Source organism: Hypomesus nipponensis, chromosome 4, assembly GCF_054491055.1.
Source record: "Hypomesus nipponensis isolate SF chromosome 4, ASM5449105v1, whole genome shotgun sequence".
Classification (NCBI taxonomy): Eukaryota; Metazoa; Chordata; class Actinopteri; order Osmeriformes; family Osmeridae; genus Hypomesus; species Hypomesus nipponensis.
The window spans coordinates 10,872,852-11,010,689 of record NC_140364.1 but is presented as its reverse complement, the minus strand read 5'-3'; the positions used below and the strand labels follow the sequence as shown (position 1 = coordinate 11,010,689).

Here is a 137,838-nt window from a genome sequence, read left to right as displayed (position 1 = left end):
GGGCAGAGAGGAGGACAGGATACATGCCTGAAGAGCGGAAGCGCTAGAGAAAGAGACTGCTAGTGAAAGACACAGTCCTCAGACGAACACAGAGCGTTGAGAAAGGCAAATGACTGGCGAGCACATTAGCACAGCAGCCAGAGATGCACTGAAAAGGCAAACAGAGGAACAATCTTTGAAGGGCGGACATGTGAGCATGCAGCTCCTTTTCTACATCAGCCGCACTCACGCACGTACGCACGGAGGGAAGGCGGACTCACAGCTACGTTGTAGATGGCCATCCCCACAGCTCGGTGGTCGTTGATCTTCTCTGTGGATATGGACTTGGTTTCATAAGCCAGGAAGATCCCTAAGAGGAGCAACAAGCCCTTGTAGCCATACACAACCCCTGGAAAGGAGATATATATATATGAGAGAGAGAGACACAGAGAGAGACAGAGACAGAGACAGAGAGAGAGAGAGAGAGAGAGAGAGAGAGAGAGAGAGAGAGAGACAGAGACAGAGACAGAGACAGAGACAGAGACAGAGACAGAGACAGAGAGAGAGAGAGAGAGAGAGAGAGAGAGAGAGAGAGAGAGAGAGAGATAGAGAGAGAGAGAGAGAGAGAGAGGGAGAGAGATAGAGAGAGACATTAATTTTAGAGGCATTTTGGTCATGCCGGGAAGATCTACTGTTTGCAAAGGAGAGACAAATAGATCAGTGAAGACCATTCTTCTCTTTACCCAGCCAAGTGTTCATCTTCTCTGAGCTGCAATGCTCCAGCAGAGGCTGAATCAGAACATCCAAATCCCCTTTAGGGGCCTCCCTGGTGAACTTCTGCTCACATGGGAAGACAGAAGAAGACAGAAACAGAGAGTGACAGAGAAAGAGTAAGAGACAGAATACCAAGGTAATACCTCATCTCGCATACCTCACGGTACCTTACAACAATGCAATATGCTGTGCTAAGAATTTTTCCAAGTCTTATTTTATGTATTTATTGATTCAAATAACTTGTATTTGCAGTGCAAACAGAGGCAAGAGCAGGGTGAATAAGGTGCCAGGCTATGGAGGGACATACTGTGGTGTTCTGTACTATACTGTACCTCCACTGTGATGTGCAATGGATCCACAATCTGCCAGATCATCAGCGACAGCACGTCAATGCCTAGCAACACCCCCACAGTGGCATACAGCTTCCATGGCTCCAGGTGCTGCTGATGCACAGGAGGATTGGTCACATCCGACTGTCCAAATCCCCCCCACCTTCCTCCCCCGACCCCCCCCCCCCCCACACACACACACACACACACTTCTGATGTTTGAGGGAGGGATTTATAGAGCCATAAATAGACTGGCCTGCTCTTGACGAGAAAACAATGATCCATCGCTAAAAGGCCAATTCAATCGGCCCGTAGTGTTTGGCCATGAACAGAGAAAAAACGGAAAGCCGAAATCAAACCGTGAGCAGAGCTCCGTGACACGATCAATAGGAAAAAAATGAAACCTTAAAATGTCATACTTCTTAAAACAAAAAAACTTGTGAGGCACAGAACTGAAAAGTGGATATTGATTTTGGTGCATAATCCTTTTTTGTGCTTTCTTTTGGTTCTAGCTAGAGGCAGTGGTAAGAAGCTGTTCCTCATGAGTTGCAATACAGACAGGTGTTAATTCCTGGATGGATTCATCCACTCTGCATTCCAGTGCTCCGTAAATAAAGGTATTAAAACCAGCTAATGTAGAGGATATCAGGACAGTAGAAAACACATTTTACACATATTATCTGCCTCAAACAGACACATTTGTCCCACACATTTCCACAGCATCTTATCCCATTACAAAATACATGATTCCTTGTATCTGAAAGCTTCTTAGGAGTATTATCTCACAACGTCTAAAAAGCTACAACTCGTTGTTGGAGAGGTATCACACAGGCAGTGGAAATCAAAGCACAAAACGAACATCGACGGCAGCTTCAAAAGACGGCTGCGCCAAGCGGAACATTTCAATTTTAATGGTGCAGCGTCCTATCCAGATGTACCAAGGGAAGGCAGGGGCTCAGGCTGGATCAGGGGTTAGAGGCTGGAGGCTGGAGCTAGAACAAGGACCGGGGCAGGGGCTGAATCCGAGTTGGGGTCTGGGTCTAGATCTGGGGCTGCTCTGGCTACAGCATTCTCAGCTCTGGAATTAAGTGATTCAAAATGAACTCAATCAGTTCTGACACGGCTCTCGATAATATAATCCCCCCAGATAGGCTCTCATGCTAGGGATATTCATACATATTCAGTAATGGGCTTTATCTCCCAGCCTGGAGTATTCCTCCACTCTCGCCTCGCAGCTGGAGCGGCCTCTTTAAGATGTGATGTTTGACACGTCCCTCTAAATGGCAGTGGAATATATTAGCAATAGGGGTGGAAGGCGGTGTGGAAGGCTCTGATTGGGGGAGGTATAAAGATATGGGGCCAATTGGGGGGGGGGGGGCTGAGAATCAGTGGTTCGGGGGACTGGACTAATGGAGGTTCTAGAACATTCAAGGGCAGGCGTGAGGTTAGCAGTCTCTCTAAGGGCTAGCTACAGATCTAAGAGGAATGGGGGGAGGGAGGGAGTGAGAGGAAGAGAGAGCAAGAGAGAGAGGGAGAAGCAGAGAGATTTTGATAAAGAGAGGAAGTGATGGAGAGAAATGGAGAGAGGAGCAAAGAGAGGGAGAAGCAGTGATAGACAGATATATTAGAAAAGTTAAGAGGGGGGAGCGAGAGAAAGAGTGAGGGAGGGAGAGGGAAAGAAAGGGGTAAGGAAATAAAATGAATGTGTGAAATGATCCTGCATTGGGGAATACATCATTTTCTGGGCACATAGGGTGCCCTTGGCTGAGATGGTGATAAAACTGAGCCTAACCTCGGAGCCAGCAACTCAGTTAATTGTTCTCTCCTGAAGGGCCTCTCGCTCCGCTACCTCCCAGACACGCTCTTTCCAATTTACCTTCCTCTTGTCCTTCTTCTCATCCTTCTTGGTGAAGACGGTGTGGACCCACCAGATCTTGGTGAACATGCTTCCGTAGGCCAGACTGAAGCCTAAGCCCAACAACCACAAGCGAAACTGCGAGCAAAGAAATTAAATGTATTATAATTGTGCAGCTTTAATCCATCAAATGCTTATTAACATCAGGGGAAGCACTTTGCTTTTCCATGACCTTGACATGTCTAGAACACAGACTCAAGCATCCCCCACAATGCATCAGTGGTGGGCTTCTCTTCCTGTACCTGGCAGACAACAGGGAACTGCTTCCTGTGGACATGGAGCCCATCGATACCCAGGGGAAACACAGCTGCTAAGGCCATCATACACCCCACCGCAGTCATGTTGTTCAGATAGGGTTGTGAGTTCTGGATGTACCTGTCACATACACCCATATAGCACACACACACACACACACACACACACACACACACAAGGCTATAATACCTTGGGCCTAGAATATTATATACACACGTGCCCACACACACAAAGGCACTGGATGTGTCTAGCTGTCACATTCTCTATCTGCCTCTACACACACGCAGACACACAATGGTGGCTGTCTGTCACTCTATCAGTGAGGCATTCAGCATTCAGATGAGACTGTCACTGAGTTCAGGATATTAGCTATCCGTTCGGAATGCAAACGAAGTTTGGATTCCAACGTCAGGCACATAATCCGAATATGCTTGGAAAAGTCACACCAGATAATACACTGCGCCGTTTATGTCAAGCTCTGTGAATATCACACAGATCAATTTTGATTGGCTCAGCAGATATATAAAAAAAAAAAAGGTGCAACATTTTCTAAAAGTATAATTCTCGTGCCATTTTTTTCAGGCTTATCTTGGACCTGTTAAAGCCAATCGTATGCAAGTTTCAAATTGGACAGCTAATGTGTTTGCATACCTGACGTTGCTGTTGTAAATATTGAACGTGAGGCAGACAATGCCCAGTAGAATCCCCAGTCCAGCAAACACCGACACAGACACAAAAAGTTTCTGGGAGAGGAAACGGAACTCCTCAATGACCACAGTCTGGTCTGCAGGGGGGCCCGGCCCTGGAACCAGGAAGAGAAGGGGAAAGAAACAGTCAGAGGACCACAAGACAAGAAATCAAGAAATGAGGAAGGGTTGTAGGAAGAGAAACAGAGAGAGAACAACCCTGCTTCAGGATCAAGAGAAATATCAGAAAGGTCATTAGCTAATCGAGCGCACAGCGTAAAAGCCTTCCAGTTGAGGCTACAGCCCCTGGCCTGGCCTAGCTTGGCCAGGGTAAAGTTAGTGCCTAGTGCTGCTGAAGCGCATCAGCATGACCACATCATTTAAGGAAGTAAGTTTAACCCGTCACTCCGTCAACAGGGTTCACTTGGCGTTCACAGACAAGACAAAGAGAGTACACAAACACTGGATTAAAGTCGACATGGGACCAAGGCCAGCAGAAATAAGCCTTGTGTAGTAGGATGGAGCGGGGGGAGAGGGAGAAACGATAGGAGGGAAAGCTAAATATGGGGGGTGAGGGAGGAAAAAGATAAAGAAGAAAGGAAAATGACAAGACAGAGAGAGACAAGAGAAAGGGGGGGGGGGGGAGAGAAGGGATTGGTTGTAAAATGGTGATGGGGAGAGTGGGAAAGACAAATACACATTACTAAGAGGAGGGGAACAAGATCAAGTGAAACAAGTAAAAAGATAAGAAGAGAGAGAGGGAGAGAAAAAGAGAGAGCTAAACAGACAGAATAAAATCATAGAGCGAAAGCTGAGGATAGCAGCGACCCATTTCTGTTCGAGGTAGATAGGTTCTCATGTTGCGACCCAGTCCTTTTCCCCTTGTATCTGTGTCAGCATCTAGCCCAGCGGGAGGGAGAAATCTCTCTCTCCAGCAGTCACTAGAGCCCTGGCCAGGCTGCCCAGCCCTGGCCTGTCATGTCCCAGCCATGCCTAGCAACACACTGTATCATCCCAGCCCTGCCCTACCTAGCCCCACTCTGACCGACCTAGTCCCACTCTGCCCTACCTAGTCTCACACTGACCTACCTAGTCCCAGGCCTGCCCTACCTAGCCCCACTCTGACCGACCTACACCCAACCGTGACCTACCTAATGCCAGCTTTTGCCTGCCCACTCCCAGCCCTGCCCTGTAGTCATAGCCCTATTGCAGCTTTCTGATACCACATTGAGCTTTCAGGTAATAATAATTAAGTATTCATTTAGCAGCCATTTTTATCCAAAACTATATACTGGGAGGATTTGACCTGCTCTAACCACTAAGGTATACCCATCCCCTGGTAGGTAGGTTCCATTTATACAAGCATGGTTGCAAGATACCACTTGTATCCTCATTATGGCATTGTCATTAAGTATCCATGCAACAGCAATGAACACTGATGTGATGTGGATATAATAATGCACATTACAAATACAATAATGCACATGTTTACAATGGTGTTAGTTTAGTAGGATGGAGGGAGGGGGAGGGGGGGGGGTCAGTGTGCAGCTCACTGTTGAGAAGTTCCCAGATCAGATCAGAAGCTGTTTCAGATAAGGCTAGGCCTCAGGCTGAGCTGGGTAAGATCTCAGCACACAAGCCTGCCATGTTTGACTGAGCTGTTAATATGAGCATGTTGCCATGGAGTTCTGAGGTCAGAATAGTAACAGGGAGGGCTGGGGGTGGGTGGGGGGGTTGGGGGGGTTCTATTTCCACAGGAGCCCGTTGCCATGGAGTTTCAGAGTCAAATCCACTCTACACTGTTTGTATGGAGTTGAGTCTGTTTGTGCTTGATATGGAGAAGCTGATGTATTATACAGTAACTGCTTCACAGTTTGATGTAGCTGGTGTGCTTGAGAAGCTCAGTTCAAAAGCTTGCCCATTCTAGTGACTCTCTACAGACTTTACTCTACTATAGTCAGACTAAATCACAAGGGAGCCGAGCTGCCTCTCTATCCCCCAAGGATTTGTGTGCACGTCTGAGGCTGTGTGCTGAGTTTGAATGTACCCCTAAATACATCTTGTGTGTGTCTGTATGAATGTGTGTGTGTGTTGTGTCGGTGTGTGTATTTGCGCTGCGTTCTGTCCTTTGGGGCGCCGTGCTCTCACTGTAATACCTCTCCCTGCCCTTGATGGTAGAATCGGGACAGAGTGTTACCATGGCGACCGGGCTCCATAATGGTTGCCACGGCGATATGAGAGGAAAGCCGCGATGCAGTGGTTGTCAGGGTGACCAATCGAATGAGGGAGGAAAGGAGAGAGTGTGAAAAAATGCTGGCAAATAAAATAGTCAGCGAGAGCATGAGAGGGATACGGTGCTGGAAAGAGAGACAACATGAGTTCTAGAGAGCGAGAAAGAGAAGGAGAGACCAGAGGGAGAAAAAGAGATCAGAGAGAATAATACAGAGACAGATACGAGAATAGAAAGGAGGGGGCAGGGTGTTGCTGCGCTTTAAAGAGCAAGGCAGAGGCCAGTCATTTTTAATTTGGCACCCTGATTCTATTGGCTTGTTTCTCAGCACCTCTGCCATGATAGTGATTCTGAGAGGAGCTCACTGGCCGACCTACACAGAGAGAGAGAGAGAGAGAGAGAGAGAGACAGAGAGAGAGACAGAGACAGAGAGAAACAGAGAGAGAGGGAGAGGGAGAGAAAACAGAGAAAAGAGAGAAAAGGGGTGAGGAGAGGGAGAGATTGAGAAAGAGAAAGGTAGAGAGAGAGACGGACAGGAAAGCAAGAAGTAGTGATAGAGAGAAAAAGGGATATAAAGAGGGAAGGAGAGATTGAGATAGAGACACACATCTCTGCAAAGGTTGAGCAAACTCAGGCTTTCCGCCGGTTCAACACGTGGCGACCAATCTGGAACAAAGTCACCGTCTCCTTCAATGGGCCCTATTCTGTCACGTCACTGCCGCCAAAGCTATTTTTAGAGCGGTTCCCAGACTAGGGAGAGGCTGCTTGCAGGTGCCACGGGGTGGGCAATGGCAGGAGGAAGATGCCAGCCTCTGGTGACCGTTCTCGAGGAAAGAAGGACACCTCGCCGGGAAACTAATGTCGCGGAGATAACAAGGGGTCCTTGCTTTCTCCGATGACCTGTCTGCACACACAGATGGCACCACCCCCAGGGCTGACGGGCCCAACGCAGGTGGCATGACCCAGCATCTTAACGACAACAACACGAAAGGTTATCTGCCTATGAATGTCCCCCAGACGAACACGCACACTCTGGGGGGGACAAAAGCCAGCCAGGGGAGTCTAGATTGCGGGCAGGTAACCTTGATGTCACTCTGGTGCAAAAAACAACACAAAGCTTGACTCCCAGGCAGTTTTGCAATGGCCTGGGAAGCGATTCTGGCATGAAACCCAAATATCACTTCTCTCCTAGACATTTTTTGTTCTGCCACAATGGGTCCGACGTGACGTCAAACACTAACCGACTGAAGGACAAAAGGGGACACCTGGGAAATTACAGCTTAGCTTTTGAGTCATCATGTCTGAGATGAAGGCAAACATTTGAGAACAGACCGGCAACTCATTGCTGGTGCACTGAGGGGGTGGGGGCTAGCGGCGGGGGGCTATAAGGGCTCTCTGATCCTGGCAAAGGGCTGGGGATGCTGAAAGGCAGACGCCACATGAGTAGAGAACACGTCTCACATGGATTTATGTACCTCTTTAAATACCTTTATGTATTGATGTACACACAACAGTTTCTGCATAGGCAGCGGGATTAGCTAGCACCAAGCACATGATGACCTTCAAAGACCAGACACCAGCCTGCCTGAGAGTGAGATGACCTTACAGACCAAAGCCTTGGAAACAAACAGAGATTGCAGCCTCCTTATTAAGACAATCCAATCCCCTTTGTCTGAAATTGCTGCCAAGGAGCTAATCTGTTCAGCGACATTCATTTAGTTATAATCACCAATTAATTAAAAAGGTAAATAATAATAAGGAAGTGCTGAGAGCAACAAAAGATTAATTACATATGGTTTACTGGAAACATTCAGTATTTTTAATATTCCAATTTCACGCTAGCCGCCATAGTACAATGCACATAAACTGTTTTCGAACCATTAGGCACTTTTCTATCTGCGTTTGCCCGGAGCCCAGGAAAACATAACTGACAGGGCTGTACACCAGGCTCCCATACTGATTAGGCAAGACCATTTTACTCTTCAACATCCAAGGTCACAGAACCGACTCCACTTAAATTGCTGCCCAGATTGCTCTGCTTTGTTTTGTTTTGACTGTCAGCAGGCATCTTCCATTCATTTTCTTCCTGTCATCGCCTTGAACTGGTCATCATGTTTAATTAGTTAATGAAATGAATTTTCCCGCTGTTGCTCTGTAGCACATGGTCCCATCACTGTGCCTGCTCAATTTATGCTGTGTATTAAGCCAGTGGCAGTTTTCATGGCCCGATCATTTTGCTTTCTGTTGAGCTGTGCAAAGCAAAGTGGAGCGTTGCTATCCTCACTGACGACATGCTAAATAAAAGCTGACTGATTGATGGATGAACATTCTTAGCCCACTGTACAAGAAGGGGAGGAAGAAGGAAGGAGCGATGAAGAGGAAGGCTTAAAGTAAATGACAAAGGCAGGATAAACGGAAGACATGGAATGGGAAGAAGAGGTGGAGGGAAAAGAGATGGGGGGGAGATGGGAAAAGAGAGGGAGTGCAATGGACAGTGATGAAGAGGAAAATAAAGGAGGGATGAGAAAGATAAATGTGGCTCACCTATCCACTTGTCATTCCCATACCAGGACAGATTGCCTTTAGTGCTGTCGTAGTATCCAATCTTCTTATAGCTCCCTCCTATGTAGAAAGAGAGGGGGGGGGGACAGCATCACCACATCATAAATAAAAACAAATGCACACACACACACACACACACATACGCACACATATGCACACAAACAGATACACAGAACTCTGGAGAAACAGCTACTTCCTGAGACTACAAACCAGGAACCAGGATTTGAACATGAATATTAATTTTCAATTATTTTGACTGATTTAGTAACAATGATTAGGTAGGTGTGTTTTACAAAACCAATTTCTTTTATTGAGAATACTGTTTCATAATTCCATAAAGATTTTTTAACTGGAAAAAATTACTTGAGCTTTGAATATCCACCGGTATTTGACATCCCCAGGTCTCAGAAGGCCCATCTACTGTATAATAACAGTAATATTGCTGCAATGCCACTGGGAAGGGAGATACCGGGGCCAAACCAAGCTCAGGGGGCCCCAAACCCCCAAAACAACCAGAAATGAGCTCAAGTGAAAACCATTATAATTATCAGCTGTTCGTTAGTTGTAATTACTGCGCTCAACTCCCAGCATCCCCGGGGAACAGTCGCTCTGAGAACAGCAACACGGAGAGGCGGAGAAGGGCGGGGGGGAATCAGAGCCCTTCTCGGAGAACGCAAACATTCTCTAAACACCGCAACTCACACAACCTGCCACTGGGGATGGGGGGGCAGGAGGGCCTGTCTGTCAAACATCACATTTTAGTGGAGAGAGAAGTTTGATAGATCAGCTGATTAGCCACTTAGTCTACATGTTGTTGTTTTCATTACCAAACCGCCTGAAACGGTCCAGGGCAAACGCCACTACAATTCATCATCAATCCTCAAAGGGATTGTAAATCAAAACTCGACCTGCTTTTTCTGGACTGCTGGGCCAGCACTTTGAAAGGAAATTTGGAAAACAAGCTTCATTTTCAGCAGCCTACCCCCACTGCCACCCCCCACCCTCTCCCCCACAAAAAAAGGCACTTTTAACACAGTCACACAGTGCCGCACTGTCAGGGAGACACAAAGCACAGACAGATTGAACACAGGAACACAGGCGCTGTGATCAAAACTCAGGCTGTGAAACGTTGCCTTGCAGGCAGGAGCCGATGCTAGCAGAGATAAGACAATTGCCATCGCCTTCTGACAGAAGAGGCTGGCATGGCCACCATGGCAACAGAAATGAGTCCTGTCTGATGACACAGACCACATCCTCGTTGTGAATATGACGGGCAGAGCCGAGAACCAGGGTAGTCATTACTGATGCAGGACTGAGCCGATCCTGCCGTGGCGTTAGAACAACTCTGTACCACAGTGACATCCTGTTAGTTCTCTGCCTTGTGGTCCAGGAGATACAAAGTTCTATTTTTTATGTGGCTCTTAATACTTATTATGTTCCCCTCGTTGGCTGCCTATTGTATAGAGCATAGGCTGGCATGCATGTGAAAAGAAGAGAAAACAGATTGATTGTAACTTACTGAGACAAATGGGACGCTAAAACGTCCTGAACTGAGAGAGCGAGGCAGAATGAGGTGAGAGATTGGGGGTGACTGCGCTAGATAGTCTTTCCCAAAGAAGGCATGACACCCTTTCAAAATTTGTCCTTGCTGCATTATTTTATGTTTTTTACATGGCAGCAGTTTTTTTTTTTCTTCGTCTTGTCCCAAGAAACAGAATGACAGTGAGGATTGCTTGGTTTCATTGAAATGACGTAAAAACTGCTGCATTTCATAAAAGTTAATTTGGCAGCGACATAAAAGTCGCTTTTTATGAAACCCTCCAACTTCCAATGAAATATTCAAGAACCTATATTAACTTTTTATGCACATGTTCAATTTATTCTGTAATTTTAGTTGGAGAGTACAACTGCACCAGGGGAAAACAGTGAGACCTCATTGTGAAGGCCTTAAGTACAGTCTGACTTCAACAAAACCCCAGTGTAAACCTTTCACCTTGCAAAAGCCACTCTTTAAACTTTTATAAACAAACGTATGTACAGGAGTCATATGCCACCAAAGCGTATGATTTGTATCGTAACCATAGGCACTACAAGACCTTGTACAGACCAGTCTGTCGGCCATTTGTCATGACTGACATTCTGGACACATTATGATAGGAAGAAACAAAGAACATGTGAGGATAGTGATTATAACCCAGTGTTTCCGAGTCGTAGGTTTACCTTGTAGCTGCTCAATAAGAGTCCAGGCCATTCTCGAACCCTGAGCATCAAACACCACATGACCCTGGAAGAAAGCAGAGTTCATCACTAATACATGTCTACCACCTTACTGTGTTAGAGCCTCTTCCTCCAGCTCAAATCATACACCATTTTTCTCTCTCGCCATTCCCTTCTTTCTCCCTCCTCCTCCTCCTCTCTCTCTCTTTCTCTCTCTCTTTGTCCTCTGTGCTACAATGGCGATGCACTTACAGATACTCCCTCGAAGGAGCTGGTGTTGAGTGCACGGTAAATCTCGGCGGTGATGTCTCGGTTGTTGTAGTTGAAGTCTTCCAATCTGCGGCCCTTGGCTTTGAGGGGCCCCACCGTCTTGTTGAGGGCCAGAGCCAGGGCCCACACAGCATCATAAGCCAGAGGAGCCTCCTGGAAGCCTCCCGTCTCCTCTGGGTTCTTCCCCCCGAGCTTAGACATCAGCTGACCCAGAAATTCCTGAGAGGTCTGGGAAGCAATATGAAATAAAGTACAAGTAAATGTGTGTGTGTGAGAGAGTGTTGTGTGCCGTGCATGCATGTGAGTTAGAACATTTACACATCAAAGAAGAAGAAACCTAAATCTCACAACCGTGGCACACACACACACAGTGTCAAAACACACACACAGTGTCAAAACACACACACGTCGGAGAGACCACCGGAGACACTCCACATTTTCACACCCTGCTGTCCTTTCTCTCAGAGCAACCTGAAGAAGGAAGCATGTACATCCGTGGGCACCCGGGGGGCCAGGCCCAGGTGCTCAGCCCATGTCCCAGCCATTACACGTCAGCAAGGATTAAGTGTGGGAGCAAAGGAATCCTCAACATCCAAATGAGCTTGTTCTTAAAAGGAGGAAATTATAGGAGGAAATTAGCTTTCTTCCCCTCGCTATTTCAGCATAATTACATGAACCTCTTGATGCCTTTGAGAGGTCACCCAGCATTCACCCAGCATCTGCCTAATGGTTGACCGGCTTCTACTCTGGTATGTGAAGCCTTCCCTGAGCTCATCCTGGAGAGAATGCATTATGCAGAGCAGGTAGAACTTCTTCCACTCCCTTGTCAACTCCTCTGTCAACCTAGTCTGAAGTGATGACAATTAACACCTCCCTTTCAGACAGCCTCAGACGCCGCCGTCTTTGAGAAACTCTCTCCATTAAGGATGAGCTATAAAAAAATATTTTAAAAAACACAGTTCCGCTCATCTTTTATTACAGCGGGCATATGGAAGCTTATTTGCCACCATTTTATAACAGCTCTCTGCTGATGAAAATGCCATCTCTGTCACCTCTGCGTGCCACACAGGTGAATTTGGACGGGAGGAGAAAGGGGGGGAGGGTTGAAGTGTTGGAATGGATGTGAGCGACTCTCGTCTTGCAAAAAGCAGTAAACAGCTCTGTCAGAAACATCCAATCCTTTCAAGAGCCTCACATCAAAGCGAGGAGAGGAAATAATGATGGCATTGAGCCAATTCGTGGGGACGATCGTACTGTAAATTGCTCAGAATGACGTTTTTGGCAAGTGGGGTATAAGTAAAGGTGTCTGGATGTTGGCCAGAGGATCCTGGACCAAATGAAGGCTGGAATGGTGGTTGGAAGATGGGTGATGCGCGAGAAGGTGAAGGGATTGATATATTTCTGTGCAAAGTCAGAACCCAGGCTGTGGGGGTGCTAGAGGGTGGCGATGGAGTGAGGTTCCATCTGGGCAACTGGGGTTGTTCTATGGGCACGGCAGTCCCTGGGCCAGGGAGTGGAGGTGGGTCGTAGGGCTGAGTAGAGGAGAAGAGGATGGGGGACGTGGGGGAGGGAGGCTGTTATGTATGCATGAAGGTCCCTGGTGCCTTGCAGAGCATCTGGACCCTATCCAGGCCTGTTCCCACTGGGGAACAGGATGTCAGACTGGTGCTCCCGGCTGTACATGCCAAGCTCCCTCCGGGCAGCAAGCAGCTGGATCTGTCACCGCTACCGCCACCGGCCCCGGGAGAAACAGGAAGCGACGGTGCACGCCGCGCGTGTCACCAAACCGGGCCGATGATCAATAAAAGACGAGGCTCTGCATTTTAATGGTCCCCTCTTCAGTCACCTGCACTTCAGCTTGACGTGCCCTGAACGTCAACAACTTCAAGTTTCCACTGGGTTTTATCAGAGCTCTGAAGCCAAACTCGGTGGTACTTCATGCTTGGCCAGTGAGACGACAGCTCACAGCACTTGAGTAGAATCAAAAATATCTACTATGATGTGAAACTTCAAAGTGTAAGCTAATAAGACACTTGAGTTAGCTAGAACATCATCCTCAGGCTATAACATTCGGGGCAATAGTCTGTCATAGAAAAGGTCATTACACCAGGGATGACTAGCTTGAGGGAAAACGACACGGTCGATTAATAACCTAAAATAGGTACCTCATACCACAATAAAAGCAGCAATAAATATTAATGTGCAAATCATACCGTAAGTGCCTAATTTACTCATACATACTGCAGTAAATAAAATACGATTGCTACAATAAAACTCTCCCATCCCCTATAGCAGCTGCTGACTAGGCATTGACTTGAATGCAGCCACAATAGAAACAGTTTTGTCAATGCTAGTCAGGCAAGCAAATGCTGAAATGTAGAGAAGGGTGACTGAAGGACTTACCATGTTGGATGCTCCTCGTACAGTCTCCGGGTTGAGCATGACTATCTCCGTGGTAACGTGGCCCTCCACAGCCTCTGTCATCTGCTCAATGGTGCAGTTAATGGAGGGGTCCTTGATCTTAAACCAGTTGTCCGCATACCAGCCAATCAAGAACCAGACATACTTCTTCCCAAACAGCTTCTCCTTGTACACCTATCCCATGGTACAGAGGGAGGAAGGATGGGAGGGAGAATAGGGCATGAGTGAGGTGTGGAAGAGAGAGATCATAAAAAGCTGAATTAAAAGACAGATTGGGCACACTGGACAATTCAAACTGAAAAAAAAGGGCACAGTCCTAAAGTACGCACTGACAACCATCTGCAGAGTCTGAAATATATATATATATATTTTGTTTTTACTGAAAACAAAATAGGAAGAAAGAAATCACCTCGCAGAACACTTTTCTGGCTTCCGTCTCATAGAAGAGGCCAACTATGATTCTGGCATCCTGGCGCTAGGGATTTGGAAGAAAAAAAAGACAAAGAGTTGCTCAGGAGACGGAAAGCAAATCTAGCGAGCTAATAGCCCTGGAGTCTACGTAGGTGTCGAGGAACAGTCCTTGGCCCGCCGTCACTACGCACATCTTCCAACTTCCTCTCTCCGCTGGGCTGCATTCTCACAGTTACCACGGCTCCTCCTGTGAAGGCCAATTAATCTTGCGCACCAAAACTAGGCCGGCACACTAGGCACGGCTACACTCATACAGGCGCCAGCCAGAAAGGAAGCCAAGCTCACATTGGAGAATATAGGGAGGGAGGGAGGGAGGGAGGGAGGGAGGGAGGGAGGGAGGGAGGGAGGGAGGGAGGGAGGGAGGGAGGGAGGGAGGGAGGGAGGGAGGGAGGGAGGGAGGGAGGGAGGGAGGGAGGGAGGGAGGGAGGGAGGGAGGGAGCAGGTAAAGGACGAAGGTGGAGGTTCAGAGTAAACGGTAGGCCCCAATTAACTGGATTCTTTTGTAAACAAAAGTCTCGATTTACATTAAAGGCCCGGCCTGTGTTTGGCAGTGGTAGGGCTGGTGATTATGCGTGGCAAGCCAGGTCTAGGCCACTGCTTCTCTGCTGTAATGGTGTATGTGAACTCTCTCCGGGGTGTGTTCTCCAGACTGGCCCTGATTGATCTCCCGTGTTCAATCACCTGGCAGTTGTCATGGCAGCCAGGGGGATAAATGAAGGGGGGTGAGGGGTGGAAGAAAGGTGGAGGGAGGAGGGGAGACGGAGGAGGAGGAGGAGTGAAGGCACCTTGAGGTTCTTGACAGCCACAGCAGGGTCTGTGAGGAAGCTCTGGCGAACGCTGATCTCGATGCCTGCCTCCTTCACCCTCTGCTCCAGATCATCCAGAGTCTGTCACACACACACACCGACAGAGAGGAGAGGGGGAGGAGGAGAAGGGGGAGGAGGAGAGGGGGAGGAGAAGAGGGGGAGAGAGATAATTACAATGGAGTGACAGGAGGAGGTGATGGGAGTGAGGCAGGAGGTAGAGAGAAAAAGAACGAGAGAGAGAGAGAGAGAGAGAGAGAGAGAGAGAGAGAGAGAGAGAGAGAGAGAGAGAGAGAGAGAGAGAGAGAGAGAGAGAGAGAGAGAGAGAGAGAGGAAAAAAGATAGTAAGAGAAATCACAATATGGAATAATCACAATAATCAAGAAAGAGAAATTGCATTTATTTATTTTTTCATATCTAAGTGATTTAGCATCCGCTTGTATCCAAAGTGACATACAAATAGTGTATATAGAAAGCACAACAGACAATCAATGAGACAGATGATATTGGTGTTAAAAGGAATAAGAGGTTAGCAGTGATTTCAAGAAACAGGAATTTTGTTGACATGAACAGCATCGGGTAGAGGACACAAAAAAGGTAGAGGTCACAGAATGAAGGAGAGAACCAACAGACAGCAGGTGCCAGCAAGACAGACACCGAGGGAACGAGAGACCTGATAGGATGGATAAGTAGAGATAAGGGAGGGAAAGGAAATGAAAAATATGAAACCATTTTACCTGCTATTGCTTTCTTTGCTGTGTCCGCCAGCATTCCCCAATATGGGGAATGTGACAATTTAAACAAACCACAGTAATCTGGGTCGTAACAGCCTATGGCATACATGTAAAATGGATCACTTACTGAGGTGAAGACCTCTGTGGTCTGCTGGATGGTGGCGATCTTGGTCCACTTCCACTTCTGGAAGAGCTGCACGCGGGTGGGGTTATGCAGGGTGGCGGAGGGGTGGGTACGGAAGAAGGTGGGGAAGCGCTGCCGGTTGGAGAGGGCGGGAGAGCTGGAGCCGTAAGACAACTGGGAGAGGAGATTAACATAGTGTAATAAGGGCCCCATGTCGTTTGGTTCAATCCATTTCAGCTAAATCAGGCTAAATGAAATAAGCTCTACTGCCATTTAAACCATCCTCATTGATCAGCTGTAGTGTTTGAAGGTGTTATTATATAGTGAATGACGACAGGGCCCATGTACAGAAATGTGGGTCAAAAGCGCTTAGTAAGAATTGGCCAAAAAAAAGCTTTTTATGACTTAAATAGCAACGGACATGAAAAATGAAGGAATAGAATGTCTAGATGTTTTTTTCCTGTGAGAGTGCACTTTACCAGCTGGGCCAAAAGTAAAGTAAAGAATGACACTAATGCAGTGATAGCACTACCAGGTAGCTGTTCTAGTTCACATCTGGACAGAAAATGAAAAGGTACGCAAATTCAGTCATCCGCTTTTTAAATTCACCACATGACACGATAAATGCAGTTTCTAGTGAACAAATTTGACCCAAATATGAATGACCATATAAAAACATAGGTGAATTATCCTCCCCAAATGAGATGACAATTATATAATACAAGTTAGACCGCCAAAAATAGTTTTTTTTTTTTACTGGTCTAATCTGTTACTCCTTGGCTTTCCAAGCATGTAGTTCAGGAGGCTTGGATGGCACTCGTTCAGCTGTCCTGCCAAGTGGATCAGAGGTGTCTGCTGCCTTGTCATTGCCTTGGCATTCAGGTGTAGCCAACATCTCCCTGGGGGTGGAGACTTATTCCCACAAGACACCAGGGCCAGCCGGCTATCTGACAACACTGCTCCCTGCCTACCTCTCCCGACGAGGATCAAACATCAAATAAAAAACACAATTTAACTACAAGGCAGTGAGATAATTCTGCACGGCACCCAACCGTAATATAATGGGTATCGGAAAAAGTTACCAAGTGTTTAATGCGGTGAGTAGAACCACAAACAAACACAAAGACAGACACACACTACCACACACTTACACTTAGCAGCCACACCAACCCCGACATACACACAAAGACACAGAGATAGACACAGACACACACCAACAGACACACTAACAGACAGACACAGAGAGCCACATACCACTATGAGGTTCCACATGCGCGCAGCCTCGGCCACCAGGGTGGATACAGAGCTGCAGCCAGGCATCAGGACAATCTTAATGGGCTCCGTATAGAGCAGGTCATACAGTAGTTTGGTAGCCTCTCCTGGATCACACTGGGGACCAGAGAAGACAGAGAGGAAGGAGAAGGGGAGGGCAGGTTAGAGTAGAGTTGCAGGCAAAATAGGTGAAAGGGGGAGCAAGAGATTGATTGAAAGACCAGAGGATAGAGAGAAAATATGGAGAAAAATAGGAATGGACAGAGGGTGTGAATAGAGGAATAGATGGTGAAAGAAAGAAGGAACAACACAGGGGGTAAGCAAAAGATTGGAGGTAGAGGGGAGGAGGTACGCTGATTACATACACCGCAGCGCGGAAATACATTAAAAAACATACAAGTGCTATTTGTATGGTAAACGGCACAGGGACAGAGTAAGGGAGTCAGCCATTCATTTCACACTAGTTTGCACACAACAACACATAAACAAGAAGCCGTGAGAGAAATCCAGGTGAGACACGTTTCAAGGACAGGGTGAATAGCAGCTGTCCTCTCAGTGGCTTTAGAAGGGCGAGGGACACAACATTTATTTGTGTGAATGCGGAGAAATCTTTATCCAATAATATTTAAGGCCCATTGTATTTGATCTCCCCTAACAAATTGTATTTTTCACTTTCATTCCTAAACTTCCAGCAAATGAAAAATCTATATTTAATTTAAATGCTAACGGTATCGGGTAGAGAGATCACTGATCATTCAGTTCAGAGACTGAAGCGCAGTTGGAATCCCTGAACAGTAGGTATGAGAGAGGGATGGGGCATTTAAGAATTCTTACTGGATTTATCAGTAGCCTATATAAAATCAATTATATTTCACAGACCAACTTAAACTGGCCACGCCAATTATTTGGGTTACACTGATTATATGTTATGACTGATTTTGTTTGATTTGAGCAATTACAGTCTACAAATCGAGTTAGCATTGGCAGGTCACTCGATTTCGCTTCCATGGATCTGAGCATATAGGCTTTCTTTGCTAACTTCAGGCCTGGCCTAAATTAAGCCTTAGGGAACTCGTCGTTGGTAATCGACTTCTGTACATTTAGATTGTAAATGATTTGGACTTGGTTACGTCGATAGCCTGTGAACGACACAACGGTGACGAGGACGGGTCCTTGAAATAAATCAGCCAATTCCACGTTATGCGGGGTCGTTTAAGCATCCCAGGCAATCACAACGTTCACGAGAGAACCCAGAACTTCAGGTACAGGAGGTATTTTGAGTTTGTCTGAATAGCGTGTGTGTGCCTGCGCTTCACGCCCAGACTTCCCGTAGGGGATTTTTCACCTCCCTGTGAAGCACTGTTCCGGCTGGCTCCCGCTAGTTCACTCTGGGGAATCCGTGCGATAGGCAAGAGCCTTCCGTTACGTGAACCTTGCAGTCTGCAGATGGGGCTGACTTCGCCAAATCGACCAAACTAAATACAAATAAGGCATCAGATACAACTACAGTTTAAAATAGATTGTATGTGAAATCTTGTCTAGCCTGTAGCCTATAATTTCCGAGTAAATGAATTGACACCTCAGTCAGAATGCACACCTAGTAGGCTAGCAGCAGACATTTGTTTTGTATTAGGACTCAGGCTTTGAAAAAACATGTCAGCCCTGCTGCTGCAAACATCAGCCGCAACAATAGATAGAACGTGGTCAGAAAAGGTCCTTCAAGAACGTTGATTTCAGCATATTTTGTGGTAGGAAGCCAACCGTGAAGGTCTCCAGAAACCTGAAGGTTAGCCTATCACTCTATTTTACAGAAAGGCAGCACACCATATTTCTTGACATTAGCATATTTAGATCTAATCCACAAGTTTTAGCGGGACAAAGCACAAAGAGTGGTAGGCTTATCTAAGACATAGGCCTTGGCCTACCACTCTGTGTGCATTGTGAATTGTGTCCCACTTATTCTTAAATCAAATAAACGTGTGTGTAAACAGAACTGACAGTAGTAAATAACTAAATAGTCATTTAGCAGACGCTCTTATCCAGAGCGACTTACAGTCAGTACAGGGACATTCCCCCGAGGCAAGTAGGGTGAAGTGCCTTGCCCAAGTACACAACGTAATTTGGCATGGCCGGGAATCAAACTGGCAACCTTCAGATTACTAGCCCGACTCCCTAACAGCTCAGCCACCTGACTCCCCTAATCCAGAGCCATATGCGTCGTAAGTCACTCATGGATCTATCCCGACGCTCTGGGGAAATCAACGCGAGGTATACCGCATTCAAATGTTGTGCCCCATCCGCTGAAGCCTACTGGCAATGGCATCTTCAACTTTAATGAACGGGCTTGGACAGATATTTAATTAGCTTTTTCTGAAGGTCTATGGAAATGTTTAGGGAATAACTTGATCCTCCTGTGGAATATTTTCAGGTTGGTTTGACTTCTGATGACGCAGCATGGTAGGTCTAGCTGGCGATGGTGCTGACTTGCAATCAGCAGGAGATTCATCAGAGCGTATTTAGTCTGGGGTCCACAGGGGTCGAACTCCTCATTGTGTAGCGGACGGACCAAAGCGCCGGCACAGCCTTCAGGCTACTGGGTTTGTAAAAGTATCTATATGGGTGACTACTCCCGACTAGCAGCACTTTTTTGGCAAACTACAATTCATACAAATGTTCTCACACTGACAGGCTTGCACCATATTGTCGTCCATCTGTTCCGTTGCAATGGTAGCCTATAATAAGTGCATGATCTTCTTCTGTTATAGGAGCAAAATCTAAAGTTCTACCGTTTGTTTGAACTCCAGTTGTCTTGACTACTGTTGTCATGCCAACCTCTACCCCCCCACACACACACACACGCACTCCAGCCTTTTGAAGTAGGGTTCCAATGCAGAGCGGTTTTAACCAATCACAGCAATGCTCTTAGCAACACCAACCAGTCACAGTGCATTTAACTGTTTACGTTCTGTGAGAGCGTTGTGTTGGTGTCCTGTGCAAGTAAGAAGGCACGCAGAAGGAGGAATGCAGGTAGAGGAAGAGGTGGAGTGGGAAGCAAAGAGAAAGAGGGGGGGGGGGGTTGAGGAATGTGATAAGGTAGAGGAGAGCGGGAGTGGAAGCGATTGGAAATCGAAAAGCAGGAGAGTTTATGGGGTGACCAGACAGCACTTGGCATTAAGGGGGAGTGTGGTGATGCTCAACTAGGATGTGAACATGAGAATGATGCCTGTTCCATGGCCATTTTCCAATGGCTATAATTATATATATACCCAAGGGAACAGATTCACAGTGTCATATTATTATTCTAACTTTAGCTTGCTATCAATTTATTGCAAACATAGTTGCAGTAATAGCAAGCCATTACAAAGGAATGCTTTCCCTATCGTTACATTCGTCATGAATAATGAATGATTCCTCAAATCACGTGAGACAAGAATGTGTGTGTAAGCAGATGTTAAAACACGCCCCTTGCACAGTGCACGGGCAAGTCTGTGATAGTTCACCGTGCACTTGTGCAGCTTCTACTCACCATGCTATCATAATGTATGAACTCTACTCTCCATGCTATGATAGTGTATGAGCTGTACTCACCATGCTTTCATAATGTATAAACTCTACTCACCATGCTATCATAGTGTATGAGCTGTACTCACCATGCTATCACAGTGTATGAGCTGTACTCACCATGCTATCATAGTGTATGAGCTGTACTCACCATGCTATCATAGTGTGTGAGCTGTACTCACCATGCTATCATAGTGTATGAGCTGTACTCACCATGCTATCATAGTGTATGAGCTGTACTCACCATGCTATCATAGTGTATGAGTTCCAACTCGTAGTCTGGCAGTATATCAGTTCTCTTGTTCACCAAGTCGAGCGCCATCTGAGCGGAAGGAAGACATGCCTGTCCCCCGGGCCATCCTCCGCTCATGGGGAACAGGGCTCCAATGTAGAGTTTCTTCTTGCCTAGAGCCGGGCAGGACCAAGAGAGTAGTAATGTCAAAGAGGCGAAGATCAGAGTACATCTCTTGACGGAGCGTCGACCCCCAGGTAGACTTGGACAGGAAACCGCCATGGTGGAAGAGAGAACTCCAAAAAATTATACAAATAATAATAAAAAAATTAAAATGTCACACACTTTGATGCGTGAAGCAGGTGATCTTGTAGTTTTTATTTGCTCTGATATTAGTCATTTATTGTAATGGAAATGGCAATTTTTGCTAGACATTTTTTATAGTTTCAGTGGGCTTAATTTGTAGCCTCTTACACTGTTGTCTTTTTTTTACTGAAGGGTAACGTATTACGCTATGACCTAATGAAAAAGACATCAAGATTAAGGTCATAAAGGATAAAAACAAAGTTTTTAACACATGTTGTCGCGACTATGAGACTATCTGCGTTTAATTAGTCATTAGAATTACTGCAATAAGTTAGCCTATGTTATTTGCTTGTAAAATAAACAGTGCTAGACAAAAGCGTTTAACGCAATCAATAAACAGGCGAAAACCCCCAAATAAACGAACAGAGACAGATAAGGTCAATTAATCATAAATGCAGTTTTGAGTTAGTTAACTGGATTTGCATACGCTGCAGTGTGTTAAATTGGATAGTTTCGAAGAAGTAAGAATCAGAGAATTCTGCTGTCCAAGGTCCTGAAGTCAAAACGTCACGTTATAATCCCCCGGCAAGCGAAATTATTGTTTTTATAAAATAATTTAAAAGGAAAGAAGGAACATCTTTTCTCTGCCGCCTAGTTTTTAGGTGATTAACAGAAAAATAAGAATTGCCTATACATGCGACATAACCGACTGCACCTTTGTGCTTGTTCTAAATATCCGTCCTTTGCTACATCCAAAATGTACACACTCACGGATCACTTAGGCGATCTTGCTATGAAGTAGCCTAATTAAAACGCACGTTACATGTTGCGTTGGATGACTGCAATAAATAAACATGCCACAGTTGTCTATATGCCTACTACTCTTAACAATAAGCCTCGAAGTCAAGACGGCATTGGAACGACAGAATTAAAAAACACAGGTAAGCGCAGAAGACAATATTGTCGTTTTGATGTTGCTGTAATCCGTTTACCCTTCCGCAAAAAAGCAACAAAAGAAACGGCGGGAGCAATGTTAAGCGAACAGGTCTAAGCAGTGCATTTTCGTTGACTGCAGCAGAGTGTGTGAGAAAAATTGAGTGTGCCAGGTTTACAGAGGGGGGGGGTGAGAGAGAGAAGGAGGGAGAGAGAGATAGAAAGAGAGGGAGGGCGAGAGAGGGGGAGAGAGAGAGGAGGGGAGGTTTCGCTATATCCCTCTCCGTTTCAAAAACCACTTTGAATTTGCAATCCCTTAACACAGCCTTTCTCATTTATTTCCCCTCCCTCCTTTCTATTCAGCCAACTACACAGCCTGTTCCTTCCAACCTCGAACAGAGAGACGTTCTTCGGCTCCCCTTCTCTCTTGCCGAGCCCTTGTTGAGTCCTCAATTTCAATATCTAGCCTTATCTGACTGAATGTAGCATTTTAATTATAAATGTTAAGTAACTATCAAAGTAGACTTCTCTGTGACCTCTATTTTTCATCACGTATTCTCTGTCCACACTTATTCTGTCCCCAATAACTACAGAATATTTCAATCAAAGCTCCCATTTCCTTTTTGGCTTATTCTGTAGCCATCTTGCCACATGTTGATCAATAAAAACCATTTCATTTAGTGAGACACATTTACTAAATCAGATTGAGATACAAAATGAATCATCCTTTGCCTTCCACCCACACACTCGTACATGAACACAATTTCATCATTGTTGTCTCTGCAACCATCTTCAAGGCACTCTCATACTAATTTGTGTGTGTGTGTGCTAAGGGTGAGTCTGTCGGTGTCTTTAATAATGTATCAGCACACTGATGGGCTGACACTGATCCTTTTCTCCTCTTTCCTCCTTCCTCTTCGTTTCTTTCTCTCCTTTTTCTCATTTCCAGGAGTCGTTACACTGTATTTTCCTTTACAGCATTATGCCCATCTCTTTCTACGGTTCCCTCCCAGCTTCTCCTTCAATCTAGACACACCAGTCTGACTGTTTCTTATTTTCTCTGGCGGGTTGATATGTATCTGTGTGCCTCAATCTATCTGCTTTCCTATCTCTCTGGGATTATCCATGGCTCTTGCTTTTCGGAGAGGCACACACTGCAGCCACCCACAACCCCAGCTCCAGCTCATCCTCCTATAAGCCCCTTTACTTTCCGACAAGAGACAGAACGACATCCATATCAGAGAAGTGTTCATTTATACTAATTGTATTGTCAAAGATATCGAGAAAACAAGCAAACTCATTACGCATCCTGATCTGTTTTGAATGTTGTGCACCTCATTGCTCAAGAAATTCAGCTGACATCTTTGTGCAGGGCTGATTAGCAATTCTCCAGCACCCTTTTGAAGTAACAGGGTAATTTTGTAAGTGGAGCACTTTAGATACAGAGTGCTTTAGTAAAGAGAATAGCTGTAGTGGTACTTCCACCATCGCTCTTTCTCTCTCTGTCACCCCTCTTCTCTTTTCCTGGGTCGTATATTGGTATATTTGCTTGCACATCGGAAGCCAGAGGCGCAACTTCCATACTATATCACACATGACATGTTCTGCTATATGACACATGCTGCCCTGCTGTATACACTACGGTGGCCTGGGGCTCCACACAAAGACCTGCAATGTCCATTTCTGCCATGGGGGCGGCGCCCTTGGCCCACAATGTGCTCCATGGGGCGATGAACCTAGCTACAGTCTTTACGCAGTCGGTCTGTCCACTCTCCTCTTTAGCTTGTCTGCGTCGTGATGATTAATTCATGCCTCCACTTTAATAGATTCGTTGATCTGAATGAGGTTAATTTGATTGGATCGGAACGTTAACTAGGTTGGCTCCTATTGTTTGCATTTTGTGCAGGAGGAACACTTGCCTTGTCTGTCAAAAAATGGAATCCCGTCAGGCTTGGTTGCATGGCGCTGCATTGGTATGCATATCCCAGCAGCACCCTGGAGACAGTCCTCCGCTCTACAGATGACAGCAGCAACATGAAGTTAAAGTTGCTTTGAGAAGACTGCTGACAGGCTCAAGGCTACACCCACCACGGTAGCACAGCCCCGCTCAGGACCTCTGTCCACACTGAGGCCTCTGTGGGGGTAGCTGGGGTAGCTAGAACCTTTCTCTGCAAGTCGGGAAGGGACACACTCATGCTGCAAGATCAAACACACCCTGGAGCCACATCCATATCTGAACACGCAACTCTCTCACTCACAATCTTCCTTACACACACGCCCCCCCCCCCCCACACACACACACTCAATCATACAAAGAAATGGGCTCACAAGTACAGTACACACCAGCAGTATAGCCCCGGGAGATGCCTGTGGATGCCTAGGCCTCCTCATTTACATGCCGCCCCCCCCCCCCCCCCCCCCCCCCCCCCCAGAGTTTGGATTACTTATGACATCAAATTCAGTGGCCCCTTCATTTTAAGATGGGACACCACCAAAAATAGAATTCTGGCTATGTTACTGATACACACACATGCTAAGAGTGCTCTGATAAGATATGGCATTAAAATGTCACCCATACAGCGTATGACTAACTTCTACCAGAGCTTGGTGGTGAATCTCTTATTAGCAAGCTAGTCTCCACTTAACAGAGGAGGACATATAAAACCACTCGGAGTGCTAGCGAACGCCAGCTCGACAGCCATTTAGCAGGCATTACCCCAGTGCCAGAGGGAGTTGAATTAAGATGAAACCTTAATTACAGGATTGTGTTGCCTTCAGACAGACAATCCGCTCCCGCAGAAAGTTGCAGGATGGCCCTCGACACCTCACGTACACTCCCTGTACATCTGTTCCGCAGCCAGAAAGTGCTGAACATGGTCGCACTCTCTGAGCCTGATGAGGCTGGGATAAGGCGGAGGTGGTTCTGTGTGCAAGAGGAAACGGAGGGATGGGACAAATGGGAGGATAAGGACGAAAGAGAGGGAGGATAGAGAGGAAGGGATGAAGAGGAGGAAGGGAGGGAGGATAGAGAGGAAGGGATGAAGAGGAGGAAGGGACGAAAGGGCGGGCAAGGCAGGACTGAGAAGGGATAGTGGGTAGATTAGGGTTTAAGAGGTGTCTGGTTCTGTGATGTGCTCTGATAGGACTCCTTGGCCTTCAGGCCACATCTGATATTCATGGATCTGTGTCTCTGGTTCTAAAGAGAAGCCCTGCAGGTTATTCCAAATAATATATAGTATAAAGCATGGGCTTATATGGAAGCTGGAATGATATAAACATGGCCCATTGCAGAATCCTGTATCCATCTATATCTAACTGTATCCACAGTTATTTCTTTGCAAACTCTGAGAAAAAGCAATAAAAACAATAATTATAGAATGGAAAGTCAGATCCACATTCACATTTTTGTCTGATCCACCACCATAAAATCCAAGCAACATCCAATGATTAGAGGGCTTGTGAAGCCAAAATGGCCAGTAGTGTCCTGTCTAAGGTCAGTGTGCCCCCAGCCCCCATCAGCTTCCCTTTAGCCAAACAGCCAAGCTGGGCACCACAAGGTTCATTATCACATCCCACCATCTGGACGGAAAAAGAAAAAACAACAAATCTGGACTGCAGAGTATCACTCCTTTGCCGGCATTAGGCTTTTGAATGACAACCTGGGTCTATCTGGGGCTTCGCCCTGGGTCTGAGTTGACTCCACAGGGAGGTATGATTGGCTGTATGGGCTGCCAGGTCACAACGGGACACTGCGATTGGTTGTGGGGGTTGCCAGGTCGCTGCAGGGCAGTGCGATTGGCTCCATAGGCTGCCAGATCTAAGCAGGAGTGGAGGCACACCAGTGGAAGCCGGTGAAAATCCTACCCCTGGCATCATGACAGAGAGGACAGCAAAGAGGCCTGCTGGCTTTCCGATTTTTGTCCAAACAACAGAAAACCGTCCACAGCCATAAAAAGAACTCATTTTTCAAAATAAATGTTAACTATGTCATCAATAAAAGCGAAGCGTGTCTGTGTATGTGGGGGGGGTTCTGGGTGCCCTTAAAAAAAAAAAAAAACTGCCAAATTAAGTCTTGTTTCTTTTGGAGCATTATTCAACCTCCTACCCACACTTCTTACTAATATGTGTAGCAGAAATGTCATTTCTTTATCCAAACGTAGCCTTCTCATTTCATCACTGCAGTAATCCTTTTATTGTTCCACCATGGCCAGCCATATTCAGACACGTTTCTCAATTTGTGTCTAAATTGCATTTGTCTATATATTTGGGGACACAAAATGACATCAAATGCTCTCTTGCCAGTAAACAGAATGCATTTAGCTGCAGATGGGGGGAAGGAGGGGGGCAATATCAGACAACATCAGTCAGCCTGTTCCTCAGTGGTTCGAAAGGTATTAAAACTATCGTCTCAACTCAGACAATAACAGGGTAATGTGAGAAGATGTTAGTGGTGGAATTGTGAATTGTAGGATGCCCCCCCCACCCCCCATTGAACTGGAATGAAATATGACCAGGCCCTGCTTTATAACACACCTGCTGTTTCAACCGTCTGTCCCACTGAATTCTCTCCCTCTCTCCCTCTCTCTCTCTGTGTGTCTCTCTCTGTGTGTCTCTCTCTGTGTGTCTCTCTCTGTGTGTCTCTCTCTGTGTGTGTCTCTCTCTGTGTGTCTCTCTCTGTGTGTCTCTCTCTGTGTGTCTCTCTCTGTGTGTGTCTCTCTCTGTGTGTGTCTCTCTCCGTGTGTCTCTCTCTGTGTGTCTCTCTCTGTGTGTCTCTCTCTGTGTGTCTCTCTCTGTGTCAAACCTCCTTCACTCCTCTCTGACATCCCATTATACCTTCAGCTGCTCAGGGCCTCTCCAGTTTAGTCTGCTTCATACATAATCTCCACCACTCCTGTCTTTCTCTCTCCCTTCCACCTTAACCCGCCCTCTTCATCTTATAGTGCTCCATCCGTCCCCTCTTCTCATCTCCCCTTCTTGCTACCACTGACCCCCCTCCCCCCCCCCCAACATACACACACACACTTCACTCTAATAGCTGTCAGAAGGGCAGCCATGCGCCTCACTGTGTCACCCTGGTCCTGACAAAACCGCCATCTGACTGACTAGCTCTTTATGATGTCCACTTGAGAGTTCTGCAGTCGGGCTACGGCAGGTTTGGGCCCGGTCCAAAAACTATGATTCAGCGAGTCTGTTCTATGCCTCCCTTTCTCTACTTCCTCCCTCTATCCCTCCTCCTACTCTCCCACTTTCTCCTGATCAACATCTCTGGCGCATTCTTACACAACTTTCCCTCTCACCCATTTCCCTCCTTTTCCTCCCTCAGCTCTACCCATCTCATCTAAGCTGGGCATACCTCTGCACTTTTGGTCTCGCTCTCTCTCTCCCCCTACATCTCTGCCCCCACCCCCCACCCCCCGTCCTATAGATGCCCCCCCCCCTCTCTCTCTCTCTTTCTCTGCGCTCATCCCCGTTCAATGTAATCATGTTAATGTGATCTGCAGTGCGTCCATAAAACACACACTAATCTGCCTGGCTGTCTGTGAGCAGAGTTGAACCTTCTCTGCTATTTCGGGCTCCTCCATTCCTCATGTTTACGACACATCTCCTATGATTGCTTTGTCACTGGAGCGCTTATTTCACTGTGGTTGCATGCGCCACAGTGCTAACATGGTTGTTGCTATGCATGGTATAAAGCTGGAGGTGGTTTCTTTCCCTTTTGTAAAAAAAAAAAAAAAAAAAAAAAAAAAAACATTTCTAAAGATGAATTCAAGGCTTGCATTGCATTTCACTACATGATACAGTTTTGAGGAAACCGACTGAATTGGAGTGTGAACTATTAAATATAAACTCAAAATTGTCACACCCGAAATAACACAACCTCCAGGGTCTCTTTCATTGGAAAAGTATCCACATACACAACTGCAGTTGAAACGGTATCAACATAAACGGCTTATAAATATGCATTGGGCCCCTTGGTGCAGGTTCATCCATTTAGCCCTGCTGCACGCACATCTCTCCTGATCCCATTTAAACTCTGTGATTGGTTACATCCTCCGGAGGCAAAAGTTCCACCCGTCTCAGACCCCTGGAAAGAGAAGCTTCGGACATTGGCATGCGACAGGGGCCTGCACCCCTCCCGCAAGCCACTTAACCCCAGTTGACCCTCCAGAGCCCTGGTAAGATGAGGAGGAGAGAGGCGACTGACAGACCAATACATCACAGCATTAATAACAGCATCAGGGCAGAGTAACAGGCCGATACGCCCCTGCATTAGACAGGCCTCTGACACGCTAGCAGTCCTGTCAGAACACAAGCCCTAGACTAAACATGCTCAGTAGGTCATCATGACTCGTGACTTTGAGACATGAGAGCAAACTCAAACCCCTACAGACCGTCTGTATGGGGACTGATTGCTAATGGGACAGACTAGCATCGAGCACAGGTTGGTATTGAGACTGTGTGAGCAGTCTAAGCTAAAGCACACAGGTAAGAGAGCCAAGGGAGCTTTCAGGTGAAGGGTTCCAGACAAGGTCACAACCGTCAAAAGAGGCACGAATGGTGCGTCATCTTTACTGTCCTTCGCATATGGGCAGGATGATGTCATCACCTCAGGACATGACTAACGATGAGGGGTGTTTGTTGGTGACAGATGTGCTGTATGACATCCCTGTGATGCTGGGTGATAGTGGGTGTCCATTCCAGATGTGACTGGAGTCATTATCATTGGAGTGGGTGTGGAAGAGGATCCAAACTGCTTGGTGGGGAGATTAATATAGTCCCTGGCTGACTGCAGTTCACTCCAGACCTTTCACCTTATCTGTCTTTATCACTCTCCCCAACTCCATCGAATCATTTGTATTCAGGTTTTGTTCATGATCTACACCACACTGATGGCAAACACCAGTCCCGTTACTAATCATCCGTCCTTTCTTTAAGCTGGTTCTCTGCTTATCTCATATACTCATTCATTTTCTAGTCTTTATTTTTGAACAGTATGGTAAGGTCTTCCAAAAAAAAAATCGAGCTCTATGGGGTAAATTCAGAATGTCACATAAATGCCATATGGTATTTTGATCTGGAGGGAGACCTTTCCTTTCGATCCCCCATGAGGATATCTAACAGGCCATGGACACACAGACACACACACACACACACACACACAAGCAGGACACACACACAAGCAGGACACACACACACACACAAGCAGGACACACACACACACAAGCAGGACACAGACACACACAGACACACTCACAGACACAGTAGACCATGTCACAGTATTCAATCGCACATCGTTTGTGCAACTAACACAAACAAACATTTGAATCTCTCTCTCCGACATTTAAATCTCTTTCTCTTGCCCTCCCTCCGTCACTCTCTCCATCCCTCCCACACAGACACAAACACCCAGCCAGAGCACCAACCTTTCCCCTGCTGGGCTTGACACAGGTAGGAGGTGAAGGCCCACTGTGAGTGAGATGGAATGGGCCCCCCACCGCGAGTTCTGTCTTAATTAAAAGGCTCTAATGCTTGCTACATCCCGCTTGGTAGAGAGGAGCCATGGGGCCTCCCACGGAAACCTCCATCAAATCCTGGATTAATGTTCCCTCCTACCTAACAACCACAAGAAAACAATACCAAATAACCAGAGCTCGGCTCCCACGAAGTAAGCCTACAACACACTGTATTGTGCTTCCTCTGTAAAGTATGACCATTTGTGTCAAATTGATGCCTTCCTGACAACTGCAACTATACACAGTCAAGCCATGAAATGGAGAAAATCATCTTTTCAGGGGGTTTTGAAAGATGTCATTTGCATCAGTATCAAGATGGAGTCTGCTTGTGACAGAACAGCATGTATTATAACTGGAAATAGCCTATCTATTCCATTTCTAATAGAAATGTCTGACTTATACTGGTTGTGAAATAAGTAAACCAATTATTTTGGTTGTGGCTGACGACTCTTACAAAAAGACTTCCTCATCTCTCTGGTCTATTGGCACAAAACTGATTGTGTTCTCGTCTGCAGGAGCAGTTCCATTAAAGAAATAACTGAAAAGCGACAAAATAAGAGGGGGGCGTCTCAGAATCCCATGTCCTACATGAAAACATTTAAAACGTGCACAGCGGTAGCTGTGGGAGAAGACTAGCCCAAAATAGCCCCCCACAAAAAAGAGAAATGTCAATCCTGCAGAAGGGTCGTGAAATAGTATTTCTGTATGTCCCATAAAGGTCCAGCTAGGCGTGTTGATAAGACTGAGGCAGGACAGGATGTCTCTGGAGACTTTCAGGCCCAGACTAGTGGACTCAGGTGGGCTTGGAGGGAGTGTAATGGAACTGGAGAGAGCATTCCCTCTGCTGGGTCAAAACAACCACACTACACCATTTGCTAAATAGATGGGGGACATAAATCTCCCACTCCATCTCCCTCCATCCCCAATGTCTGTCTTCTTTCCAATCTCCCTCTCTCTTCCATTCCCTCGCTCTCCACCTATTCAACGCTGTGTTACCGCATCCCTCTATTTCACCAAAACCCTCTTTCTGTCACCCTTACTTTCTATTACCGTCGGTGTGTGTCTGTCATTTGGTCTGTCTGTTGGTTTGCCTTCTCTGGCTGTCTGGCTGACGTCACAGGCATGCTGGGACAGTGGCACTGCCATTCATCAGTTTCGCAAACACTGGAGGATAATCCTGAGAGAGCAGCCGAAACCTTGACACCGTTCACGTTCCGGAACATTAAGAAACCCACCCAGCTGTGACCGGGGAATTCACTTAAAGCGACAGTTTACTTCTATTAGAAACCTATTCCCACCCATGGTGGCAATATTTGAACATGCCATAGTTATCATATTTCTGAACTTATTTATTTATTTGTCACTTTTGAATGAAGCAGAAAGGGCTTTTAGTGTTTTTTAGCACCACACTGCCACCCAGACGGCCTGACTTGGTAGTGTTCTCTGGAATGACACCCAAACAAGCCACTGCAGGACCAGGGAAGCACAGCGAATTGCTGCCAAAGTTAAGCTGAGACACAAACAGCTTAAATGACCTTCACGTCTCTTTGACATCATCGCGGACGGAGTACTGAGCACACAGGAGGAAGGACCAACCGCCATCCTCCTGCCTGCTAAGGAAGCACAGCCCATCCTCTGTCATTTCTTACTGAGGAGAATGCAGATGGGGACATGTGGATTTATGTTCCCTTGAAATGCTGGGCTTATTAGGGGCTTCATGACCTTTGGATAGGACAAAGAGAACACATGGTCCACAAGCTTCTTTTTATAGTGTATCTAGCTCCCCCTTTTGGTCAGACAGAAAATTCACACCAGTCTTTACAACAGTTGACCAATGTTGCCCCCTAGCCAATAGAAAGCAATGCTGCATTGTAACTGCACAAATCTACTTCAAGATTTAAATAGCTATTTGAGTAATACCTATCCCCCAAAAAATTCAGAGCATTTGACAACACATTTTAATTTGAAGGTAAAATACAGTAATTGTCTTTGGGTCATTGTGAACCTTTGGGTCATTGTGACCCATCGTTGTGTTGTGAGTGCGACAACTTTACCTCATACAAAAATAAAGTGAAGCACTCTTTGCGCTGTGGGGGTCTGAGACAGCGAGACAGTTAAAAGAAAAATGCTTCACTTTATTTTTGTATGATGTAAAGTTGACGCAACACGACGGTGGGTCGTGAGACGGTGGGAACCAAGGGGCCTTGGTTCCAATCCAGCCCAAGCCCCTTGCTTCATGTCTTCTCCCTCTCTCTCCCCTGCCTTTCCTGTCTACCTAAAACTGTACTCTCCAATAAAGCAAGACAAATATATATCAATAGTTTTTTTGTGAAAACTGATTACATCTAGAAAGAGGGGTGGACTCAATATGCAAATATTCACTGGATTAACAGCTTTAAAAGTCCTTATTTCAGTAGGAGGGGGATTGTATTAGCAGGGTATGCTGATTGCTTAGATGTGGTGATTTGAGGAGGATTGATGGAACATTAATAAAGTAAAATAGAGATGCTAGAGATGAGGTCATAGAGATGATGTTAAAAATGTCAGTGACAATTCTTGAAATGATTAACTTACATGATGATTCTAACACATGCAATGTGTTTATTTAGCAGAGACTTTTATCCAAAGCAACAATTACATGCATGTCTTGATTTGAAGTCAAATGTTCTACCACTGAGCCATACCTGGACCCAATATGTATCAAGAAGCATAAATAAAAAAATGTACCTCTCAAACAAATGAGCAGGGTCTTTTAGATGGACTTCCTCAATTCCATTCAGGCATGACTTCAAGCTACTTGACCAGGAGCACCCCCAAAAGTTTCATTAGCCCCCCCCCAAAAAAAAACATTTGAAAAAAGAAAACATTTATTGTGGGGGGAAAATGCCCCCCGCCCTTCTTTGTTTTGCTGGGTCACAGGAAAAATAATACGTTTATCTAGGGGCTTAGCCCCCCAAAAGTGGGAACCTAGATTCGCCCCTTTACTTGACAGTCATGATAAAAAAGAGATGGATGGTAGAGTCATTTCTAAAGCAACACTGTCACTATGTGACCAAGGACAATTCTCTTTACACATTTTAAAGCTGCATTTGTGCATTTATTCGAACATAGGTGTTAGGAAGCATGCTAAATCCCACAAGGTGTTCAATGGTGTGCAAATCGTGTGTATAAAAAACACTGGTCTTACCTGTGTAGTGTCTGTCATCTTTTTAATATGCATGTTTGGAGAAAATAAACATAAATGAACTCACAGCACACACACATCACATGCTGCATAAAATAATAGACATTAGGATGATGTTAACATAATAATATGTATCATAGGATTTATTCAAAGCGAATGATCATAGAAATGTCTATCTGTGCAAATGGATCTGTGTTTCAATGACGCAGTAGGTGTCCGTTATCACCCGATAATGGACACCCCTGCAGCCAATCAGAATCGAGTATTCACCCAGACCAAGGTATAACTAGGGATGTCTCCATACAGAACAGATAGTTATTACAAACCATATCCTAGTAGAGTAGTATAGTCAACTCACAGTGGCAGACAGGCTTGGGGGTGTCCCACTTCCCCAGTTTGTTACAGTGGGAGGAGTTCCGGCCTACAAGGATGAAGCCAGGCAGGCAGCTGTAGTGGAGCATGGTGCCCTCTACTGGTGGACCCGAGGGTCGCTCCGACACACGCCCATTCTCCAGGGACGTCCAAACACGCGGGCACAGCAACACTGGGAGACACGCACGGGAACGCGCATGGACGGACACACACACACACACACACGCACGCACGCAATTCAGTCAGACAGGACAGACAGAGAGAGAGAGAGAGAGGTGGGAAGGGATTTAACTGGCCAGAAAATAAAATCCCTCCGAAAAAAGCAAGACCTATTCCTCAAATGGCGTCATTCATTAGAAGTGTAGAGGAGCCTTTGAAGAGCCTAGCTAAGGAGTGAAGGTCTCTGTGGAAGGTAGGACCAGGTGCTCGGAGTGACACTCATGGCAATCAAACGCAGCTCAGTGGAGGATGCCATGTGAGTCTACAAATCCCAAGTGCAATAAAGGAAGACTGTGCTGTAAAAGGCCGGTGTTTGTTTACGTATTATTCTAGGGATCCTCTTCCGGTGTAAATGAAGGCTGCATGCCTAGCAAGGCTTGGAGAGAATTTGGTGTCGAGTTAGAGAGCCTTACCTCAGTCTTTAAAGACGGCAGCATTGCTGTTTGGCCTAGTTTAGACCCTCTGCTACAGGAAAATAAAGGAGCACCAATGGGTATGTAGTTTAGAAATATAGAGAAAGACACAGAAAGTGAGAGAAAGAGAGGGAGAGCGAAAGGAAGGAAGAGCAAGACAGAAACAAAGAGAGAAAGAAAGATATAAAGAAGAGGGGGTGACCTGAGAGGAGAGACAGGGAGAGAAGGAGAAAGCGAGAGAGAAAGAGAGGGAAAGAGAGAAAGAGTAAGAAAGAGAAAAGGTGTGTGTGATTTGGAGTGTAAGGGTATAGTAGGACTTACAGCATTTGCTATGCTGGCTTAGATCCGTCCAGGTGCCATCGGGTAGACACTTCCTCACCTTGGGCCCCACAATCACCCGGTTCCCTCTGCAGATGTACTCAATCTCATAGTCCACAGGCAGTACCTGAACACTTCGGATCTACACACACACACACACACACACACACACACAAAACACCCTGGGTTTTAGTCCCGCAAATAATGACTTATCTCTAGACTAACTATCTCTAGACTATAATATTTGAATTACTACAGGCCTTTGAAATGTTCAGTTCCCTCCCAGCCCAATATGCCATCATCTATCTTAATTTAAACTGTTCACCGTTTAGCCGACTAGGACAAAAGTCCTCCCTTACCTGTTCTTGGGTCAGACCTCTGTACCGGATCCCTCCATCACGAGGCGGACGGATGATAACACAGCCTAAAAGAGAGGAAGACACACCATCAGATTAACGGATACAAAACGACCATGCTGGAGGGCAACAACATCCATCTCTGGGAGCTTGCTCCAGGTTTACCCCAACACTGTCAGTGAGTGTGTACGGCCTCTAGATGGAGCTCTAACTCAGATCTTTATCTCCACAAGAGGCCTGTCAGAGCGTTCTTATCTCACCATGCAGCACAGCCCCCCCCCCCCCCCCTAAAATGATATCTGGTGATGGAGAGAGTAAGAGATGGGGGAGGGATAAAGAATGGGATGAATACATCAATAGGGATTTGACGTGGACTGGGAGCAACCACAATTATCTGACGACATAAACCCTAGTGCACCTAATATGGTTGGCAGGTTTTGGAAAGACTATTTTTTGGTCTGTAAGCTAGTCATACCTATAAAAAAAAAACATTCACATGCGAAAATGTTGTACGTTTTCTTTTTACTGAGATAACTGAAATTCAATCAACTTCGCCTGCATCACCCCGTGATGTGCATCTGAGTTGCTACCTGCTGTGCAGTGTTGTATTCTCTATCTCCCTCTGGCCCGGTCATCTCCCCTGGGGATTGAGGGTCTGGACCCAGCGATTAGGCCTGGGTTCAGCCACGGTGTCACCCCTTAATTACAGCATTCACAGCATCTCTCACCAGAGGGCAGGAGAGACCATCCGACGTGACTCAAATATCAACAGGAGCCCGCATGCAGCGACATTTTCATGGGAAACGAGCTAGGAGGACTGAATGGCAGGCTGCCAGTCTGATGTCAGGTTTGCGACAAGGTAACAGCGCTCTGACACCTGTCTCACTGCATCAGCAACCAAGCTAAAAGTAGCGGTTGGAGAAGTTTAGGAATGTAGACGTGCATGTTTAGAGCAATCGTCTATTAGCACTTTAGCTCCCATTTGCTGCAGATTGGTTTTTAAATGCAGGCTATTCTAGCATGCCTAACCTTAGCTGTATGAGGTAGGTAATGGTGCTTGCCTCATGTTAGTCTCGGGGGCTGACAGTAATTTAATGCCAAGGCAATGACTGATATGACAGAGGGAAAAAGACCCCAGGCACACACAGAGAATAGCAATCACATGCAAAACCCCTCGAAATGAGGAAGGGCCCTTTGACCACATAGGTCTCTCTCCACAGTGATGGAGAGAGACAGAGGGGAAGAGAGTGAGTGAGTGAGATTAAAAGGAAGAGAGAGAGAGAGAGAAAGAGAGGGAGACAGAAAGAGAGAGAGAGAGAGGGGGGGGGGGAAAACAGAAAGAAATAAGAACACTCTGACAAAGACAAACACTTAGATGCGTGCAGACTCATTACCCGCAGTTGTATTGTGCATAGCCGCAGTGAGTGAGGGGAACACGGAGACAATTAGCAGAAGAAATGACAGTGCCATCCCTCCACCTGCAGGAAAAAAAGAAGTAGTGAGAGTTGTATTAATACTGGGGAGGAGAGGGGGGTTTAAAGACAGTAGGCAGTACAAAGCCCTGGGAAAAAAATATAGGCGTGACAAACAGGAGCGTGAGGATGGTGGAGAGAAACACAAGCTAGAGGGAGGTGATTTAGAGAGAACGAGGGGAACAGAAAAAGAAAAAAGGAGGAGCGCACAGAGAGAGAGCGATTAACAGGCAGAAGAGAGTGTGAAAGAGTATTCAAGCCCTAACGGGCACATGGAGGGCAGTGCACGGTAACCCTAGTGACTGTATGTCTCTGCTCGGTATCTGAACAGCTCCTGTTCCATCCCTCCATCTATCCCTCCATCCATCCATCCATCCATCCCTCCATCCAGGCCTGTGTGAGTCACCGTCACATGGGCCGGGCAAGCGACTGGCACTGGCTCGGTCTGAAACTAGCGCTTTCCGAGCAGCATATCACTACCCACTGCTCTGCTGGCACAGAATGCCAGGGAGAAAAGGGCCATTTTTAGGTCCACTTCATTCACTGCATTTGAGGGGGTGTAATTTAAATATAATTATAAGGATTGATTATTTACTTTGACCCAGTGGATGGTGCTGGGGTATCTCGGCAAAGGTAGTCAAGTGGAGAATGAACCATAATGAATTCCTGTTTTCCGGCTAACGGGCATGAAAACAACAAAACATCACACGCAAAAAACCACACCGGGTGGAAAACAGAAACAGAAATACCAACACCAACCGTGAACGACACCAGAGACAAGCTCCTGCATATGAAGAACCCCAACATTCGCTGCTGTTATCACTGAACATATCCAGGCCTACCAAGGCTTGATCTCGTCCATACATTTTACAATATATGCTCCCGCAAGCCTCTGTGAACCTAATGGAAATACTGAATAGATGGGATTTTTTGATTAAATTGCTTTTTCATTGACTTTACGAGCTCCTCAATCAGCCGTGAAACGACGTGGGGATGAATTCTGCAGCGTTCTCCTCTTAAACAATAAAGGTGGGATTCTGTGCTGGTCACGGCTGAGTGGGCTGCTTGCGTGCGTGTGAAGGAGCTCCATCACAACGCGTGGAAGTGACGCTGTCACTGTACGACCACGACATGAGCGCTATGCCACCTTGATGTGTTCCCACCCTGAGGGGGGGACAGTGGAAGTGGCTGTCGGTATGTGTAAAGCACTGTTCTGTGATGTGTGTGTGCGCTGGTGTGTGTGTGTGTGTGTGTGTGTGTGTTTGTGGTAGGCCGCTTTGTTGGGGTTGCTTTGCTGCAGTGCAGGGTTAACAGAGAACAAGCTCACAAACACACATCCTCGCTCGTCTGTGCACACAGGCATGAACACAGCACAGGACTCCTACACCTGCAGTACAACCTCCCTCTTCCCCTCTGCTCGGTTTGAAAACTCCCTCTTTCTGTCTCTTCCTCAGCCTTTTCGAAGCTGCATGTGGGGTTGAGCCACACATTCGGAGCAGGAAATAGTGCATAACAACAACCTATCTTCAGACGTGGAGATGCTCACTTTAGGGGAAAATCTTGCACACCAACACAAGGATGAATGCACACACATACACAAAATGTAAACATTATCTCTCCCACCATACACACACACACACACCCACAGTGACAGGTGACACTCTGGACGTGGACATATAGCAGAAGGCAATCTCTCCCACTGACTGTAACTAAAGCTGAAAGCTCCCTAAATCTGTTGCCCAGCAACCATTCATGTACACTCCCTCCTTCTCTCTGACTGGTCTCATATTTTTCCAAATGTAACCCATAATGACAATTTGTCTCCGCCTGTTACCACAACTGTAAGATTTTTGTTTTCCCAGCAGTAACAAGACCGAGCTGGATGGACCCCCGCTGTCGTCTCCGCTTGATTACCATCGTCTTCAAATGTGAAAGACACGAACACAGAAGAGAAGCGAAGAAGAAAACCTCCACACACGCACACACACACACACGGCTCCCCAGCTGTCTGTCAGAAGCACGTCGGTTTCGGCTCCTCTGTCCACTGTGGGGTGGATTTCTTTTTTCATTCTTAAACAGCGCTCTGAAAAATGTACACATGCCACTTCATTCCGGCCTCCCAATGATTGCTCCTCCAGGCCATTACAGTAACACAGAGACCACCATAATGCAAAATTTTTGTACATCCCCAATACTCGCAATCATAAACAATCCTAAAATGCATTGAAAAGCATGAATCGAAAGACTTGATTGGTCAAACTAAAATGAATCAGAAGACGTTGTTTATTTATGTCTGTTAAATTCTGTGGGGGAAACAATGCCGAAGCCTGTTGTGTGAGGTCCATTCCTCCTGACACTCTCCCAGTCCTTTGAGCAGAACCGTCTCCAGATTGTGTGAAGAATCCAACATGTCCATTCTAATTCCACTGAAATCACAGGGGATGTCTGAGTTAGGAGAAAAAGAGTGGACTCTCTACGTGACCAGACGCCTGGGGATGGAAGGAAAACTGGAGAACGTGGATCCAATAAGTGTCCCAACATTACACAGTCAATATATTGGATTCTATTCCTATGTCCACACTGGTTACACACACACACACACACACACACATACTCTGTATACACAAACTCTTACAACATTTGCAAATGGACACACTCACATGCATGTACACATGCATTAAATATTTAACGAAATGGCTTATTTTGACCATTCACTGCTTTTTCACTATTCAATTCCTTTCCTTGAACGGATTCCAAATCCCATGGGTCCATGACATTTTAAAGACTAATGCGGCTGATCTGCTGAACTCTGAGATACTGCTCATTGTAATAGGACAGGAGAGCTAATGTAATTTTCCCTTCCAATTTGATATTCAAAAGATGAAAGACATCTCTCGGTACAGTGATATTCAAATGAAAAAGAGACTGATGACAGAGAGAAAGAGACAGAGAGACACAAACAGAGAGAAAGAAAGAGAGCGATGAGAATTCAAGACAGTGAGTAATGCAAGGAGAAACCCAGAAAACAAATGAGTACTGGTCATATAAAGGAGGGGTTGAGAGGTGCAGGGTGGTGGGGGAAAACAGAGGGAGGCATGGGAAAGAAGGATAGTTCATTACAGTGGTTTTTTAGAAAGCAGGGAGTGTAAGAGGAAGGAGAAGAGAAAGGGGATCTCACACTGAGTCAGACAGACACACACTGGGACCTGCTGTGATAAACTCTAGTTGAGATCAGAGAAGGAGGGAGACAGAGACGGCAAGGGAAAAAAAGAATAGAGAGACAGAGAAGACCACGGGAGCAAATAAAACAGAGGAAGACAAAGAGAAGGGGTGGGTGGGGGGACCACGTGAAACCGAAAAGGCAGGGAGAAGCAGCAAAAGAAAAAGGGAGGCAAGAGATAAGGAAATGAATGAGTAACAGACTGAGATAAAAGCAGTAGTCAATGAAGCAGAGACAGCGAGAGAGAGAGAAAGAGAGAGAGAGAGAGAGAGAGACAGCGAGAGACAGCGAGAGACAGCGAGAGAGAGAGAGAGAGAGAGAGAGAGAGAGAGAGAGAGAGAGAGAGAGAGAGAGAGAGAGAGAGAGAGAGAGGGGGGTGAAGTGGGACATAATCACCTGTCGACACTGTTCAGGGAGCTGAAACCCAAGGATAGTGTTTCATAATGCGGTATGGTATTTCTAAAGCAGCATGCTGTATGCTTGTCATTTTCACCTTTTTTAAGGAGGGTGAAAAGACTGGAGAAAGAGGGAAAGAAGTCAGCCAAACACGAGGGTGGATGGGTGCTGTCACAACACCCAAGGACTTTAAGAGATACGTAGCAGATTAAGGAGCTTAAAGGTTCCTTCACAGGGCCAGAAGAGCCTCGAGGACCTGGCTGAGGAGGTTTCTGGGGCCCTTCTGGCTGACCCAGCGAGCACTGGGACTGGACTGGTCCGTGTCACCCTACAGAAGGCTGCCTCGGTCGGTGCTCATAATAACAAGGGCTTTAGATAAGCCCGGTCAGAAACCCCGGCCGCGAGGGTCATTGGCCACAGCCTTGATCCACACCGGGCAGAAGCAGCACTTTCTGCAGAGCGGACAGACTTCATCCAGTAGCTGAGCCACAGACTCCTCTTGAGCAACACTTGAAAGGCTTAGACAGTGTTTACACTATCTATCTCTCTGGAAGACAGGAGTTGGAATCTAAAGGGCTCTCTGTTGGATGTGGAAATCGTTCTGACTGTTTGTGAGCTTTACAAAAGTCAGAAGGGGGGGGGGGGGGGGGGGCCGAGAGGAGATTCCAAAGTGTTCAACGTCCGGGGAAGCACACCTTTCACCAACCTGCCTGAATCATATCATGTCTGCACAACCTCTGCTTGAATTCCCTGCAGAGCTGTGGAGAGGTGAAAAGAAGAAAAACACATTAATAGGGAAAAAACACCCCATTTAAATTTTGCTCCAAACACCATAGTGGCGCCATCAGACACACTGCGCTGTGGGGGAGAGGGGCGTGGGACCCAGACCAAACAGAGAACCCTGGAGAACTCCCAGGACAGCGTTCTGATCCCTGCTTTCCAAACCTAGTTAGGAAAATAAATAACAAACAAATCTAGACAGTAGAAAAAAAACTCTGCAAACATGAACTAATGCAGCGCAAGCCAAATTAGGCCCACTGCCACTGCTAATGAGCGCGTGTTACTGTGAAAGAGTGCTCCAATCCTGGCTGCATGTCAATAGCTGGTCCCTCATGATGAAGGGCCATTTAAAGCACCACCCTGGGTTCTGCTATGTGAGACGGCCTCAGCCTCTCTGACTGACTGTGTGATCTGTGTTTAACATGCACTCCATCTGATTAGAGCCTCATGAGAGAAGGAAACACACACACACACACACACACACACACATGCAGACATTCCTGCACACATACACAAGCATGCACACATGCACGTGAGCTGACAAAGTCAATTGATGGTTGCTTGAAATGAGGAGGGCTAGCAGTTGGGAAATTGGAGATCAACCCAGTCATATAGCTTAGCCTGCAATAAGAGCCATTATTCAGAAATGAGTCCCTCATTCAACCTTTGGTGGGGCCTGTTCTCTCTGATTCACTGAATATATACTGTACTATGCTGTGATATATTGTATACAGTATATATACTGTATATACAAACAAATATACAGCCTGTCCACATGCTTGTCCATTCGAAACTACAGTTTCATTATAGGTATTTTGTGACTTTGTCCAGTTCCCCACCACTTATTTCTTGTTAAGGTAGGAGTACTAAATAAAAGCTACGGCATTTCACAAATCAGGAGCTCTCTTCCCCCCTGTACTAAAACCATAACTCAGGGAGAATGGTACGCCACTTCGAGAGCCTGCACCTCCCTTCCCCTCACCCTCATCCCTTCAAGACACCCCCCTTCACCCCCTCCCAAGGAGAATATAGGCCTCTCCTTTACCAAGACAACAAATCTTAACAGCTAAGGCTGACCATGTAAAGCCTCAGTGAACACAGACTGACCAATCACATTAAACACAGCCCGGGCCCTTTAGAGAGCGCTGATGCTTAACGCCTAGACTGATAACGATAGGTTGAAAGTTTATCTCTTGAAACACAGCAAACAGCCTAGGGCCCGAGTTACGAAGAAAATGAGAAAAATGAGCTACCTTTTTAAGAGAGATGGTTGCGTTATAAAGCCATGATTCTCCCTGTTCTGTCTCACAGCACCAGAAATAGGCCCATCACGCATAAACCTGTCAATGGAATCCAATCAATTCACCCACAAGACCTGTTCCTTGTCACTGGTATTATATTTCATATTTTCTTCTGCTTATCTCCTTAGTCCTTTAATCTTTAAGTAAAAAGGTCCTTTCTGCAAGAGGATTTTCCAATTTATTTGCACACCAAAAGCTGCTCCATTCAAATCAGGGTGAGGGATTTCGATTGTATGTTTTGCACAGCCCTCCTCTGTACGCATAGGTAGCTTTTTTTATGAACACTTACAAAATACTGAAAATGAATACATTCCCTGCTATTTTTATTACTTCATTTAGCTTCCACCATCTGAGATGAGACTACAGGAACTGAGAGCTAAGAGAACGAAAGAGAGAGAGAGAGAGAGAGAGAGAGAGTGAGAGGAACAGATAGACAGAAAAAAGAGAGAATAAGAGACAGAGCGAGAGGCAAATGGGAGAGTCCCCCTCCTCACGTCTGTCTCTGTGGCTAGTCCACCTCCTAATGCAAGTCTATGTCAGTCAGGTGTAGAGGTAGCCTAGTTGGGCCCGGGGTCTCATCATGTCTCTGTCTATTGTACAGTCAGGTCAGCGTGTAGCCCACTGTTTTGGCGTGTCTGTCTGGAGGTCCATGTACCTGCCAGGAGCCCACGGTGCAGAAGAAAGCATCTCCATTCGTCAATCATTGTCCGCATAGAAAGTAAGAGATCAGTCCTTCTCCCCAGCTGTGCCTAGGAGGACTTAAACACAAAGAGGGGGGGTGGGACTCTATTAAAGTGTCCATCAGGATCTGCTTCCACCTTACAGCATAGCATTAATGACCTGGATCATCCACATCCAACGGAGACAGGTCATACTGCACTGTAGTGGAAGCTCTCATCAACCAGCTAGTACTCTCACCTTCTACTGCCACCAAGTCATTTAGAGTGACAAGATGACTTATACTTCCATGCCAACGTTGTGTAGTCTTGCTAATATATGTAATTAGTATCACTGTGCATGGGAATGGGCTAACCACATGCATATTTGACCTGACTGTCATGCACTCTGCATGCTGTATCAACTCCTTTCCAGAAGAAACCTACACTTCTAAATCGATGACTGTTCATAGCCTGCGAATTAATCTCTCACTGGGATCTTTTGCAAGGATCCAGATATGCAATTCTCTGTCGACAAACACAAAGACGAAACGAACATCCCATTCTTCATTAGGCCTCTAATTAAGACAGTTCGTTATCTCACCACAGTCTCCCCTGGGGGTCTCTACCACTGATGAATAAACACCTTACATCACCACTGAAACGCCAATTAACCCTATTTACACCCACAGGCATCCCACACCTACCAGGCTGAAAAAACAAACAGACCGCAATCCTCTCCTCTCAGACAGGTCTTTATGGAGACAGGTTTCATGTTAAGAGTGTCTAGAGGCTACATTTCCAATGCTGACAATGAAATGGTGTCAGCCTGAGCCATTAAACATATGCAACCCTATCAATACTGAAAGGCAAAGCAAATAGTTGCTTCACATAAAGATACTGTAGTACAGTATGTGGGCCTATAAACACAATAACACATGGGGATTTTTTTTTTTTTTTTTATCGACAGAAAAGATACAAACCATTACGGAGTAAGAAGCTAAAGAATGCACAACTTTGTGCAAACATTGCCATGCATACACAGACACGCACACACACACACATAATAACAGCAAGGCAAACAATGGTACTGTGTGACAACACTGTGCTACTTTTTTTCCTGTGTTCATCATCATAGTTAAAAACTGTCATTACGAACATGCCTCATTACAGTGGATGCTCTTTTACCCATTTATGCCAAGTCAAGCACAATGGACAGCAACATGGTGCTGAGACTGCTGGATGGATGTACATCTCATGGAAGCGAAGCCAAAGCAAGGAATACACTGTCAGAAAGTAAGAATATCTACAATTTCAGGAGGCCCATGACTCCAAGTTAACATAGGCAGTGTCACTAAAACAGAACAACATGAAATCCTTCCCCACTGACATGGTTTTGTCTTAAATGTGATGGAGATGTGTAGGGGGGCAACTTTGCGGATATCCATATGTGTACTATCCTACAATCAAAGAAATCTGAGCATATGTGGATATGGAACTATTGGTGCCAGGAACAATGTCAGATTTCCCAGTACTGCGACTGAATTACAACACCACCACAGAAAAACCCTCATCGTAGGAAACAAATAGAATGATCATAGTACACCGTGGGAAGATAGAGCACACTGCACCATGAGGACAAAAATGTCCAAACTTCATGAACTGTTCAGCTTCTGGTTCAGAGTGACAGCTGGCAAAGATGATCTCAAAAAGAGGCTTGGTACATCCAGCGTGAGTGTGCGTGTAAGAGTGTATATGCGTGTGGGGAGGATCTGTGGTTTGGTGTGCACGCGCGTGAGCAGCGACAACCGAATAGTACCTCATAATGCACAAATCAGCCTGATTTCGGAAACACGAGATAACCATATCACTATAAATGGCTTTACAAATTCTGCGTTTAGAACCGTAAGAAAACTCAATCGCAAAAATCAACAATAAAAAAAACCTTACACATGTTTAAACTACACATGAACCATTAGCGGCGTTCTGCCATCAAAGCAGTGTGTGAAGTAGCATACAGTTGCCTCAAGTGCAGGATTTAGAATTGACACATTTACTAGAATGACAGAAAATTAAGTTCAGACCTACGTATAAGCACATTTGATTTTTTGATTTCATATGCGACTATATTGTTTCTCAAGAATCATACTTACAAACACTCGACGCCCGTTCTAATTCCATGTTTCCGTCGAATACGACTCGTAGGTAGAAAATAGCCTAAACAGCAAATGTCGACAACAGTGTTTCCAAAAGTATGCTTGGTGCAAATAATAGTCCCCCAAAGCATTGAAGTCAATATTAAAATATATCTATCTAGTGGACCAAATTAAACGTGGTTGCATTATATTGGTGTATGGTGTTTCGAAAAACAGGATAGGCTTCACACACAAAACGGTACCTAGTGCACCTCTCTTTCCTCTTCCTCCTTTTCGCTCCCTATACACTGTCCCTCATTCACTCACGACGTCACCGTGCGAGACGCAACGTTAACTCTTCTTCTCTCATCTGCAGTAGGCTACAGTGCCCATACGACCCACTACAAGAAGATCGGCCCGGCTGAGTGGGTAAATTAGAGCGCTCATTGGTTGACGGAAAGACAGATGGTGCACTTACATTCTAGATAAATAGTGTAGACCTCCCCCCAATGCCAATTTGATGGCAAGCAGCGACTGGCCAATCAATTCCCTCTGTCTCATATATTCTCTCTCCTCTTGTAGTGTCAGCGTGATGTATGTAGTCATTTTCTGAATATATATAAACTTATTCCGCTACGGGACTGGGTCTGCTACTGTTTGTCTGTAATGTAATAAGAGAGCGCAGGGATCGGCAGACCCACATTGGCTTCATCATCCATTACTTCTTCCGTTTGGATTCAAAACTATTTGACAGAAATTGTGTTCGGTAGCGGAATAATTCAAGCAGGTAAAGTGACCAAACACTTTATTTACGTGTTCATCACGAATCAGTTTTGAGTAATATATAATGTATTTAGATCACAAGCGTGGAATATTGCATATTTCCAGCAAAGATTGCAGTATAGTTTCGATTTGTGGAAATTCCTATAAAGACTTTATATATATGTCAGTCAATTTACAACACGATTGCTTTTGAAATGTAACAACTTCAGTTGCAATTGACAAGGCGTAATATATGCTGCGTGAGTACCCAACAAATGACGTTCACACAGGGTGGGAATACAGAGCAGCAATCGAGTGGCGCGAGCAGCCCGCTCTGAGATTTGAACCACGGACTTCACAGTCTTTAGCCGCGCTCTTTAACCGTTACACCACCAACAAGTATCGTACTAATGCTACCAAATGAGTTTATGGCTTAGCTGCAGTGTGGTGCTGAAAGGACAGCTCCAGAGTGGCAGCAGGCCCTTCTCAAGGAATGAAACACGCTGCAGTGTGAACGCATCGTTAGACTCACATTTGTCCCTGATGTTACTTTCCTTGTTGTACTGGAGGCTGAAGTTCTACTGCAATTCTCTTCATAATTAATGGATTGGCTAATAAAGACCATCCATGGAGACACACTGTGCTTCCTTCCATTACTAGTTTCAACGTGCCTTTGCTTGTCCTTAAAATATGTAGATTCACCAGTGGACTTATTAGTCTGCAGGATACTAAGTCACCATTAAAATATCAACTTTTTAAAATATAGTTTTAAAGTGCATGGGGGAAGTGCCCCTGCCATTGCTTGTCCTGCCAGTAATACTATCTCCACAGAAACAGCTATGTGTGACTATCCTTTCTTCCCCTCTCTCTCTCTCTCTCTCTCTCTCTCTCTCTGTCTCTCTCTCTCTCTCACTCCTCTTCCCACACACGCGCCAAGTATCTCTTTCAAGGTTAAACAAAGACACTTACCAACCAGAAAAGCTTGTTAACAGCAGCAGCCGCAACCAGAAGTATGTTTCTTCTATGACTACATTCTTACAACCTCAGTTAAAGAGCATGTTGTAATTTCAAGCTGCGCCTACTAATAGCTGAGGTTATTGCATAAATTAATATTCCTTGTCCACACTGATGAAGCAAAAAAATGGATAAGTAAAGAAAGGAGACTGACAAAAGACGCCTGATTTGCTCTCATCCCTAACAGACCTGTCATCACCTTCCCTTTTGCTCCTCTTTCCTAGCCATCTCCCCTCTGTGATTGCTCCCGCCCACATCACATGCCACCTTCACTCTCTGGGCTCTAAATTACAGCCTGCTGCCAAGTTTCTCGCCTTGACTTGCCCCTGTGTACCTTTTTTCCCCTTGCACAATCACAATCAATTATCACCCATTCCCATCCCTTTTCACACTCCTTCACCCCATCTCCTCCATCCATCTCCCCCCGTAGACTGCAGGAAGAGGAATTCTTTGCTATATTTATCTCTGCGTTGAATAATTGAAGCTCTGAGACAGTGGATAATCTTCCATTTTCTCAGGCTCTGTTCATTAACCCTCACTCTGCTATGCACCCATGTGGTATCAGTTGGGCCTCCACCCCCTTCCGAAAAGTGCTTTCCACAAAATGGAAATGACTGTATTGTTCTCTGCTACGTTCTGCATGTGACCCGTCTCTCATGGATATTCATCACCATCAGATTGCGGAAGACCCACCATGGATGCGTCATGTGTGTTATTTCAGTTCTCCTCAGCATAAAATTACAGTCCACCTGCACATACAATCATGCCACAAAACCTACAATCATCCAGGGACTGGTGCAAAAACCTGTAAAAAGGTCATCTTCAAAAGCTAGCAGTTACAAGACTGACTGAAAAAAAAAATATATATATATATATACACAAAAAACTTAAGTAGGAGACATGTTAAATAAAGGTTTAATGGTTCTTACAGCATCACATTCCATAAATGACAATATTCATGATGATTAGAGTACTTGTCATATGATAAGCAGAATCATACATTAGCTGCATTGTTCAGATTCCAGTGTAGAAGTAATAAACAATAAAGACAGTATTTTTGGAAAGGCAAGTTAGAATCAGCAGATTACCAGCCCACGGACCACTGGAAGTAGGTTTACACGGAGAGGTAAAGATAGAAGTCAAGGAACAGGTGAATAAATTAGTAGAACAAAATGAGAACATATATATATATATATATATATATATATATATAGCAAAATAAATCCCCCCAAAAATTATAATACAGCAATTACCATCAACATCTGAAATCCACTTCCAACTAGTTTTCAAAATATACAAATGAATGGCACAAGTTAGCATTATTCAAACATAATTAAATAAATGTACAATTAACAGCATTCTTTTACCCTCCTTCAGTCAGACAGTGTAACCCTCCATACATTCCAATAAACCTTTTATGTAAAGACATAATACCATATGGTGTCATGTGATGTAAGTGTTACAGATGCAAGATACAGAACAAGAAAATGTACCATTTGACAGTAATAAATTGAATAATTTAGAATTAAATGAAAAGTACTATTACATAAGTGATGTCAAATATAAGTAGAGGTAAGTCAAGTGCTGAAGACAGTTCAATGTCAGTAAATGGTAAAGTATTTCAATCTAAAACAATTAAAAATCACTTCACATCTTGGGAGTTTCGAAATACTACGCATTGATTTTAAACTCTATTTAACACCCATAATAACCCATGGGTTCTTAATAAAGTGAGTGTAAATCACTACTGATAAAAGCTCCTAGTTTTGGCAAAGTGCATTTTACGATGACATTTAGGTAGCCACTTAAAAGGCACTTTTACATTTCAAATTATAACATTTAGGATAGTATTTGCTGTCTGTATGGCTTCTTAAATATTAGGTGCCAAGTACAAATTGTATATGTTCACACATCATATTAGACTGCAGTTAGGATTTGAAAGCCTGTCATATAACACCATTTAATTCTGTCATAAGTGATCATTAAAAGAGCAAGCCAAGCAGGGGTCGTATCTGAGGCCAGTTTGTGTGAACATTCCAAGAGCATTTTCAAGCAAAAACAAAGAAAGTGTACCATCTCATCTTATAGTAGGATAAAGGTCAATCATTCTACATTTGCAATTCACATTTCTCCTCAATTGAACAGTAATGCCTGGGTAGTTTCTTGTTCATCCCACAGGTGACAGGCAATCCAACTCCCATGCAAATTCAAAATAATGTCCCAGGTCAGTGACATCAAAACAAACATGGTATCAACACACACGTGGCACTCCCTGACATCTCACACAGTAGCATGAAATGGTCAGTGTGCATTACTTTTAGAGTTTCACCTTAATTGTTTCTAACAGTGATTAGCCATGACTATTTATTCGTTTTTTGTTGTTGTGTTGTGTTTGTTGTGTGCTGCATTTCACTGTTCTGAACAGTAGTCAGGATTAGAGAATGAGAAAGACAAACGTCTCGAAGGAACCAAGTGAATAAAGTATGCCTCCTTTCTCCCTCTCTCCCCCTCTCATTGCAATTCATTAATGTGTGCACGGTGCGTCTGTCACCACTGCTTCCCCTGCTATTCCCAACTGCAGAATCTCTATGTTGCCTTGTCACTCCGTAGCAAAGTTCTACGACTGAACCCTCTAAAAGCTCTCACGACAACCCCTGCCTCTCATTTCCTCCTCTCAGACCTGTCATCACTCATACACCCTTTATTATTCCAAATCACCTCAGTTCACTCCTTCAGTCTCATAAACTGACACTTCTGTGATGCTGCTTGACAAAGCTCTCTTGTCTCTCTTTCCCTATCACACCGATCTCCACATTCACCCTGTCCTGCAGTGGCTTGGTGACCCCCTCTTTGACAACCCCTCTTTCCTCTAACCCAGCAACGTGCTCCTTGTTCCTGTCTCGCTTCTCAGCCCTCTGGGCTCTCTCCTTCTCCCTGTCCCACTCCTCCCCCACCATGCTGCTCACGTCGCTCAGGTCTCCCAGGTGCTCCACAGAGTCGCACTTCTCCAGGTCTGAGGCAATGGTCTGCAGGCTGATGACGGACATGGAGTCCGACCCAGCCTGCTCTGACTCGCCCTGCTCCCTCTGGCCCCAGCCCGACTCCCTGTGCTTCTCCACCCACTGTCTGGTCTTCTCTCTGTCCGCCCAGTCGTTCTCCAGCCCTCCTCGTCTGTCTCCGCCCTCGCAGGCACCTACCTGGACACCAACCGCTGCCTTCACCTCAGCCTCCGCCCCCACCGGGGAGCTCCGCCCACCGCAGGCCAAGGGCCGCTCCCTAGTCGCATGCATACGCCCTCTCTGGGCGTGGATCTGCTCGCTGATTTGCTCCAGGTTGCGCAGGGCGACCGAGTAGCGTGTCTTCACTTTGGCCACTCGTTCCTCCAGCTGGACCACCTTCGCCTTGTGCTCCTGTCACAAACACATTCAGACGATCAATTAAGACTCAGAGACACAGTCACGGCAAAGTGTTTCAAATTTACTGGAGCTTCGCAAAAAAAAGGCCCATTCAGGTACATCGTGCCTCTTCAAGAGTGTATCAATTTATTGTCCACCTCTAATATGTGGTTGAACTGGGCCTTGAGTTCAAAGTAAGGCTTGGACTTGAGGATGACCCTCTTGAGGGCTTTCTGCAGGGTCTGGACCCGGGCCTCAGCCTCCTGACACAGCTGGGTGACTCGCTGGTGCTCCCGCTCGCTACGCAGACGCTCCTCCTCCGCCTCGTTCACCTGACACACACACACACACAACCACACACACACCGTCAGCTTCTGATTCACCATCATTCTCAAAGGCATGAGCATTCATCATTCTCGTCTGTGGGTGCTTTTATCCTTCAGTCATCCTAACAAATCACGATAAACACAACACTTCTAAACAGCAAATGACTGCGGGAGCAGGATGACCTCAACCTCCCACTGCTTCAACTCACTCTGAGTAACTATGGTTTAACTCTCGGCTCAAGAGAATGGATATGCTATATGCAGCTAGACATGCTGACAATAACATATACAGCTGAGCGAATAATATCACAGACGTTGTAATGTAATAACAACACTGAACAGGGAAATGCTCTATCACTCTGATGCAGCTCATAGCTGAGCTACATACCGCTGGAGAGCTGGAGCATATGAATGAGGACATTCAACCTTGATCTTTAAGAGCTGTTGCATTCATCAGTATTGATTAGAACCAGAGAACACCAGTCCCCAATGTTCCGGCATTCTTTGACTACATACTAAACAGCTGCAGGGGAAAACAGACACAGACCCCCATCCTGACTGATGATCAGGTTCAATGTTATCACATTTGCATTGGACTGAGTTAAAGACAATCTTCTGGACGCCTAGATGGGAGGATTTTTACAAGGGGACTTGTCCATCACAACAACGCCTATGTAATTCTAATATAAATTCAGCAGATGCTTTTGATGCAAAGCGTGGTACAGTACAGGGGGAGTATTGAACGTGCAACCTCTTGATTTGCAGTCAAGTGTTCTCCCATTGAGTTATACCCTTGCAGCACCAAATAATGTAAACAGTTTCATGAACATGTAGTAACATCTGAAAATGTCATAACATTTGCACTTGTCTTCATTGAAAATGTAATCAAATAATTTAATAAAATGTCCTGACTGATTTTGTAATAATACTTTTGACAGATAATGTAATACCTTATTACATTATAGCGAATCTGTTAAATTTTCAGATGGGTCTTTTTCAAAACTCATTATATCATATTTTTGAAGGATAATGTTATACTGTAAACTTAAAGCGTGCAAGTATACAAATGTTATAATACTGTTAGTGTCATGTTGATTTCTTATCTTCATGTTTGGAAATTACTGATTTCCTGTTTGGAAATGTAAACTGGTGGGTTTTATTACATTTTCGATCAACTTAAGTGGATATTTTTACTTCATTTACAAGATTATTACATTTTCAGGAAATTATTACATTATTGGGTGCTGCAACCCTCCCCAATAGCTACTCCAGCATCCCTTATGTAGTGCATTGAATTTCCATGGTCCATGGTCTTTTGTCCTTGCCACTGAATGTTCACTTTACTCTACAAGAAGGAGGCTCCCTAAGAGTGGCTTGTGCTGGTTCTGTACCTTGGAGGTAGCATGGTTTAGCATCTCCTGCCAGGTGGGATCCAGAGTGTTTCTGTCTGCTAACAGGCCCTGCTCCGCCACGTACACCATCTCCCTGGCTGCCGTGTGCATGGAGACAGCTCTCTCATAGCGCAGCGCTGCCTTCTGGGTCTCCTGCTGGGCCTGGAACACAGGCAACAGCCAGTCACAAACCAGAAAGCACACTACAACCAATCACAGCACACTCAAGCAATCATTATTCACAAGAGAGAAAGAGAGAGAGAGATAGAGATAGAGAGAGAGAGAGAGAGAGAGAGAGAGAGAGAGAGAGAGAGAGAGAGAGAGAGAGAGAGAGAGAGAGACACTCCAGGGGGTGAAACTCCTTAGGAAATGTTATGAGTGGAACTCTGATGATCACAAGGTATCAACTGGGCGTCTGGCTGCAGCTTCTCACACAGACGTGACACATATAAATAGCAGATGGTATTCCAGTCTTGTAGTTCCGTGAATTGTTGAGACCATAGGAGAGGGTTTGTCAGGGCGTGCTTGGGAGAAGGCAGTTAGAGACAAGGTGACTCAGAATCACAGGGGAGGATTTTTGCCAACAGCCCTGAATGAGGCTGCAGAAAAGGGGGCCAGACGGATGCCCCAAGTTTAAGGTCATTCCGTTCAAAGTTTGATGAAAGCTCTGGTTTGAACGCCTGTAAAATGTTTCTGACACAGCATGCCACCATAACTGTCTTGTTCAAAGACCATCAGACTCGGGGCAGAAATTGCTCTGTGGGTAGAAATAACAAGCCGCATAAGGAACTTTGCTTCTTCATATATGAACAGAAATCAGAACTATGGATAAATGATGACGGATGAAATGAAAAACTGGCTTCTCCTTTTTAATCTCATCTGCATTTTCATAACATTGAGAAAGACATGTTAACCAGGTCAAATTTCCAATCCATTATTTGGTTCATTGTTTTCAATTAAGCCCTTAGGATTTTGTCTAAGTTTATATTGGTTCAATTACAGTATGAAATTACCCTTCAATGCGATGATTAAATATGACTGACACTCCTGCCCTGTTTAATTAAGGGTTAACTGTTTAATGTAACCAATTAGAACCAAATTAGTGTGTTAGTAATGACCAGTTTCTGAGATTTTAGGTTGTGAGATCAGAATCTTACTCACTATGGAAACACACGGTTACAAGGTTGCATTCCCAATCCTGATGAATATCCACGCTCAAAAGACACACACAGGTTTGTTTTCTCTTTCACTATCCTAGTGAGGACAGACAATTCACTCCCATTCAAAATAGTGTAATCCCTAAACACCAACCCTTAACACTGAATTTCTAACCCCAACACTAATTCTAACCCGAAAACCCATAGAAACAGCACTAGAAGAAAAAAAAATGTGGTCCCCATAAGGGTTGCACAAGACCAAACACACACAAACACACACACCTACCTCTTTGGCCAGTCTTCGGGCCTCATAGTATGGTCTGGCTTTTTCAATGCAGGTGCCTAGTTGGGAGCCTTGGGCATTCAGCTTCCTGGCTGAATCAGTGAGAATCCTTCGATAGCTGGACCTGGCCTCCTGCAGAGGAAAAGGCCTCAACTTGTCAACAACTTAACCTCAAAGTCAAACCTCTGAAAAGTACACTATAGACTACAATTGTATCAGAAATGTGAACCTAACAACCAAAGAGACCAGGAACATCAACAGGAGCTTTATAGAAAACTGTACCATTTACCTTTAACTTTGAAAGGTAAGATATCCTCCACAAATAACAAAACATATACATTTATTCATTTTACATTTATTTATTTAGCAGACGCATTTCAGTTGTAACAATGGATATTAGACTGAAAATGGCTTCTATACCTACACACTATAATTTAAAGCTATATAAATGCACAGGCTTTTAAATCAATACGACAGTGTTGGATGATGCCTTGTAGGAGTCCATAGTGAAAAAGCTCACATCCAGTTGCAACTCCAGCTTGTTGATCTCATCGCTGGCCTGGTTAAGATGCTCGAGTTCCTCCTAAAAACAGTAAAAGTGTAGGAAGAAGGAGAGCTAGATCAATAGGAAGACGAAAATAAAAGCAAGGAGAACATTAACACAAATAGCTACATTATGATATTTTGCAATCCTCATTTGGGTTATATCTGCACAAACCTTATAGATGTCTTGATTGTTTGATGTGGATCTTAATAACGTGTGTTTACAAGGAAGTATTTTTTATTGAGGAGGTAGATCACGTTGCATTCATGCCAAACATGCTGCTTACCTGGATTCTTGGGTCCAATTCTTCTTCATATTTGCGATCATCTTCGTTTTCCTCTTTCTTAATATTTTCCTCGGTGTCCCTATCACTCTCAAATTCTGCTTTCATCTTGGTCACGGTATTTTCGTTGCCTCCATGTCTGTCCCCTCCTCTTCCTTTGAGGATGCTACTGTCAACATTCTCTGCCTCTTCGCCCGGTGTCTCCTCGCGCAAATCAACTTGTTCTGGACCTCCATAATCAGTTAAACCCTCACGCGAGCACCCTGGTTCCATTTGCGGCCCGAAGTGTATATGGTTTGTCAGCTAGTCCCGCTGATTTGAGTAACCTCAATTTCTCCAATGTGTCACAAGCTTTACACGTGTGTTATGTCCGACACATGTCAATTATCCACGTTACCGAATATTCAACTAGCTTCCTCATAGTTCAGCAAGCTGAAACAGCAAATTCGCTGCAGTCAAGCCATGCTAGTTCTACTAGCTTGCAGGGTGCTAATGACTGACACTCGGATGTGCGATGGGACAGTAGCATCAGCAGCAGAACTGGTGTTTGTTGACAAGCGTTACAGCAGGTGATATTATATTTGAGCGTATAGTAACCAGCAATTTGCCATATATTTATGGTGATCGCTATTGCTGTTTTTGCACACCTTGAGAACATGTTTTCAAGTTTTGCCTCTGGGATTCTGAATTCCCTCCTTTAAGATGGATAGACTAATGTTAAATGCATACTGACCCACACTGTATTGCTTAGACAAATAATATAGAGAAATGTAAATAGCATTAAATTACATTTAAATCAACAATAGGCTACACATTTGTTTCATCCACAAATTATATAAGTAAAAAGCTATTTAATACAACAAATTGTTTATTGGCATACATAACAAAGATATCATGGACAGCACTGAAACATAATGCAGATTATTTTCTTAATTTCTTCTTCTTTCTTCTTGTACTGAATAAGTTGTGGCCAAATGGAGGCCGTGCCAAAACTATCCCACATAAACTCTGTAGATAAGATCATCGTAACTCTCAAGAGTATTGTCCTTTCATGGGATCACCATTTTCCCCTCTATTCTGAAGTTCTCAGGTTTGATTCTTCTGCCGTTTCCAAAACCTCCGGACCTCGCTATGTCCTTGTGGCGTCACCACCATCACCCTATGAGGAACGTTCTGCCACACTAGAACTCCCAGGCCCTGAAGTGAAAAGGAAGTTGAAATAGTCAATCAAACAGCAGCCTGTTGCTAGCATAATAAAAATGACATCAGACCAGGGTGAATTTATTAAATGCAAAAAATAATAAGATGTTTTACCTGAGCTCTGTCCCGCAGCACTTCAAAATCAGCCTGAGAGAGGAATTGGTTATACAGCACTCCTGGTGATGGAGAGAATGATACAGAGAGATAAGGAAAAGAAAGACAAGATATGCGTGTATATGTGTGTGTGACAATGAGAGACAGAGGAGAGAAGACTGAAACGGATCTTAAAAAAAGAGTGTCAGACATCAGTGTCAAAATAAGCAGTTGTCAATTGCTGTACAGTTTATAGTCATTTTTTGGTACTCTTAAAAGGTACAACTGGAGATGCCAGAAGAAAAGGCAGTAGCTGTCAAACAAATTTATGTTCTTAATTTACAAACATATAGCCTATAAACTGTATGGCAAATTAGTTTTTTGAATTGATGGATGCCAATAAAAAACATAATTGATAAGCTTGATAAAGCTTTTCATGCATTTTGGCTCAAAATGCACCCTCATTTAGTAAAAAAAAAAAAGAAAAAAAGGCTTTTGACATCAAAAAGGTTGCAAACCCCTGCTTTTGGAGATTTTACATGCTCTCTCTATTGACACACACACTTCCTTACCCTCAGTGAACTGTAGGCGGTCTCTCTCCAACTCCCATAGTCTGATTTGGTCTGTAATGGTGGGAGGCAGTACTGGGTTCTGAGAATAACAGAGAATGAAAAATAGTCTGGGCATGGGTGAGGCAATTAAACTGATCAGCTACCCAAGTGATGGCAGAGCAGACCCAGGTCAGTCTCATATTGCTGTTATTAACACAGCATGACATGGAGGTAATGAGGAAAAAAAACATGGGCTTATATATGGAGCTATTATACCTGTTTCAGCATGACAGGATGTGCTCTGGTCCTTAAGAAGTGGAGAATCTGAAAAACAATATAATAAATTGATACTATATACATAAACACTGAATGGCAATAAATGTATTTTATATATGCAATATTTTATTTTTTTACACAAATGGTGCTATGGAAAAAATGACACAATGTGATCACTTCCAAAAAAAACACCTGACAAACCTAGGTGAGCTAATATATGTTGTTCTGTATGCTAAGCTCTTGCACTATCAGTTTTTTTTTAGGTTAGATTGTAAATTATGACTACTATTTTATTTTATTCCCCTTAGTATTAGCTAGACCCCCCCTATTAGCTAGACTTTGCTCTTTTTGTATAGTTAGTCCACATATTTAAGTTTCAATATTCCTATGTTTAATGTATGCACCTCCCTGCCAAAGTAAATTCCTTGTTTGTGCAAACATTCATGGCAAATAAAATCCCTTCTGATTCTGAGCTGCACTTGACATTTTATTTATTAAGCAGACACTTTTATCCCACCTGTTGTGCAGTGATACCGTTGGCAATAGCCTGCTGCACGGACTCCCTGGTGACCTGAGCCACCACCACGTTGGGGAACCTGTACAGCATCTCACTGAACAGAGCCACCAGAGCAATCTGCAGTTCAGAGTCTGGAAACCATCCAGGCAGAAGTAGATATAAACATGAAGTATACTTCAACAAATGAAGCTAAATCCTTATCAACATAAAGGCGTAAGCACTCAATATCAGAGTTAGCTTCTTGGTAGGAGCACATACTTGTGTAGGCATAGAGGCGATAGTTGGTTTCCACCACGATGAAGCTTGTGTCTCCGGTCCCAGGGGTGGCGCCTAAGGTTGAGGAGGCGGAGTTAGTTGTGACACCTGCAGACAGAGTGATGGCCAGTCTGGTGGGGTAGTACCTTCTAGACGTCCTCTGAAGAGAAGACAGGAAACGATTACACGTGACAAGCATTGGAACAAATTTGTTCACTGTTTATTCCAGTCCTTCCTGTTTTTTCACTATATTTTACCTTCCTCTGAAAGACAAGGCCAAACTCTCGCAGGTGCTGCAGGAAGGTGAGCAGAGACTCACTCATGCCCTCTACTGAGTAGTCCTTGAGTATCAAAGCAACACATATGTTTATCAAACAAGCAACTGCATATTATATAAGTTTCAAGTGTATTTACCAATAAGTACAGGTAATGGTACTTAGAAATTGTTGGGGCTGCTCCTCTCGGCAGGTTGCTATTAATATAACCTAAATCCTATGCTGTGGTTCCAAGAATTTATTTCTAAAAACATTAATCTCAAATAGGATCAATGTATTCAACAGGGCCAAATAACTCACCCTGCCAAGGGTGGAGAAACTTAGCTGGAATAAGAAAGACAAGATCTCCACCAGGTCCATCCCTCGTGTCTGGCACACGAGAAAGAGGTTCAGATACACAAACACATGAAATAACATATCACACTACCTCGCAACATGTTTACTGCTACATACAACCTGACTGCACCTGTGCTGTGTTGAGATACTGCAAGGTGAAGTACCAAAGCTGAGAGGCTGTGTCTAAGAGGAGGAACTGGAATCCAGCAGAGGTGATACAGGGAGCTTCACCCGGGTCACTGGGAGAGAGAAAGATAGTGTAGAAGATGAATCATAGACATACAGAGAAGTGGAAACAAGCCTTTTTTGTCTATTTGATCTGTAAGGTACTGGTGAGAAAATGGGAGTGTGAATGAAGGACTGAGCAAAGGAATGGTGCTTCATACCTCCTCATGAGGCCTGCTTGTATGAGCAGCTGAGCCAGGTCTTGGCTGACTGCTGCACTGGGGGAGCCCACCATAAAGTGCAGAATGACCTCCCAACGCTCCATGGCGTAACGGTCTAGACTGTCCACGTCGCGTGCATGCCGGTCAGGGCCCAGACTGCAGCCCTCGTCGGCCCACGCTTTACCTCTGTTGGAGGGAAGAGAGACCATGGGGAGGGGCCAAACATCAACACATCCACACACGCCACAAGGGCAGCTGTCATTGCCGTGTGTTTGTGACTCAGCTTGTGCCTTAACTTACCCTCCCAGCAGTGCTATCCTTAGATTGTCTTTGAATACAGGGTTCAGTATGTTCCCTTGCAGTCCTCCCTGTAGTTGCTGACTGTGCCATAATCGGAGCCCAGACAGCACAGACACACATTCATCGTGGTCCCTGAGATTAAAAAGCAGGGGAAGTAATGAGAATACATCTTTAATAGCATGTGTGCGTCTTGCGTTAACTGACAAACACCCTACCATGGAGTTCAAATTATTCATTCTAGTTATTACTAATGATTAGATCATTGACCAACTTTTGACTGTCTTTTTTCACCCATAAGGCAACAGCCGCCTGTGGGAGGGGCTGATCCAGGAATAGCATCCGCATCACATAATTCTTTGCCAATGAGGGGAGCTCCCTGAGAAACAAGAAGACAGATGATAGCGATATCCACGTCAAATCAAATTGGAAGAAAAATCGTTACATTTCATGGCCATGCACTGTGTACTTTAAAATAGTACTGCGTGTTATAAGTATTACCAACCTGTAGACAGCTAAACAAGTAGCTGGGTGGTTGTACAGTCTATCCAAGATGTCAGGACTCAATTCTTTCAAGTATTCGTGGAGGTTCTTGCACTGTAATTGCACGCGTAGCTTCATCCTCTGAGGATAAGATACAAATTCAAAGAGATGTCAGGCAAGCACACATTGTCAGGCAAGAAAGCAGAGTAATTTATAGGAAACTTCCTCTAATCAGTCTTTTCAATACCATGTACAGATGCATGCATTCGCTAGCGTCAACAGAAGTCTACACAGACAATAGATCATAATAACTTAAATATTTTATATTATACTACTAATACCTCAAAATTGGTTGTTACAAAATCACTCAGTTATTCCATATATTGTTGCATTTCATAAGATTTATCGCCATAATGTCTTTCGGCAAGCGTTCACATGGTCGCCATGTTTTTACGTCACGTGATCCCAGTTTACACCGGGATGATATCCGATTGAACAGTACGACCAGAGAATGTCTACGACATTCTGCACCCCATGGCTCTAGCGCTCATCACAACATCAACGATCAATAATTTCGAGAAACCTTGCGTGTATGGTAATGGCTAAATCAAGACAAAAAATATGATACACAATTAATTTTATTACAAATACCACATTAAAAACGTACTTTGTATAATGGTTTAAATCATATTTCACCTACAAACCACTCAATACACATCGAAACGCTTTTAACAATATTGATTTTGGCAGCCATCCAAGAGTCACAAATCCCCCAAAAAATCATGAAATGGCATACAAATTGAGTTTTGTCAAAGTTTTAGTTTTGGTCTGGATTTATTACAGAAAAATTATACATTTTAAAGAGCTGTGTCTGAATGCTTCAAGCCTGTGGGAGGGAGAGTGTCTCAGAGTCTCAGGTATCAGGAGTCCTCCTTTTCTTGGTATCTGCAGAAAAAAAGAAAGAAAAGATAAACTTACATTTTGGTCTAAGGCAGATGAAATGCATACGGAACCATATAATATAGCCTAATGTTCATCTGATATCATACTATTCATCATTTGGTACAGTATGGAGTGGATAGGTTACACAAATGAATGGCATAAATGTTGACATTACCTGCAATGTATACAGGTGAAGAAGACAGTCTGTCCTTCATCTGCGGATCTCATTTGTCTGGTATGATAAACCATGCCTTCTTTATTACATCTAGAGCAGCGCCTGTCAATCTAGAGTGAACAAAGAACACACCAAACGTCAAGAATGAGAAAAGCATTGTGTTGTTACTTTACAGGAAAAAGTATCTTGTTGGTAACAAAAACTCCCATTAGATTATAAGGGATTACATGTATTTTATTTGACTAAAACCGGATTATATCAACTCTTACCACTGCCCCCTTTAGTTCTGAATCGTCTTCATCTTCTAAAGTGACAGAAGACTGTTCAATTGGGTTGAATATTACTGTGGAAGTGATCTTTTGACCTGCGAAATCTGCAAAAGTCATACAACGTTGGTCTTCCTGAGGTTATATTCACACGTAGAACGGTTGGGAACTAGTCTGAAAAGTACATTATTCCCACCTATTACAGGGATGCTAAAGGAACAGCGAGGGCAATTTACGGTGTCCTGCATTGCAGGAAGAGGAAGCACATTTCCACACTCAGGACAGAAATTTGGATCGCCGCGGAAGGACGACATTTCTGTGTAATGAGAAACCAAAGACTTCATTAAGCATTTTACAATAAGCTTGTTGGTTGACGTTAATCCCGATAAATCAGCTTGTCCCTTCGAACCAACTCTTGCTTTGCCGACACGTGTTACCAAGCAATAATACATTTTTAACGTACGTTTCCAAGCTTGATGTATAATTTAGATAACAATATTAGCATTACTTACCGTTTTGGAAAAAAACTAAATATAATGTGTACGTTTTGGGGCTTATTTCAGGATTCTAAAACTCAGGTTCTGGCATGCGTAAGAATCGTGTGTGAGTTTCAGGCCGCAGTCGATTCCAACAGTCGACACCTCTTATGTTTCCTTATTAAATCCCTTTCACTGGTGACTCAACGATTGATCGTGCCATTATGTGTTTAGGTTTTAGGTTCGCATACTCCCTCAATTTAATATGTTTAAATTATGTGTCTTCACATCAATCCTGTCAGAACCTGTCAGAAGAAGAGTACATGAGGACGCATTGAAGGTAGTCACTTTTTAGAATGGACTGGGTCTTACACTTTATCGCGTGCTGATGACGCATGCATAATTGCAGCTGTTCAAAACAAACCAACCGTTGCTACAATTAAAGAGGTAGCTCTAGCCAGTCAGTGTTAACTTTCTTAAATGTTAAGACATTTTTCTCCTTGTATTATGTTACTAAGACAGCTCCTCTCAACTCCTAATGTCAATAATACCAATCTTCCATAAGCTAGCTAGCCTACGTAATGTGTTTATCTACTGTTAGCTAGCATACCACTAGTGCTACTGAAACTATAGTAACTACTGCTATTAGATAGAGCTAGCTAGTTAATCTAAATGCCAGTGCTAGCTAACCAGGGTTGCTAAGATAGAAATGTACTCAAATTTAATATTGAAATCACCTGATAGCGTTATAGCGTTATACTGCAGCACCAGTACAGCCTTCTTATCTGACTGTGCATCCCACAGGCAAGATGACTGAGCACGACGTGGAGAATGAGCTCTTAGATTACGAGGAGGATGATGTGGAAACGGCAGGGGGAGGAGATGCATGCAGTGGAGGAGATGGTTTGTCCGCAAAAAAAGAGGGTGTAAAGGGCTCCTATGTGTCCATTCACTCTTCTGGGTTCAGAGACTTTCTGCTGAAGCCAGAACTGTTGAGGGCGATAGTGGACTGTGGCTTTGAACACCCTTCAGAGGGTGAGTATAAGAACCCGACCTATATGTATTCATTTATTATATATATTATAAATATGAATCTATATTTATTCATGTATAAATTCTGATTTATCACAGGTCACTAATTGGTGTTCCTTTGATAATGAAAACTCAGTCTTTTATCATTGATGTGTTTCCCTTACAGTTCAACATGAATGCATCCCCCAGGCCATCTTGGGCATGGACGTGCTGTGCCAGGCCAAGTCTGGCATGGGCAAGACAGCAGTGTTTGTGTTGGCTACTCTGCAGCAGCTTGAGCCAGTCACTGGACAGGTAGATCCTTACTGTCCGTTTAACAAACCTCTTTTGAGCAATAATGATTTTTGAACAATTTAGATTTTTCTTTTGAAATAAACTACCTGCTGCAATGTTCTGCAATATTCAATCTGTAACAATTCCTCTGCTTCTCATCATAGGTTTCAGTCCTGGTTATGTGCCACACCAGAGAACTGGCCTTTCAGATCAGCAAGGAGTACGAGAGATTCTCAAAATACATGCCCACCATCAAGGTACAATATCCCCTATTTCAGCCTCTATCAACCTGTTCATGACATTTTTGCTCAGAATCTGATAGCTCTTTCTTTTTGTATATCTTGCCCATGTGTGTGAGATCAGGTGGCTGTGTTTTTTGGCGGCATGCCTATCAAGAAGGATGAGGAGGTGTTGAAGAGAGAGTGTCCCCATGTGGTTGTGGGGACGCCAGGGCGTACCCTGGCCCTGATACGCAACAAGAGCCTCAACCTACGCCATATCAAACACTTTATCCTGGACGAATGTGACAAGATGCTTGAACAGCTAGGTGAGTTCTGCGTTCTGACTTCCCTATCCAAACGGTCATCTGTACAGACTTGATTCATGTGTGTGAGTGATTATTGTAATGAACACGGCACTGTACCATTCAGAGTCTCCAAACATCAGAAATTTGAAACATTAGGTCTGACTTAATGGTACATAAAATGATGTCAGTCTGTGATTTGTTTTCTTCACATTTCCTTTCCTCCTGTTCCCCAATAAGACATGCGTCGAGACGTCCAGGACATATTCCGCATGACCCCTCATGAGAAGCAGGTCATGATGTTCAGCGCTACCTTGAGCAAAGAGATCCGTCCAGTCTGCCGAAAATTCATGCAAGATGTAATTACGCCTCACCTCCTCCTGCATCTACCTCTCTGGTTCCTCCCTCCACTTGTCCCCTTGCCAGGTGGAGAGGGGATGAAATTGGAGCTGGAGACACCAAAGTCTCAAATGAAAGAGAGAGAGTTCTTTCACTCTATACTCAAACCACTATGTGGGGCAAACGACAGCACACTGGCATACTCAGTCCCTTTCTAGATTTAGTCATTTTAGCAGACGCTCTTATCCAGAGCGACTAACAGTAAGTACAGGGACATTTTCCCCGAGGCAAGTAGGGTGAAGTGCCTTGCCCAAGGACACAACTTTATTTGTCCAGGAATCGAACCGGCAACCTTCTGGTTAATGCCCCGACTCCCTAACCGTTCAGCCATCTAAGTGAGTGATCTACACATTTGTTACTCACAGCATATTGCGGCCCAAAGCAGTTATATACTATTGTTGAGCAAAATCCATTGTCTATAAGCTCACACTGTTTATTTGTTAGGTAAACTGGCTTTAAGTAGTGGCAGGAGACTTTGGTCTCGATTAATGGTTCTTGGTTCAGCAGACTGCCCAGTAGCTAATTGTCAGGCTTCTTCCCAGAGGTGAAACTGCTATTTTGGCAAACATAACAATTCTAGCCACAAAACTTTTGAGGAAAGAAAAGCTAATTAAGAAAATGTACAGAAACAAGCGGAAAAAAAATCAACCAAATAGAAAGACCAGGGAGTTAGCAGGACGACTGACAGCTGAGCTCTGTAGAGGGGTTGAGGCTGGCTCACAGGACTTCTGTACTTAATTACTTTCCCAACAAAGTGAAGAGAGCAGTGAAATTGCCCGAGTCCTCAGAGTCTTGACAGAATGGCCCCATTACCTTTGTCAGGCAGTCTGCTAAAATGGAGTTGGAGTAACTGCCTTTAGATTGATAAACGCTTAACCCAGTAGGCAGTAGGCACACAAGAACTGTCTCAAAAGGCAAAATGGAGTTTCCCCACTTCCAATGTACCAAATGGCAAACATAAAGATTCCCCAGGGTTTAACAGGGCAGGAAGTGGCAGACAGATTGCCAGACATAGAAAAAGTGTGAGAGCCTGCATTGGATGGATGTGAAATAAGGAAGTTGTAGATTTAGATCTACTGAGAGAAGATAAGCACAGTGGCTGAAAATAATACATCTCATCTTACCAACACTTTACAACGGGACACTTTAACAATTTGACATTAAGGTGCACGTATAATAATAGCTTTTCTTGTAAAAACAATTGGCAGACACTGAAGAGGGTCTCAGTGTAAGATAGTCTTGATTGATATTGAATATTACATATTTAATCAGATGTATATGGCATAGTAGATCTTGCAGTGCTACTGCTACAGATTGTTGATGTATGGCATAAGTAATGGTATTGAGGTATTTTCCTGCTTGTTTAATTATGCATGGCTGCAAGTTAGACAGACACAAATTAGGGAGTTGATTGATGTTTGTGTGTGCTTTAAGCTTGGATCGATCTACAATTTAAGTGGGACAGCTATAGTGACTATATTACGTGAAGATTTTACTTTATATATCGTAGGTAGGAAGGTGTGTGTATGTGTGTGAGAGAGAGATCTTCAGATATTGTGTGCCCAAGCAGAGGGTCAAACAAACTTCTTATCCCTGCTGGCCTACTCACTTCCTTTTCAACTATCTTTCTCTGCTTTTCTGACCTCGCACTCTGTTCTGCCTGTTTACTTTTCTGTCCTCTATTTCACTGCACCACTGTGTCGTGAATCCCACACACATTTCCACTATCTACGCTATTCTTACATCATGCTACTGATCTGTGTCCACTGTCTACACTGCCACAGTCCCTCAGACCCTCCCCCTGTAAACGTATCCTGAACCCTTGACAACACACCCATTTCATCCCTACACCCCCCTTTCCTTCCCTGCCCCCTGACATCTCCCACCCCCACCTCCTACCCCCTCACCTTCGTTTTCTCCCTCTTCTTGAACCCCCCACCCCTCACCCTAACCGTTCCAACGCCTGATTGTCCAGCCTATGGAAATATTTGTGGATGATGAAACCAAGCTGACACTGCACGGCCTGCAGCAGTACTACGTCAAGCTGATGGACAACGAGAAGAACAGGAAGCTGTTTGATCTCCTGGATGTGCTGGAGTTCAACCAGGTACCGTGAGTCATCCACTACAGACTGTCGCAGTCGGAACGTGTCGACTCATCAAATACATATTTTCACGTCTTGTCAACAGGGCTTTGCAATTCAATTCCAAGTGAATATGCCGTCTCTGTGTCTAGGTGGTGATCTTTGTGAAGTCGGTGCAGCGTTGTGTGGCTCTGGCCCAGTTGCTGGTGGAACAGAACTTCCCGGCCATCGCCATCCACCGCGGCATGCCTCAAGAGGAACGGTGAGCACTCACATCTGACATCAGCTCACTTTTCTCTCATATTCAGTAACAGGTGATACACACTCTCAGTGGCCAGTTGATTACGTACACCACACCATTTACTAAGATGAGCTAAATGTATCCTCAAGATAGCCATTGCATGCTTTAGAAAGCAGGCTGACAGCCATTGAAACAAGAATGCAGTTACTGTTTCAGTAAATGTTGAATGGGTAAAACAAGTGACTGAAGAGGATGGTTTGATTTTTAGTGCCAAGCATGCCAGTTCTAGTCATTTAACAAATGGTTGCCGCCTGGGTTTTTCATGCATGACAATGTCGAGTGACAAACGAAAGAATATCCGGTCTGGCAGTCCTGTAAGAAACAACAGCTTGTGGATGTTTAGTGATTCAGTGTAGTTGACTGGCCAGTGCAGGCCCTAGAACCCAACAAAAAAAAGAATCTTTGGGATGAGATGGAACAGTCTGCATTCAAAGCATAAATTTGCCACCATCCAATCTGCAGCCATTGAGCGATCCATCTCATCAGCATGGATGACACATCGCTATGGAATGGTTCACCTTCTATGTCCCACAGTGTACAGACTGTTCTGGAGACAGAGGGGTTTTGATCTGATACTTAATGGAAGTAAACTGGACTGTGAGTGTATGGCAGTGTAAATGTCATCCACACCTCTCTCCTCCACCCCCCTCAGACTGTCTCGCTACCAGCAGTTCAAGGACTTCCAGCGGCGGATCCTGGTGGCCACCAACTTGTTTGGCCGAGGGATGGACATAGAGCGCGTCAACATAGCCTTCAACTACGACATGCCAGAGGACTCAGACACATACTTACACAGGGTGTGCCTGCTGTAAACCTTTTTCCATAGGAGAATATACTTCATGTTATTATGTTTCAGTATGTGTTAGCCTTTGTTAACAACCCTGCTCCTCTTGTTAGGTTGCCAGGGCAGGCAGGTTTGGCACCAAAGGACTGGCTATCACTTTTGTGTCTGACGAGGGCGACGCCCGCACCCTGAACGACGTGCAGGACCGCTTCGAGGTGAACATCAGTCAGCTTCCAGATGAGATCGACATCTCCTCCTACAGTGAGTGCTCCAACAGTGGCTGCTTTTGCAATCGTTATCGATATGCAGAATCACAACTGTAAAGTGTGGTTTACAAGAAGGGCAGTTTTACGTTTGATCAAATCATCAGAGTCGTTTGTTTTGTTTCTCATCCCTCCCCCAGTTGAACCTGCCCGGTAGAGACAACAGGATGGATCCTACTGTGAAATTTGCTTCAGGGTTTTTGATTTTGTATTTATAATGAAAACTGTGTGATGGATGCTGACAAAGTAACAAAATTCAGTGGGGTGTATCCAAAATATGTTTTCTTAATCCAGTAAGCATTTGTATTGTAGTTCAGATACATGAATGGTTCCATTGTGGTGCAGTGCCCCCTGTGGATTTAACTAAGAAAATTCTTGAAAATGTTTATTCCATTGGTTTGTTTTTTATAACGCATACATTATTTTTGCTTTATTTATGTAGACAGTAGCTGTCTCTGAATATTTAAGTTGTTAACTTTTGTTTGATATATGAATCGTGCATTTTTTAGCTGGGATCAGAGTTTACTTGATAGTTAGTTATTGACCCAACTACCAAGGAAAATAAGACATCTAAAGACTGAAAGTTTCACGAAAGTTCTAGTGATACTACAATAAGATCTGTTGCTGTGTGGATTAATAAACATGTTGTTTACTCCTTAAACAGTTCAATCTCCTTGATACACGTCTTTTTCCTGTGTCTGCTTTATGTTTGTGTTGTGCTAAAATAAGGCTTGAATTAGTACAAACGCATGCCCAAGCCAACACTGCAATACAATCCAGTTGTGGAAGAGACATTGCTTTCTCATGGCTGATATCTTTTTATCACATGGTTGGTGTCAGACTTTTTACTTGGATACTGGAAAACATAAGGACTGCAAAATAAGCAAATATCAAATAAATGCTTTATGTATTTCACGCTATGGATTGTGTTATGGGAGTATACTGCTGTATGTGGTTACTTGTCATAAACACTATGCCAAAAGTTCCTAATGTATATAGCTATGATGTTGTCACTTTATGAATAGAAGTATTCTGCAACACATGCAAAGTATGGACATGCTGAGGCAATTCAAAATACTAAGTCTGCACATCAGTTTGGGAACAAATTGACATTGAGAAGCCAGTGAAGATCAACAGAGGTGTCCTCTTGACAATCCGTTTATAAGAACTCTCCCACTGGTCTCTATTAAGGTGTAATTTGGATGTGCAGGCATTCAGGACGCTAGGTTTGACACTGTCACACAGGAAGTTAACAGAATATCAATGAAGTGAGGAGAGATGGATGGACATTGGGTACCTCACTTGCACAAGCTTTAAAATGGTTTGTTGGACGATGGCCAACCACAATGGAACCACATGTTAACTATTGAATATCCTATTTGATGTTTTTCAGGATTCCGTTTTTGTAGTGTATATATTATGGTAGTCCTGTTCCCTGTGCAGTGAACAACATATAGCTCTGTCACTGTATAAACAAGATAATACACCATGGATATAGGACAAATATCAAAATAGTCCGTTTTATTTGCAGCATATTAAAGTTATAAACACATCAGGCAGTGGTTTAACACATCACCATAAGGACATGAATCAATCAATATTCCTGACAATCTCCCCAGAACTAATTACAGTACATTGATCACAGTTGATCCAAGTTTCACCCACTTCCCCATAATCTTTAAATTGCTGAATTAATACAAACTGTATAACTGGTTCTTCAACAAACCTAACCTTGCCAGACCATCATTTGAATGTAATGGAATTACAACCTGCCCTACATTGGAGATAGGCAAATGTAAAATACATCAACAGGATGTCACATATAATGTGCTCAACTGATGCTCTCTCTGGTGATGTTTGAATCTCAAAACAATGTTTAGAAACCATTTAAGGACATTTTTATAAACAATTTCAAAGACAGCTAAATAAACAAAAAGTATTTTTAGTTTTACTCCAAAGAAAAATTCAGATTTGGCGACAATATATTTGTATAATAATAATTTATTTAATATTATTCTAACTAATACTTTGACCCTTAACATCCATTCACTTCAAGTGACTGGAGTACAGCATTATTAAGGTGGACTGCTGACCTCGAAAGGTAGATAAAGAGAAAGGTATTGCAATCCCATTATCTTTTGACAGGTTAATAAACAATCAGGGCCTATTAACTACATGTAATTTAGGCTGTTCAGATCAGAGGTAAAATAAATAGCCTTCTAAGACCAGCGAGAACAAAGATCTGAATCCATTCAGGCTCTTCCTGTAACTCTCTTTGCCCTGTCTCTGGTTTCAGTTTGTGTGGTGTTCCCTGTGTCACATTACTATCAGGTCTTCACTTAAAACAAATAAAGTCAAAGTCTTGCCACTCACATCTCCTCCCTAATGACTTCACTGTGGTTATTTGTATAACCACTCAAACCAGACTGGCTAGTTATGCTTCATACCTTCATATACCTTTTTCTATATTCTTTGGTCTGAGAGGGTGTTCCTCTTGAGTCAGGCTGTCCTCCCCTCGTCAATACCATGCACACCCTGTCTGCTCTCAGCTCCAGCTGACGTCGTAGTGAGTCCACCCCTCTGGTGGAGCCAGAAAGACCCTGCGTCCTCGCGACAGGAAGCTCACCACACCCCTGTAGCCCGCACGGGGAACCCCCGATTTCAAGTCATCCATTACTCCCAGATTTCGAGCCAAAACTTTAAAACTGTCGCGGCTGGAGTACTGCACCCGGTACGGCCCTGTTCCCCGGAGACTGCCCCCTTGCTGCAGGTCCTCGATCTTAACCTGGGGGGCACTGTAAACTTCCTTCACAAAGTTCTCATCGTATTTCTCCTTCACTAAGTAAGACAAGTCCTGTTTGGTGAAAGGCACAAATTCTGTATTTAGTTTAATGTAGCGCAGGTATTGGTCGAAAAATTGACCTAAACTGACACCCTTTCGGCCAAACGTGATCGTCCTGGAGATCTCCGGCCGGATACAGGAGCGGTCCTTTCGCTGCTGCGGCTGACGCATCCAGTCGTCCCAGAATGCCGAGGGCCATTTGGGCTCCAGTTCAGCCCAATCCTCCTTCAACAGCATCCAGCCCAGGCCAGGGAAGAAATCTGTTCTGTAGAGTAGGTCGGCCTTGCTTGGGTCTACCAGCCCATCACGCCCGTTGTCGTTCCAGGCAGAGACGCACCACAGGTTGGGGTCAGCGTGTAGGATGGGGTAGAGGGCCCCGAAATACTCAAAGAAGTCAGGCGCCACCTGGATTGGAGACAATCGGAAGCCAATCAGAATTTATTGGTCATCAAGTCAGATTTGAAAGTTTAGATGAGCAGTCACAGACTTCAAGCTTCAAATTAATATATTTTTGATATGCAGGCATTACAAACCAGCCAAGGCAAGCTTCCTTTACCCCTGACTGATACAATGAGAATGCAGATTGCAACACTTTCATAATCTTTTACAATTTCTCCCCCAACCCCCCCATGAATGTTGAAGTTCGCAGGGGGGCAAAGTCCTATTCTAAACTCTACCATGTTACCGGTGGCAACGGTTGTTTTGGATTTCCTGTGACTCATACCTCTGGTGCCCATGGAGATTACTGATGACCAAATGTTCCCCCCAGCTGGACACTTCTCTCTTTCTGATTGGATGTGGGACGGGGTTTAAGACCTCACACCCTTTACAACTGGTGCCAAATGGTAAACCCACTAATCAGTTAAATGTGCTAATCTGACAACGCAAACCAGACTTTCCACTGAATAAAACAGATTGAGACTTGAGTCCTGATCACCATGTCACTCACAACCCTCACTATTCTAGCCTCTGGGACACAAGTCATCTACAGGTTTTAGGTTAGTGAAACATAAAAGACTTACAATAGGACTACTAACAAATTGACTCAATGTATGCACAACATAGTGGATGTTGCAAAATTTGAATTTACTGTCTAACCGTAGACTGTAATGATTACTCAGTATGAATAGAACAGGTTTGAGCAAAATGTCTTTAACTGAGTGGCTATAAAGTCGAAATGTGAATTGTGGAAGGGAGCCTTTCTTTTTTTTGCACAACATTACAAGCTCAACTCTAGTCATTACTATCCCAAATCTGAGTTAGAGCCAAAAGTAATTGGACATTCCCCATCAAAGGCCCATTTAAACCCCTGGAAAGTGCTGAGCAAGCAGAGGATGTTTTTCATCCTGTTGCAGTGGGGTTTGGTCTAAGCTTATTTCAGCAAGCTGAGCACTTTGTTTTTATGGCAGGGCGCAGGGGTGTCTAAAACATAAGTTATGCCTGAGGGACAACCTCATATTTTGTTCATGCCTTCTGGTTGGAGAAATTAAAATCAACGGTTAAAGTAATAATATCTTGTTGATGTTGCTCTTACCTCCAAGTCGTCCTCCACTATCACCACAGTGGAGTAAGAGAAGATGTTGAACACCTGGTTGAGGGCCCATTTATAATGTCTGGCAATCTTGTAGTAACCCTGGAACTTCCTGTGAGCTGGGCTCACTCTGATGTCCGAAAGGTCTGGTTGGCTGATGTGAGTGACTTGAGAGCCATATGAGCCAATCACACGGGCTGTCTCAGCGTGACCACAGTCCTGGCTTACAATGATTGGATGGAGTTCAGCAGAGGGGCGATACTGTAACAGTTTATCAAGGCTTCTTTTTACTGTAACTCTGTCACAAGCAATAACTAGAATGGGTATGACAACTTGAGGGCTGGTGACAGTAACCTCCAATTTGTTGCTGCTAACAGTTACTTTTTTCATGTCATTTTCCACTTTGTTGTCTAGTTTAGAATCAGGAACTGTAGTGACAATCTGCACCTTTGAAATGTGATCTAAACTTTGGTCCTTGTTATCTGCACTGTCTTTTGGGGGTAATGCAGGCGACTGTGGCTGTTTGTGTTCCTCTTTCTTTTCTTCTTTCGTACCTTCCATTTCTCTTTTCCCAACATCTTTCCTGCGTGCCCAGAGTGACCTGTGACTCTCAATTTGCTTGAGGAGTTCCTTCTGGGTCTCGAGCTCAGATTCAACTTCTTCTGCCAATCGGATGACTTCTCCAGCCAGATTGGCCCCTCCTACTTTCCCTTTGCCTATACCCCACTCCTCTTTTCCCCCGGGCTCAGCCCCTCCGCCTTCCCCAAGACGACCGATAGGGGGGCGTCCCCACAAAAAAAGGAGAAGCAAGGCATTCCAGGCAACAAAAAGGAAAGCTCCACACAAAATAAGAGAACCTTTCTTGCGAACCATGGCCCACTGACATCAAGGAATGGAAAAGGAGGATAAGACTAAAGCCGGGGAGCAAGTTCTGAAACAAAACAACAGTTCCCAAAGGCCAAGCTCTCAATCAGAGAGAGAAGAAGAGATCCAATGAGAATATGGGACAGGAGAACTGGTCACATGCTTATTGCTAGGGAGTTGAAGATAAAAGGTTTATCCAACCTTTACAATAGGGTACTTATGAACTGGTACCACAGAAATAGACATAAATCAGGGGAATGCTGGTCATTTTTTATGTGGAGGATTTACATGAAATTCTGCCCAGGCAAGCGAGTTAGATGAGGCAGGAAGGATGTCGGAAAAACAGGAAAGGGCAGTGAGGAGAAAACCAAAAAGGGATTACTGGGGTCACTTTTGGGGTGGAGGGGTGAGAACCCTAAAGGTTATCCTGCAGCCATCATTCTGAAAAGCAGAGAGAGAAAATAGATTGACCGTAAGTCAACAACCAAAGTGTTACTCAACAATTTCACCTTGTCAACCATTTGTCTCAACAGAAACTAAAACAGAACAGAAAAGTAAATATGTGCAAGGACAGAGAGAAATAGTGGATCGACAGGTTGAGAACAATTACAATGTTTGTAGACAATAGATGAGGAGACAACAAGAGGTCATTCAATAAAGTGTAAGAAGGATATTCTGTCCTCTACATTCTAGAGGCAACGGTGCCTAAATCAATTAGGCTTACAGGCGATAAATATAAACTTGTAAGCATGGAATCCTTGAGACACTAAGTACAAACTATCTGCTTAGGGAAGGTTGGCTGAGTATTATTGCCCAACCATAAACACACATGTGGCATAGTTTATACTCCATTCAAATATATTGCTTTGCTTCTACTTCGACACTCTTTGTTGGAAAAGATTGAGTATTCTTGAGTATAAGTACTCAAGAAAAGAAATGTATTACTGTATGAAAACCCTCTTGAATCTGTCAAGCAAGGCACCAAGAACAGCCTCAGGCACACAGTTCATACTGTCCTTGTATGCTGACAGTCAGACGTTTTTTTTGTTTTTTTTACTGAGTCATGCAAATGTGCCATATGTACATCACTGCACAAAACAGTAAGAGTGTTATAATCAGGGACAGAAAAGGAGAGACGTAACTGGGGTATGAAGTGTAGAGGAGACACAGAAATTAGAAAACTCCTCGACTAGTTGATGAAAATATCTCCATGAGCCTAGAACAAAACTTGACAGAAATAGTAGCAAATAGTATGTTAACATTTGGAATGTCTATCACCTAGCTTTTGCTATGTAAAAAAGACAATCACACTCATTTAAATGCACAAGAGTTGAGGATGTTGAAGAAGAACGATACCTGAGCAAGAGAAGTCTATCCCTACCAGTCCCTTCGTTGCTACACGGGCACAGTTTACAAGACAGTCAGAGAAAGGGAGGTAGGACAGGACAGCCGAAGTGGGAGGGAATTATTGCTCACAGCACACACAAGAAAAGAGCCAGTTAAAACTCTTCTACTTTCCCTCCCTCCCACTCACAGATAAACGTGTAAGTAGCTGGTAGGATAACTGGGAAGCTGACTTGCTAGCTACTGTGGCTAACTTGACACAGTGTGGGTCGCTCAGCTGCAAAAACTATGATCTAAAGTAGGCTAACAAGGTTGTATTGACCAGCCTAGTTGGGTACCCAGCCGCCTGTTCTGGTATAATTTGATTTAAGAAGTAGCCTATTTTCAGTATATGATTGTTTTGATTGACAACAATAGTTTTAGCCTGCTAAAGATTGGATAGGACTTAAGTTTGATATCCCTGTCACTGTTTCCCTCCTTAAAAGGTAGCAGGTTCCCTTGTTTTAAGATATTTTTATAAAGAAGAAATGATCAATGCAATACCTATCTAAACAGACTGCGACTATCGTCAATCTCAAACTGCAACAGTTGAACGCCGACCTCACATGATAAGAGGCTAAAGCTGATCATAACAGCTTGAGAATGAGTCTGCAAGAAAATAAAATTATCTCCGATTGCTAAAATAATACTGTCACCCTTTCCGTCTTATCATAGCAAACTATTGAATTAGTAACAAGCTAATTTGCTAGCTGTAAGTACTAACGTTCTGCAGCTCTAGCTAACTAGCTAATGTTAGCTAGACAGCAAACAGTCAAATTCGGAACCTCACCTTTACATTGCTTCCATGCTCCAGTACTAGAACATTTTACTTGGAATGAATGTTGACAGGCAGCTTGAATTTTGATTAATCTTGGTCTGGTCGTCTTCAGGTTCACCTTCTTTTCTAGTCCTCTTCGTCCTCTCCCTCTTCAAACATATATCGCTTCACTGGTGCCAGTCAGTGGATCACTATTTGTCCACCCGGGCACCCTGACTCCCATTTACCCTCTTCTTTCGCCCCTCACTACACTACCTTGAGCTTGGATCCGCCATTTAGAACGATATGTTGAATCCAAGTATCAGCTTTGTCATACGGAAGGTTGAATTTGTAATAAAATCGTCTTCGATTTTCGTTTTTGGCGTTTGCTTCACGACATTGGCAGTGTAAACCCCAGCATCAAGATGTTTTACTTCATATAACAGTTGACACCGATGTACACCGTCCACAAACTCCACTTCCGCATTGACTCATTAAGTAAACCCAGCCTCCTCTCTCCCTCTTCTACACAATTTTCCCTAGCAACAAAGTGTCCTGACAACCGTTGTGAGGCGGGGAGCTGCCCGAGTCCTTGCTGCTGCTCCACTCACATCATTGTTACAGAATTAAAACATTAAAGGAATTATACAAATTTACCGTTTGTATTATAGAAACATATCTAGTAAATTAAATACTCTGCAATATTGTTTATTGCCCACAAGGGAAATACACTCTCACCCAACAAATCGCATGCCCTACACCGTGTTTTTATTCAAATGATGGCCTTTCTGACTTGGATCAAATAAAAACATAAATAACAAAACATTTCATATTATATATGTGCTTACATTATAACATGGCACCAGGCCACCAAGCACCATAAAGATGCATCATTGAAAAAAACTGTGAAATTATCTTGACGCATTTTCTGTTGATCCACAAGCAAATATTAGCTGAAAGGTAATTCAGAAGATAAACCTTTTCAGTTTTTCTGTCATTTATTTGTTTAGTATTCATGTAGGTTGCTGTAGTGCCATCAACTGCTCTTCAATGTTCTTCAGCTCCTGCTTCAAGGCTGAGATCTGGATGGGAATGAGGGGAACAAAGAGTTTAAATCAGGTTTTTCTGTTGTACTGCACACTGAGCAAGTGTGGACGTTTAACACTTCCCTGTTGATCTGTCAGAGCTGTGTTCTCCAGGGCATATCCACCCCCTCAGTCATTTATCTTCCTGTCTTTCTATCTCACCTTGTTCTCTGTCTCCTTCCTCACTTGCTCTGGGACTTTCTCCAAGTAGCTTGGCACTCTAGTTCGAGAAAGCAACTGCTTTAGGTTTGAAAGGAGCCTCTCTTTGCGTTGAGAGAGCTGGATGCTTTGTTTGGTCACAATGGCACCTCCCTAGATGAATTTGATGAAGAATACCTTAAGGTCAACAAATTACTGTGCTCTCAACAAACAGAACACTAAAACTCTACAAAGACTCTACAAAGACCCAACAATAAAATGCAATGAACACTAGGCAAATAGTTTATAAAGCTCATTTGCAGGCCTATACAGTAGAAGGGTTACAGAGCACTGAGATACCTCAAGATGGAGGTGTAGTTGACAAGAGTGGTCCACGACACCCACAGCACTGCTTTTGGGTGGAGGGGTTGCAGAGGAAAAGGAGGGGGCTCCATCGATGGCCTCTTGAGGGCAGTGGAGGTGGAGTCTGGAGATACGGCCCAGCGTCCGAACAGCTGAGTCATAGTGGTGCAGGGTCTTTGCCTGGCTGGGCGAACACACTGCCCACACTGGAGCATAAAGGAACCAGACACAGAGTCTGACACAAGCCCAGAAACAGTACTGACATTGCATCTGGTCACATGGCTTGATGATAGAGAGAGGGGGACAAGTTTGTCAGACAGAAAACCAGATCATCTTTACTTCATGTCAAACATGACTTACTGTCAGGCTTCTCTTTAGTGATGCCACACTGAGCCCGGAGGGACCTCGCCACTCTGATAACTTCCTGTACTAGAGTAAAATCCACTTCCTCTTGGGGGAAGTGCAAGTGTGCCTGACAGGTTGGAGGGACAAGGTTTGTCAAAACAAAACAAGGAAGGAGAAACACAAGAACAACAGATGGGGGCTAAGCTAAAAAAAAACGCCTCTGGTTGGTGAGCGTCTGCATGATCCGAGTACCACAGCTTTCTTACCAGTTGAGCAGACTGTGGGTAGGGCTGCACACACAAGCTGGACACTGCACTCCCAGCCCGGCTACCGAGGGGATAGAGCCTCTGCCACAGCTCCTCAGTGAGGAATGGCATGAAGGGGGAGAGGAGGGCGAGCGAGACAGACACACAGTGATAGAGCACACGCTGGGCCGTCTGCCTCTCACTCTCTGTGTGACCTCGGCTGATCTGGCCGTCTGGCTCCTGCTGGCTCAGGATTGGCTTGATGCACTCCTAGCCAGGGGGATGGTGGGGGTGGGGGGTGGGGGGTGGGGCAAAACAAAAGACACAAAAAGGCACGAAAGGATTCAAAATGAGTGATAAAGGCTTTACTCGTCCATATGACAAGAGTAGATAGGTCAGTTGGTCTTTTCTCTCACCAGATAGATATCACAGAGACAGTGCAACCAGAAGGAGTGCAGTGCGGTGGTGACAGCTTGGAGCTCGTAGTTTTCAAAGCCCTGCTCACACTGCAGAACAGTGTTGTAGAGTCTGGAGCACACCCACCGGTCCATATAGCTCAGAGGATTCATCTGGAAACAGAAAGAAACAAAGGGGTTTGGAATCCAGAATTCTACGGGAAGACATGCAGAGATGGCCAGAGCCAGAATTGAACCAAGGCCGCTGCATTAGGGCCTGGGTCCATATGTTACGGTCCCCCCCCCCCCAACACTGTTTCTATTTCAACATAGTCAGGGTCATATGACTGCAGATTCATGACTGGAATCATAACTACCTGTTCCAGTGTTCCCAGTTCAGCTCCTCGCTCCTCCAGTACTCCCAAGGTAAATCTTACTGTCTGCCACATTTTATTACAGAATCGTCTACAGCTCAGCACCTGGGACACGGACAGGCTAATGTCCTCCCCTGATAGACAGACAGAGAACACACTCAATAACATGCCCGAGAAAGCACCAGTGTCACAAATGAGTTCAAATCTCTCCATTCCGCCAGGCCTAACTCCCCAAGTGTAAAACGACAGATTGACAGATTAAGACAAATATGGCTCTTTCCTAGATAAGTCAAACAGGGATAGAGGCTGTTGGGGGGGAAGAGTCGCTCACCCTGTGCCTTATAGGAGCAAAGAGCGAAGCGAAGAGCATCTGTGCCACACTCTGGGATCCCCTGAGGGAAGTCCTTACTCTGCAAAGAAGGAGATGGACAGAGGGGGACGAGACAGGATGTGATAAGTAGGCTTGCTCAGACGGAACTAACGCAAATGACCAATGGGATAAAAGAGGGGATCGCCGTGTGGGGAAACCAACCGACCTGCGCTTCCGTAGCAACTGTTCTTTCTCTTGGGTCAAGATTTCCTTCCTTCACTTTCTCCTGGAGTTGCTGTGAAGAGATAGGTGTACTGAGATATGGGGGGTTCAGTGTTGTGGCATGTCCTTTTTTAATCTGGCTAAGTCAATAGTTAGAGGATGGGAGCAGCGGAGGCAAGCTCCCATCCTCAGAGGGTTGTTTGCCAAGTGCTGTAGTCTGTTCTATTGTTAAACTCACTGCAGCATGACATTTTTTCCTCTCTGTTGTTTTTATAGCCAAAACAAGACTCTTACTTCTGTGTCAATGTTCTTCCACTGTTCCACATACTGTTCTGATCTTCCATGTGATCAATTACAGCAACTCGAAAAAAGTCATACATATGTGTCTGTGTAACCTGTCCAGCCAGCATACCTCCAGAGAGACACCAGAGATGACGTTTAAAGGGTCAATGACATTTCCTAGAGATTTGCTCATCTTCCTGCCATGTTTATCCCTCACCAGTGAATGCAGGAGCACCTGAGGGATATACATATGGTGATGAGAGAGAGACAATATAAAATATTTCTATTAAACACGTTATTTGTGCAAAAAGCAGTATAAAATAAAAAAGTATGACGTCACCTGCTTGAAGGGAAGTTGTCCTGTCAGCTCTGTGCCGAGCATAACCATCCTGGCCACCCAGAAGAAAATGAGGTCACTTCCTGTCTCCAAAATGGTGTTGGGGTAGAACTGCTGAAGGTCAGTAGTCTATGAAGACATGGATATAAAAGGGGCTATGGGTAAGAGCTTGTTCTCTATTAGGCACTTCCAGTAGGTGATTTAAGCAGGTGAAGAAGCTACATAAGATCATGTTTTTGAGCATGTCACATCTTGATTCAACTCAAGCAGGAACCTTCTGTGGCCATCCCAACATTGCAAACGGGAAGAGCCCTGAGGAAAACCAGGTGTCCAGCACATCAGGGTCTGGAAGAGAGAGAGACAGATAGAGAAACAGATATAGCAACAAAGAGAGAGAGAGAGACAGATACAGCACAGAGAAGATAGAGAAAACATACAGAAAGAGAGAGAAAGTTGACTGTTAAATGTTTACCCAAATATTTCAGACACAATTCCAAATGTAACTTCAATACGTGGAAGGTGATACAAAAAAAAAAGTGGAATACAGTTTGCTTTCACATAACAACCAACGTGTTATCGATCAAATCCTGTATATTCAGATGGCAGCTGGAGGTCAGTCACCCTGTGTCAGTATGAGGTCGTCAGGATCCACTCCGTATCTGACAGCAGCTCTCTCCCTGGCCTCCTGTTCACTCCGGCCCCACACCCATCTCTCCTACAGCACACAGGTCCCACCAGGAAGAACCAGCTTATAACAAGACATATCACAGGAATATCACAGTAAAAGAATTGGCCAGTCAACTTGCTTTCTACATTGGAATGGTTGTCTTTTTTTGCCTCACCTCTTGTGTGTGCTTGGAATCTGGGAGAACTACTTGATAGGCTGGAATCTGATGACCCCACCAAAGCTGCCTGGAAATGCACCAATCACTGGCAGGGGAAATAAAACAGGCCCACATTGTGTGTCGGGAAATAAGTCAAAACAAGGACTTGTTTATCTCATTTCTAATAAGAATAGAGGAGAAGGGCAGAGATAAAGATGCCTGTCTCCCAAAATCTCAGTGCCTTGTGTTACTTAGCACAGACGTCAAGACTTGTTGTTGCTTTGTTTACTGATGCCAGACCACTTCATGGCAGCCAGGGCCAGTTACAGACTTGTAGATACCTGATGTTGGAGAGCCAGTTCTTCCATGTTTTGTTATAGAAATGAGGAATGATCTCCAGCTGTCCCTCCTCCACAGCCTAAGGGAGGGAGCCAGTATTTGACATTACACACTTCGTTGACTTGCTCGCTCATAGAGAAGCACTGACCTACATACAAGCCGTCATAATGACCCACTCAGATTACCTGTATTGCTCTTTTTGCCATTTCCTCGCAGCGCACAAACCATTGCTTCCTCAACAAGGGCTCAATGACATCCCCTGAGCGACTGAGACACGAGGAGGAAAGTACAACAGAGAGCCATCAGGGTCCAGCTCAGCACAAAGGAGCATTGCCGCGGTAACAGGGCGTGGCCGTCATGTGGGCCAGGAATGTGATGGGTCCTATTCAACTAGATTCAGTTACTGAATTTTACAGCGCCGCACTGGCACAGTGGCAGCAGACTGTGTTTGGACTGAATGTGTCTCCCTGTACCTGCAAACAGGTAGAGACATGGCATGCTCCTTCTTTGCCCTGAACAGCCTCTTCTCTGTCAGTGCATCTATCACTCGTTCTCGGGCGTCAAAGCGTTTCACTCCCTGTGGGGAGAGTGAGAGGGAGGCAGGAAAGAATAATGAAGTGATCTCTGACCTATTTCATGAAATCTCACACAGCCCACCGACAATTGCAGGTCCCAGGAAAGAGTTGTGCACCTGCAACCACTGGCCACAGAGAGGAGTCATTGTCCCGTTGCCTTCAATCACAGTGAGACGAGGAAGTGAGTGTCTTTGAGCGAGGAGGAGGTCAGCGTGGTCATGTGCCGGAGTGACTTTCACAGCCCCTGGCAAACACGGATATTTAGACTTTTCTTCAATTGTGCCAAAAATAATCATTATGACAATAATACAAAACATTCAATGTGTTCAAATGATCAGTTGTTAATCCAGTTAGGCTACCTGTTCCCAGCTCCATGTCCACCATGGTGTCAGTGATGATGGGCAAAAGTCTGTCAGTGAATGGGTGCCTGCACCGTTTACCATGAAACTTCTGGAAATATAATTTAATGACATTACATTTACAAATCCCTTAAATTCTCCATATGAACAACCCAATACGTTGTGGTTATGGTAGACAACAAGAACAAAAAGCAGTGGTTGTCATCTATACTAGCCTGATATCGTGGGTCGTCAGGGTGTACAGCAATAGCCACATCTCCCAGCATCGTCTCAGGACGGGTGGTGGACACTGCCACCTCCCCGTCTGTAGTAGAATATAGCAACACATTCACAAGAAGAATCAGAGGATAAAGCAATAACGCAGGGGCCCAGGTTTGATTCTTGACCAGGGCATTTCCTGCATGTCTTCCCCTCTCTCTCTCTCCCTCCTTTCCTGTCTGTCTCCAACTGTCTCTATATTGACATTGGGGTCACAACTCACTCACCTTGGCCTTCAACAGGGTAGGCAAAAGTGACCATGGTTCCAAACTCCACCTTGTCTTGGTAGCCAGGAACGGACAACATGGTCCGCCCAGCCAACTGCTTTGAGTCAACCTATAAAAATCAAAACATGTCTTTATCAAAATCGTTAATAGTTATATTTCAAATGTGAGGATGAAAATCAACAATTTGACACCAGAGAACAAAAAGGTGATGGATTATGCTCTGTTCACATCACATGAAATACCAGACTGCAGGTACTAGTGACATATGTCCCCACTTTTAGGGTCTGGTCTGGTCTGACTGGCATTCTCACCTCTATGTCAGAGATGGCAGACTCCAGAGCACAGCTCCAGTTGACCAGCCCCTCTGAGCGATAGATTAGTCCAGAGTCACACAATCTTACAAAGGCTTCAGAAACAGCAAGGCTGAAACCCTGAACAAACATGAAAACAGTCAAACATCAAACTTGCATTTACTATAATTATTAACATTGAGCTCTATAGTGTCTTACTTGATCCATGGTGAAGCAGGCTCTGCTCCAGTCCAGCGAAGCCCCAAGTTTCCTTAGCTGGTGATAAATTTCATCTCCTTTCCTGAGACACACGAGAACAAACATTCAAATATAACGAAACATGGGATCCAGGGTGTAGGAAGACAGAGTAGAGGAGGGAGAGAGAGGGAGAGACCAACACTTACTCATTCTTCCAGTTCCAGACCTCCTTCAGGAACTCCTCTCGGCTGAAGTCATGTCTGTGTTTTCCTCGCTCCCTGAACAACCTCCGCTCCACCACTGACTGAGATTAGGGTAACAACAAAGACACACAAGAAGGGTGACAACTTTTATAGATTACCAGCTTTTGATATGGCTTCAAGATGCCTTTCACATTCCCAAATACAATAGATGGCTTGGATTATAAATTACAGGAATATAATATTGCTCACAGTCAAAATAATGAAATGTACCTGTGTAGCTATGCCAGCATGGTCACACCCAGGAACCCAGAGGACTTTATAGCCCTGCATTCTCCTCCTAACACATAAAAACATCACATTTGTCAAATCCTCTGGTCATTGGATAGATTTCAGTTCACTCTTTCTTATACGGTTCAAGCAAGTTGATACATTCTAGATACATCCAAGACATCACATATATGTAAGTAAGAAACAGTTACCAGCGAGCCAAAGCATCCTCGATGGCTACAGTCAGAGCATGGCCAAGGTGCAGAGTCCCAGTTACATTAGGAGGAGGGATGCACATGGAGAAGGAACGGTTCCTTGAATGAGGCAGCCTCTCCTAAACAGGTATCAAGAGAAATATTCACACACTACTGACACTGCCATCGTACCCAAACCATTATAATCATTGAAACCAAACAAAAATGTAATGACATAATGAAACATGATTTAAGATGATGTAGCATCCTGTTTTAGTGTTGTTTATGAAGCAGGTCTGCTTACATGGTGCTCAGGCGTAAAGAAGCCTTCCTTCTCCCACCACTCGTACCAGCTGGACTCCACATATTCAGGGCTGTAAGATGAAGGCAAAGGAAGGGTGGTATCTAAAAGAGAGAGGGAGAAAGTAAGGTAAGGCTATACAGAAAAATTACCACTTTAGAGTAAACAAATGCTGATATAGTCAATCTGTCACACTGCAAGATAAGGTAAACATAACAGGCTGTTAGGACAAAGACGCCTAGTCCAGAAAAAGGTATACCTTTCTTTTCCCCAGGAAGGATTGATGCCTTGTATGTTATCCGCTCTTTTTCACTCCATTTTATTCCTGGATCATTCTGTAATTGTTATTGATGCAATATTTGGTTAATATATTTGTTCACATCCAAAAAATCTAAAAATTCGAAAGCTAATTTTATAAACATAATAAGAGAAGGGTTTGTGGCCTACATTGTGTGGCTTAGTTAATATGGCCTTCTCCTTGTCTATCTTTCGCCTTTTTTTCTCTTCTTGAGTCCGAAGAAAGGGAGTTGATTGAGGTTTTGGGGTATTGTGTGAACAGAAACTGCAGGACCAGGTATCCCTACACCTGTGTATTCCTCTCTCTACAGCCCTCACATAGAGGCCACAAGTGTGCCTCCACATCTGCAAAATGAACCAAGAGGTAGTGGAGACTCAACAAGAAATGTAAACATGCTACTTCTATGTTCTTTAAAAACGTCTAAATGTACAAAGCTAGATATAATAAAATATTTAGTACATAACACGCGGGTTTTCTCAATGTAACTGTTATGCCAGCCCAGGATCAATGTGAAATAGAGACTTTTTGTATCTCCAAAATATGTTAGATATCTAGAAGGTGCACATTCGCGATGGTCGTTATTCAGTCAGACATTAATGATTAATTTGATATTATGTCGTATGCTAACAGATCAGATACCAGATACGTTATGGGTGATGACTGCTTACATCTATTCATTTATTATAGCTACCTTCAATGCACTGAGTCCATGAGCGCAGACATGATCGCTGCGACCTTTCAACTATGACCTGTCTGAACAAAACAGCCTACATTTGGTTCCTAACCTTTACAGCAGAGTATGGCCATATTTTCAAACACGGTCTAATGTTTATATCCATGAACTTCAACTGATTAGGACCATTACATTATTTGCTATGTCTTAATCAATGTAATCTTTGAGCAAAATGTATATCTTGTCAGACAAACTTTTTTGCGGACAACCGGAAGTGGTCCGTCTGAGATTTGTTTCCTCCAAACAGTCCGCGTCTAGTAGTGTTGACTGTTGAGACAAGCTTGGCCCACGTTAGCGAGCTATCTAATCGGAAATACATTGTTTGTTGTGTGTATTTTAATAGAGGTTGCTGTATATTTTCTTCGTTAATAACGTTGCGTGACATTTTTTCTTGTTCACTGTTGACTTGAGTTTATAACGAAACGCTAGCTAGCAGCTCATCGTCACCAGGATGGCGGAGGTCCAACAAGGTACTTCTAGTGAAACGATAACCGAGACCGTTCAAATTGATACACCACCACCGCCCCAGCAGGTAAACATAATCGCCAAATAACTGGTTGTACACCAATTGTAAACTATCTAGAGTAGTTATGTCAAAACGTTTGTTAGCCATCTTTCTCTGTATGCCCGCTTTGCGACCATTCTTTGTAGCTACATTCATTAACCAACTAGTCTGACCGCACCCAAATATTATGTTGGTTGATGCTTCTCAAATGCACTGACAGTTTTCCACTTTTGCCAGTGTAGTCAGCAACAATTTTAGAGTTTGGTACTTCAGACCGTTCCTTGGTTTATATCCCGTAACATTGCAAGGTAGAAGTTAATCAAAATGTACTGCCATAAATTCATAGATGTTGTATGTGGGTGATGCAACCTGGCCTTTCGTTCCAATCGTGCTTCTTTCTCCCGACACAGGAGGGACGCAGCCTGACTATTAAACTGAGGAAGAGAAAAACCGAGAAGAAAGTTGAGTGGTCCAGTGACACAGTGGACAATGAGCACTTGGGAAGGAGGTCCTCAAAATGTGAGAATCAACTTGACACCGTTATAGATGTGCCTGTGATAGACAATTTTCCAGTTGTTTCTCTTTGTGAAAAACTAATGTTATTGATAAACCCACAGGTTGCTGTGTATATGAGAAACCAAGGCAGTTTGGAGAGTCTTCCTCTGAGAGTGAGGGAGATGATGACGAAGGCTGTGGGAGTGCGCACTGTGTTCTAGGACATGGCAAAGACAGACATGGACAGAGGGAAGATGGTGGGACCACGGTGCCTCCTAGTTCTGGAGGTGGTTCACATACCCACTAATGTTTCTGGGCATCCGTGTGGAAATAAAGGAGTGATTCTGATAATGACAATGAAACATCACAAAATGGCACTCTTTTATTTAGTTTAGTCACTGCGTTCATGAGCGGAAAGGGTTAGGATAGCTTGAAAGAAAGAATTGCTGGTTATAGGTTGCCTATTAGATAAACATGATTGGGACTTGGTGTTCATTGTATATAACACAGCAACTTTACTTATTTTTTTATAAAGATTACCTTTCCTAAATTATTTGAGTCTTAATGCTTAATCTTTCTCTATTTTGCTGCAGTAATCCTGGCCTGGGAACTAGTTTTATTGTGTTTGTCAAGACCTTTTGCAAGGTGACATTCTGATCAAACGGATTGACAGGCACCCAGGATATCTGAAATATCATCTATGAAAAATGTAGGTAAAGTCACTGTCTTAGCCAGTGGATGGCTTCTTCCTATGTCATAAATTCCGTTACGCTTTTAATCCTGTTTCTTGTTATCATATCAGATGCACTATTGTGAATAATTCCAAATGACACTATTTTTGTCATGTTCACAATCTAACATATTGCTCTACAACAGTATCAATAACAGACCATTGGAGATAACACAAATTAAAATGTACAAAAAAGTTATTTCTTACATTTTGCACATTTGGGCTGGTTGGGTAAGTCTGATCTTTCTTTAAATTAATTTTACATTGACAATCCTCATATGTAACAACCTTAATTTTGTTTTCTTTTTCTTACAAGGATAGTTTATGGGTTATAATGGAGTTTTATCATTAAAACAGATACATTTTAAATTGCCAGACATTTTTATGTGTAGGTGCTTGCACCAATCCAATAGTTTGAAATCCATGTTTTGTCAAGAGTTAGCTTATCAGGAAATAGACTGGATGTCTTGGGTTGAATAACACACCAAGAACCATAAAACAATGCTGATGGATCAGTGTGTATAATTCCCTGGGCTAAATACGAGTACATGTATAACCCCAAAGCAATTGTTATTTAAACTTGCTGTGTTCTACTGAAAGGGGATATAATGCGTTTTGTGTTTGGCAGGTCCATTACTATGATGTACATATATGAACTTGGGATTGGTGACAGCGTACAGTGAATTGGGCAAGTTAGATGAAGTATTTCAGTGGCTATGACAATGATGCATGTTTTCTGATTTCATGTGTCTCAACTTCAATCCACTTTCACAATGAAGGATCTCATTCTTAATGGTTTTGAGTCAAACCACTCGACTCAAACTGTTTCATATGTGACATTATTCAGTATTATGAAATACATGTAATTCCGCCAAATTTTCTGTAACATCAGTAAACACATGTCATTGTACTGGTAATGCACCATTCTGTATATAAAAGTCATATAAGAGTGAATTTAATGTGAATAAAGTTTTGAACTGTGATCATATTGTTGTATCTGTTCCATCTCTAGACATCTCACATTAAGGTAGGCTAAATGGCCCAAGATACGGATATAGAAATGCTACTTTGATGTAGGTGTCAGTGTCTGAGACCTGCTGATTTAACTGAGGAAGTCCAACATGTTAGTGAGTAGCCATGCATACAGAAGTATTAATAAGTTAAATGACCCTTCCACATTCATTTACCGACTCTGCTGTCCACAGCAAGGATATTCTGGGCACTCCTGTCTGTGTGCCAGGATCATGGATGGACCCCCACACCTGATTGAGTCTCAATAAATTCTCCACCAGATTTGATGCTTAACAAAGATTGTGAATAATTGCACATACATTTATTTTTAGTGCATTTCAGTATACTGTATATAGAGCTCATCTTTTCATGTTTTTTACGTCACAAAAATTGACATTTGGCTCACGATTTTCTTGATACTGTAAACTGTTCAAAATGAAATAAATTCAGATACTTTCTTGCGTAAAATCAACACCCAGATGAAGCTGTAAAATTTTGAAAAATACATCACAACTTTATTTACCCAGTGGAACTATTTTAGGCTCAGTGTACAGTGATGGGGGTCAGAACAGTCACAAATCTAGATGGACAGTTATAGGTCTTGGCTCCTTCCAGTCACATGCATACTTCTCCCCTTAACCCTTATCAGAAACACACCACCTTAACATTCAACTAGCCATGGCATGGCTTTGCTGTTTGTTTTTTTACATTTTATAAGACCTTAGTGTTACTTCAACAGTGATCCAGCAATTCAAAAGGTTTAGGTTTCTAAATTACAAAGGTGAGTTTCTTCTCAATACGAAAGATGGAACCTGATATAATCTTGTTGAAAATGCACACAATAGTAAAAAGGAAGAACCCCCCCAGATATTATCAATATACAATGGACAAATGTTTGTGATTGCTTTGGACTCTCACTTTAGCTAACATGAAGAAGAAAAAAACATTTGATTTACAGCATGGATACTTTAAAGCCCCTTTCTGACATGCATAGATAAGGCAGCAAAAACAAATCGCCAATTGTGTTCAAGAGGTTCACAGTTGTTTATACGGGAGTGTTACGAGGCATAGGATTCTTAGTTAAAAGTTGGATCTCTTAGGTCTGCCCCAAGAAGAGCCCCAACTGTGACAAGGCAAAGGACATTTTGAAATATCAAATAGTAAAATCATATGCAAAACAATTTACAAAGGATCACTGAGAATAAAGTTATGTTATTTAATACTGGGGATATTCTTATGAAATTAGGTTTACTAACCATGCAAAATGTAAAAAAGCCTATTTAATTGTCTATACATGACAAAATATTGCATGTCAAAAGGTGCTGGTATTGAGTGAATATTAAATCTACTGAGAGTGGTATTCATTCACTTAAATCCTTATTTCCAAACATGTCAGAATCAAATGTCCAGATATACATTTCTTTGAGACACATAGGAAGGTACGTTTTGGTAACAAATAGAGGAACAATTGTTTTGATCATGACAAGTATATATGTAAATATAATATATACACACATTTGTAATAATGACCAAGTATGTAGTGAAAATGCTTTGCCACTGCTCCATTCAGAGTAGTCTCTACAATGAAATGTTCACTTTCAGATCCTTATTATTTTTCCCTTCATTGCACATAGTATTAGACCCATGGGCTCAGCTTGGAACATGGAATTGTCAACCACATACAAACAGGGTGCCTGTGGAGAAAAATAAAGAAAATCAATAAGTAATTTTGAAAGTTTCAACATCATTTGAATTGTCTATTATGGAAAAGACTGGTAATTTATAGTATTAAAGTATTTAACCTAGGTGTCTTTTACTCGTGACTTTTGACATTGCCCCCTCAATACACAAATCACATCTGTTGTTGCATCACAGCTCTCAGCTTCAACCATGACAACCCACATCCCAAAGAGAACTCTGCATCTGTCCTGACTTCATGCTGGTTGCATACTTGAGAATGTTATTATTCATTTTCTTTGGCAGGAAGAAAAAAATAGCTTTGGGCTGATGGTTGGCTGGGCAAACTAAGGGAGACATTGTACTCAATTCTCAGTAGTCTGGGCTTTTAACTAACCATGGCAACCAAAATAATATCCATGCAAATATCATTTTTTTTTTACTCTGTACCACAAGATGGGAACAAAGGCAGATAACACTGAGACAATGTCCAAAAGGTTGGAGTTCTTGCAAATACCATGCTCACATCGACCTGTATAATGCAAAAAGGTTACTTGGTCAACAGGAAAATACCTCACCAAAAGAGGAACAAGGAGACTGCAGGGAGAACACACAATGTGGCTAGTAAATACAGATAGTTCCTTGACTCCGAAACACTGTAGAACTTTTCTGATCCATGACCTTCAACTATACTTATGCCCTTGTTTGTCAATAAATGAATACAATGTAAATGAGCACATACCTAATTAACTTATGTAAGGCACAACCCTTCCTTTGTAGTCAGATGCAACTCTGTATGCTCATCATTGTCTTTTATTTCCTCTTCATCCAACTTCTCTTCCATGTCTTCCTTGAGTGGATCATCCTCTCCAAGAATCACGCTCTGCCGGACACTGACAGAGATGACCAACGCCTGCACAATACCATAGACCAGAGCAAACTGGGGGAGAAACTCCTGCATCAGTAGAAGCAATCCTGCCATTCCAACAGTGGAGACGAAGAAAAGAGCCATTCCATGTAGCCACAGCTTTAGGGCCCCCTGAACCCCCAACACTTCCAGGATGAACTTGGCAGGTGGGGAGACAGTCCAGAGGAACCCCACCACAAACAGATCAAACAGGTGGCGGATAAAGTTGAAGCATATTTCAAAGTGCTCAGGCACTATTTCCCCCCTCCAGGATTGTGCGAAGAGACGGAAATAAAGTGACTTCCGAAAAGAGGGGGGTGTGGGAGAGGGTGGAGGGGTTCCATAGTCAGAAAACTCCTCGTCATGATCCAAGTCCCAATCTGCCTCGCTCCAACCGATACATTTTCTTTGTCTGAGTCCAGAAGACCCAGATTCTCTCGGCCAAAATAAGTTTGAGGAGGGAAGGATCTTGTTCCACCATCTAGGGGCATGTTCCGCTTTCGCTTCAGTGTCCTGCTTCCCTGCACACAAATCCTTAATTTCCATTGGTTGTAGTTTCTCCTCTGCTTCGATGTACTCCTCATTTACTACAGTTTGGTCATTTAGCTTGCTGCTTCTTCCCCAAACCCAGGCTGTTAAAGTTCCCAATCCCCAACGGCCTCTAATATGATGTTTCTCTTCTATCACATGTTCGTCCCTCATGTCTGACACTGCGCTACTGCTCCATGGGCGGTTTGAGATTGCTGGACGCACCCAGCTCCAAACTCGTCCTACCACAGCTGCCATAACGCCCCGTTGCCTGTCTAATTTTGTTCTACTCCACGGTACTACAACAACTTTTTTGACTATTTAACGTTGCTACAACTTAATGCAGGACCTTTGAATGGCTGCTTGAAAACAATTCAAGGTTGGGCAGAAGAAGTGAACACCAAGACACTGACACCTGTGTTCCCTAAAACCAAAACGTACTCGTTAACATTGGGGGAAAAAGTTTACGTAAAAGGCTACATGTCTCTGGTAGACTTGTTCACATTTTAACTTGCATCCCCAAGCGTGCTTAAGTTGATCTTAACATTCAAAGACCTTCACAATACATCATATGGCTAACAATCAAACGGACCAAGCTAGCTATTAAACTACCTTAACTTTCTCATCAGCAGACAGTCGAAGCTTGAAGAGCTAGCTAGCTCTAGCTTTATTAGCTCGCTGTGATCTCAAGATAACTTTAGAAGTCGACGTGGAGCAAATTCGGGAAGAAACGACAAGTTTCATTCGATCAGCAAGGCGTTCAACTCTACGCAGTGTACCTGCCAAAACGATGGAAATAGATCCAATTAAACATTCAAATGTATCGGACTTCTAGCTTGCTAGGAGCAACCTTGATGTCTGGCATTAATTCTTACCTAACCAACCTCGCTGTGGAGACTAGCCAGTGACCCACTAGCCACAGAACGTCGCTATCCAAATTATAAAGCATACATCCGTTGCGCTCGACCAGCGGTCACTAATACTTTGATCAGACTAGGTAGCCAACTTGTTAAACAAGTCTGGACGCAGTAAACCATCTACATTTCCGTGGTTTAGTCAGAGTGCGCAGGTAGGTAGTTGGACGCGAGTTCTAGATAAAAACTACGTAAGCAGTGATCTAGCCACGTATTGGCTGCGGGAAATCCAGTCAGCGTTTAGCTACGTGCATTTTTTTTGGGACAACAGTAAATTACATCTACTTTTAACACCGATGATTTAATTACTTTCACTAATGCCGTCAGGTGTCCAAACCTTGCTGGTAAACCAGTTTACCAAAACGGGCAACCATTTATCACTGTCCCTTGATTAATAAGCAGTGTAGTGCTTCTACATTCACTTGACCATTGTGGTAAGCAGTCATAGAAACGCCAAGCCATACACAAGTTTTACTTCACAGGCTAAAATATCCTGTTAGTATTTATTGGAGGGAACAAAAACAGCATTGAAAACAATCTTGGTACACTTTCAGTCAGGCACCAAAACCATGAAGGTTTTCTGCCAACATCATGAGTATTCGCTACAAAACTCCATGCAAGAAGTTTTGCCACTGTACAGCTCCTTGAATTGCCCTGTGAAGCAAAAACCAAGTCAGTAAACCGTTTAAACATATGTACTTTTTTGTGGCTATAATATGTCTCAGTGCGCTGCGAGTAAACATCAATATTGATCAGTTGAACCAATAATGCAATCATCATTGACAGTTCGATAACTTGTATAGATAATAGCAACTATGCTTACCCACACAAAAAAGGTGCTTGTCCCCAGGTCCTGAAATGAAATTTTACAATTAACACATCTGTTATATAATCTACAGATTAGACCATGTGTTTGCAGTGTGAGTTCAGTGCACTGTGAAAACACTTCATGTTAAAATCAGAGACTCTAGTCTAGAAAGCTCATCAAAACACACACATTATAGCACAAGGCACCTTTTCATTCATTATACTCACCAAATGATTGTCAGCATGTCAATGTATGCAGTCCCATGAAGCCCTGCAGACAAATCATAACATTAGAGAATGTACTCGAAAGCAAAAGCTAGTCAAATCCTTTAAAAATAGTGTCTCAGTGCGCTGCGAGTAAACATCAATATTGATCAGTTGAACCAATAATGCAATCATCATCGACACTGGGAGTCATCCCATTAGATAAGCACCAAAACATTAACTTTTACAATTGAGACATATGATCTATAGATACTTAGTCCATGAGTTTGCAGTGAGATCAGCACACCATGAAAAAGCCTTGTTAAAAAAAAACTAGAAACGTCATCTACACATTGAAGCATGAGGCACCTTCTCATTGTACTCACCTCTATATTGCCAATAAGGCATCATAGCATGTCAGTCTCATGACGTCCTGTAAGAAAACGCATACCATTACAACAACACCCAGGTGACTAAGGGAATTTGTCAATTCACCCAACTGTGTTCAGTGCATTGTAAAATATCTTCACGGTTAAGTCAGAGACTCTAGTCTATGAAATCATCATTACACAAGCCATAATTCATGTACCAACAGAACAGCATGACACCACAAACCTGTTTAATTCTTTGTCAATCTGATGGTCCAAAAAAGGTAATGTCTCCAAAGCCTAAGGATTTATATAAAAAATAAGTTTAATGCAAGTAATTGCCTCCAGAAAGTGTCATCAGTGCACATAACATTAGCCTTATGATTGTCTACCTTTAGAAAACTAGTTTGACATTTGACCACATAACAATGACAATCCCATGAACACATTTCTCAGAGCACTCCAAAAACGTCAGTTTACATCAGTAGAATCAAAATGGCAACAATCAAAACATCAATTATGCTTACAAAGTGTGAAACTTCAGGTTGGAGAAGCCTTTGTTGCCAAGAATTCCTGGAAGGAAAACGTTGTGCTATTAACAATGGGTGATGCCATCAAATTAGTTCAACTTAACCAAATGTGTGTCAGTGCACTGTGAAAGATCTTCACGGTTAAGTCAGAGACTCTAGTCTAAGAAATCATCATGTCACACAATGGAATAGCCCATATTTTGAAACGGGGAGGCAGTCTTAGAACTCACCAAGCGCACGGACGCTTCCATCCCACCGTCCATATCCAAACCTTGGGTGCAAGAAAATGAGTTAGAATCATGTTTGACTCAACAATCCTTGCATTGGAAGAATAACAGTTTGCCTTCAGTGCACTGTGAAATAGCATCATGTTAAAGTCAGAGACTCTAGTCTAGTAAATCATCATAGGCATAGTCGTGGGAGAAAAAAACAACGCTAAAGCAGTGTCTTACCATTCATGCTCGCATGGGGATCCGATTAGTGTACGGCTACCAGAAAGTCATGCGAGTTCAGTAGGCCTACGCATGAATGTGGCAACTAAGAGACGTCACTCCAGTTGAGGCACACGAATGAGCTTGGTTTACATTCGACTTAAGTCTACAATCATAACACGCATCCTTCTTGTTACTTATCCTTAACGAACAAGGTAAACACTCCCAGAACACCATTATCGGTTCAAGTGAACTTAAATCTAAACTTGTTCAAAGGCTACAGAGCATATAGAGCAAAGGACTGCACGTGGTTGTGTGCACGAATGGCGTTTTGGCGCCGTCTTACGTTCACAAGCCTATTTACGTTCCCATGCCAAGTAAAGCAACTTATTTGTAACGTTTCATCCATATTCGCTACATTTTAAACATAAAATATCCGTCTCTGTTTGGATGGTTCGTAATACGCCACAAATGTGTATAACATTATACATCCTACTCTAGTCTTCGTAGCACGCCAACTTCGACTTCCTTAGTCAAGCTAACGATCAGCAGAGGTCCTCACGACGCATGGACAGGGATTTTATACAGGGTCCTGCTTTTTTTCTATGGCGGCCATACACACCGCCTGTTTCATTAGTAACCATAAAAAAAAAAACTTAACTTATTCAAACAAAAAGTATATACAATTGGACTGTTAATCGGTTTGTCGTAATTTTAAAACACACACAATTCAAATGAATGTACATGTTATATTCAAGAAACTGCTGTAATCTAGTTGGTTGCCGCGAGGGGTCGTTAGTTTGTTGAAAACTGAACGCTCACCACGCCCACAATACAGGTTTTCATTGTACGTCACGGAAGTCAGTTACATGAAGTGAAGATGGCGACCGCCTACGAAAGATTCAATTTGTAAGTAACTGAAGTACTTTATTTAATCAAATTTACAAACACAGTGAAGTGTACATTATTTGCGTGTCTAGTAACAGTGATTTAGGATGATCTGTTGCGCAAACCATGTTATGGTTATCAAAAGACGATACTGTAGACACGAAATGAGATTGAACAGAACTTGCCTTTCTCGCAAATGCAGAGTTTGCATTTGCCTCGATTGATTTACTCGATCTATACCACATCACGTAACATTGGTCGGCAAGTTGGATCTTGGTGACACATGATTATTCTGTATTACTGTCACTTTTCTATCTTGTGATCAAAGCTTGTGATGTGATCACCTTCCCAAACTGTCTCTGGACTAGCCAAGTGTCAGAAGCAGATCATGAACCAGTCACCTGGGCTTACAGGGCGGAACTCAAGAGGAGTCAGCGAATATGGTTTTGCTTTAACTGGTTAATTTAATACGCTCACTGTTATTGTGCTCACATATAAGGGAAATCATAAATGACACATACAAGTTATGTGCAAGTGTAGAGTGTTTGTATTTTGCATGCATTTTCAACGATAGACCTAACGTTGGTTTTCTTTCGAGTTTAAGACCACGTTGAAGCTGTTGGGAATTTTTTAGGGCACTACAGAGTAGGAGGCCACATATTTCTGGTGCAGGATTTTCCTGCTTGACATGGAGCTTGTTCGTACCTGTAACACAAACATTACTTTACAATGGAGGACTTAGGCTAAACGTGAGCCATACTTGCTATGCGTTAGGCTTTTTTCTATTGCTTTACATTCCTCATAGAATTTCATAAACTCCAATACAAGGGCCCTTATGTTGTGGAATAATTATGTAAGGACTAGTTTAAAAAATAAAATAATGTAATCTTCAACCTAGACTAACAGCTTCTAGACTAGCTATCGCCAGTGCAGGTGGCAACAAGCAATACTTTAAGCTTTCTTGGCTTCTCATAATAAAATTATGTCAAACTGTAAAATGTTACTTCTCCAGGTGTTGGATTGGCTCTAACAGTGGTAGCCTAAACATTCAGATCCCATTCACATCATGTGGCAGTGCAGGTGACAGAATGACTTTGTCATTATTGTAACACTGGAATTGGAATTCTGTTATTTATATTTCATCCTCCTGCAGGCACACCACTCCAGAAAAGTTCTTCATCGAAGCATGCGACGATGGCGCAGATGCTGTCTTGGTCATTGATAGGGTGTCATCAGAGATGACACTGACAGGTGAAACTGCCTACTAGACTTCAGAATGGAGTGGACTAATCTCATGTGGAATATTATTAAGTGAAAGCATAAGAATACTACCTCTACCCTACCTTAAACTGTTCTCATCAGAGATGGCTGGGTACCATTAGAATCCTTGTGTGTTAAACCATCAAGGCATTTGCCCTTACTTTAGCTCTTGCCATCCCATTGCTTTTTATTACGACTCACGTAGGATCATTTTTGCTTAGTCATGATTTCTATAGGAGTGCTTTGTCCAATTACAGTGACTGTTCTTTTTTTAACCCAATGGAATGAGAACATTTGATGAACTTGTTAAACTAAAATAGAAAAGGAGCCCCTTTACATGCCCATGTCTTGTGTATGTAGTTAGAAGCCTTTTGTTAAAGATCAGCTTACATATTTATTTATTTCAGGAAAAAAGGATGTCCCTCCCTCAGCCGTCACAAGGCCCATCTGTGGCATTATGGGAACAATTCACCTCGTTGCAGGTTTGTAAGACAGTGCCTGCGACAGCACTGTCACCATGCTGGACATACTGTGCTCGGTGAAACACACTGCATAGATAAATGGATAGAAAAAGAGAGATGGAAAGAGATACATTCTTACTTTACTTCATTAGTCTAACCATCTCTCCATGCATAGGGATGTACCTCATTGTCATTACCAAGAAGAGGAACGTGGGCAGCCTCTTGGGCCATGCTGTGTGGAAGGCGGTTGATTTTGACATCATCTCCTATCAGAAGACCATGCTCCACCTCACAGAGATCCAGGTTACTAACACTCTTCTTGCTTTTTGTCCAACAAGTCTGATTAGTCGGTTGGCAAAAGTATTTAACCATTGTGACAAATAACAGTGCTGGCGATAAACACCCCACCTAAGTTCACTGACATCTCCTTTCTGTGACCCTGTCCTTGAAGCTAGGACAGCTTTGACGGCAGCACAGTAGCTTGCACTGAGAGGGGACCCAGTGTTTAGACAGGATCAGTTTTATTGTCCTCCGTTGGAATCACGCTGTGGTATCTAGTTTCAGTAATGCAAGCGGTTTACATAATTCATCACAGCTGCTATTCCTTACACTAATTGAAAGCCTGGACCTGGCCTGAGACTGGGCAGTCACTAATGTTGGACCTGCTCAGTTATAAGACATGTGCTGAATAATACCACTGCAAAAAAGGTTCACTAATAATATTTCATCAAGGCTGAATAAGTATTAGGTATGTGTTCATTATGTAGACTGACAATAAAGGTATTATCATCTTCTTAAATGTTTTGGTGTAAAGCCATCTGCCCTATGAATTTATGTGTTCTGGGGACTCATTGAAAGGAATTGAAAGAGATGGGAGAGGATAGCTACAATGTTGTGAGTGAGGACGGAGAGTACACTAACATAACTGCTTTGTTGGGCGAAAAAAAAGGAAGGCAGAGTGCTGACGAGGCAGGGTAGGAGCAGCTGTACAGGAAAGCAACAGTGGCGGTGTTGCTGTTGGAGATGAGGAGGTGTAGAGTCATGTCAAGCTCTTCCTGGCTCCCTCGGTAAACAGGCTTAGCATCCCGATCCTATTAGCCGAACAGAAATGTGGAAAGGCCTGACAAAAGCCTGCCTGTGATTGACCGCTAGCTACAGTACAGTACGTAAGCCACTGGTGCCTACACGTGCCACCAAGTCCAGCTGGTTTTGTTCCACAAAGGAGGGGTAAGAGGGAAGGGGGCATGAAGGATCAGGCTGAGGCCTCCTCCTAACACAAGGGTACTGTTACAAGGAAGGGATTATTTAATTAGTAGAATTAGGATGCTTCATACCAGCACCTGATTTTAATTACTGTAGGTAATTACTTCAAATGGCAATCAGGGACACTATTTTGAAGATTGACCATTAAAAGGAGAATGTTTTTATTAGCGTGTGTAGTGAAATAACTGATGACACATCCCAGCTTTTTACAAACACGCATACACTTGATGCAAATAAATTATAATTATACAAAAAGGTACACAAACATTTACATTTAGCAGATGCTCTTATCCAGAGCGACTTACAGTAAGTATTGCCCCCCGAGGCAAGTAGGGTGAAGTGCCTTTCCCAAGGACACAACGTCATTTGACTCAGCGGGGAATTGATCCGGCAACCTTCTGATTACCAGCCCGACTCCCTCACTGCTCAGCCATTTTACTCAAACATCATCTTCTTATCCTTTTTAGGCTCAAGACAACAAGACTTTCCTGTCCATGATGAACAATGTGCTGACCACAGACGGCTTCTACTTCTGCACTGACTATGACCTGACCCACACCCTGCAGAGGTTGGCCAACACCAGCCCCGACTTCCAGGAGAACAGCCTTCTGGAGAGGGTAGGAGCGATGACCTCAGAGTGTCATACCTACCCCATAGCTTCTGCATATTAAAGGGGTGTCAGATTGGCAGTGGGGTTTGGCCTTCCTGAAAGTCATATAAATCATACTCCTTGCCTGGATGCATCAGTAAACTCACACACACTGACATTAACACACACAAACACACACACTAACACATACGGCATGCTCAGGCACCCTGAGACAGATTATTGGGTCATTGTTGGTTTATGTAATCTCATGATATGATCTCCTTCTGATGTGAGAGGGAACACACTGTACAGCTGTTATTTCCATTTCTCCTAAACCCAAAACCTGTCTGACTGGTTTGATGTTCATACAGAAAACGTGTTTTCCACATGATCAGGTCATGACGAAAGACACAATTTACGCAAAATGCTGATGTTGTGGGAATTAATTACAGCAAGCTTTTGTTGGCTAGTTTATACAGACACATTTACATATTGGTGTTTTATGGATGAAAGATTCATTTGTGTGCAGGCAGACCAGAGGTTTGTGTGGAATGGAAACCTTCTAAGAGCCTTTTCTACACAGCCAGAGGTGAGGTGATCTTAACAAACATCACAATTTCTCCATCTGGAAATGAACTAGGCCAATAGCCCCGCAACAAGTGTATACTGTGGTTTATGCTTTTAAACAGTTCCTCATGTTCTCCTGACAGCTCCACAAGTTTGCCATCCCCGTTGTTCATGGCTGTATCCTTCTCCTAACGTCATTACACTCTACACTGACAAGCATTATGCAATGTCCTTCAGTGTGTTGTGAGTTGTCCTTGATTCTCTTTATGCAGTCATTGTGATGAAGCCATGTCGCATCAATGGAAAGATCTTTGAGTGGATCCTGATATCCAGGAGGAGCTGTTTCCGGGCTGGTGTCAGGTACTACGTCAGAGGTAACCTGCCCACAAAAAAAAACAACAGTCAGTTTGGCTCAATGACACTATTATTGTTGGACTATATAGATAATTGAGATGCCTTACTAATGGCCATGTCTTGTGTTCTGTTTTTTGTTTTTTTTGCCAGGCATTGACTCTGAGGGCCACGCTGCTAATTTTGTAGAGACTGAGCAGATTGTTTTATACAATGGAGGAAGGGCTTCATTTGTCCAGGCCAGTAATAACCAACCTACTGCCCTCTTTAGGCACATTTCTCAAATAACGGAGGTGGCATAAAATGTCAATCCATAATTGATTTCCTTGTTCTTCCTTTGCAGACACGAGGCTCCATGCCCTTCTTCTGGTCTCAGAGGCCCAACCTCAAATACAAGCCCAAGCCTCTGATCAGCAAAACGACCAGTCACGTAGGTGGTTTACATGTACAGCATCAGTCATTTTTGCTCCTTCGTATGTTGTCTGGAATATGGACTAACAATGATCAGCTTGTCTTTCACAGCTGGATGGTTTCCAGAGACACTTTGACTCCCAAGTCCTCATCTATGGGAAACAAACTATCCTGAACTTGGTTAGTTACTCTTTTTAGAAATTATCCGTAGATATCTATTACTTGTGTACTGCTTCTTTTTTTCAAAAAATGACACAGCAAGTTGTTTTATCTACCAGGTCAACCAGAAAGGCTCTGAGAAACCACTGGAGCAGGCCTTTGCCAAGATGGTGACTGGCATGGAGAACAACATGATCGAGTAAGTCTGCACCTCACTCAATCATGTGTCCTTTACTTGGCATTCACCAATCTCACGTGCACATCTCAATGTCTTCTAATGTACCTAGGTACATAGCATTTGACTTCCACAAGGAGTGCAGCAAGATGAGGTGGGACCGTCTCCAGATCCTGGTGAACAAAGTGTCAGACGCGCAGGACGACTACAGGTAACCCTATTCCCTTTTGGCCAGCTTGTGGATGACAAACAGCATTCTGGATGGATGTTATTACAGTTTGGAGGAGTTTGTCAAGGTCTCTCCCTCTCTTTTTCTTAGTTACTTCATGCTGGACTCTGAGGGGAAGGTGGTGGCTCAGCAGAAGGGGACGTTCCGCAGTAACTGCATGGACTGTCTGGACAGGACCAACGTCATTCAGAGCCTGCTGGCCCGACGTTCCCTACAGTCCCAGCTGCAGGTAGGACGACAAAAAGGCAGGAAATGGTCTCACTGATGCTTTCAAAACAGCTGTTTTTCCACATTCTACACTGTCAGTCACTGACTTATTCATACTGGCGCCCCCTGTCCCTTCTATCTTAATACCTTGTGTCAGTCAGATTAACCCTTGCTTCCTTTGTCATTTCCCAAAGAGGATGGGTGTCCTCCATGTTGGACAGAAGATCGAAGAGCAGGCTGACTTTGAGAAGATCTATAAGAATGGTAATAGAGGGATGGCCCTCCTTAATAAAAGCTGATACTACTTGTAGATGTCCTAGGAAAGTGTTTTCTTCTTTGATCTCTCCCCCACTGTTCTCTGACATTGTTTCTATATTATCCAATAGCATGGGCAGACAATGCTAACGCTTGTGCTAACCAGTATGCAGGCACAGGAGCACTGAAAACTGACTTCACAAGGTAAAACTATTGAAACAAACACCTAGAGCCACTGTGCACTTGATCGGCCTGTTTGTTCGCGGCTGATATGAATTATCTTCCATTAGGACAGGGAAGCGGACCCAATGGGGCCTGGTGATGGATGGCTGGAACTCCATGATCCGCTACTACAAGAACAACTTCTCTGATGGCTTCAGACAGGTGCTTTGATTAAATATTTATTATATCAGCCCGGTATGATCTGGGAGAGTGAAAAAAAGGAGAGAGTTATCCCTACACCGATCTACCCTTTTCCAGTTCTGTGGATGATGGCTTTACCTTTCTTTCTACAGGACTCCATTGACCTGTTCCTGGGTAACTATTCTGTGGATGAGTCAGATGGCCCTACCCCACTTCGCGCCCAGAAAGACTGGAAGTTTCTGACGGTCAGTAAGAATAGCTCCCATTTGAAACTGGAATGTGTTGTGTCTGCGTCAGAAGTAGGGGGAGGACTCTTCATCTACCATCCACCCCGTCCCCTCCGTACAGAGGAAGTAACGTGCACTGTTCCTCTTTCTCTTGCAGCTGCCTATCGTCATGGTGATAGCCTTCTCTATGTGCATCATCAGCTTCCTACTGGCTGGTGAGATTATTTTACACTTTTACACATTTTTTTCACACGCACCTCCATCTGGATAAACATGCTAATGTGCTACCTCTGTCCTGATCGCCATAATAAATAATGCCACTGATGAGTTTTGTCTTTTATCCTAGGTGACACATTTACTGAGACCCTGGCCTATGTACTGTTCTGGGGTACAGCGTGTGCAGTCACCGCTGCTGTCATAGTCTTCAATGGCCGAGACTTTGTGGACGCCCCCAAGCTTGTCCAGAAGGAAAAGATGGACTGAATGTGTTTGTGTGGGAAGCAGCTTGGTCCAGCTGACTTGTTTACCTCTTCATCCTCCTCTTCCTCCCAGCTGGTCCAGGCCTGGACTCTGTACTGACCTGCCCACCATAATGTCCTTCTTGAATTTGTTTGGGGTCGCTGATCCAAAGCTTCATCTTGTCATGCAGCAAACACAGGGCATCTTCTCAGACCAGTCTTCCCCAACTGTACCCCTCACATTTTCCGATACTTGGGTTAGGTATACCTTTCAGTTTCACATTCCTTAGCTGCTAGTACATTTACAATGTATGATATTTCATTCCACTTGATATGTGATGGTGGATAAGAGTGCATGTCAATAGTTTAGTCAACTGAAAGTACTTGATAACAGTTTCTAACAGGGGTCTCTGGATCTTTGATGGCACTTTAGTAAAATGCTGTAGCATTCTTTTTACAGTCAGGAGGTAAACACAAAAGAAAGTCCCACAGCTGTTAAACTGGGTACATCTGAAAGCATTTCCTCCTGAAAAGTTATGACCTAGACCAAATCCTACTTTATGTTCAATGGAGATTAATAATGGCAATTTAATATTGGATGAGGTTTGACAGTTTTCCTTGGAAACTGACCCTAAAAAGAAATGGAACCTGTTAGAATGAATACATATTCAGAAGTTTTATCATCTTGAATGTAAAGATTCAAGCCTTACCAAGCTACAAATTGTAAGAACACTAAACTAGATGGGAATATTATGAAAGTGGGTGTAGGGTTTAGGGAACGTCTTCCTATTAATATAATAATCATGCCTAGTATTTATTGTGATTCTATTTCAGTAAGGGCTTCTTGCTTATCTTACCATATAATTTCTGCACTTTTAGTCAAAATAAAATTGATTGCACATAGTACTGTATGTAGTGAAAATGGGTGGTATGAAAGATTATTACGTTTCCATTTGATTTATGAAGACCCATTATGTTGATGGAAATCATACTAAACAGTACATCTATGTAGTCATAATGTCTTGACAGTGTTTTTTCTGTATACTGTAAACTATGTATTATATATCTTTCACAGTATATTGAAATTGTGTCATGCTCTAGATAGAGGACCTAAATCACACTGAGACCATTGCCTTACAAGCTTGCCCCTAAATAAAGACGGGGATGGACATTTGAATCATTCCACTTTATCCATTATGAACGTTTCTGAGTATGATTTTTAAATATTGCACTGGTTTTGGAGTTGATTTCAGGCATACAGTATTGTGGAACATACGCAGTTTTGTTGGTTTGCCTTTGTGTTTACTTACCAGCTCTTTATTTACATTCCATGTCAGATAGTTAGTCATGTAGGAATCTTGATTTATCTGATTGTGTTGACATTTATTCAAAAGTAGTATATATTAAATAAATAAAGGGGTAACCAGTGACCTACTTAAGCTTCTTACTGTTTTACAATTATCTCTGTAATTTGTACATTATGCACTTGGATAGAATGTGTATCTAACATTCTTGTTATCATGCATTATGTATTTTACACAGAGTATTGAAGAGGTTATTGATATTATAGTGAACACCTATTATCAGTCAAGAATAGAGTCTACTGTTAGCAAATTGTCAAAAAAAAACTCTTGAGACAACATTAATTAAATATGTGTCTTTAGCAGACAGGGTTAGTAGAATAATAACATCTGTCCAAAATATTGATTTAACAGTGTTGAAAATATTAGCAAAATTGTATGCTAATGTTTGCAATTAAAAGCCACATAAAAAGTATGCCATTATGTCAATCAGATTAACCCCCCCCCCCCTACCCCCCCGATGCATAGATGATAGTTTATGAAAATTCGTTCTGGGATTATTTTTAACAAGTAATTTATTTAATTGTCAATAAAATACGATATCAAATAGCCTCGCTACACTCATGATTGTATTTTTTTATGATTATTTTATCCTTTTGGGTCGAGTAATCTGGACTTTTATTATGAAGGCAAGTGTGTTCTCTGACGCAGTTTCATCGATGTTGCCACACTTCTCTTAGCTAGTAAGCTAGCTACATGTGTATTGTTTGGGTCAACATTTGCAAATGTTATAACATTTCTTTGGTTGAAGCAACAAGTTAAGACATAAAAAATGAGCACACTATGGATGGGCAACGTGAGTCTCCTTATGTAGTTCTTTATTTAGTTTTTGATTTGTGACTCTTTTCTTGTGAATGCAGATGCAATCAAATGCTAGCTAGTAGGCTAAAAGCTAGATTAGCTACATTTATGTTGCACTACAAGTTGTTATTCGCAAATAATACCTAGCAAGCAGTGAAGAATAAGAACCGTATATTGACGATGACCGACGTGCATGTCTAGTCGGATGCTGATCCTCTTGGCTAATTTGCTATAGATTTTGACGAGCGATATTCATCTGCAGATATTATTGATGTATAGCTAGCTAGCTAAGTTTGGGTCTGCATCTTGATAATGAAGTCAACTTGGCAGAGTTGTATTTAAAACTGGATAGTTGGCTTGTAGTTAACTAGCTTATACCCTATTTATAAACATTATGGCTATTTACTATACATTTTTAACGATTTAAATTTTACATTATAAGTTGGAGCCGTATATGGACGAGAAATTCATAAATCGAGCTTTTGGAACCATGGGGGAACAAGTCGTCAGTGTACGGATCATTCGCAACAAAATGACAGGGTGAGTACTAAATATTATAATAATTGTAGACTTAAATATATGACTGTACCAAATTGTTACGTTTTCGCAATGTCTGTAGATATACAGTAACTAATTATACACTGTTTCCTACTCCAGGGGCGCATTGGGTTACTGCTTTGTTGAGCTCGCAGATGAAGCCACAGCAGAGAGGTGTCTCCGTAAAATCAATGGCAAAGCGTTACCTGGGGCAACACCAGTAAGTTTCTCCCCCATAATATCTAGGTTGTGTTTTAAGACTCATGTAATGACTTGCGTAGACCCTAATCAAATCAGACATGATTAAATAAACCAAAACTCTTGTTTCAACAGCCCCGAAGGTTCAAGTTAAACCGTGCTACCTTTGGGAAACAAGGAGAAAGCGGGTATGTCCTCCATCAGCCCTTACATCTGTCACATCGGGAAAATTGGGGATATATTGTACTTACTTTTCATTTCTTTGTATTGTAGCCCAGTGTACTCTTTGTTTGTGGGAGATCTCACACCAGAAGTTGATGATGGGATGCTGTATGAGTACTTCTACAATCGCTATCCCTCCTGTCGTGGGGGAAAAGTGGTGCTAGATAGCATGGGCAACTCAAAGTGAGTTCAAGATTTCCTTTTCTCAGAGGCACATGTAGTTAACTGAGTGTTGATGATGGTTCACTTGTAGAGCATCAACTGACTCTCCTTCCAGGGGCTGTGGCTTTGTTCAGTTTCCAGACCAGAGGCTTCAGAAGCGGGCGCTAGAGGAGTGTCAGAGTGCTGTAGGACTTGGGGGCAAACCGCTTCGACTGAGCCTAGCAGCTAACAAGTGAGTGTTTGTTTCAGTGTGAAAGAAACCTGAAAGATATTTGCCCCAGTTTATCCTAAAAAAAGTAAAAAGTAAAAATAGCAGATAAAGATGAGTAGATGATGTCTTCTCCTTTTTCTCCTTCTCACCTGCTTTGCAGAACCAGGCATAATCAATCAGAAAACAGAACATGGGGGTCCAATGGAGGAAACTACCGCCAAAACCAGCACCAGTACCCAAACCAGCAACAGCATCAACCATACTCTGGTTACTATTCCAATTGGGGCTATGACCAGAATGGAGGTGGCTATGGAGGCTACAACTATAACCAGTATGATTACTCACAGTACCCAGGACAGGAACACGAAGCTCCTGAGGATGATGGCCTGGAAGGTATGCAATTTACCACTAAGTTATTTAAATCATAATAAATCGAGATACCTACCAGATTAAATTGCAGTGTATCAGTGTTCCCTTCTGGGAACCCCTAATTAATGACCCACCTGTTCAGAAAGTCATTGGGAATCGGATACTACTTACCACCATGTGCTCCTTTGCAGATCCTAACCCCGAACTGGATGTGATTGAGGCTAACAGGAGATTCATGGAACACAGTGAGGAATTGTATGATGCGCTTATCGAGTGCCACTGGCAGCCACTGGAGCATACAACAGAACAGGTCTTAGAAATGCCGACTAGCCTGCCAGAGCCTATGTACTGCTGAGACATGAGAGCCATAAGGAAATATGACCATCAGTACCAATCTTTGTAGTTTCATGCATTGTACAAGGCAGGTAAATTCCCCATGGACTTTTCAAAAGAACTATTTTTTTTCCCCCCAACTGCTTACACACATTATTTTATGTTACAACTATGTGGTATGCTAATTTCATGGATTTGTTCTTGTCATGTGTCTTTATAAACAACGATGAGCTAATGGCTCATCATGTACCAAAGAATAAATCCATGTTCGTATTTCTTATGCTTTTGAAAAAATTTTGACGTTCAGACTTGTTTAATTGCTAAAGTATGTTAAAAGGTTACATCTATAATAACAGAGAACATGTTCCCCAATGTTGAAGGCTAGTGTCTTTACCTCTCGAGATTCTCTATCAGTACCAAAGCACATGAGAATCACAAGACAGCCCAGTGACTGAATGGAAGCAGGGGCTTTCATAGCCAGAAGGGGACCCTGTAAGAATGAATCCAATGTAATGAATCTGAGGGAAGATGATCAACACAAGGGTATAAGTTTGCATGTTTTTAACAATGCACTGTACTGTTTCATAAGTCTAAAGTGAACGTGGGAAATTGTAGTGGTGAGTAGTATGTTTTATAAAATAAAACTGACCTTTTTATCTGAATACATTTTTAAGGTTCCATTTATTTCCATGGGAGTCATTTACGTAGTGACGTATTAACGTCGGACAATTCGTGACGCTTAGCTTTTGGACGAAAGAACATAGACTGAGCGGATGTTTTGCTGTTCCCGTCAAGTAAGATTATCAGTTTAAATTATTGTATATATTTATATGAATTGATACGTATTAGCATTGGGAATGTAGCGGAGGCCTCAGCTAGCTATTAGTATGTGGCTAGTTCGCTAGCTTTCCGCATCTATCTCTGCCAGCTCATCGCTAGCTAGCTAGCTAGCAGTCCTCTACTGTAGCATTGGACTAGCTAGTACTACTAGTCCAAAGATGTACGGTAGCTAACCAACAGTTCACTACTAGAAGTGCAAACGTTAGTCAACCACTTCATGTCAATTTGACGATCTAGCTAGTCAAGTAGTTATATGGAAACGGAGACACATAGACAAAAAGCCTGTGTGGTTCATTCTGTTGACAGCCTGATTTGTTGTCACCCATTGTTGCTAGTTTTAGCTTGTTAGACTATAATTTGGGTTAGTTAACTGGCTAACTAGCAAGTTGATGTGGCAAGAGACTTTTTGGCAAGCTAGCTAAAGTAATACGTCAATTTCCCATCAATGTGTGGCAAATGCATTGTGTTATCTAATCTGACTGTGTTATGACCGTGTAAAGACCAAACGGGTGGGGACAGTTAGGTTTGTGAGGGAGAGCACTCTGGCATGGCATAGCGTTAGTTATTTAAATCAGTAGCTACCAATAATGTATAACGGTTCATTATTGTTTTCCAGAGTTTTCAGAGACACTCACACACAAACCTGAGAGGACTCTGTCAACATGTCGTATGCTAAAGCGGACAGCTATCGCTCCCTACCACGGGACTTCAATTCCCTCATACAAACATGCAGCTCCAACATCCAAAAGATCACACAGAACAGTGAGTTATGCTAAAGATGTGGTGTTTCCACTTGAATCCTCTCTTTAACGTTTCAACTCGCCATAACACATTTAAACTAATGTTGACCAACAATTTTCACATTTACAGCTGCTCAGATAAAGAGCATGGTGAATCAGTTGGGGACGCGGCAGGACACTAGTGAACTGCAGGATCGCCTGTAAGAATTCTCGTCTTGCTCCCTAACCGAGTGCACATACTAAACTCTGAACAACCCTACAGTACTTCTGAATGGGACTGTCAATGTTTGTAAAATAATTTTAAATGTGTATTCAATAGCTAAAATTGAATTAGAAATGTCAGTCAATACTGTCAGTGTGTTACTATAGTGTGAAATGTATACGATAGGGATCTACACATTTTCAAATCCTAATATCCATGGGTTGTTAAGGCACTGAATTTAAAATAGTAAGGTTTTGTCCTTGCATCCCAATTTTGGCCCAAGGGGAAGTAATTAAGCTTTGCTACATATAAAGGGTCTGACTGTATCTTGTGCCATCTCTTAATGTTTTCCATGATCTTTGTTGTGCTAATTGTGTTGAAGAGCTGTCTTTATGTTTACTGTATATTATAGTTATAAGTCTACGTATGTCCCCCCCAGGCAGCAGATACAGCATTATACAAACCAACTGGCCAAGGAGACCAACAAACACCTGAAAGATCTGGGCTCTGTCCCCCTACCTTCATCCCCATCAGAGCAAGTAAGTATAATGCATATAGTATGCATGTGTGGCTAGTGACCTTAATAGAAAGTATCTCAAGAAATGTGACATATATTTAACAACATTGTATGTATTTGACAGTTTGAAACCCCAGACGGTGCACAATGGAAAAAACAATAAAAATAAATTATGCTTGAGTGTTTGCATTTTTCCTGACTACAGTTAGTTAGGGGGCTGGGAATCAACACTGATCCTCATCCTCAGAGACAGCAGAAGATTCAGAAGGACCGGCTCATGAATGACTTCTCAGCGGCCCTCAACAACTTCCAGGCTGTGCAGCGTCGGGCAGCGGAGAAGGAGAAGGAGTCTGTGGCCAGAGCCAGGGCAGGATCTCGCCTCTCTGTAAGCCCCACACAGTCTCATTTGCATTGTTTTGTAAAAATGATTGAATATAAGCAGCAGCTTTGTAAAATGTATTTCATAAGAATGTAGCATTTAGATAAGAACCTGCCATGATATTATGATTGCAACGTGCAGACAGTGCGTTAGAATATGTCACTTTTGTTGCCACTCTCCTTCAAGGCTGACGAGAGCACCAATGATGAACAGCTGGTGTCCTTTGATAAGTACGTGCATGCACAATTCTTTTACATTCTCCGTAATTCCCATGCAGTCAATCGTTCAGATTGGACCTTTTAGCTGGATTGTATTGGTTGTGACTCGTTGTATCCTTCTCTGTCTGTGTATAGCCAAGAGGACTGGGGCCAGACCACATCCCAGGTAGAGGAGGCAGCCATAACAGAAGAAGATCTGGAGCTCATCAAAGACAGAGAAACAAACATCAGACAGCTGGAGGTGAGACTTCTCTGTAGCCTTACTAGGGTTTACCCTCCACTGTGTAGAGGAGTACAAACTCTATATCGATCCGAAGCTTCAGTAAATCTACCTCCTTAGTGCTCTTAATCTCCCTGTCCTGAGGAGAAAATCCATATGATTTAGTGGACTGGAACCAAACCGTTGACCCGTTGGACATGGCTAAAAGATAGTTGTCTTGTGTTGATTTCAGTCGGACATCTTGGATGTGAACCAGATCTTTAAAGACTTGGCAGTAATGATCCATGACCAGGGAGAGATGATTGGTAAGTTTAACTTGTTATAAAAATCACAATAACACCTTATTTAATGACCAATTTATTTAAGTCTGGTCTAGCAACACCGAAACATGAATGGTGATGTTGAACGTGCGTTTCTGTCTGCAGATAGCATAGAGGCAAACGTTGAAAATGCTGAGGTTCACGTTGAGCGAGGCGCGGAGCAGCTCCAGAGAGCCGCCTACTACCAGGTAAGCATCAGGTATACCAGGTGGTATGGTCAGGTATACCAGGTAAGCATCAGGTATACCAGGTGGTATGGTCAGGGATACCAGGTAAGCATCAGGTATACCTGACCATCCATCCCAGCAGCCCAGTCGAGATGCCATGGAGTCATAGCACACTGTCAAAACCATCCGTATCGGATCCTCATATTTTGTATGATCACTGTCACTAACCAAACACCTTCTTAACTTTTTGTTTTTCCCCAAAGCAAAAGTCCCGCAAGAAGATGTGCATCTTGGCCATGGTAATGTCTGTAGTGCTGGTTATACTGGGCATCATTATATGGCAAGCTGCCAAATGAAGAGAATTGGCACTCCACAACTCCTTCTTTCACAGCTTTATTTATTACAACACTTCCCCCCCCCCCCCCCAACCTACCGCACCTTGCTCCAGTCAGATTCTCTGAAAGAGGAGGGATAACAATGACACGGGCGTAGCAACAAACGATGATTCTAGGTAGTGTTGTGAAATGAGACGCCCTGCGGCCCTCACACTAGCCTCCTGTATCTCTGACCAAACACTATATTTATAATCAGCATTAAGGCAGTACGCTAGGATGGAGTGGGGGGATAAAAGTAAAAGCTTATTTTGTGTCTTTTTCATTTCTTGTGATAATACTGCACTAATACTAGCATCCATTTTCAAAGCAAGATCTGTTGTTATAATATGGCTATTAATAGCATTATATTATGACAAATTATATTAAATAATAAATAAATAATGGAAATTCTCAAGAAAAAAATACAATTTTTTAAAGGCAAATCATCTCTTGTGTTTTTGGGGGTAAACATGAGTTTTGTAACCTGTAAATCTTTGGCAGCATATGGTGTAAAAAGTGCCACACTCCGTTTTAGGGTTTAGTCCTTGTATTGCTCAGGTGATATGAGTTATAATGATTACAAAACATTGTCTTGTCAACACGTTTTCCTGCATAACAAACTTTATTGATATAACTAACACTGTTGCAAGAGGGACCTGCTTGCATTAGTATTATGGTATGCACCTTCTTAATGTTTTATGCCTTCAAAACATTGGCAACAATGGGGCCTATGTTGTGGATGGATGTGACTTCTTGAAATGATGGACATTGATTTAAAAGTGCTAGATAAGAGAAGTACAAACTGATACCATTTGTGAAGTCTTTGTATATATTACAAATGTTAGATAAAACATTGTGACTATTTCAGGTAAGAAGTAGAGAGATCTGTAAAATGCAACCACAATTGTAAAACAGTAATTGTCTACCTGTTTTTTATTGATTTCTATTACTTCTATCAGTATACATAAATAAAATCTTAAAATATAGTTTGAGTCCCTTCATTATTTTGAACACTTTTGCAAGTGTTCTCTTCTGTGCACCACGTTGAAATGGGCCTTTCAATCAGACAACGGCAATGATGATGCAAACCAGTAGGTGTCAGTGTTGCTTTGACGTTATAGCCCTTAGTCAGCCTGAGATAAAGAAGGTCCTCATCAGGCTGCAGTTCATCACCTCTCGACCTCCCTACACAAGGCCTGCTCTCTTCCACAGACATGCTCATTTTGCTATGGTGTTCAATGCAAGTGCATCACAAGCTACTTTGATTGGAGGAGAACGTATTGAACATTGATGTTCTCAATAAGACTCAGTTATACAATGACAAGGCTTTAGGAGTATTGGTCTCCCAGGACTAACATGGTCCACTGACGAGCCTCAGGCCTGTGTAGTTGACCTAGGCTGTCAATTCACCCTAATGTTTTGAGGGAATGTCAATGGCTCCAGCACATATGACCCCATATTCTCCCTTATCCCCCACACACACACACATACATACAGACATGGTGTGAGCTGAACGATGGGGCCCCATCCCTCAGTGGTGTAAAAGGGAGGCCCACAGCACTCGTCTCAGGCCAAAGAACGTGGATACCGTTTGGTTTTCTCTAATTAGGATGAATATCATATTACCTCTTTTTTTTTTCTTGGGGAAGGTGTGTGGGGGAAAACGACTGGGGCGTTGCCCCTCTGCTCAGTGGTAGTGTAGCATGATGTCACATCCTGGTCTGGGAGCCATTAAGCCCTGTGAGGAGGTGTCACGGAATGTTTTGACACCCCTTTTGTTTGAGGTGTCATTTTGACACGCCAAACCTGACAGAACTGAGGATCTGCATTATTGCCCCAATTTGCTTTTGCTATGTGGCCATTCACCAGGCATTGTACTGTCTTATCAGCATCAAGCATTGACTTCATCCACCCCAAATTATAGAACAGTACAAAAAAAATACAGATGTGGACCAATAAGTGTCATGCTGCAATGTAAATTGTTGTTATTTTCTGATTAAAGAACAAGAATGGCCAGTTTTGATGTGAATGACTAATGCTTTGCATGGCAAATTCGCTGTTTCTTACCTGAGAACTATTAATGACTGTCTCTGCCATTTGATTTGTTTTCTTATTTTGACACGCATGTGTGACCTCCATGTTTTTTGGTCTGGATATAAAAGAGACAACGACAGCAACATGTTTCTGGATGTTTCAATAATCCATTTCTCTTTTTGAGGCAAGGGGTGCGTGAGAAGGAAGATAAAATGAGGGGAGTAGGAAAGAAACATTACGTTTTTTGTTACTCCAGGGAACTCACATGTCTTGGTTGTGACTCGCACACATTTTCGGTGTCCTGTATTTGGTGACTTTTTTTTATTGGATGTCTTGTTCACTTACTGCTGTAGATGGTTGACTCAGAGCAGAGTGGAGGCAGGATTTCCTTGACATGGTTGAACACAAGGAGGGGTGGCAATGCAGATCTCTTCAAAAGTCCAGTGCTGTATTAGAACCAGCTGTTGACCCTCTCCCACCACTAGTTGGATACCTGGAACTAAAACATTACATACATATAAATGTACAACATAAAACATAATACACAAGCTGTCAGTACAGCTTTGAGAAGTAAAACGTTGAATGTTTTGATTTGTCTGCGACACATGAAGTTTTATTTGAAGACATTCTCATGATTAATAACCAACTCCATCATCTTCGTTTTATGCTGTTTTGGTTTTTGCATTGTTATTCCATCTTTTCAGATTTGTAATGCCATTTCGACTCTATTTTTAAGAACACATCCAGGAGGGTAGTAATGTCAAATACCAGAACTAATCTAGCAATATTTGTACTTTACATACTGGAACCATGTGAAATCATATGTATGAAAACAAGACCCATTCTAAGCCGACACAGTAAACCTTGACATCACCAGCATAAGCTGTATGTGGTTTCCATACAGCCATAATGTTTCATGTGAAAGCAGTGTAACATGATATACCAAAAAATGTAGTCTGCTTTACAGCATGTGGAGTGGGACTGGAATTGTACTGTTCTCATCACTGACTGAATGTATGGTTTTCCACATATAGGATTTGATGACGGTTTCTCCAGCTCTGTTGACTCACCATAATTGCTTCAGCATTTGGAATTGTTGTGCCGTGCACATTCCTGTACCAATTGCTTGTTTTTGGATGCTGGGAAGCTTCTGGCTGGAGTTTAGAAACCAGTAGCTTTTTTGTTGGGGGGGAAGGCACTTCACCAACACAACCAACAGCTGTCCTGCAGCCTTGCACAATTAGCTGTTTTGCTCATGCGTGCACATGCTTGCTTTTGTGTAATTATTTAGCAGTTGCAGTACCATGAACACAAAATTGAGCCTTATCATTCCACTGTTTACGGACCGCACGATTCAGTGCTTTCAGTGCCACATGATGGAAAATTGTACAATGACATGCACCATGTGCAAATCCATGTATCCAAGAACATATTTACACAAAAGCTGGCCATGCAAATTAGTGGAGGAATGTCTCACCAACACACCCTGACACTGGATATGAACTAATACAAAATGGAGTCCTCAGCTCACAACAGAAAGAACACAAATGGGAGTTCTCAACAGGTCGTGTTTACATTCCAATGGCTTGTGTCGCATTTTCCATGAGGTTCACCCGAGGATAATTAGGGGATGCAATGGGTTACAGATGTCGGTCACGCTTGGTGATGGTGGAGGAGGTGGTCCTGGGCCTCTAGATGTCCCATGTCAGTGGAGCCCTGTCAAATCACAACAGGCTTGGCTGGAGGCTTAACAAGATGGGCAGTGACTTGGACCCCACCCTCAACCAGGCAACTGAGCCCCAGCCCTCCATAGTCACTCAACGACCGGAAGAAAGAACCCCCCCTGGCAACATCCTCTGAGTGGACTACCATCCCTGCTGACACTGAGGACCATCCCTACTTTCCACTCTCTCTGGTTACTATCAAGATGACAATAAGAGAATATCAATTCTCCAGGAGGGGAATTAGGGAGAAATGTTTCATTTTGCATGAAGTTCTGTCATGAGCTCCACCCAGGATCCCAGAAGACCCTCCTCGGGGCTGAAGGAACCTCAGCTCCCTGTAATAAACTTCCCTTTCTTCACTTCCATTGGGCTTTTGTATTATCCTGAATGTTTTCCTCTCAGCAATGATACATGTGCATACATATACATCCAGTGGTCGACACAATGTAACATTTCAAATACAGTACACTCCATTTTATAATGTAGGATAAACCACTAACTCTCTGTGATTGGGGCAGACCTGTGTTGGTCCCTGTGTGGTCTTGAAAAAGTGAAAACAAACAAACGTGGATAAAGATTTATTTTGGTAACCTTGGGAATGAGGTTAACTAAACATTGAGAAGATACATGTTTCCTCTGTCACAACCTCACTTGTTCCAGAGGATTCGCCAACATCGTCAGTGTTTCCAGCAACAGCGAGGAGAGATCAACTGTACCCAGCTTACTCCAATCCGTCCCTGCTTCCCCCTCTGCGGGTGGCGGTGCCACTGTTTTCACTGTCTCTTGCTACAAGCCCTGACCCCATTCCTCTGCCCTCCACCCCCGGAGGTTCTCACACCAGCCCAATGGAAACAATGTCCAGCTCTTTAATAACCTTTGGCCAGAGACAGGAGCAGGATTCCCCAGACGCCCAGGCAGCCTAAACCCTGGTCCACCGGCTCGCCAGGTCAGTCGGGCTGTTTTTCCGGCACGTTCTCCATGGCGGATCAACACAGATTCCCCCTAACATGATCCAGATGCCAGGGTTCCCCCATGAGGACACAGATCTCTCAGCCGCCATGGAATATTATCCATCTCTCCAAGGCAGGAGATGATGGGAACCCTGACATGGGATTGAATTGTGGGTAGCTGGGACTCAGGAGGGTTTCTTAATGGTTCCCCATCTCCTCCCCTATCCCTCCTTCTTTTCCTTGAGTATTCATTACAATTGTACACAGGCCCTCTTATGTAATGTGTTACACCATCTTCCGGTGACCTCTGACACCTCTCTCTCCCAACAATTTGGTGGGAGTCGGGGTGTCAGTTTCCCCACTGTTGTCCCCGGTTCCCCTCTGCTATCCTGTTTGCTGAGTGTACACACACACAACACTGCTTGGGGAGTAAGTAACCTAAGCATGTTTTCACAACCTGCTAAATCATTTGTGTCAATCAGGTTTTTTGTTGAATGTGGTAGGCACGCACTGACTAATCTGTGGCCAATGACAGCACACTCTCTACATCAGCTCCTAATGAGTAAATGTTAGTGGTTAGTAGAAGAAAGGAGGTTAAGATGGAGCTAGGCCCCAGTCCAAACCAGAAGACCCACACACACCTCCCTGCCGAGTGGCTAAATCACATCAGGGATGCACAGCAGTCAGACTAAATGTATTGCTGTTGAACTGAATCTGATCTCCTGCTCCCTTGCTTCCCTGCTCCATGTCTTTCAGACCCCCTGTTGTCAGGTGGAAATTCAGGACCAGCATTCATCCATCACATCGGTCCTGCGGGGTAAGAAAAGGAAGAATAATGTGACATTAAATGTGGACCACAAAAGTGAAACAGACTTTCTCATCTCCAGAGACTGGGTGGAGGGACTGGCAACAGGCCACACAGTTGCATGCACTGTGTTCTGAATAGCTTTAAGAGTGTTTTAAATGTAAACGCTTTTTTCCCTTTGCTTCAAAACTTTGCTGTGCCCCCTTCTATGACAGCTTTGTGATTATGTAGTGTGGCATCATTGCTCATTGCCATACCACATGATGTCACATGTGGATACGCTCAACATTTTCCTCTCTTCCTGGCCTTCAAGGCTTCCCTCTGGCTTGAGGGTATCCTACCCTCTTTGTCCTTGTGTGGGGTGTAGGAATCCCAAAATGGGTTTGACTTCCCACAACAGTGTGCAAAGCATCAAGGCAAACAATTCACTAGAGAGGCTGTCTCCCCCCCCAGAATAGATGGAAAGGTTAAAGAGCATGACTGCTCTGCAGGCTGCTGACAGATACATCCCTGTCCCAAGTCTACACTGAGAGCTCTCTTCCTTTTCTTAAATATTCCCCACTTTCATATTAACCTTGAGGGATGAACCAGTGCCTTACATACCTTTACATTACTTTTACATATGGATGAAGGTATGGGGGAGGCCAGGGTAAAATGTCTCACTTTTTGTTTGTGTAGATTTTTTCTGTATTTTAATATCCATTAAGAACTATTTAACTACTACCTTTAGGTTTAAGTTGCACAAAAAAAGTCTTAACTATTTGGTCATTACTGATTAAATTGATGTCGACAAGTGTGACAACATGCGGTATCCCTTAACAAGAGAAGTTATCACACATGATGGGACAAGTTGTCATGTAATGTTGGCCAGTACTCTACATGGACAGTCTGAAAAACCGAAGTGCTAGGCCTATTTAGAGAATGGCATAGTTCCCTGTCAAAAAGCCATCTTGAACTCAATGCCAGCCCAGTACCACCCTGGGCCCAGTCCAGTATCACCCTGGTTCTAATTCACTACCAACCTGGTTCTAGCCCAGTCTCACCCTGGTTGCAACCCAGCATCAACATGCCCCTCACAGCTGGTGTCAACTATTCTGTTGGCCTAGCCTACATCTTACCACACCATGGAAGTTCTTCCGACAGACCTGTTTCAAGCCAAGAAGCTTATGAGGTTCACAAATGAAAAGAGGTGATTAATCGTGTAGGTTGAGAGAAGGAGTGAAGGAGAGAGTGAGCAAGAGAGCAGGAGGGGGACCTTGCTCAAATACACACATAAAATGTTCTTGATCTTATCTGGCAGCATGGGTGATTGATCCAGGGCCAGCTGGCCTCTCTGTGTGATATTCTTACCCCGGCAGACTAGCCTACTCAGAGACAGCAGAGAGAGAGAGAAAGAGAGAGCGAGAGAGAGAGACACTAAAACAAGAGCAAGAGAAAGAGATACTTCTGGCAATGGTAGGGGGTTACTCAGTTTTTGTCCCAGTTCCTTCCTACAGCCAAGATTTGAATAAGAAGAGCTTCTGGTGACAGAGAGAGTTATAGCCAAAAGGACTAAGGATAGGAAGACCATTAGAGGCTTGAACTGTAGACAGCATGTTCAGGATAGAAAGAGAACAAGATGGTGTGATTTGGAAGGAGAATGGAGGACGGTACCTTTGGTGCAGTATTTGGGTGTGTCTCTCCCTGACTCTGGGAAAATTGGTCCGACCACCTCATCTACCTTTTTCCCCTCTTAATTCCTTCCAGACGGGCCAAATGTTGAAGCTGGAAGGCCTTCAAGGGCCTCTCTAGTTTGGGTGTGTGTGAATGTGCTCTGAGGAAACTGTGAGATGGCTTAGAGGGGAACATCGAGTGAGGAGAGGGAGGGGGGCAATGTGATATGCCACCCCAGTCTCCACAGAGCACCTTTGGGATTTGAAAAAAAAAAAAATCCCCTTCTTCGTCCTTGAGGTCTGTCAGCTTGCAGCACACGCTGTCCGCCACCTCCCCTGCCCTCAGCTCCTCTGGCCACATTGCTCCTGAGTGACGCTCTGACTCTTTATTCAAAGTTGCTCAACTGAGGCCCACCCCCGAGCCCGCCTGTCTGTCTGCCTGTCTGCCCGCCTGCCTGCCTGCCTGCCTGCCTGCCTGCCTGCCTGCCCGCCCGCCTGCCTGCCTGCCTGCCTGCCTGCCTGCCTGCCTGCCTCCCTGCCTGCCTGCCCGCCTCCCTGCCTGCCTGCCTGCCCGCCTGCCCGCCGGCCTGCCCGCCCGCCCGCCTGCCCGCCTGCCTGCCTGCCTGCCTGCCTGCCTGCCTGCCCTCTCTCAGTGCCAGTGGTATTTCCTCTCTGAGCTCCTTCATTATAAACCAGAGGGGACACGGCAGCCGCTGCCAGCACTCAGCAGTCAAAACAGCCTCCTGCTCTAGCTATCGTGAACCACGGCCGTCTGCTCTTGGCTTACCACCACTGTTCAGTCCCTGACTCGGTGGGAACTGACTGTTTGGCTTGGTGGACCTTCATTGGACCTTATCTGCCCTGGCTGAGAGCACATCCTACTTAAAGTCGTCCTAATGTGCCACCGATTGTTTCTTCAGCGTGTGTTGAGTGTCTTTACGTGGCTCGTACCTTCTAATAACTGTTGAGTGTCGCCATGCCTATTAAAACAATGTGCTTGTGTGAGTGTGGATGATAGTAATTATCGCCTCAGCGGGAGAACTCGCAGTGACGCAGGGATTACTCCCACAGAGCCTGACAGACACATCACTCATCGCTCAAATGATGTCTGGATCGAGATCTGAGATCTCTCCTCAGGGAGTCATATTTTTGGTAGTCAATACGTGCATCACTTGTTGCTAGGGCGCTGTGCAGACTCAATGCTGAGTGAACTGTGCGAATAGCCCACAGACACGACGACTCCCTGCAACATGAATGGGATGCAATGAGCTTAGATTAGCATTGGTGACACGAAGGCTTCTGTCTTTAGCTTTCCCTGTCTTTTTTTGTCCTATTAAACTCCACAATTCTCTCACATAATGTCTGTCTGTCTCTTCTCTCTCTCTCACTCTCTCTCACTCTCTCTTTCTCACAGCCACACACACCCTCTTTCTCCCTCATTCTTTCTCATTCTCATGTGGAAAACCATGTCTGCTGTAGTGCTTGGCATTCCTGTGGTTTGACTGGCTCTTCCTGCCCCGAACGAGAACCACGGCTGCAGTAAAGAACATTCCTAAAGTCTTGTAGATTTTTTTTTTCTTTCTTATTTTATTAGTTCAATTTGTCTTTTTTTTTACCAGGTAAAAACTGTTCGTCTGGAGCATCTGAAGTAGTAGTATAGTAATGATGTTTTGTAAATAGTGTGACACATACATGTATTTATGTCTAATTGGAGATTCAAGCCTCCCTGCTCTGTAAATGTAACCGTCCAAAAACTTGTACTAAAGCACAAACACACAAACACATGCATGTCTTTATGCACACATGCACATACACACAGAGTTCATTGCACAATCGGTCATTCAATATAACTTTTTACAGTAACATGCCATACCACACAGACCGACAGTTAAAAAAAGTTGCCTCACTGTCTGATTCAGACCTAAAGGCTGGGATTCTTCACAACAAAGTCCTTTTCCGCATTAAGGAGCCAGAATGTGGTAATTGCTGTCTTTTTCCGTTTTGCATTTGTCAGGCACCTGCCTGTAAATCCTGCTTTGTTCCCTGACTTACAGGTTGTCTTTTTCCATTACAAACATAAACACACTCTGCCATCCATTTATACAGCTGGAGCTCTTTAGAGAGGGCACAACAGCTGTGCATAACCCCCGGATTTAGTTTGGAGACAGTCATTGCATCGTGCCATTCACTGCTGCTATATTTAGAAGACCCCAGGCTTCTTGAATCAACAACAAACCATCATCGACAATGAACAGTGAAACATTAATAAATTTAAGCCAGCTGAAAAAATGTTTAATCTAACATTTTTATTTCGCCTCTCTCTGTGACCACCAGCTGTGCTTCAGTACAGTGGTTAATTACGTAAACACTGTGTCCACCTCACCAGAGCAGACAGAACTACAGATATGTAAACTCCTGCTAGCATTGCAGCATAATCACTGAGATTTAGACTGTCACTCTTTATAAACACTCCTCCAAGCAATGATGCAATCCAAGCAAAATTATATTAACCTCAAAGTACAAACATACTTACATATTTTAAAGTTGTCAAAAAATGATGTGAACATACAAAATCAGCATATTTGAAATACATTTTCATTTGAGTAAAAAACTGATGTAATGAAAACATGAAGCTTACATTTATTACATTTCAATTTGATTTAAGTATACTCTTTTTCCATTTAGGAACAATGACAACCTGTGTGAGGAGGAAGGCCAAATCGTCACATGGTTTCTTGCTACGCTACAACTCATTTAGCACACACATCTTCTCTCATGAGCAGACACACACACACACACACACACAAACAGGATGAACCAAAGTTCTTTAATCAAGCATTTAGTGCAATACTGTAATAATGTTACGGTAAATAGTATAAGCTGTGACGGTAATCAAACCTTTTTTTCATTGATTCAAGAAAAACAAGACAGGAAAAAAATAGTAAAGGCCCATTTCCAGTAAAATCCCAACACACCGCCAGTAAAAGCCCCTCCTACCTGCGTCTGTTATTGTAGCCTTGTGTATGGGTCAGGTCTCACGGACAGCAGGTTCAAACTCTCATGGCATCCTATCATGCCTCTTGTAACACGAATATGTAACTTTTCACATTTCATTTTCTGCGTGAACTGGCTTAGCAGGGGTCTTGGGTGGCCTGTAGTGCAAATGGTAAGGACTGCAGAGGTGTGTGTGTGCGCGTGTGTGTGTGCTTGTCAGTTAAGGGAGGTGGGTTGCAGTCCAAAGACCAGAAGGCCTCTTATGATTCAGACTGTGGTTCTCTGAAGCCTGTATTCACCCTCAGCCCTGAGTTTGGTTTGGCCCAACAGCGCTTCATCACCCTCCCGCCACAACATGCCTCTCCAGCAAACAGTCTCCGGGCCCAAGGCCGGCCTTCCCCAGGCAGCGCTGTGCGTGCTGAGCCTACCTGCGGCGTGTTGTGTACTTCGCTAGGGGCTCATACTGTCTGTCTGCTCCTTACGTAAGCTTTTCATAATCCCAAGGTTTTTTCAATTAGGCTACACCAGGTTACGGAACTTACTGCAGCTGTATAGTCTCCAGAAAGGGGTCTATGCTAAACTCAGTGAACTGCCGAGTCCAGCTCACATTGCGACTGAATACGCTTCATCCAACCCATGGCAGCAAACGGTGTCTTTGACCAGAGTCTTTGAACAACCCTGAACCACTTCCATTTACCGTACATTTCTGTGGGTGAACAATACATAATAAGCAACAGGGCTGAGACAGCAATGATATGTTTCAAATAGGATTTCCCATTCTGCGTTGGAGAGAATAGGAACAACAAGCCATGGGCTCTTCTGTTGCTGGAACCTTGGTTGCTCTGGACAGACCTCTTTTCAAGGTTATTTCACAAATTCTAGAATGTCTCCTCCTCCGCCCAAAACACAGCTTTGTGTTGGAGCACAAGTTAAACACTTACTTTAATGCAAGTCACAGTTAATCCTGTGAGTAAATAGTGCCCTGCAAACAGCATCCATCACATTTCCTTCAGTTCTCATACACACCAAGCCCTCTCATGCTGTCTTCATTAGAGATCTCTGATCAGAGATGACGGAGGACCACAAGAACGCTACCACTCTGTGGGACTCTCTCTGCTCCCACATGATGCCTCGGATGTTGGCTGGATTTCTGTAGGGAGATGAACAGCACCAGGATGCAGCCCCACTCCTGACTGAGTCACGGATCCTTGCCAGCATATCAATGAACTACATATCAGTTTCCTCATCCTTCCCCTCCTTGGTTACCGCCACCAAAGTAGTGGGAGATACGGTAACTACAGACCTCTGACAAACACTGAGTCAGTGTAGAAGTTCTGAACCAGTTGGGATCAGAGGGGAGTTTTGGAGAGCTGGATTAAAGCTGCATTCCAACATCAGGGAGGAGACATCTAAACAAACCCAAATAGCAAAGTGTGCAAGAGCTCCCAATCTGATTGCCATTAAGGTCAAGTCAATCTTGGGTCAAGCAATTCTGAGTTATGTTCCTTCAGCTTTTCATTTTTCGAACACGCCCCAGAAAATTTGCAGTTATCCATTTCCCTTCAAGAAGGCTGGAGAATGTCCTATAAATCAGGGCCAAGCCAGCTCTTTCCATGGCTTAGTGTATACGAGAGCTCCATGGCAAACGCAGAGGAGGCGAGCCTACTAGACTGGGGAGTGAGGGACGACTCCAAAGGCTTCCCAGCCACTGCCACGGTGATCCTGACGTCATATCGCATGTTTCTGCAGAGACACGAAACAAGCAGGACCACCCCAGAGTTTTGGTGGGGTTCCCCCACAGGAATAGAACATTCATTTCAAGCTTCATAATTCACTTTTTTTTTATTTTATAAAAGCCATGCAGAACTTTCCTTTACTTGCCTCACAAACGCACACCTGGCCTTCATCTGCCTTTGAAAGGCCACCTAAGAATGAGAGTTTAGTAGATCCAAAATATTCAAAAAAATAATTCAATCTCCCATGTACCCATGCAAAGTTTTACATATACCGGTAATTGTTTTACATACTATCTAGAATGTATACAGTAAGCACATTTAGCAGACGCTCTTATCCAGAGCGACTTACAGTAAGTACAGGGACAATCCCTCCCTGAGGCAGGTAGGGTGAAGTGCCTTGCCCAAGGACACAACCTCATTTTGACATGATAGGGAATCGAACCGGCGATCTTCTGATTACGAGCCAGGTTCCCTAACCGCTCAGCCATCTGACTCCCTGTACCAAACAGTGTACACACTGTACACATAGCAGGGTTTCTGTATGTTCTCTTCACACATACAAAAGAACATTATAGGAAAGCAAAGGGATGAAGCGAATATTGCAAACCACTTGTGCCAGTGACAATCCGGTATTCACTGTTCCATGTTTTAACAAGGTGGTCGGACCCAGCTGATGAAACACAGGTTTACTGGAAGTGCCGGCCTGGGAATTTGGGATGGAGGAAAGGACTGGAATATTTTCACTGAAAATGGGAAAGACAGAATGTGTTTGACCCATTGTGGTATAGGGGTCAGTGCCCAGGTAAACAAAGAGATATGTATAGACCAGAAGGTCAGTTAGGGATATCATCGTCTCTATACATAGGGCAGGGGAAGACAGGACATGGTTCACCTGCTAGTACGACAAGCAGCAAGTATGGCTGGGCAGGTGTGGAAACACAAAACAGTGTGTGTGTGTGTGTGTGTTTGTGTAAGTGGTGGAACATCTGGACTGCAGACTGAAGCCCCTGTCTGTCATTCCTGCATCCTGTGACAGGGCTACACGAAAGGACAAGCAGATGTTCTGGAATGAGTGGACATCTCCCGGACATTCTGTCTCCCCACGCAACTACAGAGGCAGATTACGTGCTGACTGGCCATCCTAAATCAGTGGCTCTCAATAACATCTCACATATTTATCTTTCAAATTATACGTGTGTGAATTGATTTGGCTGGATAAAAATAGCAACTTTGAGATGTTGTACAAAGTGAAGTATCTACTGATGAAGACCTCATATGAGAAAATGCTATGCTGCATGTGCATCAATGAGGAGAACTATGTTAAACGAAGAGAAACAGGACGAAATCGTCAGCTGTCATTTAATACTTGGTCTCCATTATTCCCAGACGATGCCTCAGAACAGCAGTTTACCACAGCAATAGGACAAAGAGCCCTTCTCCAAAAACCTTAAGGCAAGGAGAAGGTGGAGGAAAAACAGAGTGGGGAGGGCAAAATGAAGGCTGGCCAAGCGTGTGAGGAATGTACCAGACTTCAACAACATCCTGAGGGAACAGAGACGGAACGCAGCGGCGCAGCTCTGTCCAGGAGCCCTGACTATTTTTAGACTCCCATCTCACCTCATTAAAAGAAGGATTGGTTTTGTAACCCCAGCAGGTCCTGGGGACAGGGAGACCACATCAACTCAGAGTCCTTTCTGTTTCGGTGCTCTTTCTCTCCACCCGCATCACGGAATGTTATGTAATGTAGGCATTGGTATTTTAACAGGCTTTTGCACTGGTTAAGATGGGCTTTTTCCAATTAGTCATATTCAAGAGCAGGAATTCTCTGTGATTTGTCTTTTTTGAGTTACCATGCTAGCAACTGCAGACTCCTCAAAGGTTACTCTATACTTTATGCGATGATGGTTCTCATCAGGAATATCCTTTGGCAAATAAATTTTCAAGTGACAAAGAAAAATGCAAAAACTAATATAAATAAATGAGCTTCAGAACATAAAAAAGCTTTTTGTATCTCATCACAGTTTTATTTGCAAGTTTTCAGTCTCTTCACCCAGTCCAGAGGGCCTCATGTAAAAAAAGAGCCAATATTGTGCATATGCCGATCTTTTACTTCTTTGATCCACCCATCTCATACAAACTATACATTTGGGTCCTTATTTTTATGAGCATGTTCTCATTAAAATTAGGTGGGGTCAGACAGCCCTTGGTTATTGATGCAGACAAAGTTCTTCTGGGCCAATAACGGAGAACCGAACAGAACCCAGAACATCGGACTGAACAGGGAAAGAAACGAGAATTCTTGGTTGAACGGGGCCTAACGTGTCTGACAGAGATGAAGTAAGCGGCTGTTGTCAGTCTTGAGTGCTCTGCAATGGTGGTGCGATATGGGAACAGGTGCTTGCATAGGCACAGTCATTGACAACATTCCCACAGGAGGGATCAGGCGAGTGAAGGGGGAATCCGGTGTGAGTCTTGTTTTCATTAGGCTCAGAAACAGCGGTAAAGCCTCCATGCCAGGGCCTCACTTTGATGTCAGAGGATATGAGGTGGGCATGAGGGAACAACCCTAATGCTACACCAAGGGACTGGAGACAGAAGGGGGTTTACAGGGCAACTGTCCCGCGGGAAAGACTGGAAAATAAATAGGTGGATATAGTGTAAGATTAAAGTGTTGAACTAACGTCTGGAGGAGGAGAGCAAGGTTCCCAAGTGTGAGAAAAAGGCGATTGTATCACCTCAGCAGAAACTGAATCCTTGCTTGCAGGAATTCTTTTTTCACATCCCGCATACAGTATTTTTTTGATTGACTGTTAGCTGCTTTGTACATCTCAGTCTCAGTTGCAAAAACATTGACATAAATGTGCTGTGAAGGTTCAAAGGGTTTGTCTGGGGTCTGGGAGACCAGGCTTGATCCATGCTGTAGAAGGGGGTTTTCTCTCCTGGATAGCCAAGGTGTTTGTGGGAGGCCTGATGGGGTTCAGAGGTGAGAAACCAGGGCCTCACTGTAACATTGGCCTTGTTGTTGTCTGGCTCCACCATGATTCGTGGAGGACTGACCTCCCACTGAGTCCAACTGTAATGTCATCCATGTTGCTAACTTACTGAGGCACGATTGTGTCCAATCAAAGTCAGAACATGAAAGATAGACAATGTTACCGCTGATTGAAAGGGGCCCTGTGTCCCCGGCCCCTCCATATGATGCACTAAACATTGTCTACTGTAATTACACGGCTTGGTAGCGTAAATACTGGAGCCGAAGTTCATGGTGCAGCAACAAAAATCCTTGATCAGTTCAAGGTAACAGGCGTGAAGGAAACTGATGGTCGAGGCCCACCTTCACTTTCTGACATCTCAGCAGGAAAGTTACCCGGTGTAATCAGTTTGCTCCGATCGCACCACAGCCTCAGCTCAGCTCCACACTCCCTGGCTAATCCTTCTCTAATAACACTGGTCAGCGCACTAACAGGTGAGGTCATCGGGCAGGAAATGCGAGTCAGCTGAGATAAAAGAGTGCGCTTTGTGGTGGGAAAGGAAGGTTGGCTATGTGGGGCCATGACCCCTTCTCCATCTCTCCCCTCGACAGGAGCTCAAGCAGGAAACGACCAATAAGCCAACCTCCCGGCCCTTCCACAACATCTGTGAAACAAGACCTGGTACTCCATGTATGCTGGATCTCAAAGGATGTTGATATCTGACTTCGATTGATTGATTTTTTTCACAACAGAGCTTGCAGTGTCAGTGTAAAAAATCTCAGGTCTTTGAAGGGCTCTCTTAGCCAGTGATCTGCAAGGCAGTTGTAAAAGGGTTGACTTTGTGATGAATGGTCTTGTTCCAGACCCTGAGTGGCTTGGTTGCAGTTAGTACATGTGTGGCTCTGTCTAATGGCTGGAGTGAGTCATCAGAGGACTGTGGTGGCCAAAAGCATCAGGTTGAGAGCAAAGCCAGTGAAACACCTTTTATTCATATGCACCGTTAATCATAAAACAGGATGCAATTACGTCTGCACATTATGTAACAACTCTTTGAAGCAGAACACCTGTTTTTTTCTAGTGTTCATAACATAGTTGACAGTATAAAGTGTTTTGTGAAAGAACAAACAAACTAACAACACATTTTGGCCAACAGTTGAGTGCAAACAATACATTGCAATAATCCAATATTCAGACAATAAAGGTTATCAACACACTTCAAACATTAAAGACACAAGTCTCTGCCTTTCTCTGTCATCAGGCTTTGTTGTGATGCAGGCCCCCCTGTGGTCATATATAGTACTACAACAACAAGTAGTAGCATCAACAGTAGCATCAAAAAGGACACAGAAAAGAAAAACATGGACACTGCAATCAAAGCAGAGTCACACATAAAACAGAGTTGACCTTTTTCAGAACAATAAATAACTGCTAGACTTTTGTTTTGTCATGTGCAGGTATGTTGGGTGTGGTTATGGGTGTCGATATAGCTCAGTGATAGTCCAGTCAAGCAGAATGGTACAGCATTTGACTGCAGACAAAGAAGTCAGAGATTCAAATCTCCCCTGTACTTTACGCCACTTGGATAAGTGTCCGCTGAACGAATGTGCTAATCTTGGAACATGGCACAATATTATTGCATCACACAGTATTTACTGAATACAGCGACATTGACCCAACGACTGTGCTTGTTTGCCTCTGCATGGCATCAGTCCACTGGATTAAGAGGTGAACTGAATAAGGCGCCTTAATGCTCTCCACACTTTCTCAGTTTTGAGAATTTACGGCACTCCTTAGTTACGGTTGTGTTTTGAACTTATGTACATGTTTCAACTGTAAGCCCAGTCCTGACGTTGCCAAGGCACGATTTCCTCCAGCCAACTCTGAGGATCAGGCGGCACTCTGCCCGCCGTCACATTCTGACACTTCTAGGTCCCAACCAGGACACTTCTAAGTCCCAACCAAGAGAGAACTGCAAGAAAATATAAAAGGAATACAAAAACACGAAGAGAGAGACAGAGTGAGGGGTGGAAGAGCTGGATCATTATCAGCAACTTGTTCATTATCTTGCCAAATATGAACCCTTGTATGATTGTGCTCTCTTTGGCGTTTGGGCAAACAGAACGTCTTGACTTTGTAGGTGGACACACAGAAACTTCATGGCACTGGTATTCCCCAGGAAATAGCTGCTAGCGAGGCAAGAGCTGGAAGAAAAAGAACAGGAACAACATTGACATTTTCCCCATGTGTGTTTTCTATTTAACACCTGACAGTGAAGAGTGTACAGGCAGTTCTTAACTTTCAATGATCCTGTTTTGACGTAACAGATCCCACAGCTCTCCCAACCCATCTCTGAAGTGGATTGTATTAATACTCAGCTTTGAAATCATGAAAGATTACCACTCTATCTTTACCCCAAGCTCTGTCTTGATTAGCATTTCTAACTTTCTTAGCAAAAGGCTAGCTGTTGCATAATTTTTCTGAAGGACTGCATTCTTTTGCTGATGTTCCAGGTCTGTCCATCATACAGATAACACATGAAGTATGAATCCTTAGGATACAAATGGTATACTTTAATTGAGGGTTTTGGTATCACTCAAATATCCCTGTAGGCCTAGGTCACTTTGGATTAAAGTATCAGCTAAATGAATACATTATTACTATGGAGCATGTTAAAACAGTATCTAGTCCTAGTGTCTTGTGTGTAGAAGAGAGTGTGAGAAAAAAAGAAACACCATTATAGTTGCAGCCAATATTCAACATCTGCAGACAGTCCTACCCCCTAAGGTACCATTATGATCCCGACAGTTATTCCCTGTTGTGTCTGTACTCGTCACCTGTAATCACCTGGAGACAACGGTATGATTAAAACGCGTCTGGGTACATTGTGTGATGTTTGTATCATGAGAAAAAATTACATTGTGTACTTAGTTTCATAACAGTTGAGTTCGTCGTGAACTTAACCTATAAACTAAACAGAAATGTTTATGGTTTATTTGGCAAAAGTATGCCCTGACTTTGTGTGTATTCTGTGGAGCCACAAAGTTCTCAGACGATGTTGTCAGTTCACGCTGTTCAGGGCATGCAAATACCCCACCAAATACCCCATTTAGAACTTGTTTCTAAATGAGAAATTTGACACAGTGGCTTGATTAAGGGGAATGTCTGTAGAAACAGCTCGCCTCTGACTCTGTGGAATTAGGAAAGCCATCTGGAATTTGAATATTTTCACCCTTGTGAGTCGCGTGGCATTGCCATGCGTCCTCGGCTACACCCCACTCGCGGAGTATTTAAACCAGAGGTCTTCCCTCCATGCCTCAGTCTAGCCCTCGAGCTGCAGCTGTGCATAAACTGAACGACGCTAACCGCAAGAAAAGGGAACTGCAGTCTCGCTGACTGAACAAAAACAAAGGTGTGGAGTGCGCACGCTGTTGAATTCAAGCATCATGTCTGGGGAAATTACTGCTAGAATTGGTCTTCTTCTGCTTATAGTTTCCACGGTAAGTCTTTTAGATCCGTTTTTTATATCAATTTTTTTTATTCCAATAACAATGATGTAATGTCAATGTAATTTAATAATTTTAACTTGATTTGCACAAAAATAAGATTGCCTTTGTTTTAATGTCTAGTTGTCAAGGAAATCCTCATTATTTTGCAGATGGACTCTTAGGTTATTGTAGCCCATGTTAGGAATAGGGAACGCAGTGTGCACTATTCTGATCTTAAAAACATTCCTAAGGAGGTGTGGTCTTGTGAGTACAGCCACAGCACCTCGTGATAGAACAGTAGTAGAAGCAGGGTATCCCTAAATTTCTGCCTTGAGTAAGGAGTCCTCGCATATCATAATGAGTTTATATTGTTTATACCAGTTAAACTAATGTTACTCCCACGTTACCCATCTTCATGTTGAGATTTAATTAAAATGTATTTAAATACATGTGCAGATACATGTATGAAAAGGAATGTATGAATTTAATCAGGACTAACAAAGGTCTGAAAGATATGTTATCATTCAGTGTTTTCATATCCAATATCTTGATGCTGAGAAGTGGACAGTATTTATTACCTCACAATATGAATAGTTATCTCATAAATCCACGTGGGTTAATTCCCTGAAATCCAGTGCAGTGTCTCCGTCTTGTGGCAGTAAAGAGCTATTACTAGTGGTGAAAAATCTAACTTGGAACATGGAATCTACATGCAATAATTCCCTTGTTTGTTTCATGTCTACAGACAATGGCACAGAACTGCTTCCAGCCCTGTGACTGCCCCTTGGACCCCCCTCCATGCCCGTTTGGCACCAGCCTGGTTCTGGATGGTTGTGGCTGTTGTAAGGTGTGTGCCAGGCAGGCGGACGAACCCTGCTCCCTCCTGGAGCCCTGCGACCACCACAAGGAGCTCTACTGTGACTACTCTGTGCTGAGTGATACAGATACTGGAATCTGCATGGGTGAGTTAGTTAACAAGCTGTTCAGTTTGCGGGAACATGACACTATGTTTAACTTCACAGTCTTGTAATTTCCCAATTCTAATTCTCCAACAATTTCTATCGAAATGAGAAATGAACGTATCTACTCACATTGTACACGTGCTGAACATTGAGGGATTAAGAGTGAATTTGACAAAAAGCTTTGGAACTAAAGACTGTGTCCTGTGTGTTTAGCCCAGGAGGGCCAGACATGTGACCTGGGAGGGGTGATCTATCGCAGCGGAGAAACCTTCCAGCCCAGCTGCAAGCACCACTGTGTCTGCATGAACGGCGAGATTGGCTGTGTGCCAACCTGTGCCAGTGACGTGCGCCTGCCCTCTCCCGACTGCCCGTACCCTCGTCGCATCCAGATCCCTGGCAAGTGCTGCGAGGAATGGGTGTGTGACCAGACCCCCCAGAACCACCACTTCCAGTCAGCCATGGCAGGTGAGCCTGCCTCTCTCTCTCTCTCTCTCTCTCTCTTTCTCTCTCTCTCTCTCTCTACTCTTTATCCCCCTCTCTCTGTCTTTCCCTGTCTTTTACTATCTCTATCTATCTCTCTCTCTCAAAACTAAATCTAATAATTTCCTTCCTGACAAATATTCCTAATTTTATAGTCTTCTCTATGCCTTCCCTCCACCAAATCTCTAACTCCCTCCCTTATCTCTCCATCCCTCCTATTTTTCACCACTGAACCCGTCTCTCCTCCACTATCAGGACCTGAGATTCACCCCTTGGTCTCCTCTTCCCCTCTATCAGTCTACAGGGAGGTGTCAGCCCATGGGCCGGTGCCAGAGAGCCCCAGGGAAAACTGCATTGTTCAAACCACTGAGTGGAGTGAATGCTCAGCCACTTGTGGCATGGGCGTGTCATCCCGAGTAACCAATGACAACGAGCAGTGTCAGCTAGAAAGGCAGAGTCGTATCTGCATGATCCGACCCTGCCATGTGGAGCAGGAAAAGGACATCAAGGTAAGAAGATACCAACATCAACAACATAGATCTATATTTCACAAGAGGACCATTATGTTTCGGCATTAACATGCCATTCGCGGTGTTTTGAAATACTGGCCATAGCAGTTATTCTCTCGGTAATCTGATGACTTTTTTTGTGTGCCCACAGAAGGGGAAGAAGTGTGTTCGGACACCGAAGACCCACCGTGGCATGCGCTTCGAGCTGTCCGGTTGTAGCAGCACCAGAGTCTACAAGCCCAAGTTCTGTGGGGTGTGTACGGACGGACGGTGTTGCACTCCCCACACCACCGTCACTGCTGAGGTGGAGTTTCGCTGCCCGGAGGGGGACTCCTTCCGACGGAAGATGATGTTCATCAAGACCTGCTCCTGTCATCACGACTGCCCACGCGACAATGATATTTTTCTCGCTTCACACACACGCCGAATGATAGGGGACTATGACAATGACATGTGAAGGACAGGGCCTGTCAACACACACACACACAGTTTCTCTCCCTTCACTAATCCGTTCACAGGCAGCTTGTTGGAGTTCTGGATCCCTCATCTCTCCCTGATATCCACATGCACGTCACATGCCCTAGTTGTGAGACTGAAAAGAAGAATGTGGTAATTTTGGGATATGAAGTAGTAGAGCTTGAGAGTGATACCTTTTTGTTTTTCCTTTTGTTTTTAGTTTAACGCGCAGCTCTAAAGTAATTTGGTTCTTTGAATGGTCTGCCCGTATGTATGCACACATGGATATGCTGTATGGCTGACTTGACGCACTGAAGGATTTTGTGTAGAGACATTTACCAGATCTTATAGGATACAGAATATCTCACGCACTGCTTTAGTGCCATGGGATGACGATATGGTTGTACAGCTGTAGACTGGGAGGCAGGTGGGGGGGGGGCACAAATGTCACATTTTGACATGAAATGTTTTGAAAATAAGACATTTAGTGTTGCAAATCTGCTAAGTATCAGTGTCAGTTTATGATACAGTAATTCTTAGAATATGTATTTGGATTTACATTATTGAGGTAATGTGTATTACTGTGTACACCTGACATAAATTGTTTTCCATGTTTATCCTTTAGTATTTAGATATTTGGACACACCTATCATTAATCATTGAGTCTCCTTATTTGTTGAAGGTCAAAAGGTGACCACTGACATAATCTGTCTAGTTCAAGGGGTCTTATGTAAGAGCTTGGGTCTCTCTTTAACTTGTTTTCTCCACCCCTAATCACACCCTCGCAGTAAGGTCAATATACCTACAGTACAAACACACACAGTGTGGCTCGGCTGAATAATTATTGTTAATAATGTTTTTTATTGTTTATTTAAAGAGAAAAAGTAGGAATAATAGAAATTCGGCATTTGACGAATACACCATGTGTAAATACTGTAAGACTGTGTACAGTTTTGTACTATAATTTATGTAACTGTTGTTTAACACAATGTTGTAGTTGTTTTTGTACTGTATCATACTGTTTTTCACTGTAGCCACCTGGCTAAGATACAAGTGAGTTCCTATTTGTTGCACTTTCATCTATTTCCAATAAAGAAGTTCTATATTTTTTATACATTAGTGCACCTTGTCTATAAATAAGTGAATTATAACAGTAGCTATCAGCAGTCTATCTCAAATATTTTTTTTCTTTATTAATCTTTTATCCTCATGCACAAATCAGATCAAATGTTTTTTTCATAGCCTTTCCATAAAATGTCCCAAAGAGTTTAGTTGGCCACAGATCAAACAGATAACCAACCTAAAGCCTCAGTGAAGACGAGGGAAAACAAGCAGAATTAAGAAAAATGAAAATAAGAAACCTCAAAAGCGTTTTAGAACATATATTGAAAAGTTTCAAAATGACACAGCAATTTTTTTTCATTCAAAGCTGTATAATAATCCAAAATATATAGTATGTGTTTCGAATGGAATACTTACATAGAGGATTGGACATACCTTGTGCTGTGTCAAGACAGGAAGTAAACCTTCCATAAAGCGTAGTGGGTTAATCATTACAGAGCACATGAAAAAGGACTTGATAAGCTGCTAAGCTTGCAAGTCTGTGTATGAGAGGCACACCAACACTGCAGTTCCCCATTATCAGTGGCTGAGGCTTGCAGGCAGGCAGACAGCCAGTTCTGGGGAGCTAATCTGCAGAGTGGGTGTATCTCTGCAGCTCAAGACCCTATCTCAGCCAGCAGATAAACACCAGTATGAGGGCTGGCCCTCGGATCTCATACATTTACTGCGTCTCCTTTTCTGCATGGTCCATCTGCATGCAAGCCCGTGTGTACAGTATGAGTAGTCGTGCTTGTGTTTCTGTGACGTACTTCACAGTGCAATGCAGCATTTTTAGATGACGAGATCCCCAAGAGGAGCTGCATGGGTGAAAGGAAATGTCTTTGCATGTGACAAAACTTTTCTATGTATACATAGAGAAGAATAGCCGTAAACACTCACTTGCACGCGCACACGCTCTCACACACAGTCTCACACACGCACATACACACACACAAACACAGAAACACACTGTGCCCTACTTCTATGCACCTGGACTTTAGGTTTGGTAGAAATAAAACACATATCTGGAAAACACAGTCAATATACGTACAGACACAGTATTAAAACGTTCATATTTCTGTAGTTATAAGCTGTTCTTTTCTGATCGCCATTTTTGTCTGTTTTCATATAGTTCATACTGTTGTGTGAAGTACTGCAAGTGGCACATTAGCGATGATGAAGGGGAACGAACAACACAATAGCAGTCACTGACCTTATCTGTGAGAGGTGAATGTGGAGTGTTTTCTGTGAGAACTAATGTTTCATTTTGACAATTATAGCAGCCAATCCTCATGCATCATCACAGAAGATCTTTTGCATGAACTGGAGAGAGAATGTACCATGTAGGCTGATATGTAACATTACTCGCCTAAAATGTTGAGACAAGTGCTTGAGAACAAAGACAAACTAAACTAAATGTGTACACACATTTTGGTTTTCTTGAAGCACATGACCAAAATTAAGCACATGACACCAGTAGCCTGAGGTCAAAGGACAAACTTGATATGGTTGTGTGACAGATTAGCATAGACAGAGGACCGAAACCACCGCCTGACATTTGGGCAGTCAGTTAGGCAGTCCTTTCCTATGATTAAACTGCTCATAGGAAAGTGACTATTAACCTTTTACCAAAGTATTGGTTCAACTCTGAAGGAAGCCACAAGAAAATATACCAGAATAATTGAATGGTTGCATGTGCAAAGATGACAGGTTTATATTATCGTAGCATAATATTGGCAACAAAAAGACGAATTAAACTACATTAAAGTGCAATCTATAAGTTGAAAGAGAGCTTCAATTACATAAACATGTTCAATTGCGTGTGTCAATGCTCCGTAGTCCATCCCCCGACACCCTCCACAAAAAACGGATTTATGTCCAGGTCATCTGGGGTAAAGTAAATAAATAAAAACGCTCAACCTGATCTAAATGTGATTAATGACACAGTAGAGAAAACTATAGTGCACTACCTGAGATCACGCGCTTCGGTCCAATCGTCTTCATCCAGAGGCGGGTAAATGGAAGTCGCGCACGCAACTGTAGGCTGAGCAAATCCCCATTTTTTCTCACCACAGTGACGTTTTTTGACGGAGGAAGGTTGTGTGCGAGACGGGACATACAGTATGAGAAGCCCCTATGACACGAAAGGGTATTTTGCACAGCCCTCTGATGAGCAAGAACTGAAGACAACAACGCGCTGTCATCCTCTCAGGTAAACCTAAAGAAGCTTTAACTGTCAGCTGTACGTAGGCTCCACCAGAAATCATGTTTTGACTGTTTCTCCATCACGCCTAGGGTGATGGTTGCCTTTTAAATGTTAGTATTTATTTTGAAGCAGTGGCGCAGTGTGTTTATTATATTATCTAGGCCCATGTACAAAATAATGTAGAGTCTTTACAGTCTCTCAGCGATGTAAATAGCCATGACAATCTTTACATGTCATAGTTTGTTGTACTGTCGTCAGCAACTGTAGGTGTAGCCCGTCAGGTGGGCCAGCGCGTGGAACTAAATAAAATGGGAGTGAATAAGATTTAAAGTGGATTAGCCTTTGAAATAGATTATCGTAACCGGCAAGATGAAAGCACGCACTTCACACCGACCGTCATGCTACATTTTTGTACTTTGAGTGACAGTTGTAATTTCACAGATTTATGTGCTACATAATACTAACCGAAAACGTAACATTTCAACAATTGTTCCATTTGTTCATTGAATATGCTAATCTTTACGTATGGCACGCGCCACGAGTTGTCGACTTGGTATCCGCAAACCGCGCGCAAAGGGATGTGCATAGATACAGTAAGGACGCTGCTGAGTTTACCAGAAGGTACCAGTTTCTGCGAACGCAAGCACCCCCGCCTCCCTTAAACACCACTGACTCACAATGAACACATTAACATTGGGGATGATCTATTGATGAGGCATTACTCTGTGCGGGCTGCAAATATCGAAAAATTACGACACTCATGCACACCTAGGTCTGTGTCTCATATTTTGGCCGCTGCATTTGCTCATCTCCTGAGAGGTGGGGTCGTAATACATGTATTAGCTTCTAATATTATATAATTTAATCTCACATAACAGGTGAGGTGTATAACAACCATAAGTTCACACTATTTTACAATCCTATATATTACCTCATACCTGAAATTACATATGTATTGCCTAGGCAGACCTTATGGATTATCCCAAAACAATATGTGTGGTCTCAAACTCTTGAGTGTTGTGGTCACTGCAGCTAAAAACCGATAGATCAAAGCTTTCTAAACACATGGGTATGTGACTAAGCGCCACCTGAACTCCCTGCCCTTTGTGAGGGTTTTGAGTCAGAGGACCTTTACATCATCACACTCTCCTGTTTACACAGCAACTCCCCTAGCTTATAGACATATCAGCCCTCCCACAATCTTGACCAACCCATGATGTAATGAATGGATAAACAACTATTTAGACCTTCTACATGTTAAAAGGTTTTTATTCTGTCCAAATCCTCATCGGAAGATGCTTCCGAAAATCTCCCTCTCCAATGGTATAGGCCGTGTATCGACAATTAATGGTCCAACGCTCGCGCTCTCATTGGGGCGGCAGGGCTGGCATAAGGGCCTACATCATGTCATTTTATCCATTAACATCAGGAGATGGAGCTTTGCAGAACATTGGAGACTGGGAGTGCTGAGCTGGAGACAGTAAGAATATTTGCCACGACATGATGAAACATGAGCCTGTCTTGAACGTAATAGGAATTAGATTCCATTCCAGTGAACATTAAATATTGAATACACTGCCAGCGTGCGATAAGACCAAGTCAAAGTATTTATAGAGCGGCCTTCTATTTTTCTGCAACCCTGATTAATCAGGTTAAAGTTAACTCCTCTAATGAGATGGGACTTCATCTCTTTTTTGTGTTGGGCTATCTCATTAAGAGGATGTATCTTCCTGTTTCCCTATAATCCTTCGCTGCCTACACATGCTGAAATTAACTCACATACCCTTTACTTTGAAATCAGACTATAAAATAACCATAGTACAATTGGATTGAGATATAATCAAATATTTCACAGAATTACAGAAAGGAAGGCAATCATAGATAATGTTAAACATAAACTAAAGCTGCAGTATACTAAAAGGTTATTATCCAATGTTAATGTTCTAATCTAGAACATTAAGGAGGGTCAAACAAATGGAATGAAAATCTGCCTTTGTTAAATGGTAAGTAACACCACCACGTTGCTATCATGCTACGATGTTTGTAATCCTGTGTGTTTTTGCTGACACTAGTTTTCTTTTTTTTTCATATCCCTGTTTCCTCCTGGACCAATGAACGATATGGGGTGAGTATTTCATATTATCTGTTCCATCTGCTGGGATTTATAATGGCAGAATAATGCTATGTTGTTGTTGTCATGCCATGGAATGTTGTGTGTGTGATTCTTTTAAGCAGCACAGTTGTTCACTAAATGCATAAAACAGTGTTTGGAAGGGGAAACTACTTATTTGCCTTCAATAGATTTTTTTTAGTGCATGCTGTTTCAGGAAGCACTGTGTGGAAAAAGGCGTATTAAAAAGAGTGTAGACTAGGAGTAATGTACTCTACAAAATTGCTGAAGTAGTTCTTCCACCCTCTTGGCTACTTTGGAACATTTCCTCCTCCGTCTATTTACTTCCAGAGCTGTACCATTATCAGATGGGTTTCCAATTCCTTTCATGGTTTTAAGAGATGAGCTCAGAGCACTTCTGTCAGACCAAATTGCACTTATGTTCAAATGGTATTCTGTCTGTCTGAAACTCACACATTTTTTTTTATCCCACATCATCATCATCATCACAACACACATTTCCTCCTTGAGGGGGCTCTAGTTGTCACAATGAATGGATCCACCTCTGTTGTGGTTGCCAGGTGAAGAGACACATGGCCTATTGGGCTGTTTCTGCCACAGCCAGTCTTTACAACCAGACAGGTGCTCAGGACTCAAAGCCTTATCTTCCCTGTCAATGTCCAGGAGAACAAAAGCCCCCACACAGATTATTTTATGTATTTTATTTAACCTTTATTTAACCAGGCAGAATCATTTAAGAACAAAAATTCTTATTTACAAAGATGGCCTGGCAAAAAGCAAAAGATTATTGAGGGAGAGGGGAAGGGGGCTATGGAATACAAATCAGGTTAAAAGCACAATGGCACACAACATACAGAAGAAAACAAGCAGGGCATTTGTACATAGGGAATCAGAGAGGATAAAAATGTTAAAGCACAAGAACACAAAGCAAGACAGTCTATTTACACCAGACAACAACCACAATCAAGACGTAGACTGACTGGCAGAAATGAACAGAGGATACAGGCAGGTGAGAAACAGACATGGATAAAGGAGCCATAGGCTAATAAGATCACAAAAAGCAAATCATGTATTCTGGATGAAATGTAAAATGGCTGGCACAGCTGGTTAATCAACAGAAACTAGAGAAAGAAGGTGGCTTTAATAATCAGTGGTCCGTCTTCAAACTGGGAACAGAGAAATAATGCAAACTGATCAAAGATGATTGAGCTTGACGAAGGGAACATAATACTGTCCTGACTATGGTACAGTGAGATGAAGGAGTATAAAAAGTGTGGTGTGCAGATCTGAATCTGGGAGCAAGGCAGCATATGCATATTAGTTGTTTCTTTTTTTTTTATACTGAAAAATATTGCTTTGTAATTGTAGTATTAGCCAGAGACAATGATGTCACTGATGGGGGATAAAAATACACTAATTTTAGTCAGAGGTGGAGCTTCTTGTTATCTACTCAGAACAGACATCTGTGGGGCAGCATAGCTTTACGTTGTGACATCAAAATAGTAATGGAAACCAAACCCCCATCCACATACCGTATCCAGTAACATCTATGCATTTGAACAATGCTCCTCTGATCCTTGATCTTCTGCTATTCTCTCTACAGAGTATGGGTATGTTTCTTTGGATAAAAGCTTCTGTCAAATGAATAAAATAATGCAGACCTCATTAAATGGCTAAGGTCTGTAATCTAGGACGACAGTAGATACAACTTATCTAGGAATCTAAGTGCTGCATGTCTGTAAATTGGTCACCAGGAGGCAGCAGTCAGTCAGGCATGGGAAATGGATTAACAGGTGGTCTCTTGACTCGTTTATGGGATTAACTATAGGGATTGTAGACATGGAAACCGAGCAGTAAAATAGATAAAAAACAAATCATCCCAGCAGAGGGTTGTGGTTTTCAAAAACACTTTTACTGCATATGCACGATACAACAAAAAAAAACGATTTTATTTTGTCTCTAGGGATAGCTTATGTAACACATGACAGAGAACACTATAGTGGTCCCTTTAAAGTTAATATTTAGAACCTTGACCTTAAAGACCTTTTTTACTTTAGGATTATTAACACAGGTTGTGTTAGTTGTGATATAGGAATAGGAATTCCAGAACATGAAATGCCATTGGTTAGATTAGATATTATTACACAGATGCTGTAATGAACAAGGAAAGCAGGTTTAGAACCCGCCAAAAATGTTTTCCTAAATCACTGTTTAGATGCATTACATTAAGATTAAGATTTAAGATACATTCATCATTGTTAGTGCACATCCCATCTCCCAAAAGGAATCCTTTTTCTGACTGATTGGAGTATAATTATGCATGTTGATATGTCTGAACTGCTCGATTAGATCACAACTATACTATTGACACCCTTCTCAATCTTACATTTTCCTGAGACAAACACAAATACCTAAGCATGCACAGACGTGATTCAAGACTGTCCAGACTCTTAGTTTTTACAAGGGGGTTAGGGGAGCAGATGGAGACGATAGGATGCAGCCACAACATTGTCTGATACTGGACATTGCATAGTAGTCACATTTTATAACCTCCACAGCACAAACACACTCCTGCACACATACACACACATCCTTTGTCTCACTGTTAAGTACGAGAATTCAACTTTCCTGAGACCTAATTCTGAGGCTGCAAAACAATTACAAAGTGTTCCAGAACTAAACATATCCACACAGACCAGTAGGGATCATTTCAATGTGTCTGCTGTGAGGGCATAAGCTCACTCTGAACAGAGATGAAACTGCAGACAGACTGAGCTAATTAGAGCCTGAGGTGCTTCAATGATACCACATCCCCCCTCCCCTCCTCCGATCAACACAACCGTGAAAACACTGCATAATACTTGGGTCATATGTGGGACTAGATATACTGGTGCTTGAAAAAGAAAAAAGGTGTGAAGACATACACATACATATAGAAATGACTTATAATTGTTGTGCTGTTTGATGTAATTTTTCACAATGATTTATCTCTGTCTTGCTTAATTCAGACTGTTTTTTATTTAAAATAATTCAAATTTGGGTTTCTACCATAATCTCTGTGCATTGGGCCTAGGCTAAATTATCTGTACCTCAGTGTTGTCATAGTCCTCATGAAAGATCCAGCCAGCTTGTTAGTGTAGTGGTGCGTTGGACCAAGGTATTATCAGGGCAGTAATTGAGTGGAAGGGAAGTGAGGTAATTAAAGAGCACATGCTCAGCTGGAGGCCAGAGTCGCAGATGTCTATAAGAGTGGGAGGTAGAATTGGGGAACATTCTAGAAAAGATCCGGTAGTGGCGGTGGGCGAGAAAGGAGGGGTTGCTTTTGTGTGTGAGATGAGAAGTGGTGGGGAGGGGTTATCTCTGTGCATGTGGATTTATATGTTTATGTAATGTTTGTATGTATGTCTGTGACTGTGTGTGTGGGAAGAGGTACTATTGTGTGTGTTAGCGTATTTATGCGCACATGTGTGTGTGCGCACAATCCTATGTTTTAGTGTGAGGTTGCCTTCTGCTTCCTCCTCTCTGGGGACCCTGTCTGGTCGGTGTTGTCATTTAATATCACGAGACGGTCTTGCAGAGCACCTGCTCCTTACATTTGGGGGGCAGGGTCAGCGAAAGGGGGAGGTGCAGGAGAATGGGGGGTGGCTTTTGTGCTAGAATGAACGATAGGCTACGTGGAAAATATATCGCATAATACACTATGTACAGTTCGCTTAGCAGCACAGGCACAGCTAAAGAACGCTGAGTGCAGTGAAATTGAACTGTTGAAGCTATTGTGTTTCGGCGTCATACCCCATTGGAGGGGGCTAAAAGTGGCTTAGATATGCCAATTACAACAACGCTAGCTGCGTGAGACCCAATCTGAGCCTACATCTTTTCAACTCGACGTACTAGGCTACTTAGTTGGCTTGTAGCCCATTTTTTTGTGTTCCTTTTGTGGGAATTGTGTGCTTGTAAGCTGTGTTTTTGCACACTGTAAAATATAACTTAGAACGCTTTGTTGAAATACTGTATTTATAGCATGGTTCACACAGTCACGTTATTAATAACATTTTGCATGCCACCCGATCTGCTCCAATTGAAAATGATTTAGTTTTTTTGTTCAATCTGTCCTAGATGGATGGTTATTGGTATTCATTATCGTCTCCGAAGGTTGCGCCAAATACATGGAGAAGCCTATAGGCAAGGTTTAGAGCAGACTTGGAACTGC

The 137,838-nt window shown here is 43.5% G+C and overlaps 13 protein-coding genes, 2 long non-coding RNA genes and 2 other non-coding genes across 25 annotated transcripts in view; 6 read left to right on the top strand and 11 right to left on the bottom strand.

Moving 5' to 3' along the window:
- Positions 1-21,078, bottom strand: part of gabbr1b (gamma-aminobutyric acid (GABA) B receptor, 1b) — a 26,446-nt gene extending 5,368 nt beyond the window's left edge. The window contains exons 1-15 of the mRNA XM_084696451.1: positions 20,848-21,078; positions 17,025-17,159; positions 15,774-15,944; positions 14,895-14,996; positions 14,048-14,113; positions 13,621-13,812; positions 11,200-11,445; positions 10,951-11,014; positions 8,713-8,790; positions 3,904-4,054; positions 3,240-3,372; positions 2,959-3,075; positions 1,086-1,193; positions 723-816; positions 261-388 (exon numbers count right to left, since the gene is read on the bottom strand). Of these exons, the coding sequence (XP_084552577.1) occupies positions 261-388; positions 723-816; positions 1,086-1,193; positions 2,959-3,075; positions 3,240-3,372; positions 3,904-4,054; positions 8,713-8,790; positions 10,951-11,014; positions 11,200-11,445; positions 13,621-13,812; positions 14,048-14,113; positions 14,895-14,996; positions 15,774-15,944; positions 17,025-17,159; positions 20,848-20,973 (1,911 nt within the window). The 5' untranslated portion in view covers positions 20,974-21,078. The remainder of the gene's footprint in view (positions 1-260; positions 389-722; positions 817-1,085; positions 1,194-2,958; positions 3,076-3,239; positions 3,373-3,903; positions 4,055-8,712; positions 8,791-10,950; positions 11,015-11,199; positions 11,446-13,620; positions 13,813-14,047; positions 14,114-14,894; positions 14,997-15,773; positions 15,945-17,024; positions 17,160-20,847) is intronic.
- A 17,103-nt stretch (positions 21,079-38,181) lies between these two features.
- On the bottom strand, positions 38,182-44,818 carry LOC146295537 (uncharacterized). Its single transcript, XR_014753305.1, has 3 exons — positions 44,674-44,818; positions 44,429-44,492; positions 38,182-38,348 (listed from the first exon to the last, which is right to left on the bottom strand). It is a non-coding gene; the product is annotated as an uncharacterized LOC146295537 (long non-coding RNA).
- A 2,267-nt stretch (positions 44,819-47,085) lies between these two features.
- sh3bp5lb (SH3-binding domain protein 5-like, b) lies at positions 47,086-54,280 on the bottom strand. Its single transcript, XM_084696443.1, has 6 exons — positions 53,569-54,280; positions 53,259-53,321; positions 52,742-52,870; positions 51,299-51,460; positions 49,740-49,913; positions 47,086-49,596 (listed from the first exon to the last, which is right to left on the bottom strand). The coding sequence occupies exons 1-6, from the start codon at positions 53,836-53,838 to the stop codon at positions 48,925-48,927; spliced, it is 1,470 nt and encodes a 489-aa protein (XP_084552569.1). The 5' UTR covers positions 53,839-54,280; the 3' UTR covers positions 47,086-48,924.
- A 135-nt stretch (positions 54,281-54,415) lies between these two features.
- On the bottom strand, positions 54,416-58,717 carry gtf2h4 (general transcription factor IIH, polypeptide 4). Its single transcript, XM_084696445.1, has 14 exons — positions 58,576-58,717; positions 58,257-58,375; positions 58,026-58,130; positions 57,755-57,886; positions 57,455-57,640; positions 57,199-57,307; positions 57,033-57,101; positions 56,715-56,798; positions 56,461-56,617; positions 56,203-56,333; positions 55,686-55,733; positions 55,431-55,509; positions 54,880-54,941; positions 54,416-54,762 (listed from the first exon to the last, which is right to left on the bottom strand). Exons 2-14 carry the CDS (start codon positions 58,370-58,372, stop codon positions 54,652-54,654), a joined length of 1,389 nt encoding a protein of 462 aa, XP_084552571.1. The 5' UTR covers positions 58,373-58,375; positions 58,576-58,717; the 3' UTR covers positions 54,416-54,651.
- Positions 58,718-58,856: 139 nt separating this feature from the next.
- On the bottom strand, positions 58,857-60,946 carry polr1h (RNA polymerase I subunit H). 2 transcript variants are annotated; one of them, XM_084696450.1, is made up of 5 exons: positions 60,831-60,946; positions 59,814-59,933; positions 59,621-59,724; positions 59,352-59,461; positions 58,857-59,179 (listed from the first exon to the last, which is right to left on the bottom strand). In XM_084696450.1, exons 2-5 carry the CDS (start codon positions 59,929-59,931, stop codon positions 59,155-59,157), a joined length of 357 nt encoding a protein of 118 aa, XP_084552576.1. In that variant the 5' UTR covers positions 59,932-59,933; positions 60,831-60,946; the 3' UTR covers positions 58,857-59,154. The 2 variants fall into 2 exon arrangements, with proteins under 2 accessions (XP_084552576.1, XP_084552575.1); XM_084696449.1 differs by lacking the exon at positions 60,831-60,946 and adding an exon at positions 60,130-60,408.
- ddx39b (DEAD (Asp-Glu-Ala-Asp) box polypeptide 39B) lies at positions 60,451-66,429 on the top strand. 3 transcript variants are annotated; one of them, XM_084696447.1, is made up of 11 exons: positions 60,451-60,540; positions 60,898-61,128; positions 61,292-61,419; positions 61,563-61,655; positions 61,762-61,945; positions 62,162-62,280; positions 64,296-64,427; positions 64,556-64,665; positions 65,357-65,501; positions 65,602-65,749; positions 65,892-66,429. In XM_084696447.1, the coding sequence occupies exons 2-11, from the start codon at positions 60,903-60,905 to the stop codon at positions 65,906-65,908; spliced, it is 1,302 nt and encodes a 433-aa protein (XP_084552573.1). In that variant the 5' UTR covers positions 60,451-60,540; positions 60,898-60,902; the 3' UTR covers positions 65,909-66,429. The 3 variants fall into 3 exon arrangements, with proteins under 3 accessions (XP_084552573.1, XP_084552574.1, XP_084552572.1); XM_084696448.1 differs by having other exon boundaries at positions 60,503-60,553; XM_084696446.1 differs by lacking the exon at positions 60,451-60,540 and adding an exon at positions 60,653-60,671.
- An 815-nt stretch (positions 66,430-67,244) lies between these two features.
- mgat1b (alpha-1,3-mannosyl-glycoprotein 2-beta-N-acetylglucosaminyltransferase b) lies at positions 67,245-73,632 on the bottom strand. Of its 3 annotated transcripts, XM_084696442.1 has the most exons (4): positions 72,345-73,118; positions 72,131-72,215; positions 70,128-71,429; positions 67,245-68,998 (listed from the first exon to the last, which is right to left on the bottom strand). In XM_084696442.1, the coding sequence occupies exons 3-4, from the start codon at positions 70,995-70,997 to the stop codon at positions 68,297-68,299; spliced, it is 1,572 nt and encodes a 523-aa protein (XP_084552568.1). In that variant the 5' UTR covers positions 70,998-71,429; positions 72,131-72,215; positions 72,345-73,118; the 3' UTR covers positions 67,245-68,296. The 3 variants fall into 3 exon arrangements, with proteins under 3 accessions (XP_084552568.1, XP_084552566.1, XP_084552567.1); XM_084696440.1 differs by lacking the exons at positions 72,131-72,215; positions 72,345-73,118 and adding an exon at positions 73,162-73,632; XM_084696441.1 differs by lacking the exon at positions 72,131-72,215.
- A 188-nt stretch (positions 73,633-73,820) lies between these two features.
- On the bottom strand, positions 73,821-82,390 carry vars2 (valyl-tRNA synthetase 2, mitochondrial). The gene is made up of 30 exons (XM_084696439.1): positions 82,249-82,390; positions 81,707-81,901; positions 81,519-81,594; positions 81,263-81,363; positions 80,977-81,098; positions 80,768-80,834; positions 80,501-80,598; positions 80,316-80,397; positions 80,118-80,237; positions 79,807-79,915; positions 79,537-79,625; positions 79,322-79,412; positions 79,079-79,206; positions 78,861-78,964; positions 78,573-78,654; positions 78,390-78,466; positions 78,067-78,154; positions 77,846-77,939; positions 77,499-77,569; positions 77,228-77,353; positions 77,018-77,122; positions 76,610-76,678; positions 76,405-76,483; positions 76,077-76,207; positions 75,721-75,873; positions 75,326-75,574; positions 75,075-75,186; positions 74,712-74,920; positions 74,376-74,525; positions 73,821-74,210 (listed from the first exon to the last, which is right to left on the bottom strand). The coding sequence occupies exons 2-30, from the start codon at positions 81,899-81,901 to the stop codon at positions 74,142-74,144; spliced, it is 3,246 nt and encodes a 1,081-aa protein (XP_084552565.1). The 5' UTR covers positions 82,249-82,390; the 3' UTR covers positions 73,821-74,141.
- Positions 82,391-82,521: 131 nt separating this feature from the next.
- Positions 82,522-85,003, top strand: ppp1r11 (protein phosphatase 1, regulatory (inhibitor) subunit 11). Its single transcript, XM_084696438.1, has 3 exons — positions 82,522-82,822; positions 83,206-83,314; positions 83,413-85,003. The coding sequence occupies exons 1-3, from the start codon at positions 82,742-82,744 to the stop codon at positions 83,595-83,597; spliced, it is 375 nt and encodes a 124-aa protein (XP_084552564.1). The 5' UTR covers positions 82,522-82,741; the 3' UTR covers positions 83,598-85,003.
- A 516-nt stretch (positions 85,004-85,519) lies between these two features.
- Positions 85,520-89,223, bottom strand: c4h6orf47 (chromosome 4 C6orf47 homolog). Of its 2 annotated transcripts, XM_084696437.1 has the most exons (3): positions 89,019-89,223; positions 87,451-88,922; positions 85,520-86,725 (listed from the first exon to the last, which is right to left on the bottom strand). In XM_084696437.1, the coding sequence occupies exon 2, from the start codon at positions 88,399-88,401 to the stop codon at positions 87,460-87,462; it is 942 nt and encodes a 313-aa protein (XP_084552563.1). In that variant the 5' UTR covers positions 88,402-88,922; positions 89,019-89,223; the 3' UTR covers positions 85,520-86,725; positions 87,451-87,459. The 2 variants fall into 2 exon arrangements, with proteins under 2 accessions (XP_084552563.1, XP_084552562.1); XM_084696436.1 differs by having other exon boundaries at positions 87,451-89,223.
- A 303-nt stretch (positions 89,224-89,526) lies between these two features.
- LOC146295526 (uncharacterized) lies at positions 89,527-91,966 on the bottom strand. The gene is made up of 8 exons (XR_014753236.1): positions 91,419-91,966; positions 91,197-91,237; positions 90,964-91,009; positions 90,684-90,736; positions 90,455-90,501; positions 90,093-90,135; positions 89,881-89,910; positions 89,527-89,711 (listed from the first exon to the last, which is right to left on the bottom strand). It is a non-coding gene; the product is annotated as an uncharacterized LOC146295526 (long non-coding RNA).
- On the bottom strand, positions 90,571-90,638 carry LOC146295528 (small nucleolar RNA SNORD52). The gene has a single exon (XR_014754783.1). It is a non-coding gene; the product is annotated as a small nucleolar RNA SNORD52 (small nucleolar RNA).
- On the bottom strand, positions 91,078-91,146 carry LOC146295527 (small nucleolar RNA SNORD52). The gene has a single exon (XR_014754784.1). It is a non-coding gene; the product is annotated as a small nucleolar RNA SNORD52 (small nucleolar RNA).
- Positions 91,967-92,248: 282 nt separating the features above from the next.
- sacm1la (SAC1 like phosphatidylinositide phosphatase a) lies at positions 92,249-100,457 on the top strand. The gene is made up of 20 exons (XM_084696431.1): positions 92,249-92,306; positions 93,439-93,536; positions 93,953-94,027; positions 94,182-94,309; positions 95,737-95,886; positions 96,388-96,447; positions 96,569-96,602; positions 96,698-96,799; positions 96,930-97,015; positions 97,120-97,206; positions 97,299-97,367; positions 97,466-97,545; positions 97,634-97,732; positions 97,841-97,979; positions 98,152-98,221; positions 98,344-98,416; positions 98,503-98,596; positions 98,728-98,820; positions 98,960-99,017; positions 99,149-100,457. The coding sequence occupies exons 1-20, from the start codon at positions 92,278-92,280 to the stop codon at positions 99,283-99,285; spliced, it is 1,761 nt and encodes a 586-aa protein (XP_084552557.1). The 5' UTR covers positions 92,249-92,277; the 3' UTR covers positions 99,286-100,457.
- An 801-nt stretch (positions 100,458-101,258) lies between these two features.
- Positions 101,259-104,116, top strand: LOC146295524 (tRNA selenocysteine 1-associated protein 1-like). The gene is made up of 8 exons (XM_084696433.1): positions 101,259-101,417; positions 101,865-101,962; positions 102,080-102,179; positions 102,293-102,345; positions 102,431-102,562; positions 102,657-102,773; positions 102,913-103,145; positions 103,313-104,116. Exons 1-8 carry the CDS (start codon positions 101,394-101,396, stop codon positions 103,474-103,476), a joined length of 921 nt encoding a protein of 306 aa, XP_084552559.1. The 5' UTR covers positions 101,259-101,393; the 3' UTR covers positions 103,477-104,116.
- Positions 104,117-104,119: 3 nt separating this feature from the next.
- On the top strand, positions 104,120-108,417 carry stx12 (syntaxin 12). Of its 2 annotated transcripts, none has more exons than XM_084696435.1 (10): positions 104,120-104,248; positions 104,911-105,056; positions 105,165-105,234; positions 105,676-105,775; positions 106,001-106,138; positions 106,319-106,362; positions 106,486-106,591; positions 106,803-106,875; positions 106,996-107,078; positions 107,321-108,417. In XM_084696435.1, the coding sequence occupies exons 2-10, from the start codon at positions 104,957-104,959 to the stop codon at positions 107,411-107,413; spliced, it is 807 nt and encodes a 268-aa protein (XP_084552561.1). In that variant the 5' UTR covers positions 104,120-104,248; positions 104,911-104,956; the 3' UTR covers positions 107,414-108,417. The 2 variants fall into 2 exon arrangements, with proteins under 2 accessions (XP_084552561.1, XP_084552560.1); XM_084696434.1 differs by having other exon boundaries at positions 105,959-106,138.
- A 17,193-nt stretch (positions 108,418-125,610) lies between these two features.
- ccn2b (cellular communication network factor 2b) lies at positions 125,611-129,304 on the top strand. Of its 2 annotated transcripts, none has more exons than XM_084696429.1 (5): positions 125,611-125,795; positions 126,529-126,745; positions 126,959-127,210; positions 127,523-127,734; positions 127,886-129,304. In XM_084696429.1, the coding sequence occupies exons 1-5, from the start codon at positions 125,742-125,744 to the stop codon at positions 128,189-128,191; spliced, it is 1,041 nt and encodes a 346-aa protein (XP_084552555.1). In that variant the 5' UTR covers positions 125,611-125,741; the 3' UTR covers positions 128,192-129,304. The 2 variants fall into 2 exon arrangements, with proteins under 2 accessions (XP_084552555.1, XP_084552554.1); XM_084696428.1 differs by having other exon boundaries at positions 127,481-127,734.
- Positions 129,305-137,838: the final 8,534 nt, after the last annotated feature.

What these genes read in the sequence shown, in the direction of transcription:
- sh3bp5lb (XM_084696443.1), bottom strand. Translation starts at nt 53,838, where the DNA reads ATGGAACCAGGGTGCTCGCGTGAGGGTTTAACTGATTATGGAGGTCCA. An exon ending in AATTGGACCCAAGAATCCAG is followed by an intron (nt 53,322 to 53,568) that starts GTAAGCAGCATG and finishes TACTGTTTTTAG; the next exon opens with GAGGAACTCGAGCATCTTAA. An exon ending in TAAACCATGCTACCTCCAAG is followed by an intron (nt 49,914 to 51,298) that starts GTACAGAACCAG and finishes TGTGTGTGTCAG; the next exon opens with GTGAACGAGGCGGAGGAGGA.
- gtf2h4 (XM_084696445.1), bottom strand. Translation starts at nt 58,372, where the DNA reads ATGAAGCTACGCGTGCAATTACAGTGCAAGAACCTCCACGAATACTTG. An exon ending in TCGCCTCTATGCCTACACAA is followed by an intron (nt 56,334 to 56,460) that starts GTATGTGCTCCT and finishes GATGGTTTCCAG; the next exon opens with ACTCTGAACTGCAGATTGCT. An exon ending in ACGGTATCACTGCACAACAG is followed by an intron (nt 55,734 to 56,202) that starts GTGGGATAAAAG and finishes ATTGTTTTTCAG; the next exon opens with ATTCTCCACTTCTTAAGGAC.
- polr1h (XM_084696450.1), bottom strand. Translation starts at nt 59,931, where the DNA reads ATGTCGTCCTTCCGCGGCGATCCAAATTTCTGTCCTGAGTGTGGAAAT. An exon ending in CAGAACTAAAGGGGGCAGTG is followed by an intron (nt 59,462 to 59,620) that starts GTAAGAGTTGAT and finishes TGTTCACTCTAG; the next exon opens with ATTGACAGGCGCTGCTCTAG. An exon ending in TTCACCTGTATACATTGCAG is followed by an intron (nt 59,180 to 59,351) that starts GTAATGTCAACA and finishes TTTTTTCTGCAG; the next exon opens with ATACCAAGAAAAGGAGGACT.
- ddx39b (XM_084696447.1), top strand. Translation starts at nt 60,903, where the DNA reads ATGACTGAGCACGACGTGGAGAATGAGCTCTTAGATTACGAGGAGGAT. An exon ending in GCCGAAAATTCATGCAAGAT is followed by an intron (nt 62,281 to 64,295) that starts GTAATTACGCCT and finishes CTGATTGTCCAG; the next exon opens with CCTATGGAAATATTTGTGGA. An exon ending in GGCATGCCTCAAGAGGAACG is followed by an intron (nt 64,666 to 65,356) that starts GTGAGCACTCAC and finishes CACCCCCCTCAG; the next exon opens with ACTGTCTCGCTACCAGCAGT.
- mgat1b (XM_084696440.1), bottom strand. Translation starts at nt 70,997, where the DNA reads ATGGTTCGCAAGAAAGGTTCTCTTATTTTGTGTGGAGCTTTCCTTTTT. An exon ending in TAGTGGAGGACGACTTGGAG is followed by an intron (nt 68,999 to 70,127) that starts GTAAGAGCAACA and finishes TCTCCAATCCAG; the next exon opens with GTGGCGCCTGACTTCTTTGA.
- vars2 (XM_084696439.1), bottom strand. Translation starts at nt 81,901, where the DNA reads ATGTGGAGGCACACTTGTGGCCTCTATGTGAGGGCTGTAGAGAGAGGA. An exon ending in TCTGTGGCCAGTGGTTGCAG is followed by an intron (nt 78,965 to 79,078) that starts GTGCACAACTCT and finishes CTCTCCCCACAG; the next exon opens with GGAGTGAAACGCTTTGACGC. An exon ending in TGTTGGGATGGCCACAGAAG is followed by an intron (nt 77,354 to 77,498) that starts GTTCCTGCTTGA and finishes ATGTCTTCATAG; the next exon opens with ACTACTGACCTTCAGCAGTT.
- ppp1r11 (XM_084696438.1), top strand. Translation starts at nt 82,742, where the DNA reads ATGGCGGAGGTCCAACAAGGTACTTCTAGTGAAACGATAACCGAGACC. An exon ending in CACCACCACCGCCCCAGCAG is followed by an intron (nt 82,823 to 83,205) that starts GTAAACATAATC and finishes CTCCCGACACAG; the next exon opens with GAGGGACGCAGCCTGACTAT. An exon ending in GGGAAGGAGGTCCTCAAAAT is followed by an intron (nt 83,315 to 83,412) that starts GTGAGAATCAAC and finishes ATAAACCCACAG; the next exon opens with GTTGCTGTGTATATGAGAAA.
- c4h6orf47 (XM_084696436.1), bottom strand. Translation starts at nt 88,401, where the DNA reads ATGGCAGCTGTGGTAGGACGAGTTTGGAGCTGGGTGCGTCCAGCAATC.
- sacm1la (XM_084696431.1), top strand. Translation starts at nt 92,278, where the DNA reads ATGGCGACCGCCTACGAAAGATTCAATTT. An exon ending in GAAGGGCTTCATTTGTCCAG is followed by an intron (nt 97,016 to 97,119) that starts GCCAGTAATAAC and finishes CTTCCTTTGCAG; the next exon opens with ACACGAGGCTCCATGCCCTT. An exon ending in CTGAAAACTGACTTCACAAG is followed by an intron (nt 98,417 to 98,502) that starts GTAAAACTATTG and finishes ATCTTCCATTAG; the next exon opens with GACAGGGAAGCGGACCCAAT.
- LOC146295524 (XM_084696433.1), top strand. Translation starts at nt 101,394, where the DNA reads ATGAGCACACTATGGATGGGCAAC. An exon ending in ATTCGCAACAAAATGACAGG is followed by an intron (nt 101,963 to 102,079) that starts GTGAGTACTAAA and finishes TTCCTACTCCAG; the next exon opens with GGGCGCATTGGGTTACTGCT. An exon ending in GATAGCATGGGCAACTCAAA is followed by an intron (nt 102,563 to 102,656) that starts GTGAGTTCAAGA and finishes CTCTCCTTCCAG; the next exon opens with GGGCTGTGGCTTTGTTCAGT.
- stx12 (XM_084696434.1), top strand. Translation starts at nt 104,957, where the DNA reads ATGTCGTATGCTAAAGCGGACAGCTATCGCTCCCTACCACGGGACTTC. An exon ending in AGTGAACTGCAGGATCGCCT is followed by an intron (nt 105,235 to 105,675) that starts GTAAGAATTCTC and finishes TGTCCCCCCCAG; the next exon opens with GCAGCAGATACAGCATTATA. An exon ending in CAGCTGGTGTCCTTTGATAA is followed by an intron (nt 106,363 to 106,485) that starts GTACGTGCATGC and finishes GTCTGTGTATAG; the next exon opens with CCAAGAGGACTGGGGCCAGA.
- ccn2b (XM_084696428.1), top strand. Translation starts at nt 125,742, where the DNA reads ATGTCTGGGGAAATTACTGCTAGAATTGGTCTTCTTCTGCTTATAGTT. An exon ending in TTCTGCTTATAGTTTCCACG is followed by an intron (nt 125,796 to 126,528) that starts GTAAGTCTTTTA and finishes TCATGTCTACAG; the next exon opens with ACAATGGCACAGAACTGCTT. An exon ending in AGATACTGGAATCTGCATGG is followed by an intron (nt 126,746 to 126,958) that starts GTGAGTTAGTTA and finishes CTGTGTGTTTAG; the next exon opens with CCCAGGAGGGCCAGACATGT.